Consider the following 144,179-nt stretch of genomic DNA (forward strand, 5'->3'; position numbering starts at 1 on the left):
AAAAAAATCTTTTTGCATATTTTTGGGGAATTTTATTGTGAAAAATCGTCAATAGCGTTAATATTATACACTGTATACTCACCAAAATTATGCTACACAACAATGGTCACCTGATAATCATACTACAACAGTCATTTCAGGAAAAAAAAAAGTTGCATATTTTTGGGGAATTTTATTTTGAAATATCATCAATAGCGTTAATATTATACACTGTATACTCACCAAAATCATGGTACTCAACAAGGGTCACCTGATAATCATACTACAACAGTCATTTCAGAAAAAAATAAATCTTTTTGCATATTTTTGGGGAACTTTATTGTGAAATATTGTCAATAGCGTTAATATTATACACTGTAGGATGACCAAAATTATGATACACAACAAGGGTCACCTGATAATCATACTACAACAGTCATTTCAGAAAAAAAAATATCTTTTTGCATATTTTTGGGGAATTTTATTGTGAAAAATCATCAATAGCGTTAATATTACACACTGTATACTCACCAAAATCATGCTACACAACAATGGTCACCTGATAATCGTACTACAACAGTCATTTCAGAAAAATCTTTTTGCATATTTTTGGGGAATTTTATTGTGAAAAATCGTCAATAGCGTTAATATTATACACTGTAGGATGACCAAAATTATGATACACAACAATGGTCACCTGATAATCATACTACAACAGTCATTTCAGAAAAAAAAATATTTTTGCATATTTTTGGGGAATTTCATTGTGAAAAATCGTCAATAGCGTTAATATTATACACTGTAGGATGACCAAAATCATGGTACTCAACAAGGGTCACCTGATAATCATACTACAACAGTCATTTCAGAAAAAAATAAATCTTTTTGCATATTTTTGGGGAATTTTATTGTGAAATATCGTCAATAGCGTTAATATTATACACTGTATACTCACCAAAATCATGCTACACAACAATGGTCACCTGATAATCATACTACAACAGTCATTTCAGAAAAAAAACTTTTTGCATATTTTTGGGGAATTTTATTGTGAAAAATCATCAATAGCGTTAATATTATACACTGTAGGATGACCAAAATCATGATACACAACAATGGTCACCTGATAATCATACTACAACAGTTATTTCAGGGAAAAAAAAATTGCATATTTTTGGGGAATTTTATTTTGAAATATCGTCAATAGCGTTAATATTATGCACTGTAGGATGACCAAAATCATGCTACACAACAAGGGTCACCTGATAATCATACTACAACAGTCATTTCAGAAAAATCTTTTTGCATATTTTTGGGATATTTTATTGTGAAAAATCATCAATAGCGTTAATATTATACACTGTAGGATGACCAAAATCATGATACACAACAATGGTCACCTGATAATCATACTACAACAGTTATTTCAGGAAAAAAAAATTTGCATATTTTTGGGGAATTTTATTTTGAAATATCGTCAATAGCGTTAATATTATACACTGTATACTCACCAAAATCATGCTACACAACAATGGTCACCTGATAATCATACTACAACAGTCATTTCAGAAAAAAAATATCTTTTTGCATATTTTTGGGGAATTTTATTGTGAAAAATCATCAATAGCGTTAATATTATACACTGTATACTCACCAAAATCATGCTACACAACAATGGTCACCTGATAATCATACTACAACAGTCATTTCAGAAAAAAAAAATTGCATATTTTTGGGGAATTTTATTTTGAAATATCGTCAATAGCGTTAATATTATACACTGTAGGATGACCAAAATCATGATACACAACAAGGGTCACCTGATAATCATACTACAACAGTCATTTCAGAAAAAAAATATCTTTTTGCTTATTTTTGGGGAATTTTATTGTGAAAAATCGTCAATAGCGTTAATATTATACACTGTATACTCACCAAAATCATGCTACACAACAATGGTCACCTGATAATCATACTACAACAGTCATTTCATTAAAAACAAATTTTTTTTTTGCATATTTTAGGGGAATTTCATTGTGAAAAATCGTCAATAGCGTTAATATTATACACTGTAAACTCACCAAAATCATGCTACACAACAATGGTCACCTGATAATCATACTACAACAGTCATTTCAGGAAAAAAAAAATTGCATATTTTTGGGGAATTTTATTGTGAAATATCGTCAATAGCGTTAATATTATACACTGTAGGATGACCAAAATCATGATACACAACAAGGATCACCTGATAATCATACTACAACAGTCATTTCAGGGGGAAAAAAAGTGTGCATATTTTTGGGGAATTTTATTGTGAAAAATCGTCAATAGCGTTAATATTATACACTGTAGGATGACCAAAATCATGATACACAACAAGGGTCACCTGATAATCATACTACAACAGTCATTTCAGGAAAAAAAAATTTTTTTGCATATTTTTGGGGAATTTCATTGTGAAAAATCGTCAATAGCGTTAATATTATACACTGTAGGATGACCAAAATCATGATACACAACAATGGTCACCTGATAATCATACTACAACAGTCATTTCAGAAAAAAATAATCTTTTTGCATATTTTTGGGGAATTTTATTGTGAAAAATCGTCAATAGCGTTAATATTATACACTGTATACTCACCAAAATTATGCTACACAACAATGGTCACCTGATAATCATACTACAACAGTCATTTCAGGGGGAACATTTTTTTTTGCATATTTTTGGGGAATTTCATTGTGAAAAATCGTCAATAGCGTTAATATTATACACTGTATACTCACCAAAATCATGCTACACAACAATGGTCACCTGATAATCATACTACAACAGTCATTTCAGAAAAAACTTTTTGCATATTTTTGGGGAATTTTATTGTGAAAAATCATCAATAGCGTTAATATTATACACTGTAGGAAGACCAAAATCATGATACACAACAAGGGTCACCTGATAATCATACTACAACAGTCATTTCAGAAAAAAAACTTTTTGCATATTTTAGGGGAATTTTATTGTGAAAAATCGTCAATAGCGTTAATATTATGCACTGTAGGATGACCAAAATCATGCTACACAACAATGGTCACCTGATAATCATACTACAACAGTTATTTCAGGAAAAAAAAATTGCATATTTTTGGGGAATTTTATTTTGAAATATCGTCAATAGCGTTAATATTATACACTGTAGGATGACCAAAATCATGATACACAACAAGGGTCACCTGATAATCATACTACAACAGTCATTTCAGAAAAAAAACTTTTTGCATATTTCTGGAGAATTTTATTGTGAAAAATCGTCAATAGCGTTAATATTATACACTGTATACTCACCAAAATCATGCTACACAACAATGGTCACCTGATAATCATACTACAACAGTCATTTCCGGGGGAACATTTTTTTTTTGCATATTTTTGGGGAATTTTATTGTGAAAAATCGTCAATAGCGTTAATATTATACACTGTAGGATGACCAAAATCATGCTACACAACAATGGTCACCTGATAATCATACTACAACAGTCATTTCAGGGGGAAAAAAAGTTTGCATATTTTTGGGGAATTTTATTGTGAAAAATCGTCAATAGCGTTAATATTATACACTGTAGGATGACCAAAATCATGATACACAACAAGGGTCACCTGATAATCATACTACAACAGTCATTTCAGAAAAAAAACATCTTTTTGCATATTTTTGGGGAATTTTATTGTGAAAAATCGTCAATAGCGTTAATATTATACACTGTATACTCACCAAAATCATGCTACACAACAATGGTCACCTGATAATCATACTACAACAGTCATTTCAGGAAAAAAAAAATTGCATATTTTTGGGGAATTTTATTTTGAAATATCGTCAATAGCGTTAATATTATACACTGTATACTCACCAAAATCATGATACACAACAAGGGTCACCTGATAATCATACTACAACAGTCATTTCAGAAAAAGAAATATTTTTGCATATTTTTGGGGAATTTCATTGTGAAAAATCGTCAATAGCGTTAATATTATACACTGTAGGATGACCAAAATCATGATACACAACAAGGGTCACCTGATAATCATACTACAACAGTTATTTCAGGAAAAAAATAAATCTTTTTGCATATTTTTGGGGAATTTTATTTTGAAATATCGTCAATAGCGTTAATATTATACAGTGTATACTCACCAAAATCATGCTACACAACAAGGGTCACCTGATAATCATACTACAACAGTCATTTCATGAAAAAAAAAAAATCTTTTTGCATATTTTAGGGGAATTTTATTGTGAAAAATTGTCAATAGCGTTAATATTATACACTGTATACTCACCAAAATCATGCTACACAACAATGGTCACCTGATAATCATACTACAACAGTCATTTCAGGGGGAAAAAAAGTTTGCATATTCTTGGGGAATTTCATTGTGAAAAATTGTCAATAGCGTTAATATTATACACTGTAGGATGACCAAAATTATGATACACAACAAGGGTCACTTGATAATCATACTACAACAGTCATTTCAAAAAAAAAACTTTTTGCATATTTTTGGGGAATTTTATTGTGAAAAATCGTCAATAGCGTTAATATTATACACTGTATACTCACCAAAATCATGCTACACAACAAGGGTCACCTGATAATCATACTACAACAGTCATTTCATTAAAAACAATTTTTTTTTTTGCATATTTTAGGGGAATTTCATTGTGAAATTCGTCAATAGCGTTAATATTATACACTGTATACTCACCAAAATCATGCTACACAACAATGGTCACCTGATAATCATACTACAACAGTCATTTCAGGAAAAAAAAAATTGCATATTTTTGGGGAATTTTATTTTTTAAATATCGTCAATAGCGTTAATATTATACACTGTAAGATGACCAAAATCATGATACACAACAAGGGTCACCTGATAATCATACTACAACAGTCATTTCAGAAAAAAAACTTTTTGCATATTTTTGGGGAATTTTATTGTGAAAAATCGTCAATAGCGTTAATATTATACACTGTAGGATGACCAAAATCATGATACACAACAATGGTCACCTGATAATCATACTACAACAGTTATTTCAGGAAAAAAAAAATTGCATATTTTTGGGGAATTTTATTTTGAAATATCGTCAATAGCGTTAATATTATGCACTGTAGGATGACCAAAATCATGCTACACAACGAGGGTCACCTGATAATCATACTACAACAGTCATTTCAGAAAAAACTTTTTGCATATTTTTGGGATATTTTATTGTGAAAAATCATCAATAGCGTTAATATTATACACTGTAGGATGACCAAAATCATGATACACAACAATGGTCACCTGATAATCATACTACAACAGTTATTTAAGGAAAAAAAAAATTGCATATTTTTGGGGAATTTTATTTTGAAATATCGTCAATAGCGTTAATATTATACACTGTAGGATGAAAAAAATCATGATACACAACAAGGGTCACCTGATAATCATACTACAACAGTCATTTCAGAAAAAACTTTTTGCATATTTTTGGGATATTTTATTGTGAAAAATCATCAATAGCGTTAATATTATACACTTTAGGATGACCAAAATTATGATACACAACAAGGGTCACCTGATAATCATACTACAACAGTCATTTCAGAAAAAAAATATCTTTTTGCATATTTTTGGGGAATTTTATTGTGAAAAATCGTCAATAGCGTTAATATTATACACTGTAGGATGACCAAAATCATGATACACAACAATGGTCACCTGATAATCATACTACAACAGTTATTTCAGGACAAAAAAAAATTGCATATTTTTGGGGAATTTTATTTTGAAATATCGTCAATAGCGTTAATATTATACACTGTATACTCACCAAAATCATGCTACACAACAATGGTCACCTGATAATCATACTACAACAGTCATTTCAGGGGGAAAAAAATTGCATATTTTTGGGGGATTTTATTGTGAAATATCGTCAATAGCGTTAATATTATACACTGTATACTCACCAAAATCATGCATCACAACAATGGTCACTTGATAATCATACTACAACAGTGATTTCAGAAAAAAATCTTTTTGCATATTTTTGGGGAATTTTATTGTGAAAAATCGTCAATAGCGTTAATATTATACACTGTAGGATGACCAAAATCATGCTACACAACAAGGGTCACCTGATAATCATACTACAACAGTCATTTCAGGAAAAAAGATTTTTTTTTTGCATATTTTTGGGGAATTTCATTGTGAAAAATCGTCAATAGCGTTAATATTATACACTGTATACTCACCAAAATCATGCTACACAACAATGGTCACCTGATAATCATACTACAACAGTCATTTCAGGAAAAAAAAAATTGCATATTTTTGGGGGATTTTATTGTGAAATATCGTCAATAGCGTTAATATTATACACTGTAGGATGACCAAAATCATGATACACAACAATGGTCACCTGATAATCATACTACAACAGTCATTTCAGAAAAAAATAAATCTTTTTGCATATTTTTGGGGAATTTTATTGTGAAATATCGTCAATAGCGTTAATATTATACACTGTAGGATGACCACAATTATGATACACAACAAGGGTCACCTGATAATCATACTACAACAGTCATTTCAGAATAAAAATATCTTTTTGCATATTTTTGGGGAATTTTATTGTGAAAAATCGTCAATAGCGTTAATATTATACACTGTATACTCACCAAAATTATGCTACACAACAATGGTCACCTGATAATCATACTACAACAGTCATTTCAGGGGGAACATTTTTTTTTTGCATATTTTTGGGGAATTTCATTGTGAAAAATCGTCAATAGCGTTAATATTATACACTGTATACTCACCAAAATCATGCTACACAACAATGGTCACCTGATAATCATACTACAACAGTCATTTCAGAAAAAAAACTTTTTGCATATTTTAGGGGAATTTTATTGTGAAAAATCGTCAATAGCGTTAATATTATGCACTGTAGGATGACCAAAATCATGATACACAACAAGGGTCACCTGATAATCATACTACAACAGTCATTTCAGGAAAAAAAAATTGCATATTTTTGGGGAATTTTATTTTGAAATATCGTCAATAGCGTTAATATTATGCACTGTAGGATGACCAAAATCATGATACACAACAAGGGTCACCTGATAATCATACTACAACAGTCATTTCAGAAAAAAAACTTTTTGCATATTTTAGGAGAATTTTATTGTGAAAAATCGTCAATAGCGTTAATATTATACACTGTAGGATGACCAAAATCATGCTACACAACAAGGGTCACCTGATAATCATACTACAACAGTCATTTCAGAAAAAAAATATTTTTGCATATTTTTGGGGAATTTTATTGTGAAAAATCATCAATAGCGTTAATATTATACACTGTATACTCACCAAAATTATGCTACACAACAAGGGTCACCTGATAATCATACTACAACAGTAATTTCAGGGGGAAAAAAAGTTTGCATATTTCTGGGGAATTTTATTGTGAAAAATCGTCAATAGCGTTAATATTATACACTGTAGGATGACCAAAATCATGATACACAACAAGGGTCACCTGATAATCATACTACAACAGTCATTTCAGAAAAAAAATATCTTTTTGCATATTTTTGGGGAATTTTATTGTGAAAAATCGTCAATAGCGTTAATATTATACACTGTAGGATGACCAAAATCATGATACACAACAATGGTCACCTGATAATCATACTACAACAGTTATTTCAGGACAAAAAAAAATTGCATATTTTTGGGGAATTTTATTTTGAAATATCGTCAATAGCGTTAATATTATGCACTGTAGGATGACCAAAATCATGATACACAACAAGGGTCACCTGATAATCATACTACAACAGTCATTTCAGAAAAAACTTTTTGCATATTTTTGGGGAATTTTATTGTGAAAAATCATCAATAGCGTTAATATTATACACTGTAGGAAGACCAAAATCATGATACACAACAAGAGTCACCGGATAATCATACTACAACAGTTATTTCAGAAAAAAAACTTTTTGCATATTTTAGGGGAATTTTATTGTGAAAAATCGTCAATAGCGTTAATATTATACACTGTAGGATGACCAAAATCATGATACACAACAAGGGTCACCTGATAATCATACTACAACAGTCATTTCAGAAAAAAAATATTTTTGCATATTTTTGGGGAATTTTATTGTGAAAAATCGTCAATAGCGTTAATATTATACACTGTATACTCACCAAAATTATGCTACACAACAAGGGTCACCTGATAATCATACTACAACAGTCATTTCAGGGGGAAAAAAAGTTTGCATATTTCTGGGGAATTTTATTGTGAAAAATCGTCAATAGCGTTAATATTATACACTGTAGGATGAAAAAAATCATGATACACAACAAGGGTCACCTGATAATCATACTACAACAGTCATTTCAGAAAAAAAATATCTTTTTGCATATTTTTGGGGAATTTTATTGTGAAAAATCGTCAATAGCGTTAATATTATACACTGTATACTCACCAAAATCATGCTACACAACAATGGTCACCTGATAATCATACTACAACAGTCATTTCAGGGGGAAAAAAAGTTTGCATATTTTTGGGGAATTTTATTGTGAAAAATCGTCAATAGCGTTAATATTATACACTGTATACTCACCAAAATCATGCTTCACAACAATGGTCACCTGATAATCATACTACAACAGTGATTTCAGAAAAAAATCTTTTTGCATATTTTTGGGGAATTTTATTGTGAAAAATCGTCAATAGCGTTAATATTATACACTGTAGGATGACCAAAATCATGCTACACAACAATGGTCACCTGATAATCATACTACAACAGTCATTTCAGGAAAAAAAACATTTTTTTTGCATATTTTTGGGGAATTTCATTGTGAAAAATCGTCAATAGCGTTAATATTATAAACTGTATACTCACCAAAATCATGCTACACAACAATGGTCACCTGATAATCATACTACAACAGTCATTTCAGGAAAAAAAAAATTGCATATTTTTGGGGAATTTTATTTTGAAATATCGTCAATAGCGTTAATATTATACACTGTAGGATGACCAAAATCATGATACACAACAAGGGTCACCTGATAATCATACTACAACAGTCATTTCAGAAAAAAAATATCTTTTTGCATATTTTTGGGGAATTTTATTTTGAAATATCGTCAATAGCGTTAATATTATGCACTGTAGGATGACCAAAATCATGATACACAACAAGGGTCACCTGATAATCATACTACAACAGTCATTTCAGAAAAAACTTTTTGCATATTTTTGGGGAATTTTATTGTGAAAAATCATCAATAGCGTTAATATTATACACTGTAGGAAGACCAAAATCATGATACACAACAAGAGTCACCGGATAATCATACTACAACAGTTATTTCAGAAAAAAAACTTTTTGCATATTTTAGGGGAATTTTATTGTGAAAAATCGTCAATAGCGTTAATATTATACACTGTAGGATGACCAAAATCATGATACACAACAAGGGTCACCTGATAATCATACTACAACAGTCATTTCAGAAAAAAAATATTTTTGCATATTTTTGGGGAATTCTATTGTGAAAAATCGTCAATAGCGTTAATATTATACACTGTATACTCACCAAAATTATGCTACACAACAAGGGTCACCTGATAATCATACTACAACAGTCATTTCAGGGGGAAAAAAAGTTTGCATATTTCTGGGGAATTTTATTGTGAAAAATCGTCAATAGCGTTAATATTATACACTGTAGGATGAAAAAAATCATGATACACAACAAGGGTCACCTGATAATCATACTACAACAGTCATTTCAGAAAAAAAATATCTTTTTGCATATTTTTGGGGAATTTTATTGTGAAAAATCGTCAATAGCGTTAATATTATACACTGTATACTCACCAAAATCATGCTACACAACAATGGTCACCTGATAATCATACTACAACAGTCATTTCAGGGGGAAAAAAAGTTTGCATATTTTTGGGGAATTTTATTGTGAAAAATCGTCAATAGCGTTAATATTATACACTGTATACTCACCAAAATCATGCTTCACAACAATGGTCACCTGATAATCATACTACAACAGTGATTTCAGAAAAAAATCTTTTTGCATATTTTTGGGGAATTTTATTGTGAAAAATCGTCAATAGCGTTAATATTATACACTGTAGGATGACCAAAATCATGCTACACAACAATGGTCACCTGATAATCATACTACAACAGTCATTTCAGGAAAAAAAACATTTTTTTTGCATATTTTTGGGGAATTTCATTGTGAAAAATCGTCAATAGCGTTAATATTATAAACTGTATACTCACCAAAATCATGCTACACAACAATGGTCACCTGATAATCATACTACAACAGTCATTTCAGGAAAAAAAAAATTGCATATTTTTGGGGAATTTTATTTTGAAATATCGTCAATAGCGTTAATATTATACACTGTAGGATGACCAAAATCATGATACACAACAAGGGTCACCTGATAATCATACTACAACAGTCATTTCAGAAAAAAAATATCTTTTTGCATATTTTTGGGGAATTTTATTTTGAAATATCGTCAATAGCGTTAATATTATGCACTGTAGGATGACCAAAATCATGATACACAACAAGGGTCACCTGATAATCATACTACAACAGTCATTTCAGAAAAAACTTTTTGCATATTTTTGGGGAATTTTATTGTGAAAAATCATCAATAGCGTTAATATTATACACTGTAGGAAGACCAAAATCATGATACACAACAAGAGTCACCGGATAATCATACTACAACAGTTATTTCAGAAAAAAAACTTTTTGCATATTTTAGGGGAATTTTATTGTGAAAAATCGTCAATAGCGTTAATATTATACACTGTAGGATGACCAAAATCATGATACACAACAAGGGTCACCTGATAATCATACTACAACAGTCATTTCAGAAAAAAAATATTTTTGCATATTTTTGGGGAATTCTATTGTGAAAAATCGTCAATAGCGTTAATATTATACACTGTATACTCACCAAAATTATGCTACACAACAAGGGTCACCTGATAATCATACTACAACAGTCATTTCAGGGGGAAAAAAAGTTTGCATATTTCTGGGGAATTTTATTGTGAAAAATCGTCAATAGCGTTAATATTATACACTGTAGGATGAAAAAAATCATGATACACAACAAGGGTCACCTGATAATCATACTACAACAGTCATTTCAGAAAAAAAATATCTTTTTGCATATTTTTGGGGAATTTTATTGTGAAAAATCGTCAATAGCGTTAATATTATACACTGTATACTCACCAAAATCATGCTACACAACAATGGTCACCTGATAATCATACTACAACAGTCATTTCAGGGGGAAAAAAAGTTTGCATATTTTTGGGGAATTTTATTGTGAAAAATCGTCAATAGCGTTAATATTATACACTGTATACTCACCAAAATCATGCTTCACAACAATGGTCACCTGATAATCATACTACAACAGTGATTTCAGAAAAAAATCTTTTTGCATATTTTTGGGGAATTTTATTGTGAAAAATCGTCAATAGCGTTAATATTATACACTGTAGGATGACCAAAATCATGCTACACAACAATGGTCACCTGATAATCATACTACAACAGTCATTTCAGGAAAAAAAACATTTTTTTTGCATATTTTTGGGGAATTTCATTGTGAAAAATCGTCAATAGCGTTAATATTATAAACTGTATACTCACCAAAATCATGCTAGACAACAATGGTCACCTGATAATCATACTACAACAGTCATTTCAGGAAAAAAAAAATTGCATATTTTTGGGGAATTTTATTTTGAAATATCGTCAATAGCGTTAATATTATACACTGTAGGATGACCAAAATCATGATACACAACAAGGGTCACCTGATAATCATACTACAACAGTCATTTCAGAAAAAAAATATCTTTTTGCATATTTTTGGGGAATTTTATTGTGAAAAATCGTCAATAGCGTTAATATTATACACTGTATACTCACCAAAATTATGCTACACAACAAGGGTCACCTGATAATCATACTACAACAGTAATTTCAGGGGGAAAAAAAGTTTGCATATTTCTGGGGAATTTTATTGTGAAAAATCGTCAATAGCGTTAATATTATACACTGTAGGATGACCAAAATCATGATACACAACAAGGGTCACCTGATAATCATACTACAACAGTCATTTCAGAAAAAAAATATTTTTGCATATTTTTGGGGAATTTTATTGTGAAAAATCGTCAATAGCGTTAATATTATACACTGTATACTCACCAAAATTATGCTACTAAACAATGGTCACCTGATAATCATACTACAACAGTCATTTCAGAAATTTTTTTTTTTGCATATTTTTGGGGAATTTTATTGTGAAAAATCGTCAATAGCGTTAATATTATACACTGTATACTCACCAAAATCATGCTACACAACAATGGTCACCTGATAATCATACTACAACAGTTATTTCAGGAAAAAAAAAATTGCATATTTTAGGGGAATTTTATTTTGAAATATCGTCAATAGCGTTAATATTATGCACTGTAGGATGACCAAAATCATGATACACAACAAGGGTCACCTGATAATCATACTACAACAGTCATTTCAGAAAAAAAATATCTTTTTGCATATTTTTGGGGAATTTTATTGTGAAAAATCGTCAATAGCGTTAATATTATACACTGTATACTCACCAAAATTATGCTACACAACAAGGGTCACCTGATAATCATACTACAACAGTAATTTCAGGGGGAAAAAAAGTTTGCATATTTCTGGGGAATTTTATTGTGAAAAATCGTCAATAGCGTTAATATTATACACTGTAGGATGACCAAAATCATGATACACAACAAGGGTCACCTGATAATCATACTACAACAGTCATTTCAGAAAAAAAATATTTTTGCATATTTTTGGGGAATTTTATTGTGAAAAATCGTCAATAGCGTTAATATTATACACTGTATACTCACCAAAATTATGCTACTAAACAATGGTCACCTGATAATCATACTACAACAGTCATTTCAGAAATTTTTTTTTTTGCATATTTTTGGGGAATTTTATTGTGAAAAATCGTCAATAGCGTTAATATTATACACTGTATACTCACCAAAATCATGCTACACAACAATGGTCACCTGATAATCATACTACAACAGTTATTTCAGGAAAAAAAAAATTGCATATTTTAGGGGAATTTTATTTTGAAATATCGTCAATAGCGTTAATATTATGCACTGTAGGATGACCAAAATCATGATACACAACAAGGGTCACCTGATAATCATACTACAACAGTCATTTCAGAAAAAAAACTTTTTGCATATTTTAGGGGAATTTTATTGTGAAAAATCGTCAATAGCGTTAATATTATACACTGTAGGATGACCAAAATCATGATACACAACAAGGGTCACCTGATAATCGTACTACAACAGTCATTTCAGAAAAAATAATCTTTTTGCATATTTTTGGGGAATTTTATTGTGAAAAGTCGTCAATAGCGTTAATATTATACACTGTATACTCACCAAAATCATGCTACATTTGCACAACTGAAACATCTGTACATAGTTTTTCATTATTTGATAGGTGATGGCAATCTAACCATTTATTAAGCTTTTCAAATGACTCTGACTCAGGTGTGAGCTCCTTTTACAGTATTGACAGTAATGTCTGAAACAATCAACTTTTTTTTTTTTCAGAACTGGAGTGATTTAAATATTTGCAACATGGGCATTGGTGTTCTCCTTAGGTCTATTACATTTTCTTATTGGTGGATAACATTTGACCTTGAATATAAAAAAATAGCTTGAGGAAAAATTATTGATATATATTCTAACACATGTTCTATATCGTGTCAAGACTATCTCTCCATTCTACATATTCCATATGTGGGGGGGGGGGTTTAGACGGCTTGTGTGCACAATATCCACTTACTTTGAGTTTGGGAGAGCTGGTCTACGGGCCCCTCTCTGGATTGCTGCGACTGTCTTTGCTACCCGGGCTGGTGAAAGCGTGGCGGCTTGTGACACCGGTTTGCCGGTCACACAAGAGATGTCTGGTATGATCCGGCGGGGCCGGGACCAGCCCCACAGCCAAGACCACCTCAATTAGGTTCTGCTGCTTCCAGTGATCTACGGGTGCTTTTGGAGCCCAGCCAACATGTGTGCTCGCTCGGAGGGGCAGTGCCGCAGAGATGTGGCTCGTCTCCAGCCGCACTTAGAGTACCTAGGCCTGCACCTCAACAGGAAGAAGAGCAGGCTCCAGCCCTCACAGTCCACGGAGTTCCTAGGCATGTGTTTGGATGCCAGGGCAGGGACTCTTTACTTGACTCCTGTGAGACAGGCCGCCCTCAGGGCTTGCTTGTCCCAGTTCCGGCTTGGGGCTAGGGTGACCTGGCTATGTCTCCGCCTCTTGGGGTTAATGGCAGCCACAGTGCATGTCATACCCCTGGCTCTTCTGAACATGCGCCCAGTGCAGCGCTGCCTCCTAGACCTTGGATTTTGCCCACAGAGGAATCTGCAGGCCAGCGTATTGGTGATGCGCAGACTGTGTGTGGCTCTCCGTTGGTGGCGGCGGCCGACCAACTTGGCACGTGGGACGATACTGGGGCTTGTGTTTCGTCGCCAGTGGTGTCATCAGATGCATCCCTGGTAGGCTGGGGAGCTGTCCACGAAGGCAAGGGCATCAGCGGCCTTTGGCACGGACCCTGGTTAGCGCAGCACATAAATGTTTTGGAGCTGCAGGCTATCCATTTGGCTCTTCTGCACTTCCTGCCAGAGCTACAGGACCGCCATGTGCTGGTGAGAACAGACAGTACAGTAGCGGCGGCATATATCAACAGGCAAGGGGGTCTAGGTTCCCCTCGCCTGTGCAGATTGGCTAGGGCAATATGGGAGTGGGCTCATCCCCAGTTCAAGTCCCTGAGGGCCACATACGTGCCGGGTCGGGAGAACCTTGCTGTAGATCGGCTCTCCAGGGGGGGACCCCTTCCCGGAGAGTGGCAGCTGCATCCAGAGGTTGTGAGCGGAATATGGGATCGCTACGGCACAGCCGTGGCAGATCTTTTTGCATCCAGGGAGAACACTCATTGTCCCCTCTTTTTCTCCATGGGGAGGGACAATCCTCCCTTAGGGACGGATGCGATGGCACATCAGTGGCCACTGGGCCTCCTGTATGCCTTCCCTCCGTTCCGTGAAGAGTGCTGCCGCTTCTTGCCTGGGAATGCTGGAGTGCTGCTGTGCCCTAATCCTGCATTCCATCCTAAGGTCTGGTCTGAGTCCCACGCCAACCAATCTCTTGAGCTGCGCCCTTTCCGCCCTCCTCAGGATGGGGTATACAGTGTATAATATTAACGCTATTGATGATTTTTCACAATAAAATTACCCAAAAATAAACAAAAACAAAATTTTCTGAAATAACTGTTGTAGTATGATTATCAGGTGACCCTTGTTGTGTGGAGTGAATATAGTGAAGACTACTGTGTATAATATTGAAGCTATTGAAGGGAAATCAATGGAACGACAGCACATGACAGTGATGATATTGAAGTATTATACACAAGCACATTTTGTAAAAATAACTGTTGTAGTGTGATTATCAGGTGACCGTTGGTGTGTGGAGTGAATTTGGTGAGACTACAGTGAATAAAAGTGGAGATATTGAATATTTTTCGCTTTGGTACTGCAATTTGTAAACGGTCCCTAAGCGCTCGCCTCTCCGCCCGCAACGCATAGAGAGCAATATATTTCCTGCAGCCTGGAGGACGACTCGTTTTGGCGAAAACGTGTTTGTAGTCAATAGTCTACCTTACTACGATAGGAAAGAGACATTTTTTATGTTTTAACAATGTTTCGTTTGTGAGCTATTGATAGCTGAAGTTCGAATCTGCCAATCTCTTTCTAACTTTACCTAAGTATTTCAGCGATCCTGCACTATGGCCCACTAAAATGACCGAGTCTGATAGAGTAGGAGTAGGAAGAGCAGAGGAGAGGCAGTGTTGGTTAGACTTAAACTACACGTAGTTGAACTACATAGCTTAACTACAATTTGCTGTAACTTGCTGGTAGTTAAACTACATCCATATGTTGTGCTGCGTCAAGTATTTCAACTACTTTTTGGGTCATTTTTTGTAGTTTAACTACTCAATTTACAAACTACAATTTTGGTCAATAACATGAAATATTTTTGTTGGCATGGACGCCTTTATTTAGCAGCGTATATGGCATGTGCTCTAACCACTCGACCACCTGCACATGAAATATTTTTTATTAAAAAAAGACCTATATAATATAAATGTTATTTTAAATAAAAAAAAATTAAAAAAGGCATGAATCATGTCATGACATGCCAACATTGTTGTTCAAGACACACCGATCTAGAATATGTCTGCCTCTTTGGGTTTTTTATTACATTTTTTGTAGACTGATTTACATTTCTGATTTACATGTGGGTATTGGGGTAGGATTTTCATTTTCTCTTTATATTACCCAACATGTCTATGGTGAACCTACAGTATGTTGACCAACATGTCAGCTTTTTTTCTTTAAAAAAATAAAACTGAGTTGAGAGGCATATTTCTGCTGGCATGTGAATTTTTTGTAGGCTATTATATTTAGTTTCATATAGACCACATGTTGATTTATTTAACGCTGAGTTAAATGAGTATAATGAGTATAAGTAGTTGCTAAAGCTGTAGTTTTACAAACTACATTTCTCCAGGGGTAGTTTGTTCAAACTACTGTCAGGCTGAACTACATGTAGTTTTACAAGGTATGCTTGCAAAGTAGCTTCCCCAACACTGAGGAGAGGAGAGGAAGAGCAGAGGAGAGAAGAGGAGAGGAGAGGAAGAGCAAGGGAAAATGACAAATCCGGGTGCGTGGGGGCCCATCTAAGATGATCTCTTCCCGGGCCCAGGCAAGACTGTCAGCTGGCCTGGTCACAGGTAGAAGAGGTTGAATAGTTCGTCTTTTGAGTTTATAGGAAGAAATAGCACCACCTGCTGACTCATTACAACTATGACTACAAATGAATGAATGTAGCCTATTGTTTGATCTCATTTGCACAAATGTTACACTTAAGCACAGTTAATTAGGGACTGCTTTGTCCTCAGTTAGTAAAACGCTGTTTTTTGGGGTCTGTGGTTAAAATTTGGTTAGGAAAGTAATGGTTATTGTTAAAATTAGGGTAAATCTGTGTGTGTGTGTGTGTGTGTGTGTGTGTGTTACGTTTAAGACACACACACACACACACACTTTAAATAAAAAATGAGATTATTAACACACAGCGGGTATAAATCATGCCATATAGTTGCCGTGTACGTTTCAGATTATGTTTGAATGCAAGTAAAAAACTTTTAAAATATTACGGTAATTTAAAGGTAACACCGTCCCATCATGCATTGCGGCTTAGAGCGATAAAGTAAATAATCACGTTGTTTTTTACATTTAAGTGTCGTTTTTAGCTGCATTTCCTCCTAATTGTTTCCTGACTTACTGAATCCTATAACTTTAGTGTGTTTGTGATACTTTTTTTTTTTTTTTTTAATTTATAACCATAATTGAAGGTGGTATCACCGTCAACCTCGTCTCTGTGTAAAACTTCAACAAGGCAGTACACTCTTGTTTCTCTTCAGATCGTATAAATCTTTCGCCTTTTACTAAAGATTTCCGTGGAGAGGAACACTAAGAGTTTCAATTAATTTTTTGATGCCCTGCGTATGTGGGGCTTCCTAATAATGTGAAAAACAAAAATAAACACTTCTAAACAAAGATAGACATCCCGAGCAAACACCAGTTAGTGGGGAAATATGTTACTGCAGCATTGAGTTGACACTAATAAATACAAAAAGCATCAATGGAAATTAATGAGAACATTAAAAATAATAAGTATACAAGCAAAATAATCCAATAGTAGTAAATTTAGTAGCAGAATACTAACATTATGTGTATCTGCCTCACTCCTAAACCCATTTACCTGGTAATAAGGTCCAGGTTTATCATCTCTTTTACTGTCAGACGCTTCTACTACCTCCGCTGCCACTAGAAGAGCTCCCCCTGCTGGTCTGGTGCCAGAAGAGCTGGTCACTCTATTAAATTACACTTGCACCAATAGTCTCCACTCTGTTACCCCTTTGAAAAGTCAGAAAACATGGAAGTTATAATTCAGCCCTGGTTTAAAGCTTGTGTATTTAAGCATGAGTTCAGGAGAGCAGAGTGCAAATGAGAAAAATATAAACTATCGTCTCCAAACAAGCCCATAGAGCCAAGTCCATAGTCACAAATAGTCCCGAAGCAGCTCCTGATACCTGTGATTATTTTATCAGATTCTTTGACAATAAATAAATTAACTTGACTTTTAATCTTCATTGTTTCCTGACTCACTAAATCCTATAATTTTAGTGTGTTTGTGATACTTTATTGTTTTAAATTCACAACCATAACTGAAGGTGGTATCACCGTCAATCTGGTCTCTGTGTAAAACTCCAATTAGGCAGTACACTCTTGTTTCTCTTCAGATCGTATAAATCTTTCGCCTTTTACTAAAGATTTCCGTGGAGAGGAACATTAAGAGTTTCAATTAATTTTTTGATGCCCTGCGTCTGTGGGGCTTCCTAATAATGTGAAAAAGTAAATTTAACTGGGTTAGACTTTCCCTTACCCAGTAAGTCGTTGGCTCTACACACGTATATGGTCATGATCTTATTCTAACTACTGTCTTTAAGTAAATTAACATTGTCGATTTATCTAACCATCGGGATTTTTTTTTATTCCCCCCCCTCTGCTTCACTCCTAAACCCATTCTACCTGGTAATAAGGTCAAGTCTTATCACCTCTTTTACTGTCAGACAAAACAATAAAAGCAATCATTAAAGTGGGATAGACTTCCCTAGAAAACACCAGATAGTGGGGAAATATATTATTGCAGCAGTGAGTTGACTAATAAATACAAAAAGCACCAATGATAGGAATAAATAACAATAAAAATGATAAGTATACAAGCAAAACAATCCAGTAGTAGTAAACATATAGTAGCAGAATAGTAACATTATGTGTATCTATTTATCTGTCTATATAAATATCGTATAACTGGTATAACTGGTCATTGTGTTTTTTTAGTAGCAAACTCATGTCTACTGTCGAATATACTTAAGTTTTGACTACTATTGTGCATGATTGAACGATAAGAGATAAGATATTCCTTTATTAGTCCCACAATGGGGAAATTGTTGCATTGTTACAGCAGCAAGTGTACAGCAAAATAATATAATAATAATAATAAATACAGCTACTTTTTTCACAGAAAACTGTTTGAATGCAAGTACAGAACTTTTTACATATGTGCAATATATTTAACTTTTTTTTTTTAATCATTACTTGAAATGTTTATATTCCTTTTACACATTGTTGCCCTTTTATATCTTTTATACTATTTTATGCTCAAAACTGCTGCACTTTACTTTCCTTGTTCACTTGATGGTGTTTTTATATTTTCTTGTTTCATGGTTGAAGTTTATGCAACGTAATTTCGTTCGGCACTGTATCTTTGCTGAAATGGTGTTTGAGTGACAATAAAATAAATCTTGAATCTTGAAAATAAAATATAAGAGCAGCAATAAGAACAAGTATAAAGAACAATACATAATAAATATAAACAATAAGAACAATAACAGTAAAAATACGTATTACAAATAATCGTGACATTATTTACAAGAGTAATATTGGTATTGAGTGGTAATAAATACCGGAGGTGATTTTCTTATTGCACAGATTAAAGTGAAAATGATGAATTCAAGTGCTTTGTTCACTTATACACTGACCTCCTTCATTTTTTAAGGATTTTGGTAGATCAACTCTGTGATTTCTTGTTTTTTATAACACCCAAATCCAAAAATATGCACATCTGCAGTCTATTAAACACTGTAATATTATTTTTAATGGGCTCTTTCAGTCTTACCCAGTCAGTCGTTGGACCTACACATGTACATGGTCATGATTTTATTATAACTAGTCTTTCTTTTTTAAATTTACAACCATAACTGAAGGTGGTATCACCGCCAGTCTCGTCTCTGTGTAAAACTTCAACAAGGCAGTACACTCTTGTTTCTCTTCAGATCGTATAAATCTTTCGCCTTTTACTAAAGATTTCCGTGGAGAGGAACACTAAGAGTTTCAATTAATTTTTTGATGCCCTACGTTTGTGGGGCTTCCTACTAATGTGAAAAGCAATAAATACATTCATTAATGTAGGATAGATTTCCATTGAAACAGTGGGGAAATATATTATTGCAGCAGTGAGTTTACTAATAAATACGAAAAGCATCAATGATCATTGTCAGACGCCTCTACTACCTCCGCTGCCACTAGAGGCTCCCCTGCTGGTCTGGACCCAGAAGAGCTGGTCACTCTATGAAACTACACTTGCACCAATAGTCTGGACTCTGTTACCCCTTTGAAAAGTCAGAAAACATGGAAGTTATAATTCAGCCCTGGTTTAAAACTTGTGTATTTAAGCATGAGTTCAGGAGAGCAGAGTGCAAATGAGAAAAATATAAACTATTGTCTCCAAACAAGCCCATAGAGCCAAGTCCATAGTCACAAATAGTCCCGAAGCAGCTCCTGATACCTGTGATTATTTTATCACATTCTTTGATAATAAATAAATTAACTTGACTTTTAATCTTCATTGTTTCCTGACTCTCTAAATCCTATAACTTTAGTGTGTTTGTGATACTTTTTTTTAAAATTCACAACCATGACTGAAGGTGGTATCACCGTCAACATCGTCTCTGTGTAAAACTTCAATAAGGCAGTACACTCTTGTTTCTCTTCAGATCGTATAAATCTTTCGCCTTTTACTAAAGATTTCCGTGGAGAGGAACACTAAGAGTTTCAATCAATTTTTTGATGCCCTGCGCATGTGGGGCTTCCTAACAATGTGAAAAACAATCCAAAATGTTATTAAACTGAGTTAGACTACCCTCAAAAACACCAGATAGTGTCGAAATATGTTACTGCAGCAGTGAGTTGACAGTAATAAATCCATCCATCCATCCAGCCTTCCTTCCTTCCTTCCTTCCTTCCTTCCTTCCTTCCTTCCTTCCTTCCTTCCTTCCTTCCTTCCTTCCTTCCTTCCTTCCTTCCTTCCTTCCTTCCTTCCTTGACTTGAGGACAACAGGAGGGTTGAACTGCACTCGCACCAATAGTCTGGACTGGAGCCAAGTCCATAGTCACAAATAGTCCCGAAGCAGCTCCTGATACCTGTGATTATTTTATCACATTCTTTGACAATAAATAAATTAACTTGACTTTTAATCTTCATTGTTTCCTGACTCACTAAATCCTATCATTTTAGTTTTAAATTCACAACCATAACTGAAGGTGGTATCACCGTCAACCTGGTCTCTCTGTAAAACTTCAACACGACAGTACACTCTTGTTTTTCTTCAGATCGTATAAATCTTTCGCCTTTTACTAAAGATTTCCGTGGAGAGGAACACTAAGAGTTTCAATCAATTTTTGATGCCCTGCGTTTGTGGGGCTTCCTAATAATGTGAAAAACAATCCAAAATGTTATTAAACTGAGTTAGACTATCCTTAAAAACACCAGATAGTGGTGAAATATGTTACTGCAGCAGTGAGTTGACAGTATTAAATACATCCATCCATCCATCCATCCTTCCTTCCTTCCTTCCTTCCTTCCTTCCTTCCTTCCTTCCTTCCTTCCTTCCTTCCTTCCTTCCTTCCTTCCTTCCTTCCTTGATTTGAGGACAACAGGAGGGTTGAACTGCACTCGCACCAATAGTCTGGACTGGAGCCAAGTCCATAGTCACAAATAGTCCCGAAGCAGCTGCTGATACCTGTGATTATTTTATCAGATTCTTTGACAATAAATAAATTAACTTGACTTTTAATCTTCATTGTTTCCTGACTCACTAAATCCTATCATTTTAGTTTTAAATTCACAACCATAACTGAAGGTGGTATCACCGTCAACCTGGTCTCTCTGTAAAACTTCAACACGGCAGTACACTCTTGTTTTTCTTCAGATCGTATAAATCTTTCGCCTTTTACTAAAGATTTCCGTGGAGAGGAACACTAAGAGTTTCAATCAATTTTTTGATGCCCTGCGCATGTGGGGCTTCCTAATAATGTGAAAAACAATCCAAAACGTTATTAACCTGAGTTAGACTATCCTTAAAAACATCAGATAGTGGCGAAATATGTTACTGCAGCAGTGAGTTGACAGTATTAAATACATCCATCCATCCATCCATCCATCCATCCTTCCTTCCTTCCTTCCTTCCTTCCTTCCTTCCTTCCTTCCTTCCTTCCTTCCTTCCTTCCTTCCTTCCTTCCTTCCTTCCTTCCTTCCTTCCTTCCTTCCTTCCTTCCTTCCTTCCTTCCTTGATTTGAGGACAACAGGAGGGTTGAACTGCACTCGCACCAATAGTCTGGACTGGAGCCAAGTCCATAGTCACAAATAGTCCCGAAGCAGCTCCTGATACCTGTGATTATTTTATCAGATTCTTTGACAATAAATAAATTAACTTGACTTTTAATCTTCATTGTTTCCTGACTCACTAAATCCTATAACTTTAGTGTGTTTGTGTTTGTGTTTCTTTTTTAATTTACAACCATAACTGAAGGTGGTATCACCGTCAATCTGCTCTCTGTGTAAAACTCCAATAAGGCAGTACACTCTTGTTTCTCTTCAGATCGTATAAATCTTTCGCCTTTTACTAAAGATTTCCGTGGAGAGGAACACTAAGAGTTTCAATTAATTTTTTGATGCCCTGCGTTTGTGGGGCTTCCTAATACTGTGAAAAACAACCAAGAAAATCTTCTGACTGGTTTAGACTTGCATTGAAAACACCACATAGTGGTGAAATATATTATTGCAGCAGTGAGTTGACAGTAATAAATACATCTTTCTTTCTTTCTTTCTTTCTTTCTTTCTTTCTTTCTTTCTTTCTTTCTTTCTTTCTTTCCTTGACTCGAGGACGACAGGAGGGTTAAACTACACTTGCACCAATAGTCTGGACTCTGTTACCCCTTTGAAAATTCAGAAAACATGTTATAAGTCATGTTATAAGTTATAATTCAGCCCTGGTTTAAAGCTAAGAGTTTCAATGAATTTTTGATGCCCTGCGTTTGTGGGGCTTCCTAACATTGTGAAAAACAACAAAAAAATCTTCTAACTGGGTTAAACGTTCCTAGAAAACACCAGATAGTGGAAAATATATTATTGCAGCAGTGAGTTGACTAATAAATACAAAACGCATCAATGATCATTGTCAGACGCCTCTACTACCTCCGCTGCCACTAGAGCTCCACCTACTGGTCTGGACCCAGAAGAGCTGGTCACTTTATTAAACTACACTTACACCAATAGTCTGGACTCTGTTACCCCTTTGAAAAGTCAGAAAACATGGAAGTTATAATTCAGTCCTGGTTTAAAGCTTGTGTATTTAAGCATGAGTTCAGGAGAGCAGAGTGCAAATGAGAAAAATATAAACTATTGTCTCCAAACAAGCCCATAGAGCCAAGTCCATAGTCACAAATAGTCCCGAAGCAGCTCCTGATACCTGTGATTATTTTATCACATTCTTTGACAATAAATAAGTTAACTTGACTTTTAATCTTCATTGTTTCCTGACTCTCTAAATCCTATAACTTTAGTGTGTTTGTGATACTTTTTTTCTTTTTTTTTAAATTTATAACCATAGTTGAAGGTGGTATCACCGTCAACCTCGTCTCTGTGTAAAACTCTAAGAAGGCAGTACACTCTTGTTTCTCTTCAGATCGTATAAATCTTTCGCCTTTTACTAAAGATTTCCGTGGAGAGGAACAGTAAGAGTTTCAATTAATTTTTTGATGCCCTGCGTCTGCGGGGCTTCCTGATAATGTGAAAAACAATTTAAAAAAGTACTAATACTGGGATAGACTTTCATAGAAAACACCAGATAGTGGGGATATATGTTACTGCAACAGTGAGTTGACTAATAAATACAAAAAGCATCAATGATGATTGTCAGACGCCTCTACTACCGCCGCTGCTACTAGAGCTCCCCCTAGTGGCCTGGACCCAGAAGAGCCGGTCACTCTATGAAACAACACTTACACCAATAGTCTGGACTCTGTTACCCCTTTGAAAAGTCAGAAAACATGTTATAAGTCATGTTATAAGTTATACGTCAGCCCTGATTTAAAGCTTGTTTTAAACTGAGTTAAACTTCCCTTGGAAATTAATAAATTAACTAGACTTGATTTTGTGTCTCTTCAGTCTCTCTTCATGTCCTGCTCCCATGTTGGAGGGTTGGGGGTCAATAGGGCGCTAATATGCTAAAATAATGAAATGAAAGATAATAAGTGCTGTTCTGGGGAATTTGAGTAACTTGAAATAATAAGTCATATGATTAGGTGTATGTGTGTGTCATAATGTGCTGATCATGACGCCACTTATGTTACATGAAATGCTGATTGAGTGAACACCATGTATGTTAAAATCTGCTGACTAACCATTGTCCTGATTGTACACACATTATGACGTGACTATTGTGATTACATTGTTCTGATGGTAGAACAAGATCATCCTTTCACGAGATAATGTATTGTATATAATCTGACTATTTCCTCTGCTCTGGGCTCACTCGTGCCATCTCAACACTTGAGACAGCAAGGAGTCCGTCTGCAGACGACTGAATAAACTATCAGAAAGACAACAAATTAGTTTGTGCTCCTTAATATAAAATTGCCAGAACAGTACTGAAATACAAGTTTGAGTGTCTCTTTTATGCTACTTCATACTTTGAATTTCACTAACCTATATGAAAGATGCTACACACATAAAATACATTTTATATAATTATATATATATATATATATATATATATATATATATTTTTTTTTTTTTAATGGTATTTTCACTCTAATTATTTATATTTATTGTAAGTCTGTTGATGTTGTCTTGAGTTTTTAGAAGAGCTCTTTGTATGAGCCTTTAGCTTCCTACCTCACAAGCATATGTTCACTGTGAATGTATAACTGAGCACATGGTAGTTAAACGTGTGCTTATATTATAATATATGAATGTCTTTGTGTACAAATCAAATCATATTTTTCTAAAATAACCAGCAACAACATTAAATGCATTTTACATTTGTATAAAACTGTAATAATAATCAAATGATGTAATGTTTATAATAATAATGTAATGGTCTGTTTAAATGGGCTGTTCTGTTAATACTTTAAGTATATTTTGCAGATATTTCTGTAGGTGTAGATTTCGATTAACTACGCTGGTAAAGGATTAAAACTTCTGCTGCCACTGTGAGTACGTAATATAATATTGTTAGAATTAATTTCAACCTTCAATTCTGAGAAGAATGAAATATTTTAAGCATATGATATATTTGTATTCAGGATTCTATAAGACATAGTTATTTGTAGTTAGTGCTTGTTGGGAATGTAAAGTGACTTTACTAGTTTTAATCTGGTCAAGGCCTAAGTGCTGCGAAATGTACCTTTAGTCTGTGATCGGATATTACAGTCATGTTTTCCTGCAACAACATACATTAACACACACACACACACACACACACACACACACACACACACACACACACACACACACACACACATAGAGCTGTGTTTTCATCACTTCAGAGGACATTGCATTGACTTACATTCACTTCCTGATAACTTTAAACTTACCTTCACTCTAAATCAAGTCTTCACCCTAAAATTCATGATTTACATTAAGGGGACTTGCTTTTTGTCCCCAAAATAGGAGGTGAGTCCCCACAACATGACTTTGAAAACAGATTGATGTCCTCACAACATGAGGAATACCTGGTACACACACACACACACACACACACACACACACACACACACACACACACACACACACACACACACACACACACACACACACACACACAGGAACATCATGAGCGTCCAGGCCATTAACAAATGCAGTAAGCCCTTTAAGTACGATTCCCTGCCCTTCCTCCCCAGCTCGTCCCTCAGCTCCTCCCGGTTAAAACGTGACACACATCAGTTGTGTGACAGGTCACGTGACGGCCGTAGCGTTGATCCGGAAGGAGGGAGGGAGGAGGGAAGGAGGGAGGAGGGAGGGAGGGAGAGGGTAGCTGATGTAGCCGAGAAGCTGCGTCAGGTCAGCCAGAGACAGCCTGAATCACACAGGACGCTCAGCTGGTCAGCTTCAAAATGAAAGCATCAGACATTTTTTCTCCTAGAGAGAAACAGTTGCAGGACACATTTAAGGCTTTTCATTTGGAATTTATTTGGAATAGTAATTTATGTCTGATATGGATTTTCCCCAAAAATGTTCACCACTTTTAATATTGATATGTCTCTTCATCATATCAACTATAATCCATTATTACATGAAAAGCAGACTTCTCAATCTGGTGGTGTTCATATAAACAAGCTGGGTGTTTTTACTGTATTTAAGTGAATGAACCCTTCCTATTCTACTGATGATACCTTCCTCTCAATTTATTTTATGTCCAAAGTGCCAAAGTGCCAACAGCCTTATCAGAGGGGATTAAGTACCCCTTTTTCGGTCAAGCTTGGATTCATTTTAGTACTACAACTTAGAGTGGCAGTAGCTGGATGTTTCAACCCATTATCCATTACTTGTGTCGACCCATTTTCCACTTTTTGGACACTTTTCAAGCATTCCTGAACTCAATACTTGACACAAAAGCCGAACTATATTTTATATTTCCCTTCCTGTTAACAAATCCCATGAAAAGACCAAAGCCGACGATGAATCGAGCACAAACCAGCTACATACAAGTATAAAAAGAAACAGCCATAAAAACGTCTCCAAGCAGCCCCCGTGCATGTTCGCCTACTCACAGCCCGCAGGACCATAATTCCACCTGAACAAGTACTGTCATGAGCAAACACGTTGTTCCCTCATCACAATCAACGTGGCCACTGTAGTTTATTTTGAGTCAAGCTCACATACAACATCCTGCTGCCCAAAACACTCACTAGAGCACCAAATGTGTATTAATTTGCCTCTGAAAATAGTCTCCAACAAAGGCCCTATTTACTGATGTTTGAGTAACATTTCCTAAAAACGTTTCCAGCTGTTATATCAATTCGCTTAGCTGTCTTTCAAGATATATCTGTATAATTATGAGATATTTCTGAGGATTTTCATCGGAGACAAGTTGACTCGAGGCTGAGGGTAAGGAAGTCCGAAAATATTGTTCGTTATGGTCTTTTCGGTTGATTTCTTGACAATGACAAAAATATAGAATAGCATCATTCTTGTCCTTTAATATGTTGGTGCGAAACAGAGGCATGGCCTATGCAGTCGGTGTACCACATCTGGTAGTTTATTTGTTATTGCAATGATAAATATACTCATAAGATCAGGCTCACACTAATGCTACTCAAATAATCAGACAGTTGTTTGGTCTATAAAATGTCAGAAAATGTGAAAAACACCATTCACTCTTTCACGAAGCCTGCAGAGTTCCAACCTAAAATGTTTTGTTTTGTCCCGACCAACAGTCCATAACCCAAAAAGATTTAGTTTACTGTCACAGAGGGCTACATAAACCAAGAAATGTTCACATTTAAGAAGCTAGAACTAATTATATTTTGATATTTTTTCTTTTAAAAAATGACTCAAAATGATTCAAAACAGTTGGTGATTAATTTTCTGTCAACTGATTAATCAACTAATTATTGCAGCTGAAGTAGAAGCATTAATAGCAATGTAAAAATATTTTATTAGAAGTAAAAGTCCTGCATGAGAAATCATAGCTGAGTAAAAGTACTGCAGTATTATGAGTGATGTAGTATGCAGTATTACAGTAAAAGTACTGCAGTATTATGAGTGATGTAGTATGCAGTATTACAGTAAAAGTACTGCAGTATTATGAGTGATGTAGTATGCAGTATTACAGTAAAAGTACTGCAGTATTATGAGTGATGTAGTATGCAGTATTACAGTAAAAGTAGTGGTTTGGTCCCTCTGACTGATATATTATTATATATGACATCATTAGATTATTAATAGTGAAGCATCAGTGTTAGAGCAGCATGTTACTGTTGTAGCTGCTGGAGGTGGAGCTAGTTTACACTACTTTATATACGGTTAGCTAGTTTTGTCCAGTGGTTCCCAACCTAGGGTCGGGGCCCTCCAAATGGTCACCAGATAAATCTGAGGGGTCGAGAGATGATTAATTTACTTTGCGAGGTAAATCCATGTTGTCAGGCTTCAGATTTTACGTTTGGCTGCATCTAAAATGTCCTACTAACATGTTGTTCAGTACACTAAGACAATATGTGAGATGTTTTAGTATGAAACCAATAGTACGTTAAGTGCATACTATTTACGTGGAAATATTACATCATGCAACAACACTGGACACTATGCCAGCAACAACATAACAGACAATGACTGCGGCAGCTCTGTCTTAACATCAATAATGCTTCAAGTTAAGTGAGGTTTCACTTTGCTAGGTGAAATATATTTTAAAAGTTAGTTCAGACTTTATGGTTGGCATGGCTACACGTCTCCCACAGGCAGGGACGCTCTCAGTAAGTGACATGTTAATTACAGCTCAGTGTCCAAAAAGACACATACTACAGTATGTTGAACAATAGTAGACATCTTCGGTATGTAGTGCATAGTATGTGATTTCAGACGGAGCGCTTGTGTCAGAACCATTAGTGTCCTTTGAGAATCCGGTGTCCGCCCTTTTCCAAATAGTTTCTATAGTCGACTTCTGTTTCTGGGTAAAAAAAACCATTTAGACTCACACATCAATCTGTAAACACTTTGCTCCTAGAGACTGAGGACAATGTCTGAGGTTTTGTTGTTAAAACTGGTTGGAAACAATTAGAGAGTTTAAAAAAACCTCCATTTCAGAACCAGTCCAAAGTCTTTAGGGCGGCCCTTCATACTGGGGCGGTTCACTATGGAGGAGAATGGGGGAGAGCGTCATTTCTGATAAGGCCTGTCTTTGACAAAATGTAAGGGGCGTAGGTTTGTAAGTGGTCACTCTCGCTGCTATTCAAGTAACTACCGTGTATTTTGAAATCTCCAGACTTCGGCAGGCAGAGATCTCTGATAGTCTGGTATCTCGAGACTAAAAACCATCTGGTGCATCAGGTTAATGATTAATTGGAGAGGAAACAAAGAAAAAACTAAGTCCTGACAAACACAAGCCTGTTTCCAGTTTTTGGACTTTTCTTCTAATCTTTTTCTCTATTTTTTTGGTGAAATATTGGGTCATTTTAACATTTATTGAAATTAAACCATGTGAGAAGTTTAGAGGGAAATATCACTATTTGGTGGAGCTGTTAACAACTCATAGACATCTGAAATGTGACCCGACTACACACTGCTTTTTGTAAGACGTCAAAAGACAAAAAGACACCACTGGTTTAATCTACGGCTGGGTATCGTTAAAAAAATGATGACACCAGTACCAATCCAATTACCCTTAAAGTTACATTAAAGCATTAAATTGCATAAAACGTCACTACTCCTCCACATCTAAATGATTTCACCTCGACTTCACCACCACAGACGGGCCGTAGCTGCTGTAGCAGTGGGCCGATCGCATGTCACATTAAATCAAAGAACTCTTGCATTGATTGGCTGTGAGTATGTCCGTACAAATAGTCATATTTTCTAGTTCTGGGTGCAAAAAGCATCGATTGCAGGTATCGTTGGACGGGAGACGTTTCGATACTACTTGATATCGATTTATGTCGGTCGATACCTTAAATGTATCGAGTACCGATACCAAGCCTTAGTTTCATCTTTAACAATGTGTTGTTAGGAAGGTTACTTTGGAAATATAATAGGTTACAGATTACTAGCTACCCTATTAAAATGTGATATGTAATATAACTGTTTCAACTACTTAATCAAAGTAATGTAACTTATTACATTTGATTACTTATTTTAATTTTCTAACAAATGTTTTCAGCTGTTAGTGTAAATGTTCCCATTTAAGCACCAAAATCTAAGTTCAGGTGTTTTTCATGGATACTGACATGATTTATAAGGGAGATCATTTCTTATAAAGCAACATTTATCTCTCATTTGAAAATGTATCATTAGTTCATGTAGATTTTGTAATATAAAATATTTTATTTAAAGTCTGGCATGGGTTTAATTGGTACTGTGACACCATTTAAACCCACGTCATGATTTATTTACAAAATATAGAAAAATATTGATTTCGAAGAATTAAAAACAGAAATATATGTATTCAATAACATGTTAAATATTAAAACATTTGGAAAAAACCCTCCTGAGCAAAATCTTAAAGGTCTACCTTCAGATGTAACCTCCTTTGTAATCATTTATTTTCATAAATAACTATAATTTAATGACACTTTTCCCCCCTCAGTTACATTTATTTTTTAATTAAATAATGTAACACTGTTACACCTAATTAGTTACTCCCCAACACCAGTTGTATTTTAAAAAGCTTGTAATATTATCCATTGTGTCACATCTTAATCTGAAAAGTGACTAAAGCTGATAAATAAATGTCGCAGAGTGGAAAGTAGGAATATTTTTTATTTTAAAGTGTAGTGTAGTGGGAGTATAAAGAAACATCAAATGGAAATACTTTGGTAAAAATAAGAATTTACTTCAATTTACCTCAAATTGTAGTCATTTCTCTTCTTGTCATTTCATTTTGAAACCCTTAACCGGATGTGTCTCATCATCGTGCTGCTGGCTTGACTCTGCTCTCTCAGCTCGCTGCATTCCTCCTCTCTCTGCTCGATAGGCACACAGAAAGAAAAGAGAGGGGGAGCACAGAGAAAAACACAGCTTATTATTTCACTATCGACGAGCTGGATTTTTAAAAATACATCTTAATAAACCTGAATGGACTCACACGGGACACATATGTGACCAAAAACCGGAGCAAGGAAAACAGAAATAACCACGTCAAGACTGCACCTTTGGACCTATACAAGCACGACAGGAGAGAGAAAAGAGAAAGAGAAAAAAAGGCTTGTTTTTCTTTTTTTAGAATGACTGGAGTTTCAGGTTCAGCTATGGAGAAGCAGCTTTGGTGAAACAGCCTCTTCATTTATATATATATATATATATATGTATAGATAAATAAATATATAGGCTATATATTTATATATATATATATATACATGAAAGAGGATTTGCAAGATGGCTGATGACAGCTACCCCTACTAACAAGGACAGAAAAAAAGCGACGTCCCCTTTAAGATCAGGAGGGTTACATATTTTTTGCTATTTTGTATCAGTTTTGACATAATTATGATACAATTTGTGTTAAAAAACGTCGGTCCTCGTCTGGTAAAAAGCTTAAAATCTTAATCTGTTGTTACCTGTGTTGGTGGTAGAAAATGGTGAGGTGACGTTAATGGTGAATTTCTTTTTTTTTTACTACACGGTTTTAATCGAGATAAAGAAGTAAAACCAAAAAAAGAAGATTATAAAATATGTTGTTGGTTAAAGGCTGAGGCGATTAGAAAAGGTGGACACCAAAGTGTGTGAGGGAGACAGAGAGAGAGAGAGAAAGAGAGAGAGAGAGAGGGGAGAAAAACGCTGATTAATAATAGTAATAATGTTTTAAAAGAGAGAGAAAGAAAGAAAGAAAGAAAGAGAGAGAGAGAGGGGGATATTTGATAGATGTGTTTGGCGACAGTAGCCAACATTCCTGCGGATCCTAAAACCCTTTGTTTTGTGCGCAGGAGCCGGACCCAGACTATTAAAAACGATTAACTATGCAGTAAACAGCCCTCGAAAATGATGGCCCCGGCTCTGATTTTCTATTTAATGAGATTATAAGGCCTTTTGTTGTCGACAGAAAACTGGCAGAGAGGGAGAGAGAAAGAGAGAGAGAGAGGAAAAAAGAAGAAGAAGAAGGAGCCGAGGCCTTGTGTACAGATATGCGAGCTGTGCCACATAGCAGGCGTTTATATATATTCATCCAATAAGAGAAATTGTCGCTTTTTTATGTCCCCCCCCCCTTAAAAAATGAAGGGCTTGAGATCTGTACATGTGTAAAAATATGTGCTGTTTTTTGTTAGTTTTTTTGTTTTAATGTTGTCGTCTTACAGCCAAACCTCGTCGCTGTTTATGTGTGTGTAATTGAATTGCTGAGGGGGGTTTTTTGGGGATGGAGGCTCCCTCTGATACTTATTTATGATTCAGCGGACAAAAGCATTGCGCTGCGTTGTGATTAGTGAGGGATTCATGCGTCCTTGAGAGTCTGATTCAACACATTCAGGTTTAAAAAAAGGAAAGAAAGGCTCTCTGTGTGTTAGGCTTATGTATATATGTGTGTGTGTGTGTGACCAAGTAATCAGGGTGTGGACCTTTCTCATGCCTTTTTCATGCGTTTGGTGGTCTTGAATTGGTCCTCAGTCAATCATAACCCGGACTGTGAAGTCAAGGAAGCTCTGAAAGGTAAGGGAAGGGCCCAGGAGCCGACAGGAGAGAGGAGAGAGGAGGAGGAGGGTGGTAGTGGTGCTGGTGGGGGTCAAGTGTCTTTTATTTCTCTCATGTGCTATACACAGATTGATTCACCTCACCGATCATTGAAGTAACAGTGTAAGATATTTAGTTCTCTCTGTGTGCCTTGTTTGCATTTCATGGTTTACCTGTAGCTGACAAGGCTTTTTAGCTTCCTGTAGGCCTGCACACACACACATATATACATAAACACACACACTCACACAGAGGAGCTTTAAAGGCAGGCCTAGTGTGTGTGTGTGTCTGTGTGTTGGTGTGTGTGTGTGAGGGTGATTTAGAGGAAAGGAAAGCACCGTTTACTGTAATCTGTATAACGTCAGCCCCTGCTGTGTGTGTTGAAATCACCAAGGTGTTGTCATCCTCGCCTGAAGCCTTCTCTGGTCAATTTCTTCTGGAATTTGCCTTCATGCTGCAGCAATAAGCAATACTCGTCATCTGTCAGGGAGTCTCGTCTGATTTTTGGATTGAAATACACAGACTTAATCTTTCAGGACGCCATCGGGTTTGTTTTGTTTTTGTTTTTTGTTTTGCAAATCTTTTTTCTCAAGAGATTTTGAGAGTGTCAGGTTTCCTGTGTGCTGAGGGACAGAGAGTCAGAGAAGTGGAGAACAGAGTTAGTGTATGCCTGCCCGCACCATGATGGCCTCTGACATGGCTGAGACGTGGAGGAACTGTTTTGAGGAGGAGCTCATCTGCCCCATTTGCCTGCACGTGTTCTCAGATCCCATCCAGCTGCCTTGCAAGCACAACTTCTGCCGGGGCTGCATCAGCGAGGCCTGGGCCAAAGACTCCTCGCTGGCCCGCTGCCCTGAGTGCAATCATGCTTACACGCAGAAACCCAGCCTGGAGAAGAACCACAAACTGTCCAACATAGTCGAGAAGTACAACGCCCTGAGCGTGGAGAAAGCCACCACGCCGGCGTTGCAGTGCATCCTGTGCCGCCGAGGCCCGCCGCTCCCAGCAGTGAAGGTGTGCCTGCGCTGCAACGCCCCGTGCTGCCAGTCCCACGTCCAGACACACCTGCAGCAGCCCTGCTCAGCCCTTGGGCACCTGTTGGTGGAGGCGGAGGCGGTGAAGGCCTGGACCTGCCCGCAGCACGACGAGTACAGGCTGTACCACTGCGAGGCCGAGCAGACGGCGGTGTGTCAGTACTGCTGCTTCGCCCGATGCCACCCGAGCCACGGACACGCCGTCACTGACGTGGAGCTGAGACGCAACGACATAAGGGTAAGAATAATTATACTTCTATACTTCTATGAATAAAGCTGCCTATGCCTTCCACATGCATTCAACAGACACATGCCAGCAGGATGTTGTCATGCTCAGAAACAAAAACACAGCTAGTTTAGCTTGCAAGAATTTGTCAATTCATCACTGATCAATAAGTATTGGCTAAGTGCCCACTCAGGTACCAAAATGCAGCTTTGTGCATTCATACCAGCTCCACACAAGCCAGTGAGGTAATTTTAATCCACTGTGTGACTGTCCATCAGACATCAGAACAAAGGAGATCATTTAATGTAGATTTTTACCACATTAAAGACATTAGGTGGTGGTTTTTGGGTGAAAAGCTGCTATGATCTGCTCTCAGTCATTAAATGTGTTTTTTAGCAAATCAGTTTACTCAAATGCAGAGTCGTCTGTATTAAGAAACAATTGCATCTCGAGTGTTTTTCAGCGCCTTTGTCGGAGTCTATCTTCCAGTCTGTGTATTTTTCAGTTGTGATCCATTCCCGCCTGTTCTCATCTGTTGGAATGACAAACAATGCTGTTGAGGGTGGAACAATGAGGGGCCCTCAGAGGGCCTTATCTCCCCAGCACAGGTGCATCCTAGCTCAGGGATCGCCAGTTGTGAAGGGGGGGCGGTGGGAGTGGAGACGAGGGGAAGGGGGATTAGAGTGATTCGTCACTTGATTCTGCGGTCTACTTGGGTTTTCTTATTAACCTCTTCCCTTCCTGGGGGTTTGGTGTTCGCCGCTGTGCTCGAGCGGAGGTCGGTTTGGTTTCCATCCTGTTTTTTGGTTTTTTGTTTCTTTGTTCTTTAAAGGGGTGTGTGACAGGGTGGTTTAGTCATAGGAGAACCATGAGGGCATCACTTCTGACTGACTCATGTTGATCACCCAACACCCTGTTTGGCTGTCAACCTCGTCATACCTGGGTGTGCTTCTTGCTGGTAATGCTATGACTCAGCTTCATGTATAGTTAATCAGTTGCCTGGGGCGCAGGAAGGGCCACTGGGTGGGACCTGGCCTGAATTTAAAGGCTGTATTAGTAAAATCCGTCACATTTACAGCTTTTCGTACATTATCTATAATCAGGCTGCACGACACTGTGAGCCTGATTAATTCTGGATGTCTGACCCCGATAAAGACAGCGATATTTTATCATATTTCATCCGATATTAATCGTTTTTAAGCAAAAACGTATCACATAAATAAACATTTTTTAAAAGGATCCCTTAAATTTGGATTTTTATATGAGGAAAATAATCTTTTAATAACATCCTGACATTGATTGCAACGATATCAACCAGCCTTAATCCATAAAACCTTTTAGATCACATTCCTCCTCATGTGAGTGGACACTAACCCATCCTCCATGTTGAATGCAATCAAGGAATGCAGAGTGGATCCCCTCCTCCTCCTCTTCTTCTCTCTTTCTCCAAATACACACCACCCTGCAGCCACTCCCTTCTCTTCACCTCTGTCTGCCCCACACCCACCACCACCAGCACCACCACCACCCCCAAATTCACCTCACCAGCTCACACCATCCACCAGCCCCCCCAGGCGAGCTCCGACCTTCCCTCTGGCCCTGAGCTCCTGCTCTGGTGGCTCTGATGGAAAAGACAATGTGGTGAAATGACAGCTAAAAAGCCCCCAACCTCCTCCTCCCCTCTCCTCTCCTCTTTATACCCCCTCGCCCCCATCCCCCCCCAAAGGTATCCCATACATTTTAGTCGCCACCCCCCTCTGGTAAGCTTCGGCTCCTTCGACCCTGTTTTTCCTCTGGCGTCTGCTGGGAGCCTAACTCAATCAATCAGCACAACCAGGTCACAGTCCTGGATCTAACCATGCCAACTGTGTGTGTGTATGTGTATATGTGTGTGTCTGTGCGTGAGAGATATCTAGGGCAGTGGTTCCCAACCATGTGCTACTGAGGCCCAAGAGTATGCATGCAGGTTTTCATTCCTATCAAGCTCCACAGCAGCAGCTGATCATACTGGGAACTAATGATAAAAATCAGCTGTTTGGTAGGAATGACTGGACAGTGGGCTGATAGTGATGATGATGATGATGATGATGATGATGATGATGATGATGATGATGATTGGGGTGGTTGTGTATGTGAACAGACCTTCATCTTGTGGAAAAACAACTGATTATTGACTTGTGGGATTAATCACAGATTCAATCCCATTTCTATCTATCAGATGGATCTACATTGAATTTAGTACTGACGTTCATATTATATTAGAGGATGAATCCTACTGTCTATGGCGATCCCCTCACTCTTCCATTTAGCGCCGTCATCGGTTCAAAAAATAAGATTACATCTACATTAAATTAGCTAAATTCTAAGGCAATGTTTTCATGCTTAAACGACACGAGTATCAACCCTTCCCTGCACGTATCTCCGTCCACATTAAAGCGCCAAAATGGGTAATTCTTCTCCTAACAGGACAAGCACAGGAAACCAGCAAAGAATAATTTATTGCGAGCAGATTACAACAATTTTAGTGAGGGATAAAACGGTAGATAGCTATGTTTAACTGTGAACAAGCTATCAAAGTAGACAATAAAGACTTCAGTGCTCACATGAAGCTTTCAGCCATTGTTGTTGTCGTTTCTTCATTTTCAGTCATGAAAAACAGTGAAATGTCATGCTGTTTTTGTCTCTGATATGACAGCATTTCTATCAAGCTCAGTTATCTCTGTACTTACCTCAACACCATGCCAAGGTTTTTACATTTATACACTGTGGGGGCCATTTTGGTAACGCTGTTTTCAAGGGTTTTAGTCTGATCTGAGGGTCAAAACAGAGAGAAAAAGACAAGGTTACAAATTTAGCCGTATGGACATGTTCTTAAATTGCTGAATACTTATATTTATGACTAAATAATAACATTACCATCACCCTCAGCTTGTATTTAGTGCCAATTAGCAAATGTTAGCAGGTAAACATCATTGTGAACATCAGTATGTTAGCATTAGCATTTAGCTCAAAGCAGCACTGTGTCTAAATGCAGCCTCACAGAGCTGCTAGCATGGCTGCAGGCTCACAAGTCCTGTTTATTTGAATCTAGATCATATTGGCAGCACCGCATTATTCTCTTCTTTACCATCGTTATCCTCGTGCCTCTCTATCACTACATGCTTGAGCTAAGATTATTCATTTTTTTCACATTAAATATTAATAGCATGAAGGATTAGCAAATCTGTGTCAATGATATTCCTGCTGTCAGGCTTGTGTAACATAGGCAGCGACATAAAGGATTGTTGATCTCACATAACGATGTTTTTCATGTTCTTTTTATGGTTTTTATTTATTTATTGTAACCACAAGCTGAGCAGGATGGGCATCTCAGTTTGTCCAGAGCAGGCGTCTGCTCTTCACATGCCATCATCCTCCCAGAAATAACAAGTGTTGTTGTCACAACATTGCTGCAGCTCACAGAGGAGCCTCGACTGAGCGTGTTTTTAGAGGGCAAATAAAGAGCAGAGGAGCAGTAAGAGGAGGTGCACAGAGGAGAGGGGAGTAGAGGGGAGGAGAGCTCCTTATGCCCATTTATCTGTCTCTCTCTGCTCGCTGCCCCCAACGTTAGTCCTCACTCACTAATGCAAACACAAAATAGCTGTTGGTTGCTATGACAGCACTCCCTCCCTCCCTCCTCCCCCACAGGGATTGTGTGTTGGATGGAGACTAAATTAGCCGGCTCCCGGGTTCTAATATCTCCGGCATGGGGAGGGGATGCTAGTGGCAGGCTGAGGTCACAACTTCTCAACAGTTTTAAAGACTTACTTTTCTTGTTTTCTTTCTTTCTTTCTTTCTCTCATTCTTTCTCACCTCTCACAGCAAAGCCTGTTGAGACAGCAGGAGCGCGTGGAGGAACGAGTGCAGGAGATCGAGGAACAGCTTTGCAAACTCGACTCTGACAAGTGTGTGGTGGAGGTACGTTTTTGTTTCGTTTTTTTGCACCTTGCTCCGTGGGCGTAAACACAACTACACACATTTTCATGACACACGTGGAGTTGCGTAACACGGTGTATTGATATTTGTGTGTCCGTGTTCGTGTCTCTGCAGGACAGGGTGTGTGAGCTAAAAGAGGAGGTGCGCCTGCAGTACCAGCGGATGCATCAGCTCTTGGAGGAAGATCTCGGTCGGACACTGGAGGCTCTGGAGCGGGCTCAGGCTCGGTTCTGCCAGGAGAACGCAGCCCAGGTTCTAGCACTGGGAGAGCAGCGCCATGAGGCCCAGAAGCTGCTGAGCTCCATCCACACAGCCTTCAGCAAGGCGGAGGAGCTGAGCTTCATGAAAAACACCAAGCCTGTTAAAATCCTCACAGACAGGTGAGAGAGAAGTTGTTGTTTTTTGCCCCCGGCTCTGTAATAAGCAGGTGATGATGCCAAGAGCAGATGTCTTATCTTGAATTTTGTCTCTTGGCACGTGTTGCAGGTCTCAGGCATGTGTGGGAAGCAGTCTGCCTCCTTACAAAGTGGGGAATCTAAACTCAAAGCTGTTCCTCTCTGAAATCTCCAAAAGAGAGAAGAGCTTGAAGAGAACGCTAGAAGGTACGAACTAAAAACACCCTTTTCAGGTTTGAATCCGGCACATGATAGTCATGAATGTGTTTTTTTATTTTATTGCCACTTATCTCTTATTTCACACCCTCTCTCTCCTCTCCCAGCTCCCCTCACCCCCCCCTCGACCTTCCTGCAGTCTGTTCCTGCTTATCCCAGCGGTCAGAGCTCTGCCTCTGGAGCAGAGAAACGGAAACATTCCACTGCCTTCCCAGAGGGAAACGGAAACGTCGGAAAAAACACCGTTCTGGGTTTCAAAGACTCCTCCACCTCTTCCTCATCTTCTTCTTCATCGTTAGCTAAGCAGCCCTACCTGGGCTCTGGCTCTGCCTCTGGAGAAGGCCAGTCCACCAATCAGCAACCTCTCGGCCCCTGTGGTCCACCTCACATCAGCGAGAGCGGCGGGGCAGGAAGTGGAAGCGGCTCGTTGACCAACCACCACTCTGGCTCCGTGTTCGGCTCCTCCCACTTTCCTCCCGGCGGAAGCGGCTCCTCCCACTCCTCCCAGCAGGCAGTGCTGCCGCAGTACGGCGGCCGGAAGATCCTGGTGTGTACGATGGATAACTGCTACTGCTCTGGAGTGCCCTCGGTGTCGGGCCACCGCAGTCATCCCCCGTACCCGCGCTCGGGCTCTTTCCCCTGGGTCAGCGCTCAAGACTACCCTCCGCCTCCTGGCCTGGCCTCTGGAGGTCCGTCCATGCAGGGCTTGGCAGTGAGGGACTGGATAGACGCCTCACAGACACACAGACATGCAGATTTTTATGGGCTGTATGGGCAACCATCTACAAAGCACTACGTCACCAGTTAACAGAGTAGACACACGCACGCACGCACACACACACACACACACACACACACACACACTTGGATATAAAGACAGGCATCAAGATAGCACACCTTTACTGACTCCATTAACCGGAATAAAATACATCAATACTCTCTGATAAAGCAGTTATACTTACATACATTTAAATTAATGTTTATACACACACGCACACACACGCACACGTACAGACCTAGAACATGTACACACATTCGGGGGCAGGGTTGATCTCTTTGTGTTCATTTTTTTTTCTTTTCTTTATTTTCGGTCAGTGTTTCATGTAGTGTATTATACGTAAAATGCATATACAGCCAACCGCTCACTCTGGCACAACTCAGCTCAGTGTTTTTACACTGAGACACTGAGGAGGGGCTCAAGACGTCCGGATGAGATGCATCTTTTTTTATTTATAGAACAAACAAATTGATAGAAAATGAACTTTTTATTAGAAAATGTTCATGCCTCTTCAAGGCTTCTCACTGAGGCTCGAGGGAAAAGAGATAATACCGTGCAGTGTTGAGCTTTCCAGTTTAGCGTCTCATGTTTCTCTGATATAATCACCCCTCCAGTTGTACTGAGGTCAATTGCCTTATGTTATTAGCATCATATTTTTCTCAGCCCAGCTGACTTTGTTTGATAGATCCTTTAAAGAGGGGCCACGGTCCCTTTTCGTCTCTTGATGTTCTTTTTTGTTTCTCGTCATGGCACTTCCTTTCTTTGCTGAGTTCAGGGATGGATAGTACGGCTTGAACACAAAACGCTCTTCCATGGAACACCCACAAATGCACTTGTGGACGCCTTGTTATGCCTGGACTACAGATGCTGAACCACAGAGGGACATTAGAGCTGCATCTGAAGGGCCGGTTGACCCTGGCCCTCTGAGTTTTTGGGGGGAATTCAGCCCTTATTTCTAGCACTCTTGTTTCTGGAGTGAGAATCCAGTCCTCCCTTCCTGCTGCCAGGCTTCCCACAGGACAGAAAATCTCCTGACAAAGACTGTTTCCATTTAGTAATGACTATGACTTTGTGTTATTTGGTACATTAGTAGGTTTCATGCTTCTCTCAAGAGACCCTTTGATTGCTGAGAAAAAGGCAAAACTGGACAGACCAAACCAATCAAGCATCTGGAGGATCTGATGATGCTGTAATTGTACTTCCTGCAGGGCAAAGATGTCACTTCCTCTCAATAAGCACACAAGCTCTTGGCTTCCTGTTTGCAGCTGTAAGCATGCAAGGAAGAGTTTTTTAAGCACTCAAAAGAAGAACAATAGGGGGGAAAAAACTGTATGCAGTTTTAAAAAAGGAGTGTATCAACGAAAAAAAAAGAAGTGGGAGGATTTTTTTTTTTTCATGAACTTTTTCTAAAAGACTGGACTGCAAGATGTAAGCAATGGTCATCATCCTAAAAAAGGAGCCGTTACAACAGACATTAAAAGAGAAAAAAAAAAAACGACATCAAAGTATCTTTTTTTGTAAATATTTTGTGAAATGGAAAAATTACAGACGTGATTTGGAGAAGGGTTCCAAATAAATGAACAAATTTAAACCGGTCTCTGCTGTCCACTCTGTATATGTGCAAATCCTGTTTTCTCTTGTTGCTAAAAGGACGAGGCTGCAGATATTATATATTTTTATTATTGTGAATAAATCCCGTGAAAAAGACCAAAATCAGCAATGTGTTAGTCAATCTCTCTGAAGACCTGCAGCTGCATTCAGACCCAAAAACAGCTCTGTATTAAAACAATGCGAGGGGCTGCGTTGGTGGTGGCGTGTTGTTTAAAGTACCAGTGAGACAATAAAAACATGATCCAAGAAATCGAGTTGGAAAAGCTACAGATTCAAGCTCCATTCTCTTTCTAGTGCTCTCAGCTCACTTGTGCTCTTTCTTTTTCTCTCGTCTTATTTAAAATGAGTCACAAAGTCATCAGCAAAGTCTAATTTTACTTTTAACATTATCAAACCAAAAGAAATGTCCCAGTAAAGTCTTAGTTCTCCCTCATGTTGTACAGCCAAGCCCAGGGGAACAGCGCCGGACTTTGAAGCCAATTTGACATAGTGGCCAAACCGTGGAATTACAACTTCCGGGGTCCGACCCAGGGGCCCAAAAAGCATTTTCCCACACTCGATCATGGGAAAAGAAGCAGCTGTAAATGGGGGGATACAAATATTTTGGAGCCTAATACCCCCTGTAAAATGAGTTGTTTCACAATCAGAATTTGATCCATTTGGTCCAATTACATCGCAAAAGTCTAGAGGAGCTGCTCGATTGAATTGTTTTATCCTCATTCAAGTTAGCCGGAAGTTATCTGTTAGCTGTCTCAGCTGGCAGACGTCTTTAGGGAGCATGTGCACCACAATATGTTTTCATCTGGGTTATATCTTTACCATGGGAAGTGGCTTTCTGGCTCATGCACCACTGAGCAACCTTCATAGAAATCAACAGGGCTCCACCTCCGAAGCTGTATCCAGTTCTCTTTATACATCCATGTCTACTACGACCTGTCACGATAGCTGCTTTTGTTGCTTTGATTGGCTGTGAGCAAGTCCATGCAAATAGTCATATTTCATAGCTCTGGGTGCAAAAAGGATCGACTGCTGGTATCGTTTGACAGGAGATATTTCGATACTACTTGGTATCTTGGTTTATTTCAGTCAATACTTTAAAATTATCGAGTACCGTTACCCAGCCCTGATCGTAAACTGTATATATTCAGGTTTTTAGACTTTTGGGATTGGACAAAGAAACCATTTAAAGACAAATCCTTGAGCTCTGGGTAGGCCTGTTTGATAACTACATTTGTTAGACGATATATTGTCTCAGAAATAATCGTGATAAACAATATTATCATCATTTAAAGATAATTTTATACCACTGATATAATGTTTATATAATAGCATAATAATTTAAAGGGGGGTCGGATTAGAGAGCGGGTCCTACACTTCTGTCGTTATGGGCCAGGACAGAGTTATTTACCTTTAATTCTTCTGAGGTCTCCACTCAGGACATGCACAGTGAGAAATGGAGGACACTGCTCGCTTAGCCAATGTGACATGTAGCCTCTTAGATGCGATGTGAAGTGTGGCAATATTGAGGTAAAAAAAAAAAGATCAAGGTCATGTCCATGCATCATACGATAAGTCCATATATGGGTGACATCACCCATTGGTTTGTGGACTGCTGCTCGGAGGCCAATAGTTTTAAATCTGAGCAGTGCCATCTTGAAAATGTCAGGTGCATGCCGGGAAAAATAAAAACACGGATTCTACTTATATGGGCATCAGGCGGGGCATGAGGCGCCCTCCTGAACCTGTGAACCAATCAACCTGTCAATCACGACTTAGCCACGCCCTAATGCATACCCTGCTTTATCGTCAAATATAAAATCAGGGAGGGCAAAATTTCACAAATGAACATCATACTGCATTGAAGAAGGCTTTAAACTAGCGATTGAGACCATAAACACATTTTGAAAACGTTTACTGAGGTTAGAAATCAAGTGAGAAGTTGGTGAATTCTCCATTGACTTGTATAGAGACGGAAGTCCTTTTGACACCAAAACGGTCGCCCCCTGGTGGCCTTTTGATAGAATCCGCTCAGAGGACCGGAACTCCCCGCCTGACGATAAGTCGATAATTATTGTGACAAGCCTAATGTGTACAGCCATGCTACATGGAAAACAAGGTAAATGGTAAGTGGACTGTATTTGTACACTGCCACTTTTATTCATATGACCACTCAAAGTGCTTTTACACTTACACACTGATGGCACAGTCTTTGGGAGCAATTTGGGGTTCAGCATCTTGCCCAAGGACACTTCAACATATGGACTGGAGGAGACGGAAATCAAACTGCCAATCTTCAGATTGGTGGACTGCCTCGCTCTACCTCCTGAGACATATCCGCCCCAAACAAGGTTCTTCTTTCCATGGGCGTCTTTGGTCTGTTCGGGGGTTAACATGATTCGCCTCTGCAGCATGACATCGGGTTGGGTTTCAGCAAAAGTTAAAACTGGTTCAACTCCTTCCTGCACTGCCACTGTGGTTTTTTGCTGCACCCCATGTGGTCCCCACTCCAGCAACCTAAACACACTATCCTCTATGGGAATGGCAGGCCTGATGCATTTCATGCATTGCTGGATTTGTTTTAGTTTCCTAAAAGAGTTGGGAAGTTTTTGGCAAATGTTACTCAAACAGGATTAAATTAGTCTGTTTGTTTGGGGACTATTTTCTGACGTGTTTTGGGAGAATTAATGTAAAGGTAGCTTATATTGAAAATGTCAACTTGTACAACTATGTGGCACATTGGTGTGTTGTCACTAGGAGTGTCCACTTTGGTCCAGACTGAAATATCTCAACAACAATTGGATAGATTGAAAATAAAAATTTGGGGTAATCATGTCCCCCTCAGGGTCATAATGCTGCGTTACATTAACCTTGGAAGTTGGAAGTCGGAGCGGGGAATGACGTCACATTCAAGTTTGTATCGTTGCAGTTTAGAAGTCAGAAAACCAGTTCTAGCCAGGTCAACTGTTGGTAGCAATACCAGTTGTAGGAGCCAAAATTTGCTTGTGTTTATGTATTTATTTGGGCTGCACGTATTGCGTCACTTGCGTTGATTGACACATGAGTGTGGCTTCCTCTTATTTTACCTGTTCACTTGGGTGACAGTGGGAGTTTTAGACAAAGGGGGGTTAAACAAAGGGCTCCGATATTTGCTGTTGACTGTCATCATCATCACAATATACACACATCGTATCACATCAGGTACTATGTAATAATTTTTAAGTAAGTCTTTTTTGTCTCTTAGTGGCCTTTTTTGTTGGAGAGTAGTCACTACGCCAGTTGTTAAAACACATTTTGCTGTATTTTACACGTACAAACATCACGTCCATATGTCGACAGATAGAAGTTGGACAGTGCTGTGTGTACGACTCATTTAATGAGACACAAATTATACAAAACAGGATATTAATACAACTTTCACACAACTTGATGTATGGGGAAACTATCTTGGATTTTGAGGTCAGGGCTGGTGATGTTAATCCTTTCTGATTTTCCGGGTCGGAAATCTGACTTAAATTTCTGACTGGGAATTCGGAAATTCCAACTTCCAAACACAACTGGATTGCACCATAACTTCCCCTGAAAGTCCTTTTCATCAAAACTATTATTCATAATTGATATCCTGCAAAACAAATGAGCCTCAGCTGTACTTTGTGTTTATTTGTGTTCATTTTGACTTAGCATGTAGCTCAAAACACCCCTGAATGTAAAGCCTCTCATACAATGGACGTCTCAAAGGAAGTTATCAGGTTTTTACCGAGGATCAATTCATCATTTGTGTTTTATAGAAAAATAAAGAACATATCACCAGATTGATCCTATAATGTTTGTCCTCACTGGTACTAATACATAATCGCAGCATTGGTTTCATGCTCAGCTATTGTTTTCCATTTCCTACAGTCATCAGCACACAGTCATCTGCTCGGTCTTCATATGACCTTAAAAAAACATGATGTCCTCCCACTTGTACCCTAATATCTCGCAATCTCTTCTGTTGCAATACAAGTACGTGGAAATTATCCCTCTGGCTGCCCTTCTCTCTGTTTGACTGCTTATCTAATTTATCTTTCAGTATGTTTATTTGTCTTATAAGACACATTAAAGAGGACAAACCATTAAAATAACACATTAAATATCTCCGGTGGGGCCTGTGTGTGTGTCTGTGTATATGTATGTTTGTGTGTGTGTGTGTGTGTGTGTGTGTGTGTGTGTGTGTGTGTGTGTGTGTATGTGTGTTTGTGTGTGTGGGTGGAGGTCTGCAGAGAGAAAACAGGATGGAGAGAAAAAGTCTCAAGATGAGTTGTCAGTAAGTCTGTGTGTGTGTGTGTGTGTGTGTGTGTGTGTGTGTGTGTGTGTGTGTGTGTGTGTGTGTGTGTGTGTGTGTGTTCGCCCTCCCCTCAGCCTGATTAAGCTGCTGCATTATTACCTTCACCCACCCAGCACTTCGAGCCTAAATCCCATTCAGACCACAGAGATGATCCACTGTGTTAGAGTGACTGAACAGGAAATAAAATAGATAGATAGATAGATAGATAGATAGATAGATAGATAGATAGATAGATAGATAGATAGATAGATAGATAGATAGATGCCACAACAGCCACCTGACATAAAAAATACAAGCAAAATGCAGAAAAAACTCAAGAAACAAACACGATTAAAGGCTAAATTATATATAAATACACTCACATATCACATATTGATAATCTAGGTGAGAAAATTAAGGTTTTTCAACAATATGTAAAACAAACAAAATCACCTAGATTTTTAGGTACAGTTGCTGCTTTTGAAACATTTTTGGTAATTTATTTATTTACTTGCTTACTTACTTGAGTTAGTTTAGAAGATCGATGCCGCTCTCGTGCCTGTATGAAGCCACAGCTAGGTTAGCTTAGCTTAGCATAGATACTGGAAGCAAGGGGAAACAGTTAGCATGGTAACAAGGTGACAAAAATCGACATACAGGCATCTTTGGCATATAACCAGAGCATTTCTAATAGGAGGAGAACTTCTGGTTGTGTAGGGGGCGCTGGTGAGGTAGTCCAGAATGAATGGGGGCCTATGGAGCTGGAGCCCCAAAATGTAACTTTAATGGTGTAAAAAAAACATTTCTGGCTATTTTCATGATGTTTTCAGTTCAAGCGAAAGAGACGATAGATATAGTTACATTAGATTAGATTTTTGCTGCTTTTTTGTAGTGAAATACCTTTCTGTAAGTATTTGTGGCACCACTTTATGGCATTCAAGCCTGTGTGTGTGGGGAGCAGATTTATTAAGGCCAACATGACTAGTTAGCAGCTATTACATTTGCCAGATCTACATTTGGCTGTCAAACATGAAGATCCTCCTGTTCATTTGACGTCATTTTAAAACTTCTACAGACTCTGGGCGCCATCAAGGAAGGGCGTCGCAATCAACAAAACCGTCTCCCCTGTAAGAGAAAAAACGATAGGGCGTTAGTAGTTTTTCATTTCATTTCTGATATATAATCGATACTATATTTGCAAAAACTAAAATAAAATGTGTGTTTTTATGTGTAGAAGTAGGTGTAAGTAATTATTTTACCCATTTAGCTCCATTCACTCATTCATTGAGGAGTACCTTTGCGAGTTTCTGTACAGTTTTGGTACAATGGCATTAATAGGACGTGAACAGGCTCTCTGTAGAAGGGCTCTGACATTACCAACGTTAAAAACAACATGATCATTTTACACATTTTTGTATGAAAGAAACAAGATATAACGTGTTAACTCGTTAGCTTTCAGACAAACCTAGGCTAGCTGTTTCCCCCTGTTTCCAGTCTTTGTGCTAAGCTAAGTAGGGCTGTAACCATAGACATATGTCTACGGCTGTAACTATGAATTTTTTTCATTACCATGTATTATTTGGTGTATATAGTTATTCAGTCTTTGAAATTAAAGGTTTCCCAAAGGTGCAACCTCAAATGTAAGCCAAAAGATGTTCAGTTTATTATCATAGAAAAATATTCCCATTTTAGAGGCTGTAATGAGAGAATTTTAGTACTTTTTCTTTACAAAAACACTCAAAATGTATCAGAAGAGTTTAATGATTCATTTTATGTAGCTCTAAAGCTTACAGTTCAAACATGAGAGTATTTCCATGAACTATTCCTATCATAGTAAGTTAACGGTGACGTTGTTTTTGTAAACTGTGGTTTTCAAGGTGAGTAAGTAAATTTGAATCAAAGCCAACATGGTGAGGAAATCATTCAAAAGCTCCCAAAAAAAAGCTAAATGGGTGTTGTGGTGAGATTTCTGAGTCATCAACTGTTCTTAAGGTGAACAATGAACTCTTTTTTTATGCCATGTAGTCATTTAGACACATCAGTTTGAGTCTGAATGCCATTTCTTTCCCTCTCATGACAATCAGCAGTTCGTGTACACGTAAAAACAAACATTTCAATCATGTTGCGCCACCCTCGTGTTACTCCCACCTCTTTCCTCTCCTGAGTTGGTGGAAGCTGATTTCTGATGCGCTGCCTTTTTTTCTCACGTCAGCAAACCTCAGTAGAGACAGCGGCAGCCAAGATCCGTGGGGTCGGAGGTGCAGCATAAATTACAGCGCTGCTTTTCTATCTCTCTGTCTTTCTTTCTCTGACACACACACACACACACACACACACACACACACACACACACACACACACACACACACACACACACACACACACTCACAAACACTCCTCTTCTCTTCTGACACACACATTTTCTCACACTTGTGCACACAGCTGCTGAACAGCTGGCTGATCCATGATGAGAGAGAGGGAGGCAGTAATCTGGTTGCCCACGTCTCCGATATGTATCTCTGTCACACACACACACATACACACACACACTGTCTGGCTCCTTTAAATTACCCCCCCCCCACACACACACACACACAAACACACACACACACACACACAGGGAGGGGAAATGCTTTTATCCACTGATAAAACAACCACAGAACTTGTTTGCTCCCTTAAAGGTTTCAAAACAACATGTGCAGATAAAACATTTTTAAAAAACCACACACACACAAAAAAAGAGGAAATTGCCTTTTTGATTTTTGTAGCTGAGCAAGCGACACAGACACTTGATTTTTATTCGGTGGATTTCATTTAAATTTGGTACAGACATTCATGGTCCACAGAGGATGAATCCAGATAACTTTGGTGGTCCCTTCACTTCTCCTTTTGCGCCACGATGAGGTTAAAGTTTGTGGTTTTGAAGGATTGACCTCAAATTTGGAGCATGCATTCATGCTCCCACAAGGATGAATTGCAAGCCATAACACTCTTTAAAGCACCATCATCAGGGTCAAATTTTTCCATTTTTTAAGTAAAATCCCTAGACAGTATATATACTATAAAGAAGGACGTAGTGAGGTTGGCTTTGGAGGCGGTTTAAAGCCCAAAGTTTGAGCTTATGATCCAGTTTGGAGCCCGGATCTTCTAAATGAGGAGAGCAGGGTGCTGCCACTCATGATGTGGAAAATGGAAGACAAAACTAGATTACTGGGAACAGCTAATTTAGGTTAAGTGTGCGGATGTAATCAAATAACCAACATCGAAACACTGCAACAATAATTTGACATAGTGCAGAGAGAGGAGTAGCAGGTGAGCCGACTGTCAATCACACAGCAGACATCACCGCTAGTATAAGTCTTCAAATCTTACAAACAGAGCAATCATTTCCAAAATGACCACCAGCACTTTTATAAGAGGGCCTGAGTTAAAGATTGAGACCAAAATGACTGACTGTAAAAAGAAATGACTGATTTAAAGTTTTTAGAAATACGTTTTTTGAATGGGAGTCAATTGGATCATCATTTCACTTTAACGATAGTTGCTGATTGACTAAAATCTGTGAAAACTAATGACGCTCCCATCGTGCTCAAGCTTTTGTGTTTAGCTCTAATTTACAAATGTTAGCATCAAACTAAGATGGTGAACATGTTTATATATTGCTAAACATCAGCATGTGGGCACAGCTGTAACCTCACAGCACTGACAGCATGGTTATAAACTCTTAAGTCTTTGTAGTATCCTGTATATTTTTCATCAAGCTCAAAGCTATCAATCTTTCAAACGCCTTTATGTTTCACGTGGCTCCGAGGGTGTGTTGTATTTTCCACAGGGCTTTTGTCAGAGGTGATAGAAACATGGAGCGAAGAGCCAGAAATGTGGAACAATATTAGTACATTCTGTCTGTTGGAGAGGAGAGGAAATGCTGGACAATGAGCATCTTTGTGAGAGAAGAAGAGGCTGGCTTGCACGTCTCTGAGGCCCTCTGAATCATTCACATACAATGTTACGCAAAGTAAAAACCACACAGTGCGCTCTGTTCCTACAGCATGCACTCACTGTTCGACATGTAACACCTCTAAATATCTGCTGGACGGTTATTTATGATCTGAATGTGGTCTGTAGATGACGAAGATGGCTTTTTAAAACACACACTGCCTCAAGAAGGGGTTAAAATTATACTCTTAGCTCGACTAATTTTAGAAAGTCGTGTATTGTAAAGTAGAGTTAACCAGAACCACCAATTAAGTGATTCAAATAACAGTGACTGTGTGTAACAGCCTGATGGTGTGAAACTAGTCGTTTAACGAGAGCCACACGAGGAGGTCTTTGAGATAAATGCTAACATCAGCACCCTTTCATGCTCAAAATGACAAAGCTCACATGCTGTTTTTAATCTTAATTACTACTAAACACAAAGCACCACTGAGGCTGATGGGAGGGTCATTTGATAGAAATTTAGGATTCTTCTCAACATGTATTTTCGATTAAAATCAAACTAGAGGAGTCAAAGTGATAATTGGTGATATTAGATTTACTTGTGCATCAAAAAGCGTGATACAAAGCAAACTGAGGCATCCTCTCCTTATATGCCTCTGCTTTCCCTTGTCCATCCTTTCTTTCACATGTTCAGGGATTTAACACCGTTATTTCCCGACCCTTATCCTAATTTAGACTCCATTATATCCAAACGCTTTCTCAAATTACCATTACATTGTTTGACTAAGCTTTAATAACTGATCAATTTCATTATTTCTGGTCTTGACATAGACCTAAAAATTATAAAATATGGCACAAGGCCTTTATTAACTTTGAATCACCATATACTGTTGGTATGCTGTTAACCTTTACATACTGTTTGGGTCAAATTTGACCCGTTTTGACATTTGACAATAAAATAACATTTAAATCATTATTGCTATGTTATATTTTCATGTCTTAGGTAAAAAAAGGACATGATATTGTGTGATTGTGTGACATTTTTATGAGGGGATTCTTCGACCGGGTTAAAATTGACCCATACATTGAGGAATATCAACAGTATGTAAGGGTTAACATGTATGTCTAACAGGTATCCTTCTCTCCATTACAGATTGAGCCATTCTTTCATGTCTGTATATCATTATCATCATTATCACATATTGTGGTTACACTCATGTTATGCCATATTGTAGTATTTAATAATATTGTCATACAAAAGTGATATACTGTAGGAAATCAAACACGACACAAAAATACAGAACATTTTCAACACACAAATTTTGATGGCGCCAAAAAGATGAAGAGTCATCAGGCTTTTTGCACAGAAAGCCGCGAATGTCTGCCGCAAACTTCGTGGCAATCCACTCAATAATTATTAAGATATTTCAGTTTGAACCAAAGTGGTCGACAGGCAGGCTGACAACGCCCTCCGCTAATGTTGCTAAGACAATTAAAAACACATGAAAGACCCATAATGTTGCATTTGGTTGACATATTCCTTCATTACAACAAATAACTGCTGGTTTAGTTTATTCTCAGACTAGATTAAACACTTCCAGGCGTCTCAGAATGAAATCTATCCTTTAATTCGGCTCCTAAACACACACAGAGCCGGTTCTCCACGTCGTACATCTTTAGTGTTCATTCACAGATCTCCATTACACAAACATATGGTAATTTAGTTTTCTGCACATTTTAAACTGCAAATTATTTTCTTTATAAGTAGCTTTACATGCATTATTCAGGTGATTGCTGAAGGGTGATAATCATGTGTATCGGCCTGATCTCGTGCTATGACTCTGGGGAGAATAGCTCCTATTTAGCCGAATGTAGGTGATAATCATGCATAGAAAATAGAGGACATGTGACTATAGCTATATGTGGCTGCTCTCAAGTGACTCTCATAGTAAACCACATACACGTCTATAGGAAGACATAAGCAGCACAGGTGTAACAGCTAATCAGAGACTGAGTGAGCCATACTGCGATAAAGGTTGAGGAAGACCACGCTGCAGTCAGACGGCTGTTTTCAACCCTCTCTCTTCTGTGCAATCAGTGTGACGATACAGGTATGCGGGTGGTCTGATGTGTAACAGCAACCAGCAGGCTTTACATGCCATGGACGTGAATCCTAACTGCACGGCTACTCCTGCTCAGCCCCCAGGCCATGAATCACTTCCCCAGGCAGGCAGATACTGTACAGCACCACCTGCCTGAAGCTCCTGACAGTGAGAACAAACACACAACATTTGAGTTAAGATTTTATTCTTTATTCTGTTAATTTCAAAATATGGTGCTGTCATTTCAAAATTGATAAGTGGCAGAAGAAATATTCAGATCCTTTGATTAAGTAAAAGTATCAATACAGTAAAAGTGTGGAGTAAAATTACAAGTAAAAGTCCTGCATGAAAAATCCTATTTTAGTAAAAGTACTGCAGTATTATGAGTGATGTAGTTAAAGTATTACAGTAAAAGTACTGCAGTATTATGAGTGATGTAGTATGCAGTATTACAGTAAAAAATAGTGGTTTGGTCCCTCTGACTGATATATTATTATATATGACATCATTACATTATTAATAGTGAAGCATCAGTGTTAGAGCAGCATGTTACTGTTGTAGCTGCTGGAGGTGGAGCTAGTTTACACTACTTTATATATCCACAAATGTGTTTTCAGTTTTTGGACTTTTTCCTTAATCTTTGATTTTTGGTGAAATATTGGATCATTTGAACATTTATTGAAATGAAACCATGTGAGAAGTTTAGAGGGGAAAATCACTATTAGGTGGAGCTGTTAACAACTCATAGACATCTGAAATGTGAGCCTGACTACACACTGCTTTAAAAGCTTGTTATATTATCCATTGTGTCAAATCTTTATCTGAAAAGAAACTAAAGCTGTCAAATAAATGTAGTGGAGTAGAAGTATAGCATAATGTGGAAATACTCTAATAAAGTACCTCAAAATTAGTATTTAAGTAAATGTTCTTTCCATCACTGACTATATTCATCCCAACACATTATTAGGCTCTATTCATTGTTCATTCTTAAAGACTGACTGCTGTCTCCCACAGCAGCCTCTTCACTCAAGCTTTAGCTGCTGTCATGAACAGCTGACCCCACCTGCTACAATGTTTGACCACTAAAGCCTGGTTCATCTTACAAACAAAACAAAAAAGACCTCATCCATGATCTGAGTGAAAAATAGTCTGTATTAATCGGATTAATTCATTAATAACTGGACGATTTCTTTAAACACTTTTTTAAATGTTGTTTTTATTCACATACAGTACCTTCAATTCTGGACAGATTACATTCAAGAATATCAAAAAGGAGACGCCTAAAGAGTTAAATTCCATCGCTACCCAAACGTCGCACAAAGAAATGCATCGGGACATACAGAACATATACCTCTGTTAAAAATCTGCCAGCATATATTAGATATGCAAACATTATAGACTATAAAGTACAGCGGGGTAACGTATACTCAATAACATGTGCATAACGTAATATATGAACACGGGGCCGAGCTATTTACACTTGGTCCAAAACAAAAAAATGTAGTTCCTCTTTACCATTTTAATTTGTTTTATACATATTAACATGTACAGTATCATTCTTTTAGTGGGGAGAGAGTCGAAGATAGCCGACATCCGTTTCTCCGACATCCTTTAAAATCACACACACACACGCACACGAGCTACACCGGTTGTTGTTTTTTAAAAGCACTCTAACGCTCTACTTCACCATAAATAAAACAGTTACAAAAATATACCTCACTTCAAACAGAGCCATAGCAGGAAAAATAGCGCTTACAGCCATTGTGGAATGATTTTTAAAAAAGAAAAAAAGAAAACACAAAACATATCAACCTGTAAGAATGAGGTGAAGAAAAAGATGGAGATGGAATGAGGAAGAGGAGGAGGAGGAAGAGGGTGTTGGTTTCCAGGACAGAGTGTGAAAGAGTTTTAAGAACATGCTGGAATTCCAATGAAAGACAGCAGTTTTAATGGGGATGTTTGAGGTTCTGACAGGCTGCGGACGGTGGCTGGGATTGGCTGGGACCGCCGAGGGTGACGTGGGTAGACTGGGTGGAGGGGGGGGGTTGATTTCCTGGTATGGGTTCCCTTTGAAGTTCCCCCTCCTCCTCCTCCTCACCTCCTTACCCTTCCTCTTTTTTTGTGGAAGAAAACATGGGAAGATGTGTGGAAAATTAGTAAACATCAGCGATACAGGAAATGCAGAAAGTTAAAAACTCCAAGTCCATGTTGGATTAGTAGTGTGTGTACATTCACAGGTATATCCCATCGTATTAAGGCTCAGGAGGGCGCATGTGTGTCAGTGTGCATGTATGGGGTGTGTGTGCTGCAGCTGTTCCTCCTGAGTAGTAGAAGACTAGAAGCAAAGCTACTTTTTCTTGGAGTTGACGCTCTTGCAGACCCAGTTCATGCCCTCCTGGAAGAGAATTAAAGAGAAACAGCAGGATGGTGAGAATCAGGAAACAATGATGAGGCAAAATAAAAGGGGGGAGAAAGAAGTTTGAGTTGGACGCTCACCTGAATCCCTTCACCGGTGAGCGCGGAGCAAGACTGGATCTGCCACATGCGATCCCGGATGGTGTGCAGGTTCAGACCCTCAGCGATCTCAGAGGCCGGGGCGGCTGTCAGCAAGTCCTGCTTGTTCGCGAAGATCAGCACAGGAACGCCGCTCAGCTTCTCCTCATCCAACAGCTCGGCCAGCTCCTGCAACGCAACACACACATGGGTCAGTGACAAATAAGGGTTGGCAAGATGAGCAGTTCAAAAATATCTTAAAGAATGTATTAAAAGTAGCATACGGTTCATTTTGTATTTTTGTTGGTTTCATTTCATTTGAAATGACATTTGCACCATTTATTACCAAAAGTAAGACTGAATGCTCCTGAAAATGTCAAATGGTGTAACCACAAAAGAATGATAAATATTTGATCCACCTACAGTGTATTTAAGTGCACTTATACAAATAATCACTTCATTTTAAAACATCAAGTGAAAAGAATATATTTTTTAATGTATTTCTACATTTAAATTTTGTCAGTATTGAGCAGGACGTATCCTTAAAACAGCCTTTTTTTCTAAATAATTGTGTTACAAATGATGTAAAATTTGCGGGGAAAAACACTGTTGCGTTGCTAAAGAGGATTTTATTTATTCTGCATTTTAGTTCACATTTATTTTCCTGTATATAATCAGATTTTTATGGAAAAATACTGGTTACACCAATTGACACTGGGTTACACCACGTCATTGACCAGCACACACATACATACACTTAAACTGCCCGTATTATGACTTCAATTTTTTTTTAAAGTCCCATGTTTTGACCTGATAAAATATTAAATAAGTGCAATACTAAATGAAACTAAAATAAATAAAATATAACACACATTCAGATAATGGAAATAATAATTAGTTGCAGCCCAACAGTATTATGCTTTATTGCTCTACATACCTGTCCAGTTTCCTCAAACCTCTTTCTGTCAGCACTGTCGATCACATAAATCTGAAACAAGACAGACGTTTTTTCTGGTTAGCATGAGCATCAGATCCTCCAAAAATGAATGGATCAAAACTGCAAGGTTTAACTTTACTAGATAACAAAGCTTCCACTGCTCACCAGCACATCAGTGTTTTCAAAATAGTTTCTCCAGTACGGCCTAATCTTCCTCTGGCCTCCGATGTCCCAAACATTCAGTTTAAAACCCTGAGACTGGACGCTCTTGATATTGAAACCCTGGAGAGAGAACATAAAACATCAAGAGGAAGAAGATATGATCTCCATTTGCTCGCAGAACGAGGGGGAAGTCTATCTGCTCCAAAGTGAAGTATATTTACTCTGTGTGCATATCAATCAGTCTTTATTTATATAGCGCCAAATCACAACAAAAGTGTTAGGGGTTACCTCTTATAGGTGAGCTTTTAAGATAAGCCCAGAGTGGGTTTCTACTTCACTCGCACATGTGTTTTAATTTTATTTTACTATTTTTCTGACTTTTATTTCATAAATGTTCAAAAAAACCCAATAAACCAATATTTTATATCTAAGATGATATCTATAAAGTATCAAGATATCAATATAATATCAATATTTATTGCCCAGCCCTAGAAAAACTCTTCTTTAACGGGAAGAAACCTCAAGCAGAAGCAGGTTTTAGGTGGGCGACCATCTGCTTTGACCGGGGGAGAGAAGGAGAAATAAAGAGGAGAGGGGAGAAAGGGAGAAGAGGGAGAGCTCCAGACAGCCACAAAGTCTAAACATCAATGCTCCCCAGGCTACCTATGAAACAACAGAGCACAGACAACTCTGGAGAAAAAGATATGAACCTTTTTTCCCCCTTTTGCATACCTGTGTGGGGGTGATGTGGCTGATATCCTCAGATGCCAGCTGCTTGAGCAGGGTGGTCTTCCCTCCGTTATCCAGACCCAGCAGCAGTATCCTCACCTCCTGGTCTGGTGTGCTCTTTAGCTTACGCAGGATGGACAGCAATCCCTGTAATAAAAGAGTGAGAAAACAATATTAAAGTAAAGACAGGAGGGGTGCAGCATCTCTCTGCAGGCCGTGCAAGTGCATGAGCTCCTATAACAGCACCTATAAATGAAGGATAAACAGCAGATCAGGAGAGAAAAGAGTCACAACATTTACTTTGGTTTTTACTGAAGCTTGCAGGCTGCTTATTTCAGCGTGAGGCCGGTGAACAGCACGTAAACAAGGGGCTAAACACAGCTAATTTGCTAAGCTAATCTCTCCCTCCTGATGTCTGCACGAAGCAACTACAAGGCAGCTTTTTTTGCAGTTTAATATATTTATTTTATCGGTAAGTTGCGGACAGCAGGAGACATTCACCCGTAAATACACCACAGGCAGCGTCACTTAAGGCTGATATTTGCACATTTGGAGCCTGATGTTGAGAGTTAAAGGCTAATTATTGCGATAAATTAGACTCACCATCTTGTTGCTTTCTCTCGCTTGGAGACGCCGCCGAGGGTTACTAAGGGGGCTGACGTCAGACGCACAGCTACGCACAGCTACGTACAGCTACGTACAGCTACGTACAGCTTTTTTTTTCACAGTTTATTAACAACACAAAAATATTCCAAAATAAAATAACAAAAAAACAGTAGCAAATAATAATAATATTTTTCGGTTTTGAGAAACTATTTTTTTAATTAACTTAGCTGGTTGCTGCTTTTATGCTTTTATTTTATGATGATTTATGTTATTTTATTTTTTGTAATCTTTCTTTAATATTGATGCCTTTACTTTGTAGCACTCTGAGATTTGCTTCAAATTTAAAGTGCATCACAGAAAGTCTAAAATTCATCATGAAACAAGTTTTGTTTGCAAGACACTGATGAAATCAGGCATTATTAATATGATGTTTTGCCATAAACACACTTTACAGCTTTATAAAATACTTCACTGTTGTACATTCAAAAGTAAGACCAAACTTTCTGTAACAGGGACTCCAGACTGAGGAGACTGGAGTCCAAAAGTTACTTGAATGAGTCTAGACATAAAGTAAACGAGAACATAATAAAATAATATTAATTTAACTGAATTTAAAATGTTTAATTTAATGTAATTATTTATTCGAATTGAATTTGTTTTTATGTTTTTTTTAATTTTATTCTTCTTTTAAAATTATTATTATTAATTTATTTTGAATTTATATTATTTTTTATCACATATTTGTTTAATTTTAATTTATTTTAAAATTAATTTTATATACAAATATTGAATTTTTTTTGTATGCTTTATTTTTGTAAATTTAATTTGTATTTTATTCTATTTTATATTTAGTTTTATATTTCTATTTTATATCACTTTCATTCCATTGTCCGTGGTGTCATGATAAATAAAGTCTTTACAAAAAACTATGGAGGACTACTTTAGCTTTTAGCTCTGCGGATGTTACATTTGTAAGTCTCATAAACTTGTTTCTCTTTTTTCTTCACACTTGTTTCTCACAGACCTTTCAACGAGTCACTATTCACACCGTGCACGTATAAAGAAGCCCATACATGTGTTTTATTTTGTGCACTACACACTGAAGCAAAATGTTTGGTTGTTTTCACTGGGAGCTGCCCCAGCGCGTGATTGGACGACTGCATGCCACGTGCACATTTCTTTTACTATGCCACACGAGCACATTTTGGGTATCTGACAGCTATTTTCTGCAGCACGTCTGAAGAGTCTCTGAAAGGTAAGTTTACTGTGTTTTATGTTGCAGGTTGCAGAGAAAGAGCAGCAGCAGGTCAGTGTCTCTCTGCAGGACTCAGACTGTAACTGAGCGCTGAGTTGCATCAGTCTGAAGCTCCTGACATTTCTCAACTCCCCTTTTCACAGCAGCTGATTCGGTGATCTTCACACATGGAGCCACTCTGACCACACATCATGTTTATTTACGTGTTAGAGGGAGTGTTTGCGTACAGTTTAACACATTATTACTCACGCACAAGCTTAAAATAGGTGAGATTTTAATGTGTAGGCTGTTTACTGGCTGAGCTCTGGCCTGCAGATCCAGTTTGCCAAGACTCTGTTTAACCTAAAGAATGTTCGTTTCTAATGTGTGTCAGCAGCACTATTCCCATGCAACATATGCATTAGTCATGTTCAAAGCACTTTCACCTTCATACAGGGCTGCTATAATGATTATTTTCATCACTGATCCCGTTATTTTATCAATTAATCCACTAATTGTACGTTTTAAGCTTTAAAGGATTAGTTCACAATTCTTCAAGGCAACATTCAGGTGATTCTACAGACAGTGAACTGTAGTCATTCCTCCTGTTCTTACAGGCTATTAAAAGATCCCCTTCAAATGTACTTTCAATGTCAGTAATGGGGGCCACACTGTTATTTATTGCAAGAATGCATTTAAAGGTTTATGTGAAACTTATATGAGGCTTCAGCAGTCTGAGTTAGTCATGTCAAGTGGATATCTGACACATTTACTGTCTTTCTAGCATCACATTCCCTCTTTGTGTTTCCCTGTTGAGTTGTGGTGGACTTTTGGTAACAAAAAGAGGAACTTTGGCACTAAAAAGACTAACATTGAATTATAACGTCTTGATTTGACTCATTTCGACAGCTGAAGCTTCACATAAACTTCAGATAAACTTTTAAATACATTTTTGCAGAGAGGAATGTGGATTTTTTCCTCCATCGCTTACATTGTAAGTACATTATGAAGGGATCTTCTAATGGTCAGTATGAACAGGAGGAATGATTACAGCAAGAAAAACATGTTTCAATCAGGGCCTGGCAATATATAAAAATTATATCTATTGTCATATGAGACCAGATATTGTCTTAGATTTTGGATATAATATCGTGATACGACGTAAGTGTTGTCTTCTTGGTTTTAAAGACTTCATTACAGTAAAGTGATACAATTTTCTGATCTTTTCAGACTGTATAGCTCTTCTATTGTTTGCCTTTACCCACTTAGTTGTTATATCCACATTACTGATGTCTATTTATCAAAAATCTGCAGGTGTATGAACAACAAAACATCATCTGCAAATCTTTAAATGTATCTGTAAAGATACTCAGTTTTTCTTTTGTTTAGTTCTGTGATTCTGAACAGATCTTTGATTAGATAAGTCACTTTTACAACTCATTTAAGTCATTTATCAATCGAACATTTCTACAGCTGCTACTAACGATTATTTTCATTAACAATTCATTTTCTTAATTAATCTCTTTGTCAATAAAATGCCACAAAATAGAGAAAAATGTATGTTTATAATCTCCTAAAGCTCAATGTAAAATCTTTGAATGTGTTGTTTTGTCAGAGCAAACGTCCAAATCCAAAAGTACTGAGTTTATTGTGACATTAGAGAAGCATTTTTGCTTAAAAACTGACTAAATGATTATTCGATTATCAGAATAGTTGCCGATTTAACTTTCTGTCAGTCGACTAATCGTTGCAGCTTTTGAATGTGAGAATTTGCAGCTTTTTGGGACTTTATTACTGTTTGTCAGACAAGAAAAAAGAAAGATATTTGAGAGTATCAGCTTCAGGCATTTTTTCCAGTAATTTTAAACATTTCATTGAGCAAAATCGGAAAAAATCTGCTTTTCCTCTACGTCAGTAATGACCCAGTTTCATCCCATCACTTCCAGTCTTTATTTATTTATGTGTGTATTGGTAATATCATGGTACAGATTCAGAAAGCAGGGCTATGTTGACTTTTGGCTAATGCACTGTGTTCCCCACAAGGTCTCGCAGGCCTTTCGCCCACTTTCTAAACAAACAGCTGCAGAAACAATCCAGTTCCAGCCAGACTTGAGCCTTCAAAGAGCCCTCATATACTCTCCACGTGCCTTTTTATTTAAGAAGATTACACCACATAGGAAACTTTTGTGCCTGTGAGATTCCTCTTCACGAAAAACACCTGCAGTGAGTAATTAGTAATGTAATAAGTACAGAGGGATGTTTGGATAAATGCAGCTGAAGTCAGCAGATTTTAAGTGCTGCAGCTGCAAAACCCAAAATGACCGTTTTACCGGGAGGTGGTCAATGATTTCTAGTGGAAGTTTGGGCCTTGAGTATTTATAGGGAGTTCCTGTTTATTCAGGTTTAAACCCAAGGGCACATGTTACGTTAGCAAACAGCAGCCCTGACCGCTTCGTTGGTTACGATTGGAGGCTAAAGCTGTAACATTAGTCCGTCATTAGAAAATTAATCTGCATCTTCTTTGATAACTGATTCATTTCAGTCAGTTTAAAGCCAAAATAATACATATTTGATGGTTCTAGTTTCTCAAATGTGAATATTGGCTGTTTTTCTTTGACATATATGACATTTAATTGAATATCTTTACATTTTAAACACTGTTAGACAAAAAAAGCAAATTGAAAACATCACTGTGGCCTCTAAGAAATGATAAATGCTATTCTTTTCATTTCATACACTTAATCAATAATGAAAATAATTGGTAGCTGCAGCCCATTTAGAGCAGTTGCAATCAGCAGAAAATGTTATTTTGGTAATCTACTAATCTTTTCAGTCATTTTTCGAGCAGAAACACCCAAATGATTAACCAGTTTGAACTTCTTAAATGTGAAAATTTGCGTTTTTTATTCAACATTTTTAACAGTCAAATGATCATCTTAACTTGCTAATGTTGGTCGGACAAAACAAGCAAATCGAAGGCTCTAAAAAGTGGTCAATGGCACCTTTTCACTGTTTTTCCAACATTTCATGGACCAAACTACTAATTATTAATCAAGAAAATAATCAGCATGTTAACCAATGAACAAAGTAATCATTAGTTTAATAAATTACCTTTTACTTATTAAAAAAAGAGAAAAGTACATTTAAGCATCATCATTTAGAAATGTATGTCAATAACGGTTGGCAGTGAGGTAAACTTAAAAATGTAAACTAATCATTCTAGTTACAACTTCAATATTTATAGTTAGTTTTTTTGCTGTTTAACTTCATTTTAATGATGATAATTTAGGTGTTTATTAGGGCTATAACTAATTATGATGTTCCTTTTGTTTTATAAACCCAGAAAATTGTAAAAAAAAAAAACAAAACAGTTAATTTCAGCTTCCCAAGGTAACATCTTCAGATGTCATGTTTCCACTCAATAGTCTAACACTTTTAAATGATAGAAGATGAAGAAAAGCAGCAAATGAATACATATGAAAAGCTTGAAATCAGCCAACTAATTTTTTTTTTTTTGGCATTTTTGCTTGAAAAATTTTATAAACAATTAATCAACTTTTTAAATAGTTGACTATTAATTTTCTGTCAACTAATTAATTGACTAATTGTTTCAACACTGGTATCTGTATTTGTCTGATCACCTCTGATGACCTGGACTTGTGTCTTTACTTTCTTTACACAAAAGACCTTTTTTGTGTCGTCTCATCTTTCATAAAGTCAAATAAGCCAAAGTTCGTACTGAAGCTTTTGGTAGACAATGTTTGTGCGCACACTGACACCTAAACCTCTGGGCAATCCTGTGGGAACGAGAGGTCAGAGGTAGAGAGTGTGACCCTCGCTGACCCACTGAGCTAAATATCTGTCAGTGTTGCATCAGCTCAAACTGGGCCTGACTGGTTTCACAGACAGGTAACCAAACATGAAGCAGGTGGCTCTATTTGTGTGAAACTGACATCATGTAATTCATTAATCTGCTATGAGACCGTTTGTGTTTTAGTTGTAAGTGGGACAATCACCTTTCACAGAATATGCAGCTAATCACAAATATTTTTCTCCACTTTTCTTTAGATTTCGACTGCAGCTGCTGAGAAGCCTTTTGGAGCGTAAATAGCGGCTGTTTATAGTTTTTAATGCATTAGTTTTGGAACTGCTCTTTAACAACCACCATGGCTTTGAGCTCGTTCGACATCGATGCACCACGATGGGATCAGTCCACGTTTATGGGCCGACTGAAACACTTCTTCAACATCACAGACTCTCGAACAGCCGTCCTGCCTGACTCACGTCTGGACGAGGCCAAAGCTTTAGTAGAAAGCTGCAGGTGAGGAAACGGACACTGAAGATGAATGCTAACTGAAAACACAATCACACACACATACAGGCTATCTGTGGCAAATCTTGCACCTTTTTTTAAAATCAGCCTTTCAGCGGTTTGAAAGAAAATGCAACATAAAAAACAATATCAGAGACAGTATCTGAATTTCTACATCTTTATGAATTTCATCCCAAGTAGGATTGTGCGAAAAGACGATATATTTATATATTTAAACCATAGGAAAATGGCTGCCTAGTTTATTTGGAGCATCTTTTGCACAGAAAACATTAATAAATTACTTTTCTTGGCTTTTTATTCGCAAAGCTTTTATTATACTTATAGTAACATTATGAATGTTATACCAGACCAGAAACTATTAATTCATTGAATCCACAGAAAATGTGCTATATATCGTGATACGTATCATTATCGGGATATAAAATGACCAATATTATGTATTTTTATTGGGATCTTAAATGACCTGTATCGTGATATGTATCGTTATTTGGATATAAAATGACCAATATAATGATACGTATCGTTATCGGGCTATAAAATGACATATATTGTGATATGAGATTTCAGTCACATTGCACAGTCCTAATTAAAAGTGTCTCAGTTAACACCTATTTTTTGGGAATTGGTCTATAAACGCAGAATTATTGACTTACTTCAAGAGTTTATACTAATTTATAAATATATTATGTTTGAATGAGATTGAATCTGATTTCATATCTCAGACAGAAGTGTGAAACTGGAACTGTGCTGTATGAGAGATCTGCTTTTGGGTGGATTTTCCCTTTATAGTCTGGCTCATGCTCTGGCGTCTGCATTTTAACTGTGTCGCCTGCAAGTTTCAGCAAGAAAAATGAGCCAATAAAAAGAAAAACAGGCTATACAAGAATGTGTCTGCAGGTGGTTAATGGCAGGCAAACGTCTTGTGTTAGCGAGTGTGTTCAGTGTCTGGTTTTTGGCATTTTTTTGTAGGGCAGGATCTGTTCCTCCCGGCACTACAGAGGAGCAGCTCCACTATGCAAAGAAGCTGTACGACTCGGCCTTCCACCCAGACACGGGGGACCGCATGAACATCATCGGCCGCATGTCCTTTCAGGTCCCCGGGGGCATGGCCATCACCGGCTTCATGTTGCAGTTCTACAGGTAGCTGAGAACAAACCGGACGAGCCGCATTCGACCACATCCTACGTTGTTCAAAGAGGAAGCTTTAGAGGTTTCATAACTGTCTGTTTTCTAGGACAGTTCCTGCTGTGGTGTTCTGGCAGTGGGTCAATCAGTCCTTTAACGCTCTGGTCAACTACACCAACCGCAACGCTGCCTCCCCCATCACTCCAAAGTAAGAACTCAAGGCCTCATTCACACTCTGTCATATCCGGTGTTTCTCATGTCCAGATGCTAGTTGGTGTGAGCCTCCCTCCAGTCCAGATGGTGGTGGTAATACTCCCACAGCTGCCAAAAAAGGAAGAATTAACTTCTTTATATATAACTATGAGTAGTAAAAACAACAAATTAATCTGACGGTTCTGTTGGATTGCCAGAGATCGGATGTGAATCAGATCTAGGACCACATTTGGCCCAGATCTGATATGAAAAAAACAGATCTGAGTCATTTCGAGACCAAAAAAATCAGATTTAGGTCACTTCAGTATGTAATGTGAATGTAGCCTAGGTAGCAGGTAGGATACAAGTTTCATTGTCTTCAGGGGCTCAGACACAGACACACACATTTGCTTAAGTGACTTTTGGGGACATTACATAGACTTGCATTCATTTCTCACCCTAACCATAACCACAGATCCCCAAAATCAGCCTTTTGCAGTTGGGAATAAAAGTCGTATCCCCCATTGAACAAGCTGTCCCTAATTAACTGGTCTAAAGTCTGAAATTTGTCCCCGAAAGTAGCCCATGACACACACACACACACACACACACACACACACACACACACACACACACACACACACACACCCACCCACCCATCATTCAGAAATGATCTGAAATCAGATAAGCATTACAACAGCTTTGTGTTTATCTCAGGATTTCAATCATTCGGTCCTGTTACTTTAGACGCTAAAAGAAGGACGACAGCAGTGTAATTTCAGTGTAACTTTAGCTGCCATTATCACGGGACAGACCCTGTAGAGACGACTTCCACAGACCTCTTTCTGACGTAGTTACACTTGGGAGGAGTGTGGCTTACATATCGGTCTTGGAGAGACAGATGCATTTTCAACAGCTTCTCCCGAGGTGGTTTAAACAATCCGATTTTTGGGCCGAATGCATTTAGCTTCTTTTTGATATTGGATATCCAATATCCAACCAGATAACTATCCAATATCAGAAAGGCCTAAAGCCTAAATCCAAGCAGGCAGCCACAGAGACAGATGCTGAAAAGTTATAAATGCATCTGTCTCTCCAGGATGCATACATAATCTATACTCATCCCTGGAGAAACTACGTCAGCAAGCAGTCTGTGAAAGTAGCTGCTAACACCATCTGTCCCCTGCGACTGCAGCTGAACTGAACTAAAATCAACCATCTTTGTTTTTGTGTCATGGCGGCGACAGGAAGACTCCATTACAGAAGGTGTAACATGTTGATGTTTATCTGATCTCTCATCAGTGCAGCCACTTAATGATCTGTGTGGGTGAGAGCTCAGAAAAACTCCATGTCAGTCAAGGCGAGGCATTTTTTTTGTATAGCACATTTCAACAACAAGGCAATTTAATGTGCTTCACATAAAACATAAAATGCAGGATATAAAATAAAATTAAGCTGTAACGGCAGAAAAAAGTCTGCACATTGTAGCTCCCAATGCAGGTATGATTTACTGTGATATCCCATTAAATGATGCCTGCATTCGATCTATTTCTGCCATTACAGATTTAGTTATTTGGTTCAGCACCTGGTTTTTTTATTCTGAATGTGCATGTCTACTACACAACTTTTTCAAACAAAATTGAGCTAAAATAGAACAAGACAGGAGAATAAAATAGTTACAGTGAAGTGTAAGATATTAACCCTAAAGTCACAAGCAGAAAAGTCTTCAGCAGTGTTTTAAGAGAGCTGAGAGTTGGAGCAGACCGGCAGTCCTCTGGGAGTTTGTTCCAGATATGTGGAGCTTAAAAAGTGAATGTTTAGTTTGTGTTATTTGTTTGTTTGTTGTTGCTGACGAAGTGCATAAGTGGCTGCATATTCATTACTGCCACCCTCTGGAGTGGTGCAGGGCCGACCCACATTTGCATGTTAGCCTAGGAAAATCACATTTCTGATCTGGCTAATAGATAAATAAACTCACTGAGCACCTTATTAGGAACACCTGTAAAATCTAATTATGAAGCTCGTACCATTGCTTGGTGGACAAATTATTAGGAAAACTTTTCAATATCATGCACTCCAGTACAGAACCACCCACTTTAAACCAAGTAATAAACATAAAGTAGAATTATCACCTTCCTGACAGTGCCAATAAAAATGTCTAAGTAGAATTTATGGCAGACCTGGATTGCATCAGATAGCACAGGTGTTCCTAATAAAGTGCTCAGTGAGTGTTCACAAATCAGAATCAGGTTTATTGCCAAGTAGGTTTGCACATACAAGGAAATTCACTTTGGTGTTATGGTGCATTGCAATCAAAATATACAAAGTAAGAGAAAATAGGGAGCGCCCTGGTGGTCGAGTGGTGACAGTGCATGCTATGTAATCGTATGCTGCAGGTCATTCCCCTCTCTCTCCGTCTCCCTGTTTTCTGTCGGCCTGTCTGACCAGATTGTCTGAATAAAGGCATAAAAAGCCTAAAAATAAATCTTAAAAAAAAAAAAAAAAGGAACAGAAAATACAAGAACCACAAGTCAAGTAATCATAAATAATATGAAATAGAAATTCACATTAAAAATATGATAAATATACTCCGAATTGAAGAGAGTTGTTCTAGTTTAAAATGAGGAAAATTGATTGTATATGTACTGACCAGGATGTGAAAATGTTCATAATATAAACTGTAAGTGCAAATGAGTAAATAGTAGATAAATGGTGTGATACATATTGTGTGTTAAGTGTGCTAAATCTGATCCTGATGTGAGAAACATGAAAAGACGTTAAATGATTGTTCATCTCAGTGGACTTTAAAAAAAAAAGTGATTGTAATCCTCTGCTGTCCCGTGTCTCTGTCGTCTCTTTCAGTCAGATCGGAGTCGCCTACCTTACAGCAACCAGCACAGCTTTAGCAACCGCAGTCGGACTCAACCTTTACACAAAGGTACAAACACACACGTTACATTTTAAATAATTTAATCACCAAACTAATCCAGATGTGTTGCAGTCTGATGTTATCAGCATTTTTATAAAACACGGTTGTAGCTTGACTAAATGAACTGTGAATATTGGCTGTGAAAATGTATTTTTGACGCTTGGAAAGGTTTAACAAAAAAAGCACAACTCAAGGTCCACTTCCTAGCTTCTTACAGAGCTTTTGACCACATCTTGCAGTCTTCATCTGCAGTTTACAGGGGATATAATATACCAGTAAATTTAGATATTAGACAATCACATAATGTGCATATGATAAGCTCACAAATTAGATTGTATGAGACGAACACTTCTAAACACTTTCCCTTGAAGAAAACCATGAGTTAGGGTTGAAGACTCCAGATAAAAGCTAGGAAATGGACCTTGAGGTAACCCACACCCCCCCCCAAAAAACAATAGTCTCATGTTATCATAACTTTTTAGTTGCTTGGCTGAATAAACTTTGGCAATTAAGTGTTAAAGTTTATTCTAAAGAAGTTTATTATAAAGAAGTTTAACTCCAAAAAAAAAAGCTAGCTATTACTAGCTTTTTCCAGAGCTTTTGACCAGTCGTCCTCTGCAGACGGTGTATACAGGGGTTATGATATACCAGTAAATTTTCTCATATAATATGCATGTGATAAGTTCACAGATCTGATTGTAAGCCCTTCTAATTTATTTGCCTTGAAGAAAACCATGAGCTAGGGTTGAAAGCTTGGAATAAAGCTAGTAAGTTGACCTTTATTTATTTATGTATGTATGTATTATTTATAACATAAAACATTCTCAGTACCTGCAGACAACTTTAGTGTTAGTTTGTGTATTAAGTACTATCTAGTAGTCCTTTTTTACAACTGATATTTTGACATATCATAAGAGGAAAAGCACTTACTAATAACAGTCATCAGATATTCATATGAAGGTTCCTATGCTAGTTATAGACAATATTAGTCATTAATTACAGTCGTCACACCACTCGTCCTCAAATGACATGTCAAAATTCCTGCTGTGATAAAGGTCGATTTCATGAGTGATGATTTTAACATTTTATTATTATTTTATTCATATTTGGCATCATCTTTGTCCTGCAGAAAGCTCCTCCTCTCATCGCTCGCTGGGTTCCTTTCGCAGCCGTGGCCTCCGCCAACTGTGTGAACATTCCCATGATGAGGCAACAGTGAGTCCCATCTGCTACATAAAAATACCAAAAAAAAACCATAAAATTATAGATGTTTAGGCAGCTGTTCGATTGTAATCGACTGATTTCCAGTTTTGAGGGTGTGCTGCAATCAAAGTTCTCAGAGCCCACGTTCTGAGAAGCCCTGATGGCGGCTCGCTGTCTCGTTTCCTGTGTCAGAGCTTTATGTAGGTGTTCAGGCAGCACTTCTGATCTGGAGAAAGGTGTGAGATGTGTATCACAATAGTTTCATGTTGAGTAGATTTCTGCAGCTGTGGCGCTAAACAGTATTCAGTGGGCATTAGATTCTTTCCGCGGGGGCTGTTTTTAAAAGATATGGCTTTAAAAGAACAAAAAAAAACAAATGCTCTGCTTTGTTTCAGTGACGTTTGTTGGACAGAATTCAGACATCAGTTTTATTTAAATGTTTCCAGTGGCGGCAGCATCGGTCTGACCTTTACACACTCCTACAGTACATGAGGTCAGCTAGTCATACCATGAGACCAGGGCTGGATATCATTAACATTATGATACCAGTACAGAGTTTCCCACAGAATCTTAAGAGACTATAGTGGTTGGACCTCAGTCTGAGTCCGGGGGCACATTTTAAAGTCAAATGCATCATTCTGGTTCACTCTGAGAGCAAAATGAAGAGGTTACAGTATATCTATAAAACATTAAACAATTGTGCTCCAAACAATTTTGTGCTTTAGTACAGACGTGTTTGGTTCACTATGAAACTGTGGTGGCACAAATTAGACAATGGTGAGCCGCCACATTCTATATAATTAATGGGTAACACTGCAGTATCAATACCAGTACCCTTAAAGTGATACCAGCACCAGTACTTCATTTGATACCCTTTTTCTTCTTCTCCATTTCATTCAATACTGATCATGTAAAAGCATTCAGTTGTGTAAAATGCCACCACTCCTCCTGCATCCAAATGATTTCTACATTTCTACAAGTACATTTTAAAAGTGTTCAAATTATTGTAATATTTATTATAATAACTCCACAGAACTGTAAAATAAAGTATTGTCACTGCAGAATGCTCAGGTTGCAGCTGCTGCAGTAGTGGGCCGATCACATGCTGAAGAATTGGCTGCAAGAAAAAGGGTTCAAATGCAGGTATCGTTTGACTGGAGAGGTTTGTTTGTATTTTTTAAAGATACTTTTTATTGAGTTTAAACAAACCAAACAACATACAGTACTCCCACCTCATACAGCCATACAGCACACCCAACAGAAGAGAGGGAAAAATAAACCTAAATTAAAAAATGTATGAATAAATATTGACAATACTTGAATAAGATTAAATAACAATAAATAAAGCAAAAAAAATAAATAAATGAATATGCTGACTAATCAAATGTGGTGACTGGAGAGGTTTTGATACTACTTGGTATTGGGTTATTTATTTACACCTTTTAATACTATTGAATACTGATATTCAGCCCTGCTTGAGGAGGAAGGCTCACTACTTTAAAAACACCTCGGAGACCGACTCCCGCCCGCCTTACTACAGCAAAAAACACAGATATTAACATCTGATGTTCTTGTACTGTATGTGTCAGAAAAGCTTCTATCAAACTTAAATAATGACTGACAGCTGCCGATCACATCCTTACATTTATAATCATTGATCATAAAAACTGTAACTATGAAGATCAACATGATGATTATTGTATTTTATTTCTGTCTACTGTTAATGTTTGTGGTCAGTGTTGCTTAGCTGTGTTTTACTTCATGTTGCTTTCACAGCTATATTTGCTGAAACAGTGTTTGTTGTTCCAGTTTTGAGGTTTTGTTGTTCCCTGTTGCTCTGCGTGGTTCGTGTTCAGTCTTGAGAAGTCTCGTCTTGTTGCTGTCGTCGTCTTTATGGCAAATCATCTGGCCAACGGACCGCAGTGGCACATATACAGAAATGTAGATGAACGCGTGCTGCATTGCAAATTAAAATAAGTGACAATGAAATGAAATATAGCTGACATATAATGCTCTTACTATTTTTGTTAATGTGGCACTTTTTTTTTTGTTTGTTTGTTTTGATTACTAAATGTTCTCCCAGACGGCTCCGGTGTGCTTCCACCGTGTAGTCAAAATATCCACCAAAGCGTAGTGTGCGTCACGGCAGGCGGCGGACGATAAGAAAACCACAACATTTTTACATTCTGCTTCCCTTTTTATTTCACTTCTCCGTCATTTTCTTTCTATTTCTCAGAGAAATCCTGAACGGCATTGCTGTCACAGATGAAAATGGCAACAAACTGGGCAACTCTACGGTCAGTCACTGTCAGGACACAATACCAGACGTTTGTTAATTTAAAAAAAGGCACAAAAATGTTGTTTCCCTATTCACAAATCATCCTTTTTTATCTCTTCTGTAGAAAGCAGCGGTAAAAGGCATCACACAGGTGGTCATCTCTCGAATCACCATGGCTGCACCAGGAATGAGTAAGCAAATTAAAAGAAAAATCCATCTTCTAAATTTAAATACTGCTAATTTATCACAACAACTAACTTTTCTTTTCACTCTTCTTTTATCAGTCATCCTCCCCATCATCATGCAGAGGCTGGAAAAATACAAGTTCATGCAGGTTAGATCTTTGTCTTCATTTACCGTCCTCTTGCTAAAGCTTCTGATGTGAACGAGTGCGTCTGACATCCGTTCTTCTTTCTGTCTTTTCACAGAAAATCACGTATCTCCACGGACCACTACAAGTGATGATGGTGGGAGCGTTGTAAGTAGAACATGTGAGGGAGTTTACAGGTTTATTAATGGCTTGGATTTGTTTCAGAGAGGAATAATTCTCTTTTTGTTTCCTCTCTCTTTTTAAAAGTTTGATCTTCATGGTGCCGGCTGCCTGCTCCCTGTTCCCCCAGAGATGGTAACCAACCCGTTACTGTACTTTTCACCTGCTGACACACGTAGCTTATAGACTAGAGGCGCCTTTTAGACTGTGCGACAACAACAATCATGTCTGTGTCCGACTAAGATATCAGTTCAAGGCTGTCAGATTTTAAGCTGAAAGTGTGGTGAATCATATGTTGAGGAAATGCAGCCAAACTACACAAACTGACATAATACATTTGAATAATAATACATTTTATTTATAGAGCGCTTTTAACAATACTCAAAGACAATTAAAGCAATAAAACCATACAGAATAAATGAAAACACAGTAAAAAAAAAAAAAGCAAGGCAGAGATAAAGAAACAAAATAGAAAAACAAAACAAATTAAAAGAATTAAAGGGGACATATCATATAATACATATCATAGTTGTTGTGATTATATATGTCTATAACCCTATGATGTCAGATATTTATGTTAAACATGGTCAAATTTCCAAAACTTGAGGTGAATATATGTTAAACGGGTAGAACGGGAAAAAGAAGTGAAATCCACCCACTAGTTTGTTTATGTAGCCTCTGTAAGGCAGCTTTCAGACAGCTGACTCATCAGCTCTGTCTGTTTCAGACAGAGGCTAAACTGAGGGGCTGCATAAAGAGCCAGTATAAGATAAATAAGGAGGCTTTTGAACTGTAAATCATGCAAAGATATTCTAGTTGATCCCCAGAATATAAATATAGACTGGGAAATGTGCATATGTCCACTTTAAGGAGAGGAAGTGTGTTTTACGCAACATATCGTATCATTTAATCTTTGGTCACCAAATCTCCAAAATCAGACATCAGTGGACGTGTCTGACAGTGTGATCTAGGAACATCACTTTGGATTGTGCACTTTTGTCCTGAAAAGCCAAAAATCGCACAATGTAAAGGTGCCTCCAATTTATAGAGAGCAAAACCTGGTTCAGTGTCTTAAAACAACACTCAGGAAACAACAGACTTTGAAAACTATGAATCTGTCCTTTAAATATAATACATGAAATAAATCTTGGAATAAAATATAACGGCACATATTTGGAAATTAGCTGATTGGAGGCAAGAATTTGAATAAATATTTAAGACTTTTGAAGGGTTTTAAAAAAATGTAAACCACCAATAAACCAGTGTTTGCTTCTTAAATCAAAATGTTAATTCTGACCATATGTCTCTTTTTTCTTCTCTCTGTGTTTGTTTTCTCTTTCCAATCACTCTCTCTCTCTCTGTCTCTCGCTATAACAGCTCCATGGCCGTGTCGAAGCTGGAGCCCGAGCTGAGAGACTCCATCAGGTCTCAGTATGGAGACGCTGTACAATATGTCTACTTCAACAAAGGCCTCTGAGGCTCTTTTTAGCGTCATTTAGTCAACACAACAACACCGAATACGTACCTGTTTATGTAGTTTGTCTTTATTTTCTAATTGTCAGTGATGAGCGATGATAATGAAATACTCATCGTTCAAATGGGTGCTTAATAGAAACTAGTGAAGGGGTGTTTTTTTTTTCTTTCTTTTTTCTGTTTTCTTTACAATAAAACGAACAGATCCGAGGTGCATTGTGAAGTCCTGTTAAGAAACCAAATGCTCTCTTCTCAGGAACTACGCTTTATTTTGCCGGATTAAATCTCTCTTCTCTTCTGTGTTAGTTCGTCCTTCATGGCGTGGCTCGTCTGCAGCTGTTTTTTAGTGTTTCGATGTGAATCTTCTGTAATTGTGCAAAGCTCCCTTTTTCAATCTGTGCCTTTTTAAAAATGTGGCAGGGGCAACAACACTGCCGGGTTTTCTGCTTTTTCTTTCTTCCTTTTCCTCTTTTTTAAACTGATTTTAAAACCAGAAACTACTTCTATGCATGGTTTACAGGAAGTGACATAATGAGAAATGGACAAACAGTTTGAAACAGTGATTGAGCGTGGCGGTGTGTATGTGTGTATGTGTGAGAGAGGGAGGCTGACGTGTGATAAAGGTGGAGGATGCCGCCCTCTTCTGCCAGAATTGAGGTAGAGGTCTGACGTGTGTTGCATTATAATCTGAGAGGTTTGAATCATTTCAGTGTGTGAACTCAGATTTGTGCCACAGTTCTCAGAATAAGATGGAATAAAACCACTCAAATATGTAAAATACAGAGTACTGTGGTGTTTTTTTTTCATCTTTGGGGTAAAATGTTTTTCTTTACATGGATGAATGGGCTGTTGGGTTTTAGTTTTAAATTGGATTTTATGACACTTTAATGAACATGTGGAGAAACTGAAGATAGAATAAGAAAAACAACGTGTTGTGTTTTCTGAGGCCTTAAAACTCCAACAATAAATTCTCCTGTTTAGGCATTAATTTTTAAAAAAAGCACATATTTAATGCATATGTAATTAAGAAATACAGTTTAACATATCAGCTTTACATAGGAGATGCAACAAAAGTACAACATACCCAGATGTGCATCAGAAAAACTGCAGAAAGGCAGTTGGGTGTATCTTATATTTGAGTCCAGACTATATCAGCTTCACCAAATGAACATATAAGGCTAATAATAGAAGTGGTGGAAATAGTACTCAGATCTTTTACTTAAGTAAAAGAGGCAACACCAGAATGAAAATAAAAATCAATTACAAGTCATTATCATACTGCATAAAAGTAGTATTATCAAAAGTAAAATAACTCATAAAAGTAACTAATTATGCAAAAATAAGCATCATGTTTATATATAATTGGGTATCAAAATGTGTTAATTGATGTGCACGTATATGTAACATTTTAATGCTGTCATGCTAGAGGTCATTTTAACACCTCATACTGTCCAGTAGTATAATCTATATTATTGCAGGAATTTTTCACAATTTGCTGACATTTCATAGAGGGAACAGTTGATCAATAATCAAATGAATCATGACTTGCAGCCTTACAAACAAATACCCAGAGCTAGACAGTGACTAAGCACATTTGCTCAAGTGCTGTACTTGAGTCAAATTTTGAGGTAATTTCACTATGTTAGAGTATTTCCATTTGATGCTACTTTGTACTTCCACTCTGCTTCATTTCAGAGGAAAATATTGTACTTTCTACTCCACTACATTTATTTATCAGCTTTAGTTATTTTCAGATGAATAATTGACAGAATGGATAATATAACAAGCTTTTAAAGCAGTGTGTAGTCAGGCTCAAATTTCAGATGTCTATGAGTTATTAATAGCTCCACCAAATAGTGATTTTTTTCCCCTCTAAATTTCTCACATGGTTTCATTTAAATAAATGTTCAAATGATCCAATATTTCAATGTTTTTTCTTCTTTCCTCTCCCATTAATCATCTCACCACCCCTCACATTTATCTGGTGACCCTTTGGAGGGGCCCCCCCCCTTTCAAAAATGAAAATATTATGTTATACTTCTGTATAGCTGCTACAAACTTGTGGCTTTTTGTTAAATGAATAGTTAATAGTTTTATTAAGATTGTTGTGTTATAGTTTTATAAGTAGTAATGAGAATTTTCTTTTTACGGTTTCATTAGGTTCCTATCATTTTCAGTTTCAATAAGGACATGATATTGGGTGAAAGTAGTGGTGCTCTGCTCTCTGAATGTTGTGAAGCATCTTCTGTGCAAAATGATCTTTAAAAAACAGAATTATATTATTGAAACTGTTCATTTTTCACAGTAAATAAAGGGTATTAATGTACATGGAAAATACTAATAATTTCAATTGTGTGCAATATTCATATATTATACATATATATTTATTTCACTTTAATCTGTGCAATAAGATTATCACCTCATTACCACTCAATACCAATATTACTCTTGTAAATAATGTCACGATTATTTTTATTACATATTTTTACTATTATTGTTCTCGTACTGCTCTTATATTCTATTTTGCTGTGCACTGCTGCTGTAACAATGCACATTTCCCCATTGTGGGAGTAATAAAGGAATATCTTATCTTATCTTATATTTATTTTTATGTTATTATGGCTCTATTGGTCTGACCCACTTCAGGATCACATTGGGCTGTATGTGGCCCCTGAACTAAAATGAGATTGACACCCCTGCTCTATTGGTACTTTAACTTAATTAAAGTATCTCAGTATATTTCTTCCATCACTGTAAACAGCAGCAGCAGCTCCGGTTCTTCCAGACTGGAGCACCGAGCGCCTCCTGCCGGTGCAGCCGTCACCTGCGGGGGAGGAGTCGGTTAGCTTTATAAAACCGCCTTGATCCTAGAAACGAAAACACTCCCGAAAAGAGACAGACAGCTGCAGACACCGGCGAGAAGCCCACCGTGCATACCGTGCATAACCTCACCTTGAACCCCCGCAGCTGAGTGAGCTGAGACGGCCCAGGTGTTTGTTGACGTCGCCCGGTTTGTGTCGGTAAAAGACAGAAAAGAAAGAAAAAAGAGAGAGAGAAAAACAGAGGAGGGTCGCTGCTTGCCACTGGATCCACACTGCGACGCATCTGCGCAGACACCACACAAGCCACGAAGAGACGGTGGAGAAACGTCGCATCAGTGTTAATAAATGAAAATGCCGTTAACCGTGAACGGCATCCTCTGCACGCTCGCGCTGCTGGTGCTGTGGCGGGTGGAGGAGCTCGCGGAAGCCTGCAGCTGTGCTCCGGTTCATCCACAACAGGCTTTCTGCAACGCCGATGTAGGTGAGTACAGCAGCGGAGACTTGTTGTTGTTGTTATTGTTTACGTGGCCCCCATGTTGCACCAGCCAGCCTCCTGCACCGGGAGCTCTGCAGCAGCTCAGCCCGCCTCCGGTGCATGCTCAATGGGCTGAGAGAGGCTGCTGGAAACCACTGGAAAGGCTGAAGGTGGAGGGTGTTGCTCCTCAAGGCCATGGCCCAGGATTGTTTGCACTGCATGCAGACTCATGCAGGTCCCATTATTATATTTTCTTTTTTTTTAATCGTGTTGTGTTGACAAGCATAGATTATCTAAAATGCACAAGAAGCCTTTGGGGTTTTATTTTTGTTGGAAGAGCAGAAGTAAATAATTTGTTGTTTAGGTGTCATGGTGACATGCTTTAAAGGGGGCACACACACCCCCAAAACACAAACACAAAGCTTATTTTGAAGGAAACTCCCTTTTAAAATGCAATCCAGCATCACTTTAAGGAGTTAAAAGTGCATTGGTGGCACTCACTGATGAGTTGTTATTGAACTTTCCTCTAATGTCATTGTGTTATGACTGCGTTGCCCTCTAAAAACACACAATAAGATATTGTTGTATGTCAGGGTGTAAATGCATTATGTTTGTGTGAGTCAGCTGGAGACACAGGAAACACACCGGGACCATCGCTGTACATAATGTCTCCGCTCTGGAGCTCAGACTGACTGCGTTTACCAGGCTTCACCCCTCTGCGTTTCGGCAGCTCCCGGACGAAGAAGGAGCGTTGCCTGGCTCTGCAGGGCAACGTGGCACAAGAGAGGAAAAGAGACAAGGAGGGAAAGAGCAGAGAGGAGGACAAGGGATGGAGAGAGTGGAGCGGTTGGTCTGTGAAGAGAAATTTTAGGGGGGGATTGAATCTCAACCACAGAATATGTCACACCGCGAGCTTTCCTCCTCATATTTTTATTTCCATTCCTGCCCTGTTTCTTCCTGCGAGGGGTGGTGCTGGGAGGAATTGCAGGAATGCTGCTGGGGTTTTCCCAACTTTGCTCCCGGTGTAACGCAGGGACACACACACACTTTCACGAACTCTGCCATGCATGGTGAACTCTCTCTCTCTCTCACACACATACACACGCACACACATGACATCTGGCTGTCAGTTGAGGGTGTGTTTTTGTGGGAAAAGGCAATAAAAATGACAATCCAAGTGAAAATATGCCTGGTATCCTTGAGAAAGAGAAACTTCCAATACCACATTTCTTAGGCTCCAGAGCATCATTTCTTCTTTTCCTTTTACCTCACATTTCTTTGCACATGCACGTATGTGTGTGCGCATGCATGAGATATGTATCTGTGTAATTTCATATTGCAAAATGACAGCTCTATTTTCAGGTGTGACTCAGTCTCTCTCGCTGAGCTGGCAGGAGATGGGATGTGTTGCAGAAGTCGTGTTTTTTGAAAGGTCTATGAGTCAATATAGCTGTTTTTCTCGCAGAAGGAGGAAGATGGATGTTTTAATCCGGGCGCCGATTAGAGAAGTTTTAACATCGTAACCGATGTTTGAAATCCAGTTGCATCATGGAGAAAAGGATAAACTTCACAGATTTTCTTTTCTTTAATCTCAAGCATGCACAGACTAAAGGACATTATTAAGATTATTGTTCCAGAGGCAGAAATGCACTGGCTCATGTTATCTGATGGGGAAGCAGATGTAAACAAGATGCTGTGCAGTGAGAAAGAACAGAAACAAGAAGGTTAAATGAGTCTGGATGAAAAATGGTTTGGTAGAAGCGGTCGTCATAGGTTGTCTGTTCTTCAGCAGACCTGGAGCAGATATTTTATCAGTTTTATTGTATGTCAACAGACGTGTGCTAGCTAGTTTTAGCCTCAAGGGCTAGAATGTTTACCATTGCTTGGCAACACCATCAGCGTGCTCTCATTGGCTATTGAGGTCCTGCTTGTAAATTAGTGATTTAATTAGATAAAGTTAGATATCGGAATTTTTGTATCGGTATCGGCCCCAAAAATCCAGTATCAGTCAGACTCTAGAGATAATCAGCCCGATTTTAACACCTAAATATCAACCATGTTTGAAATTATCGGGGCAACCTCGATGAGTCTGTGAACAGCTCTGAAGGTTTAAGATTGGATCTATAAACCTCTCACATCATCAGATAATCTGGGCTGAACATCGGTACCAACCGAGGTCCCAGACCAGATTCCTCCTCCGATTATCAGGGATAAATCCTCCCAAAACTCCCACAGTCTTTGCCCAGCTTAAGGCGGCACTGACCACTAAACAGCAACAGTGACCAATGTCTAAATGCGTTGCTATCCTCAGCAGCTAGTCGCTAACTCTGTGAGAACCGAAACAATGAGAGCATAGAGCTGAGAGGATCTGCAGAGTCTGTGGTTTCACTATTACAAGTGACCCTTTTCAAACCACAGGTAGTCTTTTGATCCACAATTAACACATTTATTGATTAAAGCTGCTTTGAAATTTTATAGAAAGCTAAACCTTCACCTTTCATATCACACATCATCATTTGATGAAGAATTGATATAAAAAAAAATGCAATTTAGTGCAGCTGGATGGATGTTTAAAGCCCCACAGACAGATAAACAACAATGACCGGTGTTATTGTCTATCATTGATTTCAGGAGGATGAAACTGTTACTTTTGGCGGATCTAAAAAGCTCCCAGCGACCCCACCTGCTGGAGGAAACACTCAGAAATGACTCTGCAGAGCTGAAGAAAGGACAAAGTAGAGAAAAGAAAGAGCAGCGATGAAAAGCAGAGAGAATCAGAACAGAGTCGATTTGTCTGGTTTGCCAGAATGTGCGTGTAGGCAACAACAAAAGTGACATTGTCAGAAATTATGTAGTCTGACAATTGATATTTGTTTTGTTGGGATGGTTTCCCACTCGCTGCATGTTCACACACAGATACACACTCTCTCACACACACACATACACATACACACACACTGTAATGGCTCCAGTATTGTGTGTGTGTGTGTGTGTGTGTGTGTGTGTGTGTGTGTGTCACCTTCTGTTTTTCATGCTAAGTGATGCTCCTGGTGAGACCACAAGCCATAAAAATCGAGCAGTGTCATGCACCCACCGCACAAATCTTACACACTCTCTCACACACACATGCGCACACACACATATACACATGTGAAACAAACATCCTCTTTTCATATAAATCTGTTGCCCACAAAGGGGAACTTCCCCAGCAGCCCAGCCCAGTCAGACTGTCCGGAGGCTGGGTGGTGTGGAGTCACCCAGCTGTCTGCACAAAACAGAGCAGTGGACATGTAATAACACATGCACCCTGAATGAATGTGTTTCCATTTATGGGAATATAAACACGTTTTCTTCATGAAATGTGCATGTGTAAGCGGGCCGCGTGACTTGAGAACGTTTGGGCTTCAAAGCCTCGTTAAAAAAAATCTGACGCGGTCTTTTGAGGGTGTTTTAAAGAGTCTGATAAGTGCTCGCTTTCTCTGGCCGATTCTGATCATCAATAATTCAGAGCAGCACCTTTATGTCAGCCTTTATTTGTGTTTAAGTTGGGTTCAAATAAATATTTATCTCAAGTGGTCACTAAGAGATGTCACAAAGATTTATACTGGTTTATACTGAGGAAACACATTTAACAGTTTCGGTCATTAAACTCAAATACACTCATAAATAAAGTACGTCATAGTGACGAACCAAAAGGGAAAGTTAATAAAAGTAAACATAAATAAATAGATAGTAATAGTAAATAAAGCAGTTTTTGAGGGGTGTTGGCTGAAGCATTTGCTTATAACACACACGCTTTTTCTATTAGTCATTCAATAGATCCCAATGTACATAACACACACAAACAGTTGAACAATACTACTACAAAACATCAACAGGGAAAATAACTCTAACAGTAAACGTCATTAGAAATTAAAGCTCCATTACTTAGTATTTTTACCTTTTTTAAAATCATATTTCTAATGAGAGAATTTATCACAGTTTTCTTCGGCTCTGTGGAGCTTTTTAGCGTCTTTCAGCTCATTGTTTTGGTTTTACAGTCTCAAATGTTACCATCCTCTTGCATGTTACCTCCTGTTGAGTTTAAGCTTTCTACACTTTTAAACCAGCTCTTATGAATAAATTCAATAACTGGATTAAATGACTGCCTTTATGAATGAAAGGGGTTTCTTGTAATGGCGAGCCCACAGACTCTGCAGTTCCTCTCAGCTCTGCAGGCTGTTTAACATCTTTCAGCTCATTGTTTAGGTTTTCTGCAACTGGTCTGTTCTGCTTCACTATCAGATTGACAAAGGAGAGCGAGAAACTATTAATCCAGATAAATATGATATAATATATAACTGGATGTACGTACAGTAAGCTACAGTTTACCATAACAATGTTGGTGTTTAACAGCTTGTTTCGCTGCCCCCAAGTGGCCAAAAACATTACCTTCTGTTATATTGATCAGGCTCTAATAGTGGAGCTTCTGCCCCCCTCAAATGCTCTCTCTGTTTCTCCTTTGAACATTTTGATGGTCAGGATCTGTATCCTGAAGACCCCATGACAGAGAAAACCTGAGCTTTCTTCTTTTTGCCGCGCCGGTCTTCATACGGATGTCGTCAGAGGGCAGGAGGCTGGCTCAATTTGTGTTTTGAGGGCGTCTCATCTCCGTTCAAATGACCGGTTAAACAGAAGGCCCTCATACGTCTGGAGCTGAAACCACATGGGGGAAAGTCGGGGATGATTTGAGTATGAAAAAAGAAATGGATAATCATGCGGTGGATTGAATGGGAGGGGGGCAGTTGGGATGTGGTGTGTCTGTGTGTGTGTGTTCATGTGGAGTTTGCATGGAAAACATTGCGTAGTGCGACTGATAGGCATGTTACATGTCATTAAGCTTCATCCTGGTCTGGAGGGTAAAGGAACAAGCGAAATGTGGGTCAGCCGGCGGTTGACAGAGGGGGCTCGATGCTGCTGATTGACTGCTGGCGATCAGATGACGTTTCGGATCAACCTGTGGTCTAACTCCTGGTAGTCGTGCTGTTTTAGCTTCACACTGTGCAGCTAAAACGGCAACACGCTGTTTAGACTGCACAAGGATCAACCGCTCCGGCTTTATTGCAGGGGGAAACAAAGAAGTAAACACGTCTGCAACACCGAGGTGGACAGATAAGCTCCCATAATAGCAATCTGTTGTGAATAACAGAGTAATTTCCCCTCAGTATTGTGCCCTGCTGCTGATTCTTTGCTCATTAGTTTGTGGCTCAGAATGAGGTCAGGAAACGAGAGCGGAAAAACTGAAAGGAATGCAGGAGAGAGCGCCAGCCAGGTATACTGCTGCGTGTGTGTTTATGTGTGTACTCTGGCTGCTCCTGCGTATTTGCATAAGCATCAGAGTGGAACTAAAACGCAGAAGTTTTCTTCAGAGGAAGGATTGGTTTCTCTGAAGCACTGATGAATGACTTTAATAAGGCATCCATCAGCCCATGATAGCCACTTCCATTTTGTGTCTTTATCCTGTTTTTTTGATCCCCATTAGTTTCCACAAAGTGGTCGCTGGTCCTCCTGGCGTCCACATAACATGAGCAACGAAACAAACCACCGTTTAAAATCGCATAGATCAATACAGCAAGAAAAGAGCTAGAAGCAAAAAGAAAATAAGTGAAGTAACTGCACCCTGGTTTGTTCATCTCAGTAAAAAAAAAATCACTTTTTTAAATCTCCTCTGCCTCTTTTATAAGCGAGAGTCATTTATTAAAGTTGTAAAAATGTGATCTGTTTGTTGAATGTCAGTTTGAGTTTCTTCTTCAGTTCCTCTAACATTATGTTGACAACTTGCAGAAATAGAGTTTTTGGCCATTTGGGGGCAGCACAATAAGCTACAAACAACACATATTATCGTCTATAAATTGATAATCGCAGACTTATTACTAAACTTGATGAATATAACTTACATGAAATATGAGCTTAAAGCGCGAATATATATCTCATGTTTTGGTGCCACCATATGGCGTTAAGCTGTAATTGCCTGACACATCTGGTGGATCAACCACTGGGTGATGAAACACACGTCACTAACTGAGCTATTTGTGATTTCAATGCACCGACAACCTGCTCGTAATCTTCATAATGCTGCAAATACAAGAGCTTTCATTTGCGGACCAAAGGCTCAATCACTAATATGTTGCCTCATTCAGCCCCTAAGATAGTGACTCAGACATTTATTTAAAAGAAAATCTTTGAGATTATAACTTTATCTCTTTGGCTAAAAGAGATCGAAGGTGGTATTTCACACCTCACATATTTAATGAGTGTGGATATTGTTTAAGCCGTCGTTCTTACCGATGTGGTGACTGTTTGCGGATCATGGATTACTGACTCTGCAAAACCTTTTTTATCTCGTCTTGCCTCTTTTATCAGCGAGACTCATTTATTACAGTTGTAAAAATGTGATCTGTTTGTTGAATGTCAGTTTGAGTTTCTTCTTCAGTTCTTCTAACATTATGTTGACAACTTAAACTTGCAGAAGTAGATTTTTTGGCCACTTGGGGGCAGAACAACAAGCTACAAACAACACTTAAACACATATTATCGTCTATAAGTTGATAATCGCAGACTTATTACCAAACTTACAGAGTATAACTTACATGAAATAAAAGCTTAAAGCGCGAATATATATCTCATGTTTTGGTGCAACCATATGGCGTTAAGCTGTAATTGCCTGACACATCAGGTGGATCGACCACTGGGTGATGAAACACACGTCACTTACTGAGCTATTTGTGATTTTAATGCACCGACAACCTGCTCGTAATCTTCATAATGCTGCAAATACAAGAGCTTTCATTTGCGGACTAAAGGCTCAATCACTATTATGTTGCCTCATTCGGCCCCTAAGATAGTGACTCAGACATTTATTTAAAAGAAAATCTTTGAGATTATAACTTTAACTCTTTGGCTAAAAGAGATCGAAGGTGGTATTTCACACGTCATATATTTAATGAGTGCGGATATTGTTTAAGCTGTCGTTCTTACCGATGTGGTGACTAGTCAGGATGTTTATGGATTATGGATTACCGACTCTGCAAAAACAGTTTACTGGGGGGAAACCCTGAAAATGATGCTGAACCCAAATCTATCTAATGCTGAAACACATTTTCTTCAACTAATTATTTTCATTAAAAATCATTTGGTCTGAGAAATGCCTAGTTGGTGCCACCTTTAAATGTCTTGTGTTCTGATCATCACTCAAAAATCCAAAGAAATGTAGTTTACCATCAAGTTTGACACAGGAAAGCTTCACATTCTTTTATTTGATATATTGAGAAATGACTACAATTACCATAATTGGTTGACAAAATAATTACAGATTAATTCTCTGTCTATCAATTAATCCACTAATCATTACATAATTATGAAAACATTTGGACTTTGTGTCAGACAAAAGACCTCTGAAAACATCACCTTGGATTCTTGGAGCTTGTGTTTTCTGACATTTAACAGACTTAAATACTTATTGATGAAAAAAAAAAAAAAAGACATACAAATAAATAATTAAAGTAATCATTTGCAGCCGTGTGTGCTACATGTGCAGGAAAGCATGTGTGTCTGGACCAAGGGGAATAATGAAAAAAGGGGGGAAAAGGAAGTAGCGAGAGAGAGAGAGAGAGAGAGAGAGAGAGGGGCAGAGACGTTATTAACTCTGGGAGCAATGAACCCCATATTTGTGTCTGCTCCAAGCTGTAAACTGAACCCAAGGGTGTAAGAGCAACAGCAGACAACTGTGTGTGTGTGTGTGTGTATGTGTGTGTAGATGTGTGTTTATCTATGTGTACGTGTCCTCTGTTCCTGCTTATTTTATGTTTTTTTTTTCTTTTCTTTTTTCTCTATTGCTCATATTTTCCATTCTGAATAAATGCCCAAAGCATAGCTGAAGCTTGATGTAGTCAGTCAGGCTATTAAAACACACACACACACACACACACACACACACACACACACAATGAGAAGTACGCCTCAGGCCAAGTCTTTTTCTCCCCGTATCGTCTTTCACGTTGTCTTCTTAGTCCCTAAATCTGATTCTTTGATGGTTTCCTTGTTTCATGTTTGGAAGCAGGAAGCGTCGTCGCAGCGGGCCAAAGTCAGTTCATGTGTCTGTTTCTGAAGTCGTGTTGGGCCAATGAAACGCTGCAGTTGTGTTTTTCATTGACTGGGCCGCTTTAGACGCTGAAGCTGGGCGGCTGGGGCTCGTTTTTCTTCATTTTACTTGATGTGGTTTGTGCACACGAGACTTCAGGCAGCTGTGGATATCGTTCTTGATGTGGTCCATCTGCCCTCTTTCTAGCCTGAGATGTGGTGAATAAGAAGAAGCTGAGCCTGATGAATTAATATTATTGTTTATCAGCGTTCAGTGGAGTCAGGTCACGAGGTTATGATTGTGTATTAATGTTTTAAAGATGACTGTGCTTAAAAAGAAACAGAACCTGAATCATTTTATGATTTTTACCAAAGTATTTAGTAAAACCAGAACAATATTCTTGTTCATGTCATGACATTAATTTGAGCTGTGGCATTCAGCCCTGCTCGACATTTTTTGTTTTTTGTGTTTAATAATTTCAATTTGTCAACTTTTTTTTTATTCTCTAGGAAAAACTTTTTCTAAAGGAACTGCTCCTTTTAAATGTGAAAATGTCTTGTTTTTATCCTTCTAATTTAAAATGTTTTTCTGTCTTAATGTCCTCTGCTGTGTCTGTCTGTATAAGGGCCCGACTGATACTGGATTTTTGTGGCCAATACTGATAGTAGGGAGTAAAAACATTGTGATATTGATCAGTCAATAATCGTGTATGTAAAAACACATTTTTTTTAAATGGCCCCTTAAATGTGGTTATTAAACACAAAGACAAATGTATGAAATGAGGCATGCACTGAAACAGTAAGCTTCACTGTGAATTTAATAATTATAAATAACCATAAATGGAAAAACAGACAAACAATTTGAATTAAGAAAAAGGATAAAATATACATGAAATGCTGCTTATAGAACCTTAAAGAATATTTTAAAATTATCGGCATCATTATATGCCCATATATCTGTGATACACCAGTATCGGCCAACTAATGTGTATCGTGTCTTTCTTTGTGTATTTTGAGTATAACATCTGACCCACGCCTCTCTGTTTCTGTCGCAGTGATTCGAGCAAAGGTGGTGGGAGAGCGAGAGGTGGATTCTGGGAACGATATCTACGGGAACCCCATCAAGAGGATCCAGTATGAGATCAAACAGATCAAGGTAAGAACGCGCTGGAGGAATATTCAGGAGATGCGTCACTGCAGTGTTTTTATCCTTCTACCTTTGACCCTCTCGCTGTGTGCTTGTATTCCAGATGTTCAAGGGGCCTACCCAGGACATCGAGTCTGTCTTCACCGCGCCTGTGTCCGCTGTCTGCGGCGTTACCCTGGATGCCAACGGCAAGAAGGAGTACCTGATCTCAGGTGTGTTACTTATGAGATTTTATTTAGTTTTATCTGTAGTTGAAGCTGAGAAATCATCATGTTCCCATTGTCCTGTTGGTCATTTTACTCATCTGCTTTCTTATCAAGTTATATGAGAAGATATGAGAGATACCACTCATATATCGGCTAGTTAAGCTCAGCACAAACAGTAGATACAGGGAGAAAAACAGCTGGTCTGTCTGTGTCTGAAGCATCTGAAGCTCACTAGTTAAGAAATTATACCTCGTTTGTTGAATCTGAACACAAACAGAAACGTAAAAATTACACGTTGTATTGTTTATGGGGGTTTTTTTACTCATAACTGTTTGTGTCTCTGCTGATAACCTCTGTTGATCTCGTGGTTATGAGTAAACTCCAGGAAGTCACTGAGTCAGTCTGCCACACAACCCCCCCATGAAACCACAACTTATCTTTTTTTAAAGCTCTGGTTAAAACGGAGCTTTAGAGGTGCTGGTTGGCACATTTTCTTTCTCACCTTTTAATCCGAGCCAGGTTAGCCGTTTCCCTCTATTTTTAGTCTTTATGCTAAGCTAAGCTAACAGCAGCTCTATATTTAATGTGCAGGAGTGGTATCGATCTCTTCATCTAACTGTTGGCAAAAACAAAAAGTGAATAAGCACATTTCCCTTTAACTTTTAATGTGCATACACTGTGTTTACTGACTTTAAGTCAATTCCTTCATTGCACAGTCTAGTAATAATTTAGGTAATTTATCAAGTACAAAATACCAAATAAGCGCTTTTTTGTTACTTACACTTGAGGATTTGCTGCTTTACTGTTTTATATGTTTGTACATTGAGTTTTTGAGTGGATATTTTGTTTATTTATCACAAAAACTAATTTTAATACATTACTCAGGTAAATGTGGTACTTTCTGGTGGCCAGTTTTAGACATTTTGTTCCTTAAATGTGGAATTTATTGATTGAAAATACTCAATAGACAAAACATCTTGGTAGTCCAGCGGGCTGACACAGATCAACTACAACATACCAACCTGTGATGCATGTTACTACCCTCACATCTACTGTCTTTAAATCTAAACATGCTCTGAAAATACATTTATGATTAATAAAGAAAACGGCACGTTTCAGCAGCTGTTAAGCTAAAAAAGTAACTAACTACGAGTGATTTGAGGTGACATTTGGCTGCTTTGTATTACATTTATAACATTTACACAGAATAATGATACAAATGCTACAGTGGACACATTAACTAATAAGACACCTGAAAGCTAAAATTCATGTTCTAATCAGGACTCATTCAAAAAGACTGTGTGTAGTCCTTTAAACACTTTTAAGACTGCGGTTTTATGTTATTTCAGAGGTTTTTTTTTAAGGGCGTAGGAAACTAAACATTTGAACATTTGAACTTGAACATAAAAACAAAAGTTGAATGAATGAAAAGGCAGACAGTTACTCAGACAGACGGGACAGCAACATGAATCCACAGACGTATAATCAGATATCGAGCTGCAGGTGTAAACAGCAGGGCAGACGGGCAGCATCAGGACGGATACAGACTAGAAAGGCATTTTTTTTTTGTGTATGTGTGTGTGTGTGTATGTTGGAGGGAGTAACTGTTTATGTTATTATGGGTAATGATACGCTGCTGACTAAAACCCTGCGCAGACTGGGAGTGACCTTGTCTGTCTTGGTACAACTTGAGCTCCGTGAAGTTGTAAATATTCAGGTTGTATATCTTGTTCTCACTGCTTGAGCCGAGATAACACTGATATCAGACCTTAAAGGGAGCAGGATGACATTGTTATCCAGATATTTGAATTAAATATATCTAAATGTTCCACTCAGTGACCTTTTTATGACCTTTTTATGTAATAGATTTAATCTGAAATGATAGTTTTTATAGATATTTTTAAACATGGGTTGACATGGGAAACATAGTTATAGGCATATATTTAGCATTGTATATTCATTTTTTTCCTAGTATTTCAGATATTTATCATAATGTAGTCTAAAGATAAAGGTACATTTTATTGTACAATTTATTTCATTAACATTATTATAGTCCTGGCATCTTTTATTGGAGAGTTTGCGTGCAGCTATTTCCTTGTGACGGCTTTCTTTCCAGTATCCAAAAGTCTTTTAAAGGGGATTTTTCTGTTATGTTTTTGGAGTCACAAAATATTATATTGTGTACCTGTCTTTCTCATATATTATTCCATCACCATCAGACATCCTCAAGCCTGACTCAATGTCTGATTTCCATTAGACGTAGACAGTCCAGTGAGACTTTTATTGTCACATTTCTAAGCCAGTAGTCGTGTTTGCGTATAAAATCTGGGTTATATTGTGACTGAAAGCAGTCGCTGAGTCCGTCAGCGGCGGAGGAGACAGAGAGGATCATGATGTCATGCGTACTCTGGTTTCCCCATCGCAGACAGAGATGCACCCGCAAACACTCTGCCCTAATTACATAGAGTTGTAAGGAGAGGATCTGCTGAAGCCAGCGTTTCCTCTCTCTCAGACTCCAGAGTCGAGCAGCTGGGAAAGATGGTTAACTTTCTGCCGTCTGGGGCATCTTTTTTTTTTTTTAATGATTCACCCTATTCTTTGGTTTGAAGGGTTAACAGTTGGAAGACTTACAGTGAAACATGAGTCAGTCCTGTCTGGGATCACATACTGAGAAGACTTCAACATGTTGAGAGTTGCTCCGCAGACAGATAATGGTGAAGTGAGGAGAACGCAGCCTCAGCAGATAAACTCAACTTGAAATAACGCCTTGTTTTGACTACTGCCACTCGTGTATGAAACATAAGCTCCAGCTTTTCAGAAAGGACAGGTGGTCTGTGTTTTTCCTTGCAGGCACCAGACTGAGAAGTAACAGATTTTTATCTATTTAACCTATGAATCCGTTATCTGATGTTCTTCACAGTAAGAACATTTTTATATTGATGCATCCAGTGCTCAGCTGCTGGTGTGTCTGTGTTCTTTCTGCAGGTATGGTCACGTGTCATGTGTCACAAAGCTTTCATCTCTCTCTCTCTCGTGTCTTCACAGGCAAGGCCGAGGGCAGCGGGCGCATGCATGTGACCCTGTGTGATTACATCATGCTCTGGGACTCTCTGAGCACCACCCAGAAGAAGAGCCTCAGCCAGCGCTACCAGATGGGCTGTGACTGCAAGGTAAAGCAGGGGAATGGCTGTTCATGAGTGAGGTGATCTGAGTGATCTATTTAAAAGGGGAAAAAAAGGCAGCAAGCTATTCTTGTCCTAGAGTACAAAACCAGACATAACAGAGCAGAGGATACGAGACGTGAGCCACAGCATGAGCTACAACGACAAACATCTGACCCATGAGTTTGTGCAGAAGAGATTAGCTGATTTTTATGTGTAAACAGAAAATGAATGGACTTTAACTTTGATAATTGAGTCATTCATCAAGAAAAAGGGCTTAACATTTACTGGTTTCAGCTTCTTAAATAAGAGGATTTGCTGTATTTTATTTCTGTTTTATAACATTGTAAACTGATTATCTCTTTGTTGACAACCTATCTCACCTCAACATCTATTTTCACTTCGCTGATCATGTGATACGATCTTCATTGGATCATTTTTATAAACTACACTATAAAACCCTTTAATGTAAAATATGATGAAACAGATTATTTGAAAATGAGTAAGTATGTTAAGTATAACACATCAAAACTTACTTGGTATAAAGCACAGATTATTATAAATATATGATTCAAAGATCACTTATTCATGTGATCTATGTCACTATGTCACTCTAAATGGAAACCAGAAACAGCATCAGACTCGACCCTGCTGAAAGCGACACAGCTGAAAACATTTAGTGAATTAATTAATAAATTCTGTACTGGAGAAGAGTTGTGATGTGTTTTAGTTTTGGTGGACTGGTGTTGAAGCTCACACACTCTGCACCTCACTGGATATAAGATCTGAAAACTATAAACTGTTAAAAGAAGAGAGTGACGACAACATCGACATCACTTCCCTGTCTGTACAGTAAATATGAAACCACAGACAGAAGCTGATTATCTTAGCTATTTATAAATATGAAAACAACAGCAAACAGTGAGGCTTTGTCTGCTCAGAGGTAATAAACTGAAAACCTTTCCTGATATCAGACTCGTCAGCTCGACTTGGTGGACAACTTAACTGAGATTTAAAGACGCTGTTTGGTGGATTTTGTCGTCTTTGGTCAGAGCCACAATAGCGGTTTCCATCTATTTCCAGTTTAATTTTAAACTAAGCTGTCGCCTGGCTTTAGCTACATACTCATCAGACACATGTGAGAGTTATTTTCTCTCCTAACTTTAGCATATTTCTTTTTAAAATATCAAACTATTCCTTTAAAATCATCATCCTGCCAGTTTTAAAGCGAGTGTTTTTCATGTAGACAAATTTCTTGGACGGCAAACAACTTTTTTGTAACATAATAAATTATTGAACATCCTTTCTATTCATACACGATGTCCATGCCGGGTTCTAGTTAGTCATTTTTTTGTAACAGTGATAACTCAATAAATGTGGTTATAAAGAGAAAAAATTCTGTTTTGACTGTTTTGTCTGTCTCTACAGATCGTGCGCTGTCCCTCTCTGCCCTGTGAGATCTCCGCCCCCGAGGAGTGTCTCTGGACGGACCTGATGATCGAGAAGCAGGTGCACGGACGCCAGGCCAACCACTACGCCTGCGTCAAGAGAGCGGACGGCTCCTGCTCCTGGTACCGCGGCGTCGCACCGCCCAAGAAGGAGTTCCTGGATGCCGAGGACCCCTAGTCGAGTGGCACGCTTGACTGCCCACTGCACAGCCTGACGAAAATAAATGTAAACGATTCCAATGAAATTTTAAGATAACAACATCAGGCAAAGTGATTTTTCTTTTGTTTTTTTGTTTGTTTTTTTTTGACAGAAAAAAAAGGCAAATGTGACTGAAATGAACTGCTGGTCTGAAAACAATCTTTAGCCTCTCTTTGTAATTTGCTGTCCGTAAGCATTTCAGTCAGGAGAGCAATATGAGGGTACGTTCGAGTTCGACGGCGAAAAACAAAAAGGAAAGGCTCAGAGGTTGTTCTCAGACTTCAGCATCTGTGTAAAAACAAGCAAAATGCATCATGAGACATAGACTGGTCGAGTGATGATGAAACTTCCTCCTGAGGCTGGCGTCAGGAGGAGACAAATTCTCGGTGAGACAGAGCACTTCCTGCCCCCCCCCCACCCCCAACCCACCCACCATGCAAAGCTCTTTATTAGCTCTGCTCTCCGACTCCACTAATCAGTCCCCGAATCTACGGACAATCATTCGTTACCCATCGTGTTTCTACTTCTTTATTACCTCATTCTCCATTTTATTCCAAAGCCAAATTCCAAGTTGCCTTTTTTTAAAAATGATTGTCTCCCTCTCTTCCCCCCCAAGACGAACACTAATATTATTATTATTTTTTACTTCTTCTTTCATCATATCTGCTGAGAACTGTTTGGCTGCCGGTGACTTACAGTAGGTGACGCCCACTTTATTTGTTTCTTTAAAAAAAAAAGAAGAAGAACATGATTCATCTTGCATGGCTGATAACATTTCTGGCTTCATTTCTTGTGGCGATTTTTGAACCGCTGCCTGTGACCATCGCAGGCCTCACTGGACCAGTCTATGCTGTGTGAAGATGTGAGCGCTCTAAATTTAAACCTGCTCGTGAGGTAAAACACCAACCTCTTCACCGCCCCACAGTCTAATCAGAAATGTCCGAAATAGTCCCTCCTTCGAATCTTCCCCCTCTTCCCCCTCCTTATTCCCACTATGTAGCTGTACAGTACCTATGCATAGACTTTTTTGTTGTTACTTGATAATTATTATTTACTGCATTAGAACTAGATTTGCACTTTTTGAGGATGAGTTCCAGTAAAGACAAGAGCCTGAACACTCTGATGTGACAGTTATTATCCCCCAGACCGACAGATCCACCTCAGGTGCAGATTTTGCCTATTTTGAGTGCTTTTGGTGATCCATATCTATCCACAAGCTTAATATCGCCAATCTTTGTCGTAACTGATAAAGTAGGCAGCGAAAGGAGGAGGAGAGAAAAAAAAACAACAACACAAAAGTGGCGTGTGAGAGGTGTGGATATAAAGGATCTTTTTGCAGATTTTATGTGTGAAAGAGAAACAATAAAACACAGCTCGTGGGATGTTATTTCAGTGTCTTTGTATTATCTGTTGATTGTAAATGCAAACAGCAGTTTTCATAATTTGCCAATATATTCTCGCGGACGGTTCATTTCATGAGTAATAAGGTCTTACAACGCTTAATGTTAGCTTTGACTTGTCTTTCCTGCTCCTTCCAGTTATTAATGAAAAGCTTTATCGCTGTCCTAGAAAGCAAGTTACTCAATCAAAGTTTACAGTGCTGTTTTATACACCTCAAGCTACATTAACAAAAAAATATATATATGATGGAGTATTAGAGGCATAATTTAAAAGTAAACTCTTTCCATTTTCCATTACTTTGTATTTTTTCAGTGTTATTATTCTACCTGTCATGATTTTTGTGTGTTTTTTCGCTGTCTTTGTCTACGATGTCTTTAGCTGTAGTGTCGAGAAGGTCCTCTTGCGCTGGAGTCACGTGAGAGAGAGAGAGAATAATCCTTTTTGGGAGAGGTGTAGAGAAATGAGTATCTTGTGTGAATAGAGGACTGTGCATGTGTTTGATGCTTTGTGTAAGTCCAGGCCAAGGACAAAATATTCAGTATTATCAAATAAAAACCACACGTTTGAAAGAATAAATGCTGTTTGTGTGAATTCTTTATTGAAATATTAAAAATGTAAAAAGAAATTACCTGGATGAAAACATACCGTGCATTCATAGGGCATCCTCACAATCGAACAATCAATCAAACTTTATTTATATAGCACCTTTCATACAGGCCAGTGTCATTCAAAGGGCTTTACAGTAGATTGACAAGCTGATAATAAGACAAGAACATAAAGAAAAGGAATAAAAATGGTTAAAAGACAAAAAAATTGAGATCAATGCACACCCGACTCAGATCAGACTGAATGGATCAAATTCTGATGGTGAAACAAATCATTTCGCATGAGCCAATCACATAACTGCATCTGTCCACCATGTTTGTCTTAATTGACAAAGACATAACGAAGAGTGCCATCATGCAAGTAAGATGGTAAGCAGGAAAAATGTTAAAATGTTAATATGTTCAACTTAGTTAACATTGGCTCATAGCACTAAATACAATGATAATAAACCTGATGAGAATTTAATTGGGTTTGCTGGTATTAGGTCAGATAAAGAGAGTGCATTTTAAAAGAGGAAAGAAGTAAAATAGACAAAATAAGTATTGGACAAATTCAAGATTTGACATGTGAATGTCACTGGAGAGAATAATCCTTATAATTATTGCTTTTTTTCTTTATTTTATTTTGAAATGTTTATATGTAATATTAATTAGATCAATTATATTTATATATGTTTTGATATTTTACTTTGTGTTATTATTGTGTTTTATCTCTTATACCTACCTCACCCACACATTTAGTTTTTAAATGTAATATTTTTCTCTGATTTTAATTTACAAATAAACCAAACCAAACCTGGATGAAATGTTAAGGAATCACCACATATATTATGATTTATCCTGAGGAGCACATGTATATCCGCTCCAAATTTTATGACAATCCATTCAATTGAGATATTTATGTCATGACCAAAGTGGTGAACCGACCGACCGGCATTTCCATCCCTGAGGCCATGCTAGAGGCATAAAAGACTGAAAAATTATTGGATTATTCCACCATGTCGGTGGTTATATTCCACATTTTGTCTGTAGTTACTAATGTGATTATTTATTTCATAATGTCTCATTTATTTAATTTGCATGCTTTAGGCCTCCATACAAAAGAACCAAAAGGGGAATAGTTTTGCCCAAATGTCCAAAAAAACCGATTATGTGGAGGATTGTTTCTAACTTCTACACGTCACATTGAATTTCACATTTAAGCTCCACCTTTTGTAAAGTTGGTATGCTAAGCAGTCAAACTTGGCCTTTATTTGTCTGGTGTTAATTTACCGCTGAGGTTGTCGGTTTGTTTGAGAGGCATTATAGATGTGAGAGCAGAGCGGAGAGGCTGTGTTGGGAGACGGGCAGACAAATACACTCAAATAGATGTGGTAATCGACTCAACTAGGAAAATATTTGAGAAATGTGCAGGCTGAGCCCAGACCAAGCGGTTTTGTCATTTCTGTTCATTCTCTACTCAATAATGTCAAACAGAATTGTAGTAATCATCCGGTGTCAGAGGGGATTTCACTTCTTCCTACACATAGCTTTTATGGTGACACTCCGGGGTCAGGCCATTGCTCATGAGCGAGGATGTAAATCCAATTATGAGTATAATTGGGTTAAGTAGACTATAATGCAGAGTGTCAGCCACCTGAGGCCCTGTTGTCCGTGCCTGTCCTTTGTCTCTTTTCTTAAATGTACATTTGCTTTTCTGACTTCTCTCCGAATGTTTGAAACCGGTTGGGTAACTGAGGACATGAGGTCCGTGCTGTTGCTGTAACCTTTGCTTTGCAATCCTGGTTACCCAAGACAGAGAGAACGGACAGAGACACACATTCACATGAATCCCTGGTGCAAACAAAGTATTTCTTAAGTATAAAAGGAAGTAAATAAAGACTCAATGTTCTGGCCTGATTTGCTAACTCTCTGCTAAAATATTCACTTACAAATGAAAATCATGTTATGTGAAACATGTTGAATTCTTTTGCATGAGATGTGTTTTATAAATAAAGTTTTTGTATTACTATTATTTCACAACTTCTCAGTGTTTATAGTGTAATCAGTTTATTTTAGTTCAGTTTAGTTTAGTTTGCACAAGTTAAAAGTTACACAACCAATAACAGATAATAGACAGTGTATGGAGAGGAAGTAAACCCAAATGGGCTTATTTAAAGCCTCCACCTCAAAAATGTTAAAATTTCACAATATTACATAAAATGATATGACCAGATAAAAGTGATGACAAACCTAATAATTACTATATATATATATATATATATATATATATATATATATATATATATATATATATATATATATATATATATATATATATATATATATATATATATATATATATTAACAACAATAACAAAATAACATGATTTCATATTTCAGTTATCAGTCAGGATTCAGCTGATGAGATAAAATCATATCCTTCAAATTCTGATCCAAATAATCCAATAAAGCTGCTCTGTCAGGTACCTGAGGTGTGAATAACAAAACTATTTTCCTCAGATAATAAATCATAACACTGTCCCCTGTAGTTGTGATGCCACCCAGTGGCCACCAGAGGACACAGCAGCCATTTGCAAAGACACATTAAAATGTTACAGCAGCCACTTAACATAAATCAAAATACAAAAACAATGAGGTTGATTAAATAAACATATGCAATTAAAGGCTAAACTATATATTATAACTAAAGTAACTCACTCAAATATAACAATATATGTAAAAATAGAATAGAATAAATAAAAATACTACGGAGACTAGTTGATATAACTATAATTATAATATACTATTTGCACAAAAACAAGCCATTGTGATATATACAACACTGATCCTCTGCTTTCAAGCAGCAACGTAAGGCAATTGTTTATATGTAGCTCATTTTATTACAGCTAAACTCAATGTGTTTTGTATTAAATGCAACAAATAACAAATAAAGAAGGATATAATAGATAAAATACGAGAGGGGAAAAACACAAAAGGGGGAAAAAACACCCACTAATCCAAAGACGGTGAAAAACTCCACATCACATAAACCACAAGAATGATGTGTACTGACAAACACATTATGAAACTAGTCATCAGCTCAGAAGTAACTCCTAAAGTTACATTTTCAAAAAAACCCTAATGCATCACTAAGTCCATATTATCATATTAACACCCACGTTGCGGATTACATTTTCTATCAGGGGTTTAAATAAAGAACACAGTCACTCTTGTGAGATGTTCAAAGTGTGAATCATTCGGCTGTCAGAGGAAGAAACGCCCAAAATTGTTCTGTGTTTCCAGATAGCTGTGGTCAGCTTTCATTTGTTGCTTGTGAGTGCAAAGACTGTCGTGTGCAATCATAACTCAAGTTGCATCATTACAGACGGACACATCACACACAACATTTGCACAATAAAAGGTAGTAATGTAAATGCATATGTGTTTCTAAAAGCATCAGTCCATTCCTCTCTTCAGATGACTAACATCAGACCAGAGTTTCAAATATGTGAACTAACATTTAGCTTGATGTCAACATAATTGTGACAAATGTAATGCCCCATTCATTCATGCTTTATGTACAGGAGCCTTTCAAACCCTTTTCTCGGATTATAGAACAAAATTGAAGCTACTGTCATTCCTGCACCTGAAACTGTAGCTAACAGACCCTCTTTCTCAATGATTGGGGCCATAATACTACACTGAATTGCCCTTTTGTTTCAACTCAAAATGTCCTTTATCTACTTTTTGAATTGCTGACAAAATCCGACAGGTGTGCAGCTATTCAGATGTCTGGAACCGGGATAATATCCAACACTGAACTTGAGAAAATTATGATAATTTTTGGCCTTTTTTCAGAGTCTCCATGCTGGTTTTTTGACCTAATAGCTCTGAATTCGTCTCACAGCACTCCATGGCGGCCAAAAAACGGGATGAATCATAGCGAATCTGATGATCTGACTTGTGGTTGACATTTTGTGGTTTTAAGTAGGATAAAATGTCTCAACAATCATTTGATGGTTTTAGTGCTAATTAACAGCATTTCAAACGTCTGTAACCAGGATAATATCCAACACTGAAGCTCTCCAAGTTGGTTATGACCTTGTTTTTTAAACTCTGAGCAGCTGTCTGCCATGAAGTCTGTTGAGAGGAATTCAGAGTTAAAAGACAAGGTCAAACCTAATACTGAGACTCTGAAAGAATGATAACATGTTAAATAGTTAAGACATTTTTAGCATGCTCCACAACCACAAATGTCAACCTCATGGTGTTGAAAAGTCATACAAGTATCACTAAATTTCATGATTCATCCTGTGGGAACCATGAGCTTTTGTACAAAATTTGATCGTCCAGACATCCAGTAATGGTTGAGATATTTCTGACCAACTGACATCCCTAAAATTAGTCATCTAGTTAGTGACAATGATTTAATCGATTGATGTTAGCCGTGCTTTGGAGCAACACTGCCGACCTTTTACTGACCGGTTTGGTAATTTTTTAAAGCTTTGGTGTACAGACCTGTGTTGATATAACGTTCAAGACATTTAATGCACTAAAATAACGTGGCCAAAACTATTTTTTGTTTTGAATGTGTGCTTCTGTTTTTTATTTCTGCATATTTCCGATTAACATCATCCATTTCTCGCATGTTAACTTATTAAAAACCAAATATTACTACTCAAGCATTAACGTTAGCCAAACTGAGCCACAATTTTAATATCAGCCACCTTCAAAAACACCCTCGCTAACTAATTTCCATCTCTAGACAAGCTGATAGATAAAAGTTAGCTAGTGTTGGTTTGTCAGTTGGTAAAAAATATCCTGAGAACTATTTGATGGACTGCCATGAAATTTTCTCCAGACATTCATGGTTCCCATCGGATGAATCATAATAAATTTGGTCATCTGACTTTGTTCTAGCAACACCATGAGGTTTGTTGATTGGTTTTAAGTACCTTTTTGCTAATTAGTGTTATCATGCTAAGACACTAAAGTAATGTGGTGAACATAGTAAACATAAAGCCTGCTAAACATTAGCATGTTTACATTGTTTTTGTGAGCATGCTGGCGTTAGCATGTAGCTCGAACCACATCTTACACAGATCTGCAAGCATTACTGTAGGTTTGTTAGGAGGTATTTAGCCTCTATTGTAAGTGTCATATTTATTGCAGTGTGTGTATTCATTGAAATATCTTCTCATTTATTCAGTTTGTCATTATGTGTAATTTTTTTGTTTATTGCAGGAGCAGTTTGAGTAGGTGGAAGCTGTTAGAGAACATTTGCCTTAAGCTGCAATAACAACATGCAGAATTGATGACATTTATGTTCGATTTCATACATGGTACCTTTCAAATAAATTAGACAAATTAATAAATGTAAAGAGAACAAAATGGTGTTGTACGAGTACTGGAACTGCATGTTGCATCTTTGTTGAAAATCAATCAATCAATCAATTTTGTAAAGGAAACATTTTTTATAAAAAATCAAGAGGAAGCCCCTATTATGAGCAAATAGATGATGAGTTGTACAGTTGTTGGTTTTTTTCACCAGTGAAGAGGAAGAAAGATGGTTGATGCACTTTCCTGATCTCTTACATTCTCAGATTTGGGTGTTGGCATGGCAACCTGATGCATTTTAGAAATGGGTCTAGGAGAGAGCAAGATGAGAAAGGAAGTGGTTTTATTATTTCCATCAGGAGCCTCAGAAATATAAAAACATGAACTAAATCATGTAATTTATCTAGATATGATTATGTTTTACATGTTTTTTGAGCCGCTGGGTGTCAACAAAGGCAGACACCACTCACATTGAGATGAAAAACATACTGTAAAAGGTTAAGGGGGGGATGACTTTGAATCATTTTGGTTTTCTTCATCCTCAGAATATTAATTTTATACATCTTGATTAAAAAAATGTGAATAAATGATCCAGAAGCCTTGACTGTTGGAGGATTACACGTTAACACTGTTATTTGTTTCTTTTCACACCCAGAATGCATTGTGAGGAAAAATCTTAATGGAAATAGAACAATATATTTCTCATTTTGTGTTGTACATTGTTTAAATAATAAGCAGCAGCAGGCAGTGCACCACAAATAACGTTAATCCAACTGCATAAATCATCTTTATATGGAAAGGTCCACTCAGTGCAATTTCGTCAGCATCTCTGCCCGATGAAGGCTGATACTGTGGAAACAGACTGGGTTGTTTTTTTGGTTAATTTTATATGCAAATCACATAAAAAGTCCATCCAGAGCTGCTTACATCACACCGCCTACACTGCCACTTTTTAGTACCACCTGGCAGGTCGTACTGAGCCACCAGTAAATATGCATAGGCCTATATACATAAATATATATGTACTATGTAGCATTATAAAGGGAAAAAATAGTGTTAAAGTTGAACAGGCAAGATATACTCGTTTTTCTTAGTTGTGCAAGCTCTGAGGAAGGAAAAAGATGAATACACCACTGAGTGATAAATGGCAGGAGAGTTCAAGAGTGGATGAGGTCAAGAGAAAGAGGTCAGCGCTCCAGAGAGGTGAAGAGAGGACACAAAAGACACAAATAGTTGGACTATTATTACAGACTAAGAAAGATTAACAGAGAAGTGGAGATAATTTAAGAGTTGGAGAGAAAATATAGTACAATTGAAAGCATGGGAGCAACAGATAACATAAAAATATGAGGAAGTATGTCGTGTATCAAACTCCAGCCAGACAAAAGACAGCCTGAAAAAGCAATGATATCAGATTCCCTCACAGACTGTTTACACTTCTATAGTAGCACTGGTCGCTTATGACAGATGCTGTTTATATATAGCTTTGTAGGTATATAAAGTCTATATAATCTCTCCAACACTTGTAACAGCTGCTATGACACTACAGAAGCATTTTTTCATACCTTTTTTAATCATTAAATGCTTGACAGGAAGTAGTTTCCTGTTATGAAGTCATTCATTCTACTTCCTCTACTCAATGCTGACACTTTTATGACTAATATTGACTTAAATACTGATAATACTGGTTTATGAACATAAACCTGATAAGGGGAACAAGGGCATACATTGACTATTAGACCTCTGTGCATTGTTTATGATATACTTATGCTGAAATACTGTCTACGACTCCAGGTTTGCTGGACACATCACATTAATTTGCAACATATTACATGCATATATACAGTATAGTCACAATAAATAAGACATAATGCAGGTCTTAAGGGACCAGTGTGTAAGATTTAGTGGCATCTAGAGTCAGTGTTTTGTTTGTTTCTTCTGGTCCACTGTAGATACATGACGGTGCAACTATAGCTATGAATATTTTATTTCATTTCCGTTGCAGTATATGCACTAAACTTACACTCTGGTTCTTTAAAATTAGGTTTTTGACACAGGGACCCCTTTCGAGACATGGATTTATGATTAGGACATCAAACGTAGGACCCAGCTCAAAGCCCTGCCTTATCATGTCAGTTGATAAGTTGATGTGTTGTATTTTAGTGGTGCAATTCATTTTGTCAAATGAATCCGGTGCTTTGGAGTTTCTGAGGCTCCTTTTTGCTATTACTACTAACACAACAAATGCTCATTACTGCTACTGCGTTAGACCATTTTTATCTTTATACTGCAGTATGTTGATTTTTTCACTGTTTTAATACTGTTGGTGCTCCTGGCAGTGTTACCAATGTCATGACTGGTACTCCAAGCATGAATACTGCTAGTAGTAATGTTGTGTTATTTCATTACATTAAATTGGTGCTTTTTGTCTGAAGCAACTTATGATTGAAGTGTATTCCACAGAAACCGCCACAAAAATATAATTTTCTATTACTGATACAGACTGATTATTGATTTTCCAGGTTTCATCTTAACTCTTTAGAAAAAGCCTGATGGTAATTTTTGAGACCACAGTTGTTGGACGACATGATATTGAAATGATGAATAATGACTTACAGATGTGGAAAGTAACAGCATTACCTCAAGTACTTTTAAAGTACAGTTTTGGTGTACTTTACTTAATCATTAGTATTTTATTCTACTTAGACAAACATTGTACTTTTTACTCCACTACATCCATTTTTGATGAAAGTGATTGCAACTTTGCGGATAAATATTTCAACATATCATCCGTTTATGATGATGTGCTCTTATAGATGAAACAAACCAACATTACATAAAGCAGCTGAAATCAGCGCCACCTTGATGATAACAATAACCTAATAATATAATTAATATAATCATATAAAACTCTGATGGGGACTGTTCTGCATAATAAGTACTTGAACTTCTGATATAATCACTTTCACTGATAACATAGTGTACTTGTGTACTTGTAAACTGAAGTAAATGAACACTCCTACCTCTGATATGTAATATATGTGTCTGTGCGTGTGTGTTTGCTTTGCTCTGACTAAACTAAACTGGGCTCTGATGTGTGTGTGGGGGTGTGAAACAGGAGGATACGAGCTTGTGTGCATGTGTGTGTCCATTTGTCATCACTTCCAAGAATACTTTTAACAACTGTTCAAAGTGACACAGCAGTGGGTGTCTTTATATACAGTATTAGTGTCTCTTTGTGTGCATGTGTGTGCGTGTGTGTGAAATTGATTTCTCCAAAAAAACCTGTTATTAAAAAATGAGCAGTTTATGTGTGTGCGCGTGTGTGCAGTAGTGAAAGTGTGTGAGTGCGTGAGGCTGGATTCAGGAGTGAGGTCAAGTGTGTGAACAAGAGCGAGGAGGGAGGAGAGAGAGAGAGCGACAGTGGAGAGCCGTTTTTCTGAGAGTCCAACAGAGTCTGGTGGCAGTCGAGTGAGAAAAGAGAAATCAGTAAAAACCTGGCTGTTTTTCAAGCAGTTTTTCACTGAAACCAGAGCTTGAACTTGCTGCTTTGGTCTCCTTTTGAGTAATGACGCCGATTTAAGGAGGATTAAAACAAAGAGATGCTCAGACTATAGCCTCAAAGAGTGTTTCATCACTAACTCCAGAGTACACACTGTGTTGTGATGGGGACTGTCAGTGAGCTATGTGCCTCCAGTTTTCAGGCATTTCTCTGTCCGACGGTACGAGCTGCAGCACCTGCTGCCTCTACAGGTAAGTGCTTTTAAGATTAGTAGTCTTTTTTTGTTGTTATCTTCAAAACAGAAATGTATTGTGAACTACTCTTGAGCTTTTTGAATAGTTCTCATGTACCCTGTCATGCTGTTAACCTTTATTTTGAGCAGCTGGAACATGATTTCTCTTTATTCATGCACCCATTTCATCTTCTGAGTGTGTTGATTTATGAATAAATTATCACCATTGTTACTCACACAGGTCTTTGTTGCTTATATGTTGCTGTGTGCGACTCTAGACAGACAAACACAGTGAGACGCGGAAAGCAAGACTGGCACAAAGTGCTATCAGTGTTCAGTTGCCGTGGTGATTTTCAAGACACAGAGCACTCTGTAATGTGTGTGTGTGTGTCCAGTGTGTGTGTACTGTATGTGTTTGTATGTGTTTCGGTTTGCGCCATGCTGTGCTTTTGACATTTCTGTGTTCATGTACACACATGAGTCAGGCAAACTGTGTGTTTGTTTGTGTGTGTGTGTGTGTGTGTGTGTGTGTGTGTGTGTGTGTGTGTGTGTGTGTGTGTGTGTGTGTGTGTGTGTGTGTGTGTTTGTATGAGTGTGCGTGAGAGAGATGGTGGGTTTGATTTGAGAACATGACGCACACCCATCATCCTCTGGTCCAGGAGCCTCCTCTCCAGTGGGTGCTGGAGTGACATAATCTCCATTTCTGCCCACAGGTGCTTTTATACAGTAATGTGTATCTTTGCATCCATTCAAAACCCATTCTTACACATTGAATGCAGCACAATACTCAAACAGGTTATTTCCTTGTGCCTTATGACTTGTGACTTTTATGACATTTCTTTATATAGCTGGACTTCCCCCTCTTTTACCTTGTCATTTCCTCTGCTTTCTCACTTGTTAATGTGCTTTCTTCGCCTTTATTTTTGCCTCAAGCCTTAACGCCTCTGAAGCCTAAGCGATTTCAGGGATAAACCCTTCAGTTGTGACGCAGATATGCTCAATCAATCCTTTGAGAGTGATTTGTGGCTTTAGATTTACCTTTTTTCTGCAGAAGTACTAAAGAGTTTGTTCGCTTTCTCACTCACCACGAACCTGAAATTGTGCAGTACAGTGTATATATGATCACATGTTCACTGTATATGTTTTGTATACTTGCATGTTGTGGAAGCAGATTTCCCTCATTGGACAATAAAGACTATCTAAGCTGATTTTGATTTTGAGATGAAGTGTGTGTCCAAGAGATTTGGGCCTCCAGCTCAGTAAAATGTAGGGATTTAATTTCTGGTGCTCAAAACAGTAAAAAAAAAAAAAACTACAGAAACAACATCCTGGTTAAATTAGATAATACACAGATCTCACTGTCAACAGTTTTTATTTGAACTATTTTCTAACAATAAAAAGTCCACATGGAAGTAGTCTGTTCACAGTCTGTTGCTCACTGGAAGAGAGAAAAAGTGTGTTTTGTATTTGGGTGAGCTGACCCTTTAAACTGTTAAATTGTAGCAGCTCTTCCTCACCCCTCCTCAACATATCCTGTTTTTGGTGTGTCCAAAGTCTGAATAAAGCAGTGATTCAAGTGCACAGCTGCAATCCTTCGCCCTCTTTTCCTCTATCCTTCCCTGCATCCTCTCCTCGCCCTTCCTCTTTAACTCACACACGAGAGGTTTCTGGTATCAAATGTGCTTCCTTACTCTTCACACCCATGTGGTTAAACATACGTCTCTTCTTCAGCAGGTTCACTTTATAATTCATTATTTTGTACCTCTTGTTGAGTCCTGTCTGTGTCCTCTTCCTGCTTGAACACACCACCACAGGGTGGAGTGCTGAAACATCAATAACTGGAACATTCACACATATCCTTGGGCCAAAAGACATTAACTGATTATGTGAACAGATACACCCATACAATACAAACACACACACATCTGTTGAAAAGATACATAAAGATGAAAGCATGCAAACACATGGAATAGAGCATTTATTTTTATTTCTCTCTACACACACATGATCCTTTATTCCAAAGAATAGGAAAGCAGTCAAAATAATGAGATATTAAGTAAAAAATGTACTAGTTAGTTACCCTTAAGTCAGAGATGAGATACTGTCTCAAAATGATGACTTATCACATAATTATACAGATTCAAGCATGCAAACACTCAAATACATTTTTTTCTTTTCATTTTCCCCATTTCTGTCTGCACACATTTGCGTATGAAAACCTCAAAGTATGAAAATAGCTGAAATTACAGGAATGACAAGTCAAAATTACAAGACATGCTGGCTGCAGTCAAGCCTTCAACTGAACACTAACTCAGACTTGAGTGTCTTTATTACCAGACATGTTTTATATGTTTTCATTGTTCATTTCCAATCATGCTTTTACGTGTGTGTTTATAGTATTAAAACATATTCAGTTTTATGTTTTGCTTGATTTTAATTTGCTATATTTTAATAGTTATTTTATTACCCCGACATTAGTGGTTTCTTTTGACAAATTACAAAAAGCAGTGTACTCACTGGTGCTTCAGTATTAATAATCTAATGATATATACAATATATATTTAATAGTATATCAGGGAGGGAACAAACCACTACTTTTACTAAAGTACTTGAACTACATTTTGTTGCTTACACTTATATACGTTTACCTAAGTAGGATTTTTCCTGCAGTACTTTTACTTGTAATGGAGTATTTGTAAATTGTTGTATTGACACTTTTACTTAAGTAAAGTATCTCAGTAGTTCATCAACCACTGACCCTGTTTTGCCTTGCAGATAACATAACATGCAGGTCCCACTCCAAAACGATGAGATAAGTCAATATATTGTAGGATATAAATTATAATCAAAGATGAATTATAATAATAATGACTGAGCATCACATAATAAGGACTAAAATTATTGGAAATTTGACTTGATTTTTCATAATTTTGACTATGTGTATCATAATTTAGATTTTTTCATGAGTACTATCTTTACAACAATAAATAGATGCCTTTATAAATAGATGGACAGATAAATAGATGGATAGATGGATAGATGGATGGATAAATAGATGGATAGATAGATAGATAGATAGATAGATAGATAGATAGATAGATAGATAGATAGATAGATAGATAGATAGATAGATAGATAGATAGATAGATAGATAGATAGATAGATAGATAGATGATAAATAGACTGATAGATTAATAGCTGGTTAGATAAGTAGATGATAAATAGATTAATAGATGATAGACAGGGGAGGGGCGGGGCTGAAAAAAATTATCCGCTCTCTGATTGGCTGCAGCTGCTGAAGCCACGCCTACGTCATCACGCTCCTCCGCCGGCTATCCCCGTACACAGACAGTTGTCATTAACGGTTTAACGGTAACGGAGGGACGAATAACAGACATCTCCTTTAAGGCCTTTAAAGTTACTGTAAACTTACTAAAAAACCAACAACAACCCGCTTGTCTTCTTATCAGTCGGCGTGGACCTGCAGCACGAACATGGTTCTGAAGTCGGAAGACGGAGTTGGTAAGTTTGCTTTGAACCCGCTGTTAGTTTGTTAGGTGTTACGGTTCAAATGGTGACCCGTGTTATCTGGTGACCGTGTTATCTGGTGACCCGTGCTATTTGGTGACCGTGTTAAATGTAGTCTTTCTCACATTTACAAGATACGTTACGGGACATGAATGGCGTTTCTGAAAACAATTAAACTCATATAACTTAAATATTAAACACAGATGAGCATGTATTTTTTTTAAAAAGGGATTAAACTATTAAGTAGAGCACCTAAGTGAAAGTCACCTGTTAACACGGTCACCATTTAAAGCGTTACACCGGAGCTAACCTGATTAGCATCTACATCAACTTTAAACGCTGTATAACTTTTAGCAACAAGTCCCTCATCTGTTCCCCTAGACTGATTTAGTTAATGCTCTTTGGTAGTCTTTTATTAAACTGGCACAAGGAGCTCCTTTATTATTAATCTGGATTGAGGCCAGACTTTATGGGGGTCTGTGCTTCATAATTCATGTGTCTATAAATACAGTCAAAGCGTTCATTTATTAGTTGGAAATCTTTTTTTTTTTTTTTTTTGGTTGACTTGGCAGCACAGTTCTCCAATTTGTGACCACAAAATTAACATACTGACAAAAATAGGTCAAAGTGTCAGTGGTGGAAAAGTAGTCAGATACTTTTACCAGTAGGCCTACAGTAATGTTAAAATGCTCCATTACTAAAAGTCCTGCATGAAAAGTCATACTCAAGTAAAAGTACATAGGTGTTAGCAGCGAAATGTTAAAGTATTGCAGTAAATGTGCATAAGTATTATTAGCTTGATGTAGTATGCAGTATTACAGTAAAAGTACTGCAGTATTATGAGTGATGTAGTATGCAGTATTACAGTAAAAGTACTGCAGTATTATGAGTGATGTAGTATAAAGTATTACAGTAAAAGTAGTGGTTTGGTCCCTCTGACTGATATATTATTATATATGACATCATTAGATTATTAATAGTGAAGCATCAGTGTTAGAGCAGCATGTTACTGTTGTACCTGCTGGAGGTGGAGCTAGTTTACACTACTTTATATACAATTAGCTAGTTTAGTCCAGTGGTTCCCAACCTAGGGGTTGAGGCCCTCCAAAGGGTCACCAGATAAATGTGAGGGGTGGTGAGATGATTAATGGGAGAGGAAAGAAGAAGAGAAAAAGTTCTGATACACAAATCAAAATGTTTTCAGTTTTTAATGTTTTTCTCTAAACGTTGGTGAAATATTGGATCATTTGAACATTTATTGAAATGAAACCATGTGCTTAGGCTCATCTTTAACAATGTGTTGTATTTTAAAAGATTGTTATATTATCCATTGTTTCAAATCTTGATCTAAAAAGTAACTAAAGCTGTTAAATGAATGTAGTGGAGTAGAAACTATAAAGCAGCATAAAATAGAAATACCACAGTAAAGTACAAGTATCTAAAAACTGTATGTAAGTGAATGTACTTAAGTGCTTTCTACCACTGCTGAACAGAAAGGGAGAATAAACCACACAAGCAATACAGAAACCTATTCTTTGTCATCTTCTGCAAAACTGCACTATTGTTTCAGGTTTGACTTCACAGGAAAGTATCTTGATGTGTCTGGAGGGAAATGTCTGTCACATCTGATCACCAAATATGCTTAAATAAAGGTAGCTGATTCTGCCAGGTAGGAATAAACCATCGAAATACACGTCTAGTAATTAATTTTAATGAGAAGTCACTCATTCTGTCAAATAGGAAGTATTAGAGGAAGCAGATTGATGGTTTTATGTCATTTTCCTCCTTACAGAGTGAGTTTTACCTAATTTTTAAGCATAATTATAATACTTTAAATCTCTTTTTTCTCCCACCTGACAGATATTTCACGTTAAAAAACTTTTCCACCCTCAGGTCAGGTCATAAATCTTTCTCTCTCTGTCGCATTAAAATGTTTTTCTCGTTGTATTTTTCCTTCTCTGAGCAGCATGATTTATTTTTTTCACTTCTTTACTTACTGGACTCCTGAGCCTCAAGGCCGTGTGAATGCAATCAGTCAGCAGGGAGTTTTACCATAAAAACTAAGGATTATATCACTCTGTTGTTGAGCTTGTTATCGTCCGAGGTCAGGGAACATTGTAACGGACAATTATCGCCTTGTGCACGCTGAAATGGACAAATATTGCCTTGTGAACGGTGCCAGACACAGAAACTCTCAATCTTAAAAACACACACAGAGAGATCTTTTCCTCCGAGTCGTTAATAACTGAGCCGCGTCGCCTCGGGTCCTGGGTCAGCTGAGACAAACCAGCGAGGTTTGATGGTTAATTTGTGAAGATTCAACATGTGACGAGCGAGAAGAGAGACGGATGACTGAAAACTGATTTAAAGGCATAAGAACAGAAAGCTGCTGTTAAATAATTATTTTAGAAAGATAGATAGATAAAGTAGGTATATAGATAGATAGATAGATAGATAGATAGATAGATAGATAGATAGATAGAGTAGGAATATAGATAGATAGATAGATAGATAGATAGATAGATAGATAGATAGATAGATAGATACATTGATTGATAGATGGATAGATAGATAGAGTAGGAATATAGATAGATAGATAGATACATTGATTGATAGATAGATAGATAGATAGATAGATAGATAGATAGATAGAGTAGGAATATAGATAGATAGTCACTTTATTGATCCCAATGGGAAGTTCCAGGTTTCCAGCAGCTCAATATATGCATACAAATAATAAAGCAACAAACAGACAATAAAAAGGAGGTGTAAGAGTAAAATAAAGCCAATAGTCAATAGAAATGATTATAAAGTGCAAGATAAAAAACATATATAATGTTTACAGAATAAATAAGGATACTAAAATCTGTTAAAAAATGTTAAGGTTTTAAAAAAACCATTGTACTGGTTAAAAGTGCATAATTAAAGAACTCATGGCCTCATGACGCCTTTATGACCGACATAAACAAACGAGACCATTAGTGAGAAGATCAGATGTTTCTGTGCAGTTATTTTAAATTACTGCCTCAGGTTTCGGACTCCCCAAAAAATCTGATGAACTGTTTTACGGCACGCAGCCTTGAGGAGTCTTTGTTACTACATGTAGCATCTTTTTCTGGCATATGTCCTTAGACCTTCAGCCCCGTTGAGGAGAGCCAGTCCAGTGTTTCATTGTCCAGGTCAATTAGACCACATGGCAGGTGTTTGGGCTGTGGGGTCTCCACATGTAGCATGAGGAAGCACAAAGATGTAAACAGGACGAGGAGAGGACAACTCCTTTATTTGATAAGTTATAAGTTATTCATTGATTTTTAACCCTTACATACTGTTCAGGGTCAAATTTGACCCATTTTTTAAGTTTGATAGATGTAAAAACACTGTATACACATTTCTTTTAGCTGGACTTTTCCTAAAGTGACACACAGCCACCAAAATGGAAATAAAATGCATAATTTTTTTAATTTTTGTGCAGCTGATACATATCTTAAATATGCAAATTAATTAATTTGACCTGTTTTTTATTAAGAAACAAAACAAAAATCAGTATTCAAACATATTCAAATGTTCTCCTGGACCATATCATAGTGACTGAATGTCTTTCCCCCGTAAGATTAACCAAACATGTATTAATGACTGATGGGGAATTTATGTGTGTGAATTGGTGTAGAGACTAATTATATTATAATTATATATAGATTCATCACCTCATCATTGTGTTTAAAAAATAAATAAGTAGCTTCTTTCTTTCATTCACTTCCAAAACAAATGCACATGCTAGTGAAGATCTTTATGACACCAGGCGGTGGTGCTCATGGGAAATGTAGTGAAAACATGAACACTTTTGTTCACATTGGCCCCTAAAATCAGCACAAAATGATCGTTCATTTCAAGTCACTTTGAAACATGGAAAACTTTTTTATCGGATTCTCAAAAAATAGTTTGTGTTTAATTTTTGTGTTCAGGACAAGTTGAGTCATGTTTACACTCATGAACACAATGGAAAAAACCTGCCCTCCTCTCTCTCTCTCTCTCTCTCTGACTCTCTCTCTCTCTCTCTCTTTCTCTCTCTCTCTCCTTTCTCTCTCTCTCTCCCTCTCTCTCTCTTGGACACCGGCATCCACGTGGGAGAGCCTATGTTTGATACTCTGCTCTCATTGACGGAGCGAGGGAGGAGGGAAGAGAGAGAGAGGGGGAGGAGTCATAACGAGAGGAGGGAGGGGAGGTAAAGAGAGATGAGAGTTCAAGGGTTTTCCCCCCTCACGCACACACTCACAAACACACTCGTCCTCATCCCTCCTTTTAGCTGCTCCCCTCCTCTCTCTCTCTCTCTCTCTCTCTCTCTCTCTCTCTCTCTCCTCTGAGCGCCTGAGGATTAAACAGCACCGCAGGATTGGGATTGGAGGGGCTCGGACTGGGGCTGGATTACTGTTGTGTTGTAGGAGCTGCAGAAACCAGACTCAGATAGACTTTTTTGGGGGGGGGTGTACAGGAGGGGATTTCTTATTTTGGGGAGGTGTTTTTTCAAGCTGTACTGGGAATACTGGGACCACTGGGAGCAGGCCAGACAGACGACTTCACTGGTACGAACCTCAGGATTATGACACAGATGTGTAGGTGTACTTCTCCATCAGCTCTGTGTGTGTGTGTGTGTGCGCCTGTGTGTCGTCACGTCTTCCTCAGAAAACCTCACAGGAACCGGAAATCTGACCAGACAGAGAGCAGACGCTGTAGCGGTTTCTATTGATTATTGATTTATTGATTTATTGATTATTGTAAAAAAGTCAGAAACCAGCAGAGAGAGAGGAAGAGACACAGCAAACTTTTTAGACCAGGATACACCGCCCGGTCCAGAGCAGCTGGTCAGATGACCAGTGTTGCTCTGATGCCAAGGTGTCCCGTTACTTTACACACACACGCACGCACGCACACACACACACACACACACACACACACACACACACACACACACACACACACACACACACACACACACACACACACACACACACTCTGACCTCGAGACTATGCAGTGCAGCTGATCGAGGAGCCAGAAGTTAATGTTAATGTAAGTGTGTGTTTTAATGTTTGTTTAGACTTTCATGAAGCCTCATAAATCTGCTGTTCTTTCTTAATGGGAAGTCAGTGGTAGTAAGTGTGTCTCTCTCTCTTTCTCTTTCTATCTCTCTCTTTCTCTCTCTGTCTATCTCTTGGCTCTGTCTATCTTTCTCTATCTCTAAATGTATCTCTCTCACTCTCTTTCTCTCTCCCTCTCAATCTTTCTCGCTCTCTTACTGTCTCTATCTTTCTATCTTTCTCTCTAACTATCTCTCTCTCTCTCTCTCTGTCTCTCCCTCTCTCTCTGCTCACAATGCTGCGTTATTCTTGTCCTCAGGTTCATAATAAAAGCTGCTCTGGCCTAGTTAAAGCTCACTCTGTCTGGGTGGAGGAGGCTGTGTGTGTGTGCGTGTGTTTGTGAGTGTGTGTGCAAACCAGCGAGTGCGTCATCGTCTGTGTGTTTGCAGTATGTAAATTATATCAGGATCCACCTGTCACGCCACCTGGGACTTCTCTGAATGTGACTCGTATAAATTTAGAGGTCTCTGAGAAAGTCTTGACTCTCACTCACTAGACTTTCATGCAGCTTTCAACCACATCTCATGATTTTTTATTCTTTCTTTTTTGTCTGTGGAGTTTAAAGTGGAAACAACTCATTATCTTTATGTGTATGTAGAGCTGCAACAATTCATTGATTAATTTACTTGTTGCAGAATAATAGCTTGATGGTTTAAGTCACTTTTTAAAGCAGAAATCCCAAAAATCAACAGTAGAGCTGCAATAATTAGTTGAGTAGTTGAGTTTGATAATTGATTAAACCTTTTTATTTATTTATTTTTAAAGAAAAAAGTCACTTTAGGGCTTTAGGAAACAGTGATTGACAGTTTCTGATCATTTATACACCAAACAACTTGTCAATTAATCAAGAAAATGATCAACAAATTATTCGATAATGAAAATAATTGCTTCTCAAACATGAATAATTGCAGGTTTTCAGTGGGTTGCAGTATGCAGCCTCACCACTGGAGGGCACTAAATCTTACACACTGGTCCTTTAAGTTTTCTTTTTGTTAGAAATTGTCTTCATTTGGCATCTAAAACGCGACTTTTTAATATACATATTCATCTCGGGGTCGAATGGTTGTAATATATCATTTGAAAATCTAAAAATCTTGTAAGATGTTATTGAACTTGAAATACTCGCAGATCTATTTTAATTTAATTAGTTTCACTTCGTTGCTCCATCGTTGTGAAACAGTTTTTTGGAGTCTCTCAGCATGGCTCCACTAATGAGGCCGTCAAACAGCAGCAGCACAGCTTGATTTGTCCTTTGTGGCTCCTTCTTACTCGACATAAATTGTCTCTTTTTCACCTTTTTCATCGGTTAAAACATTTTATTATGCAGAAATATTTCAGAAAGTAGTCCGAGGTCTTTCAACATCTTAAAAAAAACAAGAAATATGCAGATCAGCTCAACTCTACAGTGCTTCATTCCCTCTTTTTTTCTTTTTTCTTCTTAAGAAAAACCACAAAGTCAGTCAGTGACAGATCCACATTTCCCTCCTCAGCTTATCATCTCTCTGCAGATATTTGAGTGAGTGTGTGTGGCTCCGATCTATCAGAGACACACTTTGGGTGTATGAAGTGAAGGAGCGTGGACGTTACAGTAAGATGTCACGTCTAATTTAACATATTTCAAACTATTATTCCTTTAAAGTGTTCCTTTCATATTTGTAGTTTTTGTTGGCTAGAGTCATGTGACATCTGTTTTTTTTTGGATAGTGGGTCAAATTAACCCTTTCATAAAATTCAGGGTCAAATTTGAGCCATTTTTACATTTGAAAGCAGTAAGTACTTTTTTTTGTTTCCTAGCATGAAATTTGTCGATTTCTCCCGATGTGACCCAGAAATGACAAAAATGGAAATATTTCAACTGCTTAAAACATTTGTGTGCAGCTGTGGAGTGTTTGACCGTCCAAAAGAATATTAAATAACAACTAGAGCTCGACCAATACTGGATTTTTGGAGCTGATATAGATATTAGGGAGTAAAAAAATTCAGATATCGATATATTGGCCGATAAACTTACATATATACAGAATACATACATAAACATGTTTTTGTTTGTTTGTAATGATACCTCAAATGTGGTTACTAGGTCAGAGGTCATGATATTTCATTCATTTTAAAGTAATCTTGAGTCTCTTTTACTAGTTTTTTTGTTATATGCTAAATGAATGAAATCAGGATAAGTTTATATTATTTATCAGACTGACTTTATTTTAACATTGTGATGATGATGATGATAAAACGTCTTCTTTACCTGCATCAATAAAACAATCGTCTCTAAAGACATGACGTGTAGATAAAAAAACACTGAACATTTATTAATTTATGCAAAGTCATTCATGTTTGGGCTTCAAGTTAATTTGCTCAAAAGAAGATCCGTTACTAGTTTTCATATGCATACCTTTTCATATGCAGATTTTTTATTTTATGATTGCTTCGTTTTCTCTGGCAAATGTGGACGTCGCTTTCTTGATGTGAAAATATAACTTAAAAGGACAATATTTTATTATTGTTGTTATTTCCAGTGGTGTTATTTCCCGAAGTCATCATGTTTCTGTGCGTGTGCGTGCGCATCTGTAAAAAGGGTTGATTTCATCTCCACCTCAGTGTTTGGATGTTGGGGAGCAGGGGTAATTTGATGGATCAAAGATTGCGTTGCCATAGTGATCCAGACCAAAGGGATTCTCGGGTCTCCCTCCTTATTGTGTGTGTGTGTGTGAGTGAGGGAGATAGTGTGTTTATATTTGTTTGTATTTCAGTGTCATATTTTCTTCTTCTCTTCTTTCAGTGCCTGATGACCTCAGTCCAGAAGAGAGACAAGAACTGGAGAGCATCCGCCGCAGAAAACAAGAGCTACTGGAGGACATACAAGTGAGCACACACACACACACACACACACACACACACACACACACACACACACACACACACACACACACACACACACACACACACACACACACACACCTCGCCAAGGCCCTCACTCATGTTTTATTCATTTGATCAATTTGTTTAACTTTAAAGTAAAAACCCTCTCTGACTTCATCTGGAGTTCAGCCTCGTGGTCTTCAGTCTGTTTTCTGTCCTCCTGATTACGGCACAGTCTCTGCTGGACCGCCATGAAAGGGAGTTTGTTTTTTATCCCCACTGTGAACCTTGTGAACGTCTGGACCGTCGTACATCTGTCTCTCTCTGGAACATTTAATTTTATTTTAAAAAACAACAAAAACCATTTGAATTGTTTCAGACCAACTGCGTTGTTTTTGTTTTTCACGCACACGATTCAGTTGGTTCTTTCTTTTCTCTCTCTCTCTCTCTCTGTGTCCTTGGTTAGGTTTGTTCCTCCATGTCTAGACCAGTGTGCCTTGGGAGGTGTGTGTATATATATGTGTGTGTGTATATATATGTATGTGTGTGTGTGTAGGGGGTACAGGGGTATGACCACCGGAGCGTTACTGTAGGCATTCAAGACAGATGATCCTCCATGTGTGGGGGTGCATTTGTCCGAGGGGGGTTGAACCTCATATATATATAAATATATACAGTATATATATATATATGTGTGTGTGTATGTGTCTGAGTGTGTGTCCTCTGTCTGTCTCTGCCTGGAGGGACAGTTTAACCCACTGCCTCAGTTCTACCCCTGCAACCCTAAATAAATTAGCGGGACTGTCTGTGTCAGCTCTTAATTAGGCTAAATTTGTTTTGGCACGATGAGGCAGCAGTGACGAGGGAAAAAACAAAAAGCCTGATAATTAAATATTTATCTTAGATGTTACCTTAAAAAAAAAACCTCACCTATAAGATGATAAAAACATAATAACAAAGCAAAGTTAAATACAAAATAAATAAATAAATTCACAAAATTTACAAACATCTGGATTATGTACTACAATCTTTTGTCATCAGAGCATTTTTGAGTTTCATTTTAAATCAGGGGAAAAGTTAAGACATGGATAAATGATGTCTTACTTAACCACATGGCAGTAAAAACTCATTAAAGTGCAAACACAGAGTTAATAAAGAACACAAAACAGCCAAAAGAAATAAAAATAACCATGAAGGCCAGTCAATACTCCAGCATGTCACTGAAAAGCTTCACCGCAGCAGCACAAAGGATCATCTCAGAGCAGCTGTGCACTAAAAACCACTCCTGAGTTCTTCTTCATGTTTTAAAATGATCCTCAACGAACCTCTGAGGTGAACCATTGTCCTCCTCTGTAATATTCCCCACAACAAAGGACACTGGCTATGATGCTCTGGTTAAAAAAAACACATGAGAAGAAGAAGAAGTAGTTCTCTATTTACATCAAAGGATTTTAGTTTCATTCATTTTTCATCAGAAAACCAAAACAATCTAGACTTTTTCAATGATCGTGTTTTTTCCTTCCAGTTTATTTTTATAATCCAGAAGGGACAATCCCCACCTCCTCATCATTAACAAAAACAGGAGTCACTTCCTCTCTTTTCCTCCTAAAAGTCAATAATCACCCTTTGTTTTACTGATATTTCGGTTTAACCCTTTACATACTGTTCATATCCTGACTCTTCACCGATTCACATTCATAAATTCCCCATCGGTTATTAATAAATGTTTGATTAAAAAACATTCACAATCATTATTTTATGGTTCAGAAGAACATTTTGTAGAATATGCATTTATTTTTAATATCAGGCCATGTCCTCACTACAGCCATGAACAGACATTTTAATATGTTCATCTAATCAACATGAACACATATTTTTAAAGAAGCTTCCCAAACTCATGCAGAGATGCTCCTTCTCACACAGGAGGAGTGTGAGGAGGAGGAGGAGGAGGAGGAGGAGGAGAGCAGCAAGGATGCAGCGCTCAGTGTCGTAAACAGACTGAAACAGCACCAAATGTTTACATGGATCACATACAGTGAGAGATGGAGAGCGACTATAAAACGACTCCTGTGCCTCATTCATTTAATATCACATAAAATGAAGTCAGTTTTAGTTTTAAAGTCAATTTCACAAATCATAAATCTGCCTCAGGGAGCTTTAAAAACCTGTCCAGAAAAACATCCTCCATTTAGATACTCTTATTATCATCATCCACCTCGGATATGATCGAGTTTAGGGCTGCAACCAACAATTATTTTCATCATTTGTTGATTTAATATTTATAGTAATCATTCATAAATTGATTGTTTCGTCCAAAATATTCAATTTACAATCATATAAAACAATAAAAAAGCAACAAAATGTCACATTTGAGAAGGTGGAGCCATCATATATCTGATAAAGCACTTAAACTAATGATGTATATGTTCATCAAAATTTTTGTTGACTAATTTTCTATCAACTAATCAATTAATTGATTGATGATTTTAGCCTGAGTGAAGTTTTCCAGCTGACCAGTTAAACAGAAACTGTTTAGTTATCCAGCTGTGAGTTTCCCTCCAGAAACTCTTACTCTAAGTACTTTTTATTCTTCTGGTTTCACTGGAAAGTTTTTAATGCGTAGTGTTTTCATTCTTTAAACATTTTCCTGAATCTCTGACGGCAAATTCTTTCAAATAAGAAATGTTCAACGACCTTCAAAAAGCTTTTAACTCGACTTTTGTCTCCAGTTTGTTACCAACCGTTAAATAATGTCTTAACAATTAATCCTCAGTCAGCAAGGTGACAGTCCAAAACACACACACAGAGAAACACACACATACACAGACACGCATGGATACACACACTCAGAAAAAAAACCCCTACACACACAAACACACACACACACACACACACACACACACACACACAAAGAAACACACACACACACACACAGAATCACACCCCTCTGGGCAGCGTCGCTGTGTAAATAGATTGATGGAGTTTATTACTCAGGTCGACTCCCGTTCGCCGCTTCTTTCCTCGAAGCGCCGCCCTGTCTCACCCTCTGGGGGGCTGATGGGTAATGAGCCGTGAAATATTCCGGTAATGGAGACAGAGGACGCTGTTCGTTTACAAGGGGGAAGGGGGGTGCGTAACCATGGAAACGCTCATAGAGGAATCCAGACAACCGAAGTTATTTACCTTTTAGACGCAGCCTGCTGTACACACACTCGCTGAGAGGTTGGAACATTCAGTGGAGACAATTATATCTCAGTTATATCTGAGGCTTTCTTTCTTTCTTTCTCTCTCTTCTATAACTATCTCTGTTCATTATATTCTCAGAGTTTCTCCATCTGTTTCTCTCCTTGCGTTCGACACTCTTTCCTCCCCTAACCTCCGAGCTCTGAGCTCCACCGAGCGGCTCCGCTAAGCCAGTCAAAGTCTTTGATCCTGCATGTTCCCGTCTCCAAACCAGTGTAACACTCACACACAGACTGGGGAGGAGGAGGAGAAGAGGGGATGGGGGGTGGCTGATAAATCTGGGTCAGGAGTGGGGAGAGACAGGGTGGTCAGTTCTGACCCCAGAACAGGTGCTACAGCTCCCAGGGAGGATTTTCAGCTGAGTGCGGCTGTTCGGAATAACTCCTGCCGAGAGGAAGAATGAGTCAACGTCTGCACCTTTTCAGGGTTTTACTGGGTCAGCTTCTTCTTCTTCTTCTTCTTCTTCTTCTTCTTCTTCTTCTTCTTCTTCTTCATGATAATAATAACGTTACAAACAGGGTCCCCCAATTTAGTTTTTGATATTCAAGGAGTCCTATATGAGCTCCATTTCAACCCACTACTACAGTAAAAATCCTACTTTAGCATTATTATATGACTCAGCTATGGTATTATTTTATTCCTTAAAGAGGTATTAAAATAAAAAGGTCTTAAAAGTGATTTAATTTGTTCTTTAAAAAAAATGTGCAGATACCCTATACAAAGAGCTGTCCATGAAATAACATCAAATAAAACAGAAAGAGCAAAATGTATAGTTATGATAAAAAAAGTACAGGCAATCAAGATCATAAAATAGACAACACCATGAAATAGAGATCAAATATAGAGAAAACAAAAATGATTAAAAAAAACAAGATGAGTAATACATTCTGTAAAAACTATAAAAAGGTTTTTGTCTGAAAGTGAGTCTGAAGAAATGATTTTAAAAAGATGAAAGTGACTCTGAGCAGGAGTCTGGATGTTTGTTAGTGAGTTGTATCTGGAACAGAAAACCACTGAAGACGCTTCATGGTGCTGACGGTAAGATCAAAGCGTGTCTGGAGGTTTCTGTAAAAAGGTCAAACGACATCACAGTGACATCACATGTACGTTTTCATCTGTCCTCGTTCCCCTTTTCTTAGTTTCTATGTTCACAGCTGAAAAGACGTGCATCTAACTGTATTTCCTTCCCTTTTTCTTCTTCTTCTTTCCCTCTCTCTCTCTCTCTCCTCCTCCTCTCTCTTGTCTGCTCTCAGAGGCTGAAGGATGAGATAGCAGAGGTGACCAGTGAGATTGAAAACCTGGGCCTGACTGAAGAGAGGTAAAGTATCTCTCAACCACTGTTTCTGTGCCCCGGTGTGTTGGCAGCTCCGGTCCTCTCAGACGTGTTCATGTGGGTCTGACGCACAGACGCACAGATGCATGATGGGATTCAGTGCTGCAGAAAACAAACCTGTTAATTACTTTTTAATCGTTCAGTCTGTAAAAATTAGCAAAAAGAAACATTTTTAAAGAGATTCTTTTGTCCCACCAACTCAGTAGAAAAAACTTTAAACACAATGTCCACTTATTGAATTATTGCCTGAGCTTTCAACCGAATCAAAAGCTTCACTCTCTTTAGCTGAAGAAGGCTGTTGGATAGGCGGTTGAAAATGAATCTCAGACTCAGATTTTCAGTTTAGGATGTTATAAAACAGATAAAAGCAGCAAATCCTCACATTTTTGGGAAGCTGGAACCACTGGAATATTTGGCATTTTGCTTCATAAATAAACGATTATCAAATTGCTGTCCGTCCTTTTCCTGTTGACTCTGCTCAGCATCAGAGGGTCTGACGGTGATTAAACCACTTAAAGTTCTTTACAGAGCTCTTTTCCTGTTTTTTTTTTTTTTTAGGAAAAGCATGCAGAGGAATAAACAGATGGCTATGGGCCGAAAGAAGTTCAACATGGACCCCAAGAAGGTGAGAAACAATCAGTGCCAGGCTCTGTCTTTATGGAGAAGGTTACCATTACATAACACAGTAGTTCAACATTTTGGGAAATACATTTTTTTGGGTTTCTGGGTAAGAGTTAGACGAGGCAGCAGCTAGTTAGCTTAGCACGGAGACTGGAACCATGGAAATAGCTGGTCAGCCTCTGTCAGACCTAATAAAACCCAACCTTTAAAGCTCACTTATCAGTTTCTAAAAGCAACACCCTATTTCCCAAAATGTCAAACTATTTTGGTGAAACTGAATACTTTTACAAGTTTAAACAAGTGATAAATCAGAACGTTGTGTTTGTTTGTCTCGCTGGATAAAGACTTCACTTGTACCATATTTGGTGATATTCTGACGTCCAGACTGTGACGTGAGTTCTCATTTTACTGCTTTTCCTCCTCAGGGGATCCGATTCTTGATTGACAGCTCGCTGCTAAAAAACACGAGCGACGACATCGCCCAATTCCTCTACAAGGGGGAGGGGCTTAATAAGACGGCTATTGGCGACTACCTAGGGGAGAGGTGAGTGAGACTAACCATGAAGTAACGATGATGGACCCAAAAAGTTCTCAAAACAGGATGATCCTCATATTTTTCTATCTGTGCCTTTTTCCAGCATTGAGGTCAAATCGGGCTTCATCAATAATTCAGTACAAACTGTATATGTTAGCTTAACAGATCATCCAATAATCTGCTTTCATCTGATCCGTCACATCTCGTCTATCTCTCTCTTTTTGTTGCCAACTCAGTGAGCTGCGTTCACTTCTTGATCCTGTTTGTTGTCTTTCCTCCCCCCTTTTTATGCTGTGTTTGTGTGCGTGTGGGTTGTGTGTTTTTGTGGGTCTGTTTGTGTTTGTGTGGGTCTGTATGTTTGTGTGTGTGTGTGTGTGTGTGTGTGTGTGTGTGTCGTGCAGAGATGACTTCAACATCGAGGTTCTTCACGCCTTCCTGCAGTTACACGAGTTCACCGACTTGAACCTGGTTCAGGCCCTCAGGCAGTTCCTGTGGAGCTTCAGGCTGCCTGGTGAGGCTCAGAAGATCGACCGCATGATGGAGGCGTTCGCCCTGCGGTACTGTCGCTGTAACCCCGGGGTGTTTCAGAACACAGGTACGCGCGTGTGTGTGTGTGTGTGTGTGTGTGTGTGTGTGTGTGTGTATAAAAACATGTTACACTCAAAGAACGTGGTATTTTTATTTTTTAAAGAAGGTCAAATACAGCACCCCCTCCTTGAAATGTTCTTCTCACGTCATGTTCTAGCATTTTAAAAAATTGAACAGACTTGACACAATACATTACAGATAATTTGCTGTGATGAAAACATCAGTTTTAAACTTATGTCAGAGGAGACCTCCACTAAAGTGTCAAAAATACACTATAAATACGAACAATGTTTCTCTTTCATCTGCTAAAATATTTATGAAAGAGCAAACCTGGAGTCTGAGGGAACTTTCACTAAAGGAAAGCAGGGAAAAGAGCAAAGTAAAGACAAAGGAAAACAGACTTCAGCAGTCTATTCCACCCTGAGGGTTACATGGGGGGGCTCCAAACTAGGGCAAGGTGCCTTCTTTGTGTGATATCTGAGATATTGAATGGGATATAGTCCAGAAAGGGCTGCCCCAGTCTGTCACAGGAGCATTCATTGTCCTTTTAAGTCTTCACTCAGTCTCTCCATCTGTGTGACTTTAAATATCTCCCCACGCCATAGATCCAGTGTCGGAGGCATCAGCTTGATCCTCCGACATAAAATACGTCTCCTTGCCAAAAGTAGAAGTTTGAACAAAAGTTTTACCTTCATATACGCCGTAGACAAATCCTCATTCTAATTTTTCTTTTTCAATCTGCTAAAATTTTGTGAAGGAGCAAATCTCATTGTTTGTGCTTTTATTTCAATCATTTAATCCCATGAAAACGGACAAATTCTGTTTTTCAGATACCTGTTATGTGTTGTCGTTCGCTGTCATCATGCTGAACACTAGTTTACACAACCCCAACGTGAAAGACAAACCTACTGTTCAGAGATTTACAGCGATGAACAGAGGCATCAATGACGGAGGAGACCTGCCAGAGGACCTGCTCAGGGTGACTTTATTTTACTTTTAACACTTCCACTGACTGAGGCTTCATTTTAAAGTAATAACACAAAAAAAAATGTCCTGGTGAAGTCCAGATTTGACTGCTTCACAAATATCCTGCCGATATTCACACCAGGACACCACCTAAAAATCTATATGATAACATTTCTAACTCCTTCTCTGTGTGTTTGTCCGTCTGTGTAGAATCTGTACGACAGCATCAAGAATGAACCCTTTAAGATCCCGGAGGACGACGGGAACGACCTCACACACACCTTCTTCAACCCCGACAGAGAGGGGTGGCTACTCAAACTCGGTACGTTACTCATGTGGTGACAAATAAATGTTTAAATTCATTCAGTTTAGATCCATCAAGCCTCTGTTGGTCAGTGTGAGCTGGATCGCCCTCTTGTGGCCCAGATTTGTAACAACATCTTTTAACAGAAGGGAGACAGATTTAAGTTTTGGACACTTTTTGTACTCATAACTTTTTCATGTTGTGGATTTGAGTTTACATGCACTTTGTTATGTGATGTAAAATTCAGTCTTTTGACATTTTTCTTCTCTTGTTTCATGTTTTGACTTCAGGAGGTATGTATCTTAAAAGCTCAAACTCGCCAGCTTCAATGCACTGCTTTGCCCCCTGCCTTTTACCCCATCCCTCCCTCTCCCTCACTGGCTGTGTACATATTAGGTTTTTTTTGCATATTTTACATCCAGATTTCATCAAGAATTAAAACAGTTCATTTCTGCGCTGTTGAGCACTAATGTAAATAAATAAAATAAAATAAAAATAGTCATTCCACATCTGCTTCTGACTGCTGGACCCCACTGACCTGAGATTTTAACCTCAGCTTCCATCTCTGCAATCATTAGGCTTTATTAAACCTGCTGATCAGTGTGCTGCTGAATGTCGCTGTCATAATATGAATGAAATCCAGTTTATCTTCCAGCTCCAACTGAAGTTTTCTGTTTTTGACTTTACTATCATCCCTCATCTGTGATTTCTCCTCAGGTGGACGAGTTAAGACCTGGAAAAGACGCTGGTTTATTCTCACAGATAACTGCCTTTACTACTTTGAATACACAACTGTAAGTAATTCCTATTTTGGCTGCAGAAATATCCTCAAATACCGCGTATGTAAGCTCACAGAGGTTATACTTAAGAGCTCTTACACTGTCACTTATCTCCTCTCTGCTGTGTTTATAAGGATAAAGAACCCAGAGGGATTATTCCACTGGAAAATCTGAGTATCAGAGAAGTTGATGATTCCAAGAAACCGGTAAACTGCTCTCTTATCTCTCTATCGCTTTCCATCAGCCCATTAACTGCTGCCGCTGTTTTTCTCTCCATGAGAGGCTATTAGCTGGAGTGTGAAGTCGGAAAAGAGATTAAAAATGACAGATATTGATAAACATCCAAAACCTCTCAGTAACTGACACTAAATGAGAAAGTGCTGCAAGCATAAATATCCAAAAAGGTTACAAAAAAAACCTCAACTGAGAAAAATCTGATAGATAAATAAAGCAACAAGTATTAATGTCTTAAAATTATGTTAAGATGTGTCACCTTTATCCTCTATTAAGATATTCTCTGTATCTGGTACTTATAGTGGTTCATTTTCAGCAGCAGCTTCTTCCCCACCACAAATCTAATCTTTAACGAAAGGAAAAGATTTATTCTCTGCAGCCTGAAACACTTTGCTTGTTTTTTTCACACATTTCTGTAGTTTCCCCTTTGACTCATCTCTATCGTGCTTCTCTCTCCACCAGAACTGCTTTGAGCTCTTCATCTCGGACCACAGAGATCAGGTGATCAAAGCTTGTAAGACGGAGGCGGACGGTCGCGTCGTCGAGGGCAACCACACTTTTTACAGAATCTCCGCCCCGACCGCAGAGGAGAAAGACGAGTGGATCAATAGCATCAAGTGAGTCACTTTCAAACCCTGTTTTTTTTTTTTGTTATTTCTTTTTTTTATCAGCTCTTTCTAAACCTCCTTCATGTGTCACCTGCAGAGCTGCGATAAGCAAAGATCCGTTCTACGAGATGCTGGCTGCTCGGAAGAAGAAGGTCTCTTCTCTGAAGGGTCTGTAGAGCCGCTGAGGACTGAACGTCAAAAAAAACCAAGAAGCACAGGTTTGATTTCTAAATGCAGAACTGGATGTGGACCTGATAGTCCTCCTGCTGCAGTAACACACGGACCTGACAGAGGATTCAGCTTTTGAACTCTTTCACCTTCAGTACAAACACTCCTCTTTTCACAGGTTTAACTCAATGTTGACCCATTCAATCATAAACTTCTTTTTTCATATTTTATTTAAATCCTCAAACATCCTTTCAAAAAAAGCTGCCGGACTGTAACCGTGACGCTCCCATTCTCCTTAAACTCTGCTGTAATGACTGATTCACCTCTCGGCTTCCTCACACGCAGACTCGGCTTCTCGCGGAGAGTAGCAGAACCAAGACGTGGTTAACGTGAAACGACACTCACCGAATCATAAATCAATTGTGTTTATAGTCACACACCAGCTGAGAGAAAGAAACTGAACATTTAACGTGGAAGGAGTCGAGATAAAATGCTGGACAGTTACTGGAAGAATCACATTACACACATTAATGGGATTCAGATACTTTTACGTACACGTTAAGTTAGTTTACAAACATTTATTTTAATCAGTGGAGGTAAACACAAACTCTTCATGAAGATATTTACTGGAATAAACGTCCTTCAGGTCAGGATTCGGTCTCATTTGCCACATAAACGCTCTTTTTTTTACTGCTGTTGATCTTTTGTCAAAGCACTGTTTATGGAAATGAAGGCAATGCATAGCTAAATATTTATTTATCCAGATTTCTTGTAATTTATTGTTTTCAGTTTTGTCTCATTAAAAGTTTGAAAACGGATATCGCTCATTTGACTTTTGACGGGAAACAAAAACACCCAAAAACATCTGTTAGTCGTTTACTTCTTTAATCAAATGGCTGTATTGATATTGTGAGTTAATGGATGAATCAAAGCAAGTAGTTTGTTAGATTTTGGGAAATATATCTGACCACAGCCTTGTTTTTCAAAAGCTAATCTGGTTTTTAATATTCTCTTTAAGTTAAATTTATTGAACAGTCAGTTATTTAAGATGAAATGTTACCACAGCTGTGAAATAGTGACACTTTTAAAGAAAGGGAAAAACTGGGTATATAAATCTTTTTATTTAGTCCTGAATCTTTACAGCACTGATACAACCAAGATGTTTTCTCACTGTCTTTCCCACGCATGTACTTCCTGCTCGTTATCAATGGTACATCTAATCATTTCAAGAGTTTCGAGAGCCGATCGCTCTGTTGTCAGACTTTTCAGCTCAGGAGTTGAAAGCTTCACACTCGAGGCACAGCAGGGAGATTCCCCCTCCAGAAAAAAAAAAAAAGTCTTGTGACTTTAACTGCTTTAACAGATAACAGCAACGAGTCCAGAGTAAGACTGATGTATTCAACAGGCTGACGTGTCGCAACCCACACGAAATATTTCAGTACATTCACAAAGACTGAAGGAAAGAAGTTTTTTAGAAGTGATTAAAAGCCTAAATCAGATTTGAAAACCAAATATTTAATGTTAGTATCAGTAAGATTATTTTCACATTTGCTTGGCTACGTCTCTTAATCTCAAATCAAGTTTATCTTTACTTCTAGTGAAAAGTAAAGTAGAAGATAAACTGTAATTTTTGCTTAAACCTGCAGTAACAGGTTTTTTTGTGGCCACTTGCGGGAAGCAGAAGCAAACTGATCTCTGACTCACCTTAAAGTGGTGAACTCAGTGTATCAGTAAACTGTTTCATACTTACACATCCAGCTGATATGAATGCTATGATCATTCATTTAAGGGTTGTGTTTCTGTCCTCCTGATGAATTTACGTCCATTAATCAGACTCCTTTCAGCTCAGTTTGGATCATCTGACTCCTGTTTGATGCTGAGCAGGTCATGTTCAGTGAGTTTTTTAAAAGCTTTTTCTCAAAAAACAGCCACCTGATGCAGCTTAAAACAGCCCTTTAAGAGCAGTGAGAGTGAACTGAAACAAAATTGGGGGCTAGAAAACCAAAAAAATGAGCTGAGAGGTGTAAAAAAAAGCTGCAGAGTCCCTGTCACACGAAGTCATGAGATCCACTGTACATTACAAATATTGATTATAGCAGCTTTACACTGAATACTTTAAGCTTTTGTTCAACTACAGTGATTAATCCTCTGACTATTTTCTAGATTGACTCATTAAAGATAGGTTTAGATGATAAAAATGTAAAATATAGTGAAAAAGTAGCATTTATATCTCAGAGCCCTTCAAATGTGCTTGTTTTGTCCAACAAATGGTTCAAAATCTTAAAATATTCAATTTCCTGTCATACATGAGAAAGAAAAAGCAACAAATCGTCTCATTTTAGAAGCTGGAACCAAAGAACATTTGGCTTTATTGCTCAAAAAAGAACTTGAAAATGAAATCGACCAATCATTGCAGCTTTACATTTAGCAAGAAGTCACTGGTTGTGTCTTTGTATGTTGCTATGATGACAAAAAAAACAAAAAAAACACCTCAGTCATACCATTTAGAGTAATTTTAAAAACTCACATCATCCTTTAATTTACAAAGATAATAACACAAAGACACTGTACAGTTAGCTTTGATTACAGCTGTCGGCACAGCTGTAAACACACTGTAAGAGCTCTTAAAAACTGTTATTAAGGCTCCTCGAGGGATTGTAAAGATCTGCCACACCCGCTGGTTCACCATCATCACGCCCTTCGTCGCTGATCAAGTCTCTATTGCTGTTTTACTTCTTTTTTTTTTTTTTTACACATGCAAAATGTACGTGTGCAGATGTATGAACAGTAGTAGAAGAAGAAGTAGGTTTTCTTTTCTTTTTTAGAGGTTTGTAGCTACAAAAACAGAAATCCACAGTGTAACGACGTCAGGTTTTAATATTTTAAATAATCTAACGGAGCGACTGAAATGTAAACTGCAGGACCTGGAGCTGAATTCACCACGTACACATCTGCTCCTCTGTGTCTGTGTGTGCGTGTGTGTGAGAGATATATATATATATATATAGAGAGAAAGAGTGTCACTTCCTGGGACACACTGATGAGAGTTTTAGCTGAAGATGTCGACTCCCAGCATGCTGGAGATGCTTGAGTGTGTCCGACCGTCTCCCGTCTGCAGGAGCGGACCGACCTCCAACGAGACCTTGAATCTCAGGATTGAAGAGACTGAAGCCGCCTGCCTCCTGCTCAACATAAAACACAAACAGAGAGAGAGAAAACATTCTTATAATAAGTGAATCAGTTGAAGTCTACAGTTTCCATGAAGAATACTTCAAGAAAGTGGGTCAAAAAATTAAGGTCAACAACACTTTGATGGTGGTAAAAGGATTCGTTTTGTAGTAAAATTTAAAAAAGTCACTATTCTAGATGAAAATTATGTAAACATAACAAATATACCTGATATGACATCATTAGTTGTCATCACTTAGCCAACCAAGTCGGCAGAATCATGAATGTTTTTAGCCATTAAACAACAAAAAGTCAACCAATTTAAAACTGAGAAGAACAGACAGCAGAATATGTATTGATCAAGATCGACGGATAAAAGTTGTTAAATGATGTTTTATGTATTTTTAATCACTGATTTATCTTCCAGAAAAATGATAGAAATGATAATATAACAGTGGATCCTGATCTGAGAGTCACCAGATACATCGAAGGATTCACAAGCAGGTTAGGAGAAGAGGAAAGCAGGAAAAATCACATTTATCCAACATAGGTTTTGTTTGTTTATAAAAATAGAAATCTCTGCACACCTGAGTAGTGGCACTCAGCGTAGGAGGGAATATGCAACCAAAAGTTGAAAATAAGCTCCTGCACACTGTCTCGCTCACTAGTGTAGTTTTAATAAGTTACAACGTTTCTCTCCCTCAGACTTTCATCAAGCATATCCTTTTTTACTCCTCCAAGCTCCCAAAAATGTATTTTAAACAAGAAAAAGACACTTTGGCTGACCTAGATTTCTAGATTTTGTCTATAAAATACCAGAAAATAGTGAAAAAATGTCCATCATAGTGTCCGAGAACCGACAGTAATCTTATCAAATGTGTGTTTTATCTGACAGAGCATCTAAAAGCCAAAAGATATCCAGTTTACAGATATAAAACAGAAAAAAGCTGGAACAAAGCAGCTAAACGTCACATTTTAGGAGCAAGAACCAGAGTCTGTTTGGCATATTTTGCATAAAAATTGACAATTAATTAATTTACTGTCAATCACCTAATTGATTAATCATTAAATGTATTTACGCTCCACCACACTACATATATGCAACTAGTGTGACTCTGGGTCCACTTCAATGCATGAAACCACAGTGGGAGATCAGAGTTTCACCACTAGAGGGCAGACAGACCCACGACAAACACCAGCAGCCTGTTGAGGAGGATTCAGGGTGATGCTGTGACTGCATCGACCTCTCAGGACGACATGACGGTGAGAAGAGTTTGGAGAAGCTCCAACCTGTTGTCACTAGTTTCTAACAATAGAAGGCCTGCGCTGCCGATAAGAACTTTTTTTATCCTTTAAACCGGCAGAGCTATTGTTGGAGGGGGGGGGGACGCACGTTTTGTTTTTTCCTGTCAGGAAAATAAAAGGAGATAAGCGCTGAAGTACATAAATGACAACGCCTGTCGGATGCAAAACATGAGTGAGAGAGCACAACACGCTGATCCCTGTGTTTATTTTAAAGGCTGCTGGGTTTTTTAAAAACCTGACACTAAAACGTTTTAAAAGTGTGTTTTTTGGAGGGAACATGAACCAAAACCCTTATAAACAAACACTGAAGAAAAGAGAAATAAAATGCTCATCTAATATTAAAGCTGCAGTAATTAGTTGATTAATGAACTATTTTCCTGATTCAGCTTCTTAACCTCTACTTACTGTTCAGGGTCTAATTTGACCCATTTTTTACATTTAAGAGAAGAAAAAAAGCATAAAAACTTTTCTTTTTGCCATAAATTTGACAACTTATCTTCATGTGACCCAGAATATAAAAAAGTGGAAATATTTTTAAATGTTTTAGTGCAGCTGATATAAAAAATTACACACAAAATGATGTATAGAGAGTAATTAAAAGGGGATACGGAGTAAAGCCTGATTATGAGCAGTATGTAAGGGTTAACTGTGAATATGTTCTGGTTTCTTTTACTCCTCTGAGTGCTGCTCTGTTGGTCGGGACCTTTTATATACAGTCTATGGTCGGGAGAGAAGACATTGGAGGAGGTCACCTTGAAATTAAAGAAACAGGGATCAACATGTTTCACCATTTTCTCCAAACAGCTAATTGATTCATTGAGAAACGAATTGACAGATGAATCGATAATGAAAATAATCATTAGTTGCAGCCTTAAATGACTTTGGACTTGCCTGTCTGTCACTGCTCAAACCCATTTATTCATTCACTGTTTCTACTGATGTCAAACTTTAACACAAATACACTGTTTCATTTATGAGAACAGTAATATCATAAACAGGAGGGTTTTCTCGTTATATTGATCACTGTATATTAATCGTTTCTTCAAATCGTTTTCCCAAATAAAACAGTCAAATGTGACTATTTGATGCTTTTGTTTCTCATATATGAAAATAAACTGAATATTTTTTGACTTTTGATCGAATAAAACAACATTTTTACATATGTAAAAGCTGGAGTGTGGTATTTATAGGCCTATCACCTGCAGGTAAATCTCTATTTATATCAAAGTATTAATTGTTTTTAAATGTGGTGCACCAATGTGTGATCCCAGGATGTGTTTTACGTCGACCAGGACGAACTGTTCTCAGTGTGCCTCGACCGTGACGTCAGAGCGGGGACCAGCTCAGGTAAAAAAATGCTCTCTACCAGAGGAGGGGGAGGTGAAACTTCCTCACTGCAGGTTAAACTTTAACTAGTGGCATTTTTCTCTTTTCTCCTCACATTTTTCACAATAAAAGATTAACCGATAACAAAACCAAAGCATTTGTCAAGGACTACTTTCAGCGGCGGATTAACACACATTTGTTGCTTCGGTGAGTATTTACAGCTGCTGAATGTCGAATGGTTGAACCGACTAAAAATAAACTACAGCGTGTTTGTTCATGGTAATGAAGGAATATGTCAGCCAGTGTCAACAGATGTGTTTTTGGACAACAATGAAGCTCTAAAAAGGCTCAGAGGAGTGAGATAAACACACAATACATGTCAGTGTGTTGCTCTCCTGCTTTCAATTAAGTGCTCTCCTCCACTGACACTTTTAAAGCTCAAGATTTACATGTTTTCATCTGCCTTCGGTTTGCCTTTAATGCCTTTAGTGCTCATTATAATCTTTTATTTATGTAGTTATACCTTGAACTTTTGATATTGCCTGTCAGTGATGTACTGAATTATCTCCACTGTTGTGTCATTTACTGTAAATCACTTTGATTATCATTTAAATATGCTCTCTAAATAAACAGAAGTGATACATTAAAGTAGAGAATATCCAGACTCAACTTTTAAAAAGCTGAAGGGCCCAAATCTTCATCTTTATACAAACAAAAAGTCTCCTCCAAACTGAGCATAGGAACAAAAAAAAAACTGATATCAAGTGTAAATTAACAATAAAATGCCTTTAAAGTAAATTATATAAATTGGCACAGCTGTATAGAACATGTGAGAGAAGTCAAAGTTTTATAGATCCGCATCTCTGAAACTTCACATCCGTTCTCAACACTTCCCCTGGAGCCAAAAAAACGATCAAAACTGCACATTTTTGAATATTAGATGTGCACTAATCTCTTATTCTGGTCAAGTGTAGAAAAAAAAGAAGCTTAAAACTAGAAAATTAGCCTCAAAGAATAGATTTTTTTTAAATGACCACAAGTAAAATAGTTTGATAACTGCAGCAGGATGTTGAAGATTAACATCGAATTTCACAACTGTTTGTATTTTCAGGCTTGTGCGGTCTTTGTATCGTTTATCTGAACATGTTCAGAGTTCAACACCATGTCAGTCCTGTCCGAGTCTCACAGAACACCAACCCCTCCCCCTCCCCCCTCTCTTTGTGGCATCATGACGGTAAAACCAGGATTTCCACAAGTTGTCAATTTCTAAACAATGGACCCAAATGTGCTCAAAAACTTGTGTGACGTTCATATTTGCAAATACTACTCCAGCACTGCGCTGAAAGTTCATCTATTTTCTGACTGGTTTCCTTCTGGCAGCAGATCAAACACACGTTTTTTTGTTTTTTTCCTCTCTTTACTCTGTCCAGGTAGCGATAAGACACCACCCATTTACCGTCATTATCCAGCCTAACACTTCCTGTTTTGAGACACACACACACACACACACACACACACACACACACACACACACACACACACACACACACACACACACACACACACACACACACACACACACACACACACACACACACACACACACACACACACACACACACACACACACACACACACACACACACACACACACACACACACACACACACACACACACACACACACACACACACACACACACACACACACACACGCTGACTGAATTTCTCTCCATCTCCAGCTGTGATCTTGACAGGTTTTCAGGCTTCATTTGTCTTTTATATTGTCATCCTGCTGTCAACACCTTTAAAATATCATCTATTTCCACACACAAACCCACGCAAACACACCCACACACACACACAGAGTCATAAAAAGTTAACATTTCTTCACAGTTTAACAAGAAGAAGAAGAAGAAGAAGTGGCCTGTTGACTCTTGATTTTTGTAGGTTTGTTGAACTCTCTGACTTCACCTCACCAAGTCCTGACAGGAGTATCTCGGTAACACAGACCATACTGTCAAAATCATCGCCATAACAACGCGCTGACTCACTTCTTTTACAGCGGTGAATCAGCCCAACACGCTGTCCTTGTTCTCTCGCTTTGGAGATTTGCGCTGCTGGGAAAGACGAGGACGGGACCTGCGATTTGGGACTCGCCACAATGACTGCAGACATTTCTAAGAAGCCACAGCCTGTTTTTACTCTGCCTGTGTGTGTGTGTGTGTGTGTGTGTGTGTGTGTGTGTGTGTGTGTGTGTGTGTGTGTGTGTGTGTGTTCGTGTGTGTGTTTGTGTGTATGTACAGTATGCTCGAGGGCTGAATTTTGTCTACCTTGCAAAAAAATCGCAGACAGACTCCCAAGAACATCCAAATTTTGGTCTCATTTCATCCTTTTTTCCATCGTTACTATTGGCTGTGATTAAAGCTGAAATGACTAGTCCATTAATCTGTAACCTTATAGACAAGCAATTCACTTCCAAATGATCAATACGCTCACAGAAACTGATATTCACTTATATTTTTATACCTTTATACATATTTGATGTATTTAATGTATTTTAAGAATGATTTTATGGACTTTATGTCATTTCTGTCTGTTATCGGTGAGCCAAAGCCATTTTTTTTTTACCATGGTGGACAATAAACTTTTATTCTATTATATTTTAATTATTTTTCGAGCTAAAAACATCCATCATTCTCTGGTTTCTGCTTCTCCAATGTGGGGATTTGCTGTTTTTCTCAGTTTTATAAATCTAAAATCTTTTGTATTGGTTTAATCACTAATGAAAATAATTGATAGCTTGTAGCTTTAGTTACTATAACTCAACCGTTAATCACATATTTATTCATTAAAACTGTTTATACTGATGTTGATGTCATCTTATAACACAAAAATACGTTCATACAGACATTTATGTAAATTGTAGGGCTGCAATTAGCAATTATTTTTTATTATTGTTAAATCTGTTGGTTATTTTCACTTAATTGATTAGTTGTTTGGTTAATAAAATGCCAGAAAATGGTTCATTAACTTCATCTGCCTGCTGTTTGGTGTTAGGTAGGTGTGAGGCATGCAGGGAATTTATCAGAGCTTTTTTTAAACATGTTTTAAAGCTGAAAACTGCGGCCTGCTGCGGCTGGAAACAAAGTTGATGACAGCGGCGAGACGGAACCAAAGTAACACAGTAAAATCGTGGCTCATATAATAAAAAGAGTGAGTCGAAAGATGTTAAAACACACCAAAGAGCTGAGGGGGAACTAAAGAGTTGGGGTAATTAATTACCTTTTAACCCTCACATACTGTTCATATCTGGGCATTTCACAGTATGCCCTCATAATTAGTCTCTATACATAATTTCAGAACCACTAATCATTGATGAACACCTCAGCAGTTGTTAATAGATCGGTAATTAATCCTTAATGAAGCTTTCAGAGAGCAGAGAGAGATGAATCTTTAGTTTTTATGCTTTTTGTTTGAATGGCTGTTTCTGAATTTCTGAATAAATATGAGTCAAACACTCGTGGAAAGTTGAAATATTTCCTATTTTTGTATATTCTGAGTCATATGAGGATAATTCATCAAATTTCTGTCTAAAAGAAAAGTTTTTAAGGTGTTTTTTCTTCTCTGAAATGTAAAAAAACGGGTCAGATTAGACCCTTAACAGTATGTAAGGGTTAATATCAACATATTTATAAGTAAAACCTGCCTCATTTGGACTTTCCCCTGCTAAAGAGAAAAACTGGCCTTAACCATAATTCTCCTTTATTAAGAAGACACATTTAAGTGCATATCAAACTTAGTGAGTGTGTTTCGGTGTGTGTTTGCACCTGATGGCACCTCAGAAGAAATTCTTGATGAGAGGAGTGACCAGCTTCACCCACAGCTTGACGTGGCGGTCTGGCTGCTCAAACGTGGAGCTGGAAACCTCCGTGGAGCGCTGGTACAACATCTCCTGCTCCTGAAAGGGCCGAGAGCGTGAAACACAGGTGTGTATTATTCATTTAAGACTTACACTGTAGCATTTGTGGCTGCGGTTAAAGAAAGAAAGAAAAAAAGGGAAAGAAAAAGAGCCGACCTCCTGCAGCTGGCTTTGCAACTCCTCATTTTCCGTTACTATGGCGATTTGGGCCTCCAGGTCACGGTGAACTGAGCGGTAACCGAAATTAGGGGAGCCAATTAGAGTGAGGCAAGGCCGATCCTGCCCCTGGAGGTAATACCACAGACCTGCAGGAGAGGAAAACAGGAGTGATGGGTGAGGAGGAGGAGGAGGAGGTAATGCTTCAGCCGGGATTTCTGTCGGCCCAAAAAAACCACAACTAAGAGGAAGCACATGCAGAAATCCCCAACGTCAATCCAAAACCCCAAAGAATGAAAGAGAGTGAGTGTACATCCTTGTCCCGAGGCTACAACAGGATGACTGTACAAGACTTCTTCTCTCACGCGACATACCACCGCGACCACAAGAAGAGCAGCAGAGCAGGGAGCAGATCAAGCGAGAGTAATCTCCTTTTATTATTTCCACTGAGCGAATCAAAAGATATCTGGACAGTGAGTACTAGTTTAGCTCATAATCTGTGGAAAAAGGCCAACTTAAAAATAACCCGTTCATTTATGAAGTAAAGATGCTAAATATTCTCTGGCTGCTGCTTCTAAAGTGTGATGATTTACTACTTTTTATGTTTTACATCATTTTAAATTGAGTATCTTTGGGTTTTGGACTTTTATTCAGACAAAATAATTTTTAAATTATTATAATTTAAAGATGTCACCTTGGCACCGGGAAAGCATGATAAGCTATTCTAAAAGGGGACGTGATTCTTTTGGTAATTAAAAAAAAAAAATTGTTCACACATGCCCATAAACGATGTTCATTCCATAGTCTTTATGGCTTAAGTTGTTTCATGGGTGTTTTGCGTTGTCCACCCGAATATTTCTGATCAGATTCAGGCTCGAACATGTACAGATATATTTAAGAAGTTTACATTTCTAGTAAAGAACAAGAAAAATAGGCAAAATCTACTATTACAGTTTGTTCATGCTGCCTCTTGAGTCTGCCGTGACGCAGCTTCTGGAAATTAACCAATCAGAACAGAGTGGGTTCATCATGAGGGGCGCCTCAAAGAAACGGGAGCTAAAACAGCCTGTTTCAGACAGAGGCTGAACTGAGGCGGCTTCATAAAGAGCCAGTTTAAGATAAATAAGTAGGTTTTTTTAAACTATAAATCATTCAAAAATATTCTAGTAGAACCCCGGAATGTCAATATGGACCTGTAATGTGCATGATACAACCCCTTTAACTACTTTCTGAAACATGATTAATAGTAAATAATTATGTATATAATATATAATATCCAGCTCTTTGCCCTATCTGCCAACTTTAACACTATGGGGTCAAGAGCTTTCAGCCGATCTGCCCCTCGTCTTTGGAGCTCTCGCCCACCAGACATTAAACTCTGTCTCCACAACTTCCAGTTCAATGTTTGCTGATATTATTATGTTTTATGTACTGTTGTTGTTGTTTTATGTTTGTCTTGTAAGGTGTCCTTGATCGCTTTTAAAAGGTGCCTATAAATAAAATGCATTGTTATTATTATTATTTTTATTATTATTGTTGACACAAGGTGGGAATCGAGCGTTTAATCCCACCTTTGGCGTGGAAGGTCCACTGCTGTCGGTGGTACTCGTGCAGGTGAACTCTCTCCTGCTGGCCCAGCCGGCACACCTGGTTGTAAAACTGTCTGGCGATGTGGATGTAGGCGGCGGGGATCGCTCCGGCGACGCCCTTGGCTCCGAAGAACCCGTTGACTTCCGGTGAGGCGGTGAGGATGCGGTAGCTGGGTCCGGCGCCGAGCACCAGCCGCATGTACGCCCGGGTCAGGTTGAAGTAACCCGACGTTAGAAACACAGTGGAGTCCGGCTCCGCGTCTGTCAGCAGGCGCTTCAGACGGACAGAGAAGAAGAGACGCATTTCAGCTTCTAGTTGCTGTTATTGTCAAAAACAAAGCTGGTTGCTAACAATTATCACAGGAAAGGTTTTAGTCTTTTATTACGGCTGAAGTCATTCAGTAGGACTCATTAAAGGGTTCTGCATTATGACTAAAACATATATTACATACACTGTCACATTTACCTTGATAATGATACATATAATGATAAGATGCTTTTTAATTAATCAGTTTCCTCCCTTGTGTTTGCTAATTTCTGATCATTTTTATCACAGTTAATTAATATACAACCAGTTAATAATTCTGGACTTATGGACTGGTGTGTTGGCTGATTCCAGTTAGATGTCTCAGGTTTTTGTAGCTATTAAAAGTTTAAATACATGAAATTCAGATGATGTATTTATTGAAAATAGAGATATGAGTAAATTCTGGTCTAGCTCATTATGTGTATTATTTGTATTCATTTGGATCATTAGAAATATGAGAAAATGAAATAAATCAACAACATATACACTAATATCTAGGTTAAAATCTGCTAAAAGTTTTTGAATCTAATGCATCTGCTTTTCCTTTCCTCCCTTCTTTTCTTTATATGACAGGAAGATATTCTGCTGTCATAAGAATACTTTTGTTTAATCTTAACTAGAGCGGTCACATCACTACTTTTGGGAACACAATCTGGGTGAAAAGCGGTTTAAACTCGCTTTGCTCTTGTAAATGAAAAGCGTGTAAATAGACACTTCTTTTACTGCATAATCTAAAAAGATCCAGCAGTGAGACTTAGAAAATGTTTTTGTAGAGAAAGACAAACTTTTATGACGTCTTTTAAGACCACAGTTTGTGTTGACGTTGTATTTGATTACATTATATTGCACTGAGGATCATTTTATTGTCTTCATTCCCAGAATATGTGACTAAGAAACCCAAATATTTATCTATGTTTTATTAGCCACATCATACTTTATTAGTCACATGCCTGAAACATCCCATAATGATATTTATTACTTGCTATTAAAGAACAGCTTAGACAAACATTACTAAAAAAAACATTTAACGATGTTATAATAAATTATGAACGGATTTAAATGAATTCATAAATAAGCCAAATGTGTGTTTTGTGGTATTTTTTTTGGGCTTCAGATGCACCACCTGTGTCTGGAGCCTCACCTGTGTGACCTGCTCGTCCACTTGGATCCCGAGAGGTTTCATCTGGACCAGCGGGAACACCCAGGTGTCCTCCTCCCCCTCGCTCATCCCCTCGCTCATCCCCTCGTCCTCCGAGTCCTCCGACCGGTTCAGCAGCTGCTGCCGCACGTGGGCGGTGTTCACGACCTCCATGATCCGCTTCCTGGCCACGGCTGAGAAATCCTGCCTGTTGCCTGGTTGTCATAGAGACGGGCAAACACACACACACACACACACACACACACACACACACACACACACACACACACACACACACACACACACACACACACACACACACACACACACACACACACACACACACACACACACACACACACACACACACACACACACACACACACACACACACACACACACACACACACACACACACACACACACACACACACACACACAAAAAGCTTTGTGGGTGCAATAAGACATGGTCAAACTGTTCTGTGGGTCACTGTGTCCTGGGAGGTGAGTATGTGTGTGTGTGTGTTATTTCTGGTCAATGTCATTCAGAATAAATGCACTAAGAACAACAATAAAGGGGCATTTCACCCATTTTTTTTAAAAAACAGAAGAGGCATACAGTTTTTTGAGAGTTTGTTTATCCAGTGGGAGTTATTGAGTAATGTAGCACCAAGCAGAAATGGTGTTGCTATGGTTACCTAAAGTTTAAAAGGCTCAGTTCACCTTTTCTCACTGGTGTGTGTGTGTGTAGTGATGGTATCTAGTCATAATGTACCTCTTTTTTTTACTCTACTCAGGGTTTCATAAAGTTAAAAGTTTAAATGAAAAATGCTTTTTAAACCCTTTTAGATCACATCCTCATTCATGCTGTACACCTATTTAACAATATATATATGAAAATAATACAAAAAATACATTTCTTAGAAGTCTTATATCAAAATCAAATCGTGTTTTCTTCCTGTAAAACTACTCCAAAGATATTCAAGTTTACTGTCATAGAGGACAAAAGAAGTCAGAAAATAGTCACATTCAAGAAGCTGTAACCCGAGGGTCAAACCTAACACCCAGATTTGTGACTTAGGAGGATTTTCTAGCCGTCAAGATGAGGTGAAGTACCGGGAATGACTAAATCTAGTATGGAGTGCCAATAAGGAGGAGGAAATCTGTCCTCATCCAGACCTTTGTCTCCTTTAGACAGGTGCTAAAGCTGCAAAAGAAATTGGGACAGTTGTGATATACAGCTGGGTGTCATCAGCATAGCAATGAAAGGACATCCCATGTCTGCTGATGACACATCCACAGTGGAGGCATGTAGAGGATAAACAGGATGGGGCAGAGAACAGATCCTTGCGTCACACCACATCACCTCCACAGGGAGTGATATAGACCTGCATCCTCCCAGTTAGACCTACTCAGTCCTAGTGGAAATGAGCAGTCAGTACAAGGAGAATCAGGAGAGAAAGGAGAACCTGCATCAGAGCTGTTTCAGTCCTTACTTAAATTTTTCAAATAGCTCGTTGTTTTTAAGGTGGTCCTGAAGCTCAGAAGCAACCACCTTGTCCAACACCTTAAACAGGAAAGGGAGGGCGGAGATAGGTCTGGCTGGCAAGAACTTCTGGGTCCAGGGAGGGTTTCTTGAGGGCAGATGGAACAATATCAATTTGAAGGAGACGGGTGATGTATGAGCTGGGCAGAGTCATTGTGGGAATGGGTTCTAGGGCATGAGTACAGGGTTTCATCTTCCTGAGGATTTCCTCAGTGCCAGTAAAATGGAGTAGAGATGGCAAGCTCCCAGACGAAGAGGGTGGATGACAGGAGGAGGCACAGAGGAACAACTGTACATCATAGAGCGGATGTTGTTGATCTTGGCTCAGAAAAAAAAGTCAGTGAATTACATCGTTCTTCCATAGCCTAAATTGGAGAAAATGATTATGACTTCAGATGATTTATGGTACAAAAACAAAAAAAGGTCCTGAGGGTTTGCCAGGATTGTTTGTGCATTAATTAAGTTGGAGTAGAGTTGTGAGCGAGCATCTTTAAGGGTCTTTGAGGAAGTCTTTTGAGGTTCATGGAGGGCCAGTTTAAGGACAGCGAGCCCTGAGTGTCTTAAGCCTTGTTGCAGGACGTCATGAATGAACCAGTGACCAAAGCTTAACAAATTGACTTCGAGCATCTTGACAGGAACATGAAGACACTGCTCACATGATGTACTGTAGAGTGCCACAAGTTCATCCACTGGTGCAGAAGCTGTGCAGTTCATGTACTGGAGCTTCTTAGCCATGATGGCAGGGGTCAATGCCTTTCCTGTTCTGAAAATGCATTTTGAGGCTTAGGTTTAATCGACTGTGGTTGGACACACCCAGAACATAGACCTGTAGGTTTTTGGTGGGGGCGGAGGCAGTGATGACACTTTAGCAGCAACATTTGCACTCAGCTCATGCACTTTTTTTTTTTTTTATCTCTATTGCACTTTATTGAATTTAGTATTGTATGGTGCCATTTATTGATTGATTATTACCTTTATTGCCTATTTTCTAGAGATGCTGTGCAATGACAAATAAAGTACTATGAACTTGAACTTTTGAGGCCAAGTGTGTGTCTGGTGTGAGTAGGGACCAACAACATGCTGCTTCAGGCCAAAACACTCAATCAGACTCAGGAGCTCCACTTCAAGATGTCAACATGTATATTTATAAACACCAACAATGACAATGTTGATGATATGAATGCAACACTCTCTGATAACTTCGAAGGTGTTTTTTTGGGAGGTAACTGAATTCAACAGCCTCTTATTATTATTTTTAAGAGCTGCAGATATTCTGATTGTGTGGATTGTGTGGAGTAACACCATTTCTGAGAGAGAAGTTGCTGCTGTTGAATTCATTTCAAGATCTTGAAACTCAAGTATCTGCGTCATTTCATATTACTAAAATATGAGTGAGAACATCATTTCGAAACTGACCTTTAAAAACAACAGGAAAACATAACAACGGTACTTCTGCTTCATGTGTGTTACCGGTAAACTCTCACTGGCTACAAACAAACTTAACACAGCTTCTCCTTTTCGTTTGCGGTAAGTGCTCGTGCTCGTGCTGTGAGAGCCATAACAGAGAGCGAGGTGTCCTAATATAGAAAGTAATGGGACACAGTGGAGAAAATACCTCTCAGCCTCCTCATCATCTGTTATTTTTATGTATGTCAGAACATCTCATTGTAAATTATCAGCTATAAATCGCCTGTCATCCTTTTAAATGTCTTTAGTTAGAATTTCCCCCAGTGCGTGTGCGTTTCTGAAGTAATCGTGTGTGTGTGTGTGTGTGTGTGTGTGTGTGCGTGTGTGTGTGTGTGTGTTGTGTGCGTCTTGCTTCCCACTCCATATCATCTTCCAGCAAAACTGTGACATCACAACTCTATTTCTGGTGTTTGTTACCACAGCGGTCCGATCCTGCAGACATGATGTCATTCATCCCTCAAACTAACATCCTGGCAGTATGCGCTCCAGTTACGGACACACAGTACGAGTTTGTGTGAGTGTGTGTGTGTGTGTACATCGAATCCTGACAATTTCACATCCGGCTGCACGGCTAGCCAACCGCAAGAGCTCTTTCCATCTTTCTCACTGTGCTCACACACACAGTCCATCTCTTTGACCATCATCTATCCGCCTGTCTAAAGCTTTCAAGCTCCATTAGTAAAAATCCATCGGCTCCTATTGAAGAAAACTGGGCCGACGCCACCGTAACTGAAGTGTCAAAACACGTTAGAGGGTAAAACATCGGTCTGGTTACACACACACACAACCATGTTCTACCTTTGTACGGGTGCACCATGCCATCCAGCATGCTGACCGAGTTGTCGGGCTGAAGCTGCAGGGAAACGTCTCCCACGGCCTCCACCAGGTCGGAGAAGAAGTCGGCGACCTCCCTGCAGTTCTCCAGCAGCACGTAGCGGTCCTGTCTGTTGGTGAAGTATGAGTCACTCAAGTTGGCCCTGGAAAACAGTGAGACAGTTTTTTAAGAGAGAGAAGAGAAGAAGGGAGAGGACCACAGGGGATACATTTGGTGAACAGTGAAGAAGAGATCGGAAGATTTGATATCGTGCAGCCAAACTAGACTAAAAACAATCCACCAAAACGAGGTCTTAATGGAGCTGCGGTTCAACAAGCGCACTTTTTTACTCATGTATCATCAGCAGCCAGAAAACAGCAGAGGAAAAATGCCTCACTGGTGAGTACAGAGGGAACGACTTCATGCCACAGGATGTTTTTCCTTGAAATGTAGTGGTTGAAGGGTCAGTGTTGCAAACATGGCTCCTTTGCTCATGCTCATGCTCTCTGCTCTCATTTGTGCTCTACTGGTGTACCATCTGTTACGCAACCCAGGCAACCTGCTTAAATGAGTCCAGGTGGTGTGTTAGGCAGCAGGTTTCACCTTGAATCCCTGACAGCTGGTAGAATAGAAACTTGTTGTTGTTCAGTAGAAGTTCTTGAACTAGAAACATGTAAATTAAAGGAAGGTGTGGATGATTTACTTATTTAGATTTCTTTTGTTTTTGCTGCTTTAACCCAGATGAAGAAAACCTTTTTTTTTGTTGTATTCTTTAGTGTTTAACTGATGCTGCAGGAAACAATAACAAACAGCTCTCTCTACTTTCGAAAATACATTTTGCATGAATACTTTCCTTAAAATAAATCCTGAACAAAGTATTGCAGCTAATTTCATGTTTTGAGCTTTTGAAGCCTTGGCAGAAGCAGTACGATCCGTTTTCCATCCGAATTTAGCCCTGAAACTCCATAAATATGCATGTTTACTAGCCTCTAATGTTCGGTGCATGTGGCATCTTGTTTACTCTCCCTAAGAGTCGTCGATTGGCAGAAGCGGAGCGTTGCCATTTTCTGACTGGAAACCACACAAAATTGGCACTGTGCTGGTTGGGTTTTGGAGTACTTCCACTGTTCCCTGCGTATATCAAAATGTGCACTGACACCATTTCCTAGCAATGGCGGTAAGCACCTGCACTTGATAAAGAAAGCCACTGATCAGAACAATAAACATGGCTGGAAGCAGATGGTGGAGGAGGAGGAGGAGGAAGAGGAGGAGGGGGGCAAAGTTGGAACTTACAGAAACAAACAAATTCAGTGTGAAAAACAGCCATATTGACACAGCCAGTCTAATCTGTGTGTGTGGGTGAGAGAGAGAGAATCAACATACCCGCTGATAATAATGCTGTCGTCAAACAGGTAAACTTTGATGTGCTGGACTCCGATGGTCTCGTTGAAACGCTGAGGGACCAGCAGCCTCAGCAGCCCCCTCAGGTCCGGCGTGTGGTACAGAGAGACCCTCATCTGAGAGGAGAAGCGCTGCAACAGGGGCAGCAGCATGGTCCTCGAGTTAACCTGCCCTGCACGTTAAAAGACAACCACAGCATACGATCAGGATCAGGATGATGATGATGATGAATGTGGCGCTCTGTGGTAAAAACAGCAGGAAGAGAAATGTCACTGACCTCGTGAGCCGCGTGTGTAGTCCAGCAAAACGGAGACTTTTAGGTCGGGGTTGTTCTCCTGCGAGTGTTGTAGAGCTTCTTCCATACAGTCCACCTGAAACACAAGAAGAAGAAGCAGCGGACAAACGTTAAATCACAACATGAGTCACCGTCTTTTCTGCTAGATCCAAAAACGATTAAATCTGACCGTGTAACTTTTGTCCTCCCATGTCAAAATTGATCCAGTTTGGTTTAACTTTATAAAGCATGAAATTTAAATGATCAGCCACTTCTGTGTTAGACCCTTTAAAGCAAACTACATTCCAACTTATTACCACAGGTTTTACACGTTTTTTGGGAAATTATGGTCAACCGGACTCAAAATTGACTCGAGGGCAACAGGCGAGTTAAGAAACAGACTTGAGGTAAGAAATGTTTAATAAGTTGGACTAAAGTGTCTGAATTAGGACTCATTTCTGATTTTTTTTTCACACATTAGCAGAAAACGGTCGCCTACTGCACAAACTTTTAATCTCGGTTACATTTTACATGGAAACTCCTTTGACAAAAACACGTCCTGTGGTCTTCATTCACTTCTCACTTCCAAACCATTGTTTCATTAAACCACAAACCACAGGTTTATATTCCTGTTTTTTGCCAGCAGGGGACATTGTGATTGATCGTCCGTGTTCAGCAGGTGTTTTGTAAGTGCACGTGTCTACACCAAATTTTGAACCACAGATCTGTTTACCAATAGTCGATCTGACTGATCAATAACTGTGTGATTAAACCTTGATTAATGTTTCAGAGAAGAAAGAGGGTTTTTTTAGGTTTTACACCACTCAATTTTAGATAAATAAAATACATTTGGGGTGTTTTTACAGCTTTCAAACGTCAAAATGGATCAAATGTGACCTTAAACAATATGTAAAGGTTAACTAAATTAAACCTGAGCCTCAATCTTCTAAGTATGACTGGTCTCTTTGTTTCTTGTACTTTGTCCCACTGCATGTGTATCTGAGAACAACAAAAGGAGCAGGTTGATGATTATACATTACACAACATTTATCAAACATAGGTGGCCTATTGTCACCTGTTTCCTGAGCGTGGGAAAAGCATGACTTACTACTTTATGCTCACACAGGTAATGAAACAGTAAGCGTGAAGTCTTTGTTCCCCTCCTGATATCAATCTGATGCCTTTTTCTTTTTGTTTTGGTTTGTTTCTTTTTTAAACTTCAGCTAAATTGTGCATCTGGTGCCCAAATGCATTCATTAGACATCACCCCAGAGAGCCTGTTTACATGCCAGTAAAACATTTATTCTTTCCAGTAGAGAGGTCTTCTGGGAGCACCAACACTTCCAGCTCTGGATTAAATGTGACAATGAGTTGGAGCTCCGAGCAAAAACATTTATCCATTAAAGCAGGGAAGTCACTTACATGCTAGATTTGCTCGAGCTCTTACAACCAATAACTGTGGATAGAAAAGGCTGCATAGTGTTCTAGTGAATCTTAAGCCTTCAAATTATTACCATTCCCCATCCCCCCTTCCTAATTCAGCTCCAGTCTTTCATTTTAGAGTAATCGAGGCTGCAAAACCGAAATATGAAATATGTTCTTTATTCACATTAAACATTTAGCAAGCTGAGTATTTCAAATGAGTTTCAACAGAGGCTTCCTGTCTCATCTTAAGAGATAAACAGGATTACAAAATGCACTGTTGAGCAGAGCCAAGTGTGTTTTGCACAAGATAGAGGAGATGATTTAAGGATTTATTGTTTAGAGCTGCAGCAATTAATCAATTAGTCGATTAGACATGGGTTTTTTTGACGTCATATCCATGTTCTAGTTTCTCAAATGTGACAGTTGGCTGTTTTTCTTTATCATATGCGACAGTGAATCGAATATCTTAACGAAAACAAGCACACTGACGATGTTACTGTGGCCTCTGAGAAACTGTGAATGCAACTTTTTCACTATTTCTTAACAAGAAAATTATCTGCAGATTAATCGATAAAGAAACAAAACAAAAACAGTGTTTCTCTCGGCCCAGGAGAGAACAATGTGACTTTGAGAGCCTTGATTTAGATCATTATTCACCTTCACACGTTCATCCTCAGTTTATCTGTTTTATTTCTGTTAACATCCTTTAAATGTGTTTTAAATGTATTCCCATCTGTTGTATATTATAATATATAGCCAGGTTTCCCCTGAGTTAGGATGGAGCTGGGAAAAAATGATAATAAATATAAATACAAGTGAAACACAGCTGATTACTTTTTGGGGATTTTTTAGTAAATTCTAAAGAATCAGGAAACATCACTCTTGGTCGGTGTGGTTTCCTTTAATTGTTGCTTCTTCCCTCGTATTCTGATTATTATCTTCAGTGTTTCACATTGATTGGGTATTGTGTGCACTTGTTTGTAGAGTCACATCTGTATTAGTTAATTCATTTTTTGGCACCGGTGCAATATTTAACGGACTATTGACACGGACCGGGTTTCTGTGTTAACAGTCCACAGGATGTTGGTCCGGACTGGTTTTCCGTGCTGACAGTAGTTTGTTATACTGGTATGTAAACACAATTTTAACAGGAGGGGGGGGGGGGGGGCATCATTTGAGGAGGGAACAGACTTCAACACAACACCAGATCTCTTACAGACCACTAACCGGACATTTTTTATTGTCCCATCAGCATTTCAGTGCTGTTAAACGGGTGTTTTTTCCTGCATTTTACTGTTTTAACCCCAAACCATGATCGTTCCCTAACCGAGTGGTTTATGTGTTTAAACCTCAACTTTTAAACCCCAACAATGGGAAGGATTGATCTATCACCTGCAAACAAAAACATTCCTCCATTTTGAAACAATTTGATCACATGTGCAATCAATACAAATGTTTGTTAAAACTGTACCAACAGTAAACAGACTGTGACACAGACAATCCACTTCCCCGTGTTTTATGTATTTATTGTTGTAACTAAAGCCTGACGGATACGGGATTTTTGGGGCCGATGCCGATCAGGGAGTTTTAAAAAATCCTAATATTAATATATCTGTCAATAATTTTAAAAATACAGAATATATACATAAGCAGTCATTTTTTGAAATGATCCCTCAAATCTGGTTATCAAACATTTGTGACAAAGATGTGTAATGGATGTTAAATATAAACTTTATTGTATAAAATGACATCAATGGACTGAAACAGCCTAATTTTTTAGGAATTTAATTATTATAAATAACTATAAATTAAAGAAAAAACCATACAGAACATAAACAACTTAGAAACGATTAAATATACATAAAATGCTGTTTATATAACTTTAAAATATCTACTGATTGAACATATACACTGATACTGATATACAGTATCTGCAATAAACCGATATGAGCTGACCTATATATCAGTCTGGCTCAAGTTGGAGAAATGTTTATGTTGCTCTCTTATCTTGGTCTCCATTTAAAGGAAGCTTTATATCAGAGATGACCAACCCTGCTCCTGGAGAGCTACTGCCCTGCATGTTTTATGTATCTCTGCACTCTAACACACCTGATTCTAATAATGAACTCGTTATCAAGCAGCTGAAGCTTGTCAAGGGGCTTTATAACCAGTTGATAATTAGAATCAGGTGTGTTAGAGTGGGGAGATAACTAAAACATGCAGGGCAGTAGCTCTCCAGGCCACTGCCTTACATACTGTTCAGGGTCAAATTTGACCAATGTATTTGACATTTGAGAGCTGTAGAAACCCCATTAACACATTTGGTCAAGGTGGACTTTTTGTTGTGACCCACAGTTTACAAAAATGGTAATAAAATGCTTCTATTTTTACATTTTTGTGCAGCTTATACACATTTTTATATATGCAAATGTACAAATTTGATCTGTGTCACCATTCAAACATGTTGTTTTTATCATATTCTATAAAATGTTCTCCTGGATCATAAAATAGTGATTGTGAATGTCTTTTTTTTCTCCATAAGATTAACCAAACATTTATTGATGACTGAATTTATGAATGTGAATTAGTGTAGAGACTAATTATGAGTCAGAGTATGAACAGTATGTAAGGGTTAATATCCATTACACTTTTTTTAGCTAGTTTATTTTGCACAAGTTAAAATTTACAAAAAAATATACAACACCTCCACCTAAAAAAAGGTTAAAATTTCACAATATTACAGAAAATAATATGACCACATAAAAGTGAGAACAAACTAAATAATTACTATATATATATATATGTTTTGGATTAATGGCCATTAATCACAGCCAGGCTCTAGACTGTTGCAAAAACAGGGAGTCACACGGCCGGGTATTAAATTGTGTAAAAGTGATTCAAAAGTGGTCAAAATTACCAGAAAACGACAGATGAGTAGGATCAGTCTGTAAAATCAGTCATGTAGGTAGTAGATGAGTGAGCGCGTGGTGTGTGTGTGTGTGGGTGGGTGTCGTATGGTGAAATGTGTCGTGGACAGAGAGAGAGAGAGAGAGAGAGAGAAGAGAGAAGTGAGAGAGAGAGAGAGACTAGACTGGCAGCTTAATTTGGTTTTATACACGAGGAGGAAGAAGAAGAGGAAAAATGATAATGCCTGTTTGAATTTCTTTTGTATAAAAAAGCGAGGCGACTATAGATAAACTCGCCTCGCTTTACATTTTTCAGATTTCTTTCACCGCCTGCACCTGCGCTTAAGTAAACACACAGCTCAGGTGTGACAGTCAGAATCAGTCAGGCACCTTTTGTGTAGCCTGGTAGGTATGGAGGGGGTTGGCGTTAGCTAAGCGAGTCTTCGGGAATCGGGATGAAATTACACCTGCAGTTAGAATTCTTCAGTCTTGAACCACAAAACACTCTTTCACATTTTTTTCTACTGAATCGAGTTTTTGTTCACGGTGT

The 144,179-nt window shown here is 38.1% G+C and overlaps 6 protein-coding genes and 8 non-coding genes across 17 annotated transcripts in view; 12 read left to right on the forward strand and 2 right to left on the reverse strand.

Moving 5' to 3' along the window:
- Window positions 1–17,711: 17,711 nt before the first annotated feature.
- On the forward strand, window positions 17,712–17,825 carry LOC134003951 (U5 spliceosomal RNA). The gene has a single exon (XR_009927687.1). It is a non-coding gene; the product is annotated as a U5 spliceosomal RNA (small nuclear RNA).
- Window positions 17,826–18,593: 768 nt separating this feature from the next.
- Window positions 18,594–18,707, forward strand: LOC134003950 (U5 spliceosomal RNA). The gene has a single exon (XR_009927686.1). It is a non-coding gene; the product is annotated as a U5 spliceosomal RNA (small nuclear RNA).
- Window positions 18,708–20,189: 1,482 nt separating this feature from the next.
- Window positions 20,190–20,303, forward strand: LOC134003925 (U5 spliceosomal RNA). The gene has a single exon (XR_009927662.1). It is a non-coding gene; the product is annotated as a U5 spliceosomal RNA (small nuclear RNA).
- A 606-nt stretch (window positions 20,304–20,909) lies between these two features.
- On the forward strand, window positions 20,910–21,023 carry LOC134003952 (U5 spliceosomal RNA). Its single transcript, XR_009927688.1, has one exon. It is a non-coding gene; the product is annotated as a U5 spliceosomal RNA (small nuclear RNA).
- Window positions 21,024–21,525: 502 nt separating this feature from the next.
- On the forward strand, window positions 21,526–21,637 carry LOC134004050 (U5 spliceosomal RNA). Its single transcript, XR_009927780.1, has one exon. It is a non-coding gene; the product is annotated as a U5 spliceosomal RNA (small nuclear RNA).
- A 487-nt stretch (window positions 21,638–22,124) lies between these two features.
- On the forward strand, window positions 22,125–22,238 carry LOC134003964 (U5 spliceosomal RNA). The gene has a single exon (XR_009927699.1). It is a non-coding gene; the product is annotated as a U5 spliceosomal RNA (small nuclear RNA).
- A 555-nt stretch (window positions 22,239–22,793) lies between these two features.
- LOC134003954 (U5 spliceosomal RNA) lies at window positions 22,794–22,907 on the forward strand. The gene has a single exon (XR_009927690.1). It is a non-coding gene; the product is annotated as a U5 spliceosomal RNA (small nuclear RNA).
- A 972-nt stretch (window positions 22,908–23,879) lies between these two features.
- Window positions 23,880–23,993, forward strand: LOC134003966 (U5 spliceosomal RNA). The gene has a single exon (XR_009927701.1). It is a non-coding gene; the product is annotated as a U5 spliceosomal RNA (small nuclear RNA).
- Window positions 23,994–30,868: 6,875 nt separating this feature from the next.
- Window positions 30,869–41,122, forward strand: trim8b (tripartite motif containing 8b). Its single transcript, XM_062442372.1, has 5 exons — window positions 30,869–33,861; window positions 37,711–37,806; window positions 37,939–38,204; window positions 38,311–38,426; window positions 38,543–41,122. The coding sequence occupies exons 1-5, from the start codon at window positions 33,256–33,258 to the stop codon at window positions 39,241–39,243; spliced, it is 1,785 nt and encodes a 594-aa protein (XP_062298356.1). The 5' UTR covers window positions 30,869–33,255; the 3' UTR covers window positions 39,244–41,122.
- Window positions 41,123–52,364: 11,242 nt separating this feature from the next.
- On the reverse strand, window positions 52,365–56,148 carry arl3b (ADP ribosylation factor like GTPase 3b). The gene is made up of 6 exons (XM_062442309.1): window positions 56,093–56,148; window positions 55,493–55,636; window positions 54,764–54,880; window positions 54,599–54,649; window positions 53,665–53,850; window positions 52,365–53,563 (listed from the first exon to the last, which is right to left on the reverse strand). The coding sequence occupies exons 1-6, from the start codon at window positions 56,093–56,095 to the stop codon at window positions 53,516–53,518; spliced, it is 549 nt and encodes a 182-aa protein (XP_062298293.1). The 5' UTR covers window positions 56,096–56,148; the 3' UTR covers window positions 52,365–53,515.
- Window positions 56,149–57,243: 1,095 nt separating this feature from the next.
- sfxn2 (sideroflexin 2) lies at window positions 57,244–72,134 on the forward strand. Of its 2 annotated transcripts, none has more exons than XM_062442482.1 (12): window positions 57,244–57,350; window positions 61,398–61,650; window positions 62,632–62,802; window positions 62,897–62,995; window positions 65,842–65,917; window positions 67,038–67,123; window positions 69,348–69,408; window positions 69,514–69,580; window positions 69,674–69,723; window positions 69,818–69,867; window positions 69,967–70,014; window positions 71,257–72,134. In XM_062442482.1, the coding sequence occupies exons 2-12, from the start codon at window positions 61,496–61,498 to the stop codon at window positions 71,354–71,356; spliced, it is 963 nt and encodes a 320-aa protein (XP_062298466.1). In that variant the 5' UTR covers window positions 57,244–57,350; window positions 61,398–61,495; the 3' UTR covers window positions 71,357–72,134. The 2 variants fall into 2 exon arrangements, with proteins under 2 accessions (XP_062298466.1, XP_062298467.1); XM_062442483.1 differs by lacking the exon at window positions 57,244–57,350 and adding an exon at window positions 61,219–61,238.
- A 2,110-nt stretch (window positions 72,135–74,244) lies between these two features.
- timp2a (TIMP metallopeptidase inhibitor 2a) lies at window positions 74,245–89,026 on the forward strand. The gene is made up of 5 exons (XM_062442489.1): window positions 74,245–74,655; window positions 83,823–83,923; window positions 84,018–84,126; window positions 87,166–87,290; window positions 88,710–89,026. Exons 1-5 carry the CDS (start codon window positions 74,520–74,522, stop codon window positions 88,905–88,907), a joined length of 669 nt encoding a protein of 222 aa, XP_062298473.1. The 5' UTR covers window positions 74,245–74,519; the 3' UTR covers window positions 88,908–89,026.
- A 14,331-nt stretch (window positions 89,027–103,357) lies between these two features.
- On the forward strand, window positions 103,358–121,731 carry LOC134003315 (cytohesin-1-like). 3 transcript variants are annotated; one of them, XM_062442473.1, is made up of 12 exons: window positions 103,358–103,509; window positions 111,428–111,510; window positions 116,004–116,068; window positions 116,642–116,708; window positions 117,130–117,248; window positions 117,641–117,834; window positions 118,658–118,806; window positions 119,004–119,116; window positions 119,813–119,891; window positions 120,011–120,082; window positions 120,573–120,727; window positions 120,816–121,731. In XM_062442473.1, exons 1-12 carry the CDS (start codon window positions 103,482–103,484, stop codon window positions 120,892–120,894), a joined length of 1,203 nt encoding a protein of 400 aa, XP_062298457.1. In that variant the 5' UTR covers window positions 103,358–103,481; the 3' UTR covers window positions 120,895–121,731. The 3 variants fall into 3 exon arrangements, with proteins under 3 accessions (XP_062298457.1, XP_062298459.1, XP_062298458.1); XM_062442474.1 differs by lacking the exon at window positions 103,358–103,509 and adding an exon at window positions 108,518–108,580; XM_062442475.1 differs by lacking the exons at window positions 120,011–120,082; window positions 120,573–120,727; window positions 120,816–121,731 and having other exon boundaries at window positions 119,004–119,115; window positions 119,388–119,863.
- Window positions 121,732–122,726: 995 nt separating this feature from the next.
- Window positions 122,727–144,179, reverse strand: part of LOC134003305 (CDP-diacylglycerol--glycerol-3-phosphate 3-phosphatidyltransferase, mitochondrial) — a 31,133-nt gene continuing 9,680 nt past the window's right edge. Inside the window, exons 4-11 of the mRNA XM_062442456.1 lie at window positions 139,302–139,395; window positions 139,007–139,196; window positions 137,608–137,786; window positions 133,800–134,011; window positions 132,334–132,625; window positions 130,763–130,911; window positions 130,515–130,645; window positions 122,727–124,068 (exon numbers count right to left, since the gene is read on the reverse strand). Coding sequence (XP_062298440.1) covers window positions 130,526–130,645; window positions 130,763–130,911; window positions 132,334–132,625; window positions 133,800–134,011; window positions 137,608–137,786; window positions 139,007–139,196; window positions 139,302–139,395 — 1,236 coding nt within the window. The 3' untranslated portion in view covers window positions 122,727–124,068; window positions 130,515–130,525. The remainder of the gene's footprint in view (window positions 124,069–130,514; window positions 130,646–130,762; window positions 130,912–132,333; window positions 132,626–133,799; window positions 134,012–137,607; window positions 137,787–139,006; window positions 139,197–139,301; window positions 139,396–144,179) is intronic.

Source organism: Scomber scombrus, chromosome 21 (assembly GCF_963691925.1).
Source record: "Scomber scombrus chromosome 21, fScoSco1.1, whole genome shotgun sequence".
NCBI classification, from domain to species: domain Eukaryota; kingdom Metazoa; phylum Chordata; class Actinopteri; order Scombriformes; family Scombridae; genus Scomber; species Scomber scombrus.

Excerpts from the sequence above, each read along its gene's own strand:
- trim8b (XM_062442372.1), top strand. The coding sequence starts at position 33,256 with ATGCCTGCCCGCACCATGATGGCCTCTGACATGGCTGAGACGTGGAGG. Across the intron at positions 33,862-37,710 it reads TGAGACGCAACGACATAAGG|CAAAGCCTGTTGAGACAGCA; the intron begins GTAAGAATAATT and ends CACCTCTCACAG. Across the intron at positions 38,427-38,542 it reads CTTGAAGAGAACGCTAGAAG|CTCCCCTCACCCCCCCCTCG; the intron begins GTACGAACTAAA and ends CTCCTCTCCCAG.
- arl3b (XM_062442309.1), bottom strand. Across the intron at positions 54,881-55,492 it reads GCCACATCACCCCCACACAG|GGTTTCAATATCAAGAGCGT; the intron begins GTATGCAAAAGG and ends TTCTCTCTCCAG. Across the intron at positions 53,564-53,664 it reads TCACCGGTGAAGGGATTCAG|GAGGGCATGAACTGGGTCTG; the intron begins GTGAGCGTCCAA and ends ATTCTCTTCCAG.
- sfxn2 (XM_062442482.1), top strand. The coding sequence starts at position 61,496 with ATGGCTTTGAGCTCGTTCGACATCGATGCACCACGATGGGATCAGTCC. Across the intron at positions 69,581-69,673 it reads CATGGCTGCACCAGGAATGA|TCATCCTCCCCATCATCATG; the intron begins GTAAGCAAATTA and ends TTCTTTTATCAG. Across the intron at positions 69,724-69,817 it reads AAAAATACAAGTTCATGCAG|AAAATCACGTATCTCCACGG; the intron begins GTTAGATCTTTG and ends GTCTTTTCACAG.
- timp2a (XM_062442489.1), top strand. The coding sequence starts at position 74,520 with ATGAAAATGCCGTTAACCGTGAACGGCATCCTCTGCACGCTCGCGCTG. Across the intron at positions 74,656-83,822 it reads TTTCTGCAACGCCGATGTAG|TGATTCGAGCAAAGGTGGTG; the intron begins GTGAGTACAGCA and ends TTTCTGTCGCAG. Across the intron at positions 87,291-88,709 it reads AGATGGGCTGTGACTGCAAG|ATCGTGCGCTGTCCCTCTCT; the intron begins GTAAAGCAGGGG and ends CTGTCTCTACAG.
- LOC134003315 (XM_062442473.1), top strand. The coding sequence starts at position 103,482 with ATGGTTCTGAAGTCGGAAGACGGAGTTG. Across the intron at positions 116,069-116,641 it reads CTGGGCCTGACTGAAGAGAG|GAAAAGCATGCAGAGGAATA; the intron begins GTAAAGTATCTC and ends TTTTTTTTTTAG. Across the intron at positions 116,709-117,129 it reads TCAACATGGACCCCAAGAAG|GGGATCCGATTCTTGATTGA; the intron begins GTGAGAAACAAT and ends TTTCCTCCTCAG.